Below are 144,179 nucleotides of genomic sequence, written 5' to 3'. Positions count from 1 at the left end.
TGGCAGGATCATTGCGGTCCCAGAGCGGTGTGGCCCAAGACAAGGCCTTTCCTGAAAGAAGGCTTACTACGAACGCCACCTTAGACCGTTCTGTAGGAAACAAGTCCGACAACATCTCCATATGCAGGGAACACTGAGACAAAAATCCACGGCCACTCGCTGCGGAGGAGGTGCAGGAGCTGGCGGAGGAGATGGTTGCTGCTGTAGCAGAGGCAGAAGTTGCTGTAACGTGGCGGTCAACTGCGACAGCTGCTGTCCTTGTTGGGCAATTTGCTGCGATTGCTGAGCGACCACCGTGGTGAGGTCGGCGACAACTGGCAGTGGAACTTCAGCGGGATCCATGGCCGGATCTACTGTCACGATTCGGCTGGCAAGAGGTGGATCCTCTGTGCCAGAGAGGGATTGGCGTGGACCGTGCTAGTGGACCGGTTCTAAGTTACTACTGGTTTTCACCAGAGCCCGCCGCAAAGCGGGATGGTCTTGCAGCGGCGGTAGTAACCAGGTCGTATCCACTAGCAACGGCTCAACCTCTCTGACTGCTGAAGATAGAGAGAGACGCCGTGAGCGCTCCGGGGAGGTGCGGGGACCCGGAGCGCTAGGCGTAACACGGATCTTGTTGTTGATGCACTTGAGAAAGCTTTCCTGTGTTTCCCAGTCCTGTGTACCTGACCTTGCTTTTACCATTGATAACAAACCTCTGCCGCCTTCCCTGACCTTCTGCTACATCCGACCTCGCCTCTGTCTCATCCCTTTGTACCGTGCCTGCCTCAGCTGTCAGGGAGGTTGAGTCGTTACAAGGGGAAACGACCTGGGGGTTACCTGCCACTGTAAATCCATCCTGCTTTGCGGCGGGCTCTGGTGAAGACCAGTAACCCCTTAGACTCCTTTCCCTTGGTACGGCCCACGTCATCACCTCCCTGACAAAGGGGATCCACTACCCCTGGATACCCTGCACTCCGGTCCAGATCCTGACAGTAGATCCGGCCATGGATCCCGCTGAGGTACCACCGTGGTCGCACATCAAGGACAACAGCTGACCCACTTGACGGCCATGCTTCAGCAACTCCTGTCTTCTCAGCAACAGCCGTCACGTCAACACCAGCTCCTCCTCCTCAGCAAGGCACCTTTTCCAGGCTCCGCTTGTCTCTGCTAGACAAGTTTGATGGGAACTCTAAACTATGCCGTGGGTTCCTGTCCCAGTGTTCTTTGCATCTTGAGATGATGTCAGATCAGTTCCCCAACGAAAGGTCTAAGGTGGCGTTCGTAGTCAGTCTGCTCTCAGGAAAGGCCCTGGCCTGGGCCACACCGCTTTGGGACCGCAATGATCCTGCCACAGCCTCCGTCCAGTCATTCTTCGCTGAAGTATGCAGCGTCTTTGAGGAGCCATCCCGGGTTTCCTCAGCCGAGACGGCTCTACTGAACCTAATCCAAGGAAGCTCCTCTGTCGGCGAATACGCCATTCAGTTCCGCACCCTTGCCTCGGAGCTTGCCTGGAACAATGAGGCCCTCTGCGTGACCTTCAAGAAAGGCTTATCCAGTCACATCAAAGATGTTCTGGCAGCACGAGAAATTCCTGCTTCCCTGTCTGAACTCATCCATTTGGCTACCCGTATTAACTTACATTTCTCAGAAAGACGCAAGGAGCTCCGCCAGGAAATGGACTCTGTTCGCTCCAGGCAGTCCCCTCGTTTGGCACCTCTCTTCCAGTGTCCTTTGAAATCTGTTCCTGTGCCTTCCGCCGAGGAGGCTATGCAAGTGGATCGGTCTCGCCTGACCCAAGAAGAGAGGACTCGCCGCCGAAACGAGAATTTGTGCCTGTACCGAACATTTCCTAAAGGACTGTCCTATCCGCCCTCCGCGTCAGGAGAAAGGCATGCACCTAGTTCACGTGGGAGAGACGACACTTGGTGTGAATTCTGCCTCTCCACGTCTGACTGTACCTGTGCGGATTTCTCCTTCCGCCAACTCCTCCTTCTCAGTAGTGGCCTTCTTGGACTCTGGTTCTGCAGGAAACTTTATCTTGGCCTCCCTCGTTAATAGGTTCAGTATTCCAGTAACCCGTCTCGTCAAGCCGCTCTTCATCTCTTCAGTAAACGGAGAGAAATTGGTCTGCTCTGTGCGCTACTGTACTGAACCCCTGCCCATGAGCATTGGACTTCATCATGAAAAAATTGAATTTTTCGTTCTGCCTAACTGCACCTCTGAAGTTCTTCTCGGCTTGCCGTGGCTCCAGCGTCATGCTCCTACCCTCGACTGGACCACCGGGAAGATCAAAAGTTGGGGTCCTTCTTGTCACAAGCGATGTCTCAAGTCTGCTTCCACTAGTAAAGCCCCCGTGGCTTCTTCTTTGCCGAGCCTTCCCAAGGCTTACCAGGACTATTCAGATGTATTCTGCAAAAAGCAAGCAGAGGTCTTACCTCCACATAGACCTTATGATTGCCCTATTTACCTTCTTCCAGGTACCACTCCGCCTCGCAGCCGGATTTACCCTCTTTCAGCCCCAGAGACTCAAGCCATGACGGAGTACATCCAGGAAAACTTAAAGAGGGGTTTTATTCAGAAATCCTCATCCCCTGCTGGAGCGGGGTTCTTCTTTGTTTCTAAAAAGGATGGATCCTTACGCCCATGTATAGACTACCGCGGTTTAAACAAGATTACCATCAAAAACCCCTATCCCCTGCCTTTGATCTCCGAACTCTAACTTAGAGGAACACCGTCGTCATGTCCGTCAAGTGCTCCAAAGACTCCGTGAAAACCATCTATACGCTAAATTTGAAAAATGTCTCTTTGAATGCAACAGTCTTCCTTTCCTAGGTTATCTAGTCTCTGGCCAAGGGCTTCAAATGGATCCAGATAAACTGTCGGCGGTTTTGGATTGGCCACGCCCTTCTGGACTCCGTGCCATCCAACGCTTCCTGGGATTCGCCAAGTATTATCGACAGTTTATTCCCCACTTCTCCACCATTGTGGCTCCTATTGTGGCTCTGACTAAGAAGAATGCTAATCCAAAGTCTTGGCCTCCACAGGCGGATGAGGCCTTCAAACATCTCAAAGCTGCCCTCTGCAACAGTTTTGTCCAGACCTGATCCGTTGAAACCATTCTTCCTGGAAGTAGATGCTTCCTCAGTCGGAGCTGGAGCCATTCTTCTACAAAAAAAATGCTACTGAACAGAACATTACTTGTGGTTTTTTCTCAAAGACTTTCTCTCCGGCAGAAAAGAACTACTCTATTGGAGATCGTGAACTCCTGGCCATCAAGTTAGCACTCGAGGAGTGGAGACATCTTTTGGAGGGTTCCAAACACCCCATTGTCATTTACACTGACCACAAGAATTTGTCTTACCTCCAGTCCGCTCAGCGTTTGAATCCTCGCCAGGCTAGATGGTCGTTGTTTTTTTTGGCCGCTTCAACATCGAGACACACTTCCGTCCCGCTGACAAGAATGTCAGTGCTGATGCCCTATCTCGTTCTTCTGATGCCTCCGAGTCTGAAGCCCCTCTACAGCATATTATACCACCTGAGTGCCTGGTCTCCTCTGCTCCAGCTTCACTGGGGCAAACCCCCCCCCCCCCCCCCCTGGAAAGACTTTTGTTCCTCCACGCCTTCGCCTCAGGATCCTCAAATGGGGGCATTCTTCTCACCTGGCTGGTCATGCTGGCATTAAAAAATCCATTCAGCTAATCTCCCGCCTTTATTGGTGGCCTACGCTTGAGAGTGACGTTACTGATTTTTTTCGGGCTTGTACGGTTTGTGCCCGGGATAAAACTCCTCGCCAGAAGCCTGCTGGACTCTGGAATTTTATTACAGATCTTCCTGATTCACATGGTAACACAGTCATTTGGGTGGTCGTTGATCGTTTCTCCAAGATGGCCCACTTAGTTCCTCTGTTAGGTCTTCCTTCCGCACCTCAGTTGGCTAAACATTTTTTTCCTCCAAATTTTTTGCCTCCACGGACTTCCCACGCATATTGTTTCTGACAGAGGCGTGCAATTTGTTTCTAAATTCTGGAGGGCTCTCTGCACCCAGTTGAAGATTAAACTAAAATTTTCATCTGCCTACCATTCACAATCTAATGGACAAGTGGAAAGAGTGAACCAGGTTTTGGGCGATTATCTTCGGCACTTTGTTTCTTCTCGCCAAGATGATTGGGTCGACCTCCTGCCCTGGGCCGAATTCTCTTATAATTTAAAAAATTCTGAGTCCTCCGCTAAATCTCCGTTTTATGTGTTGTACGGCCGTCACCCTTTTCCCCCCCTACCGTTGCCCACTTCTTCTGGTGTTCCTGCTGTGGATGAGCTGACTCAGGATTTCCCCTCCATCTGGCGTGACACCCGTGATTCTCTCCAATTGGCTTCCTCCCGGATGAAGAAACATGCTGACAAGAGCAGAAGGGCTCCTCACATTTTTTCTCCGGGTGACAGAGTATGGCTCTCCGCCAAATATATTCGTTTCCGGGTCCTGAGCTACGAGTTGGGTCCGTGGTTCTTAGGCCCGTTCAAAGTCCTAAGACAGATTAACCCTGTGTCCTATCAGCTCCACCTTCCTCCCTCTCTCCGCATTCCTAACTCTTTTCATGTCTCGTTACTTAAACCTGATGTCCTTAATCGTTTTTCTCCTAAGGTTCCTGTTCCTGTCCCTTTCTCCGGTTCCTCTGATGTCTTCTCTGTCAAACAGATCCTCGCCTCCAAGGTGGTCAGAGGTAAAAAAAAATTTTTGGGTGGATTGGGAGAATTGCGGTCCTGAGGAGAGATCTTGGGAGCCTGAAGCCAACATCTTAGACAAGGACCTCATTACCGGCTCCAAAAAGAGGGGGAGACCAAAGGGGGGTACTGTTACGCCGAGCGCTCTGGGTCCCCCTCCTCCTCCAGAGCGCTCGCGGCATCTTCTGTCCTGCAGCGCTCCGGTCAGCAGCGCTGACTGGAGACGCTGCTCTGTTGTACCCGGCGGGGATGCGATCCGCCTGGCGGGACGTGCCCGTCCGCGGATCGCATCCCGTCCCACTCACCTGTCCCGATCTCCTGCTGGGTCCCGTTGCGCGCTGCCCCGCTCTCTAGGGCGCGCTTGCGCCGGGACTCTCAGATTTAAAGGGCCAGCGCACCGCTAATTGGTGCCTGGTCCAATCAGTCTAATCAGCTCCATCTGTTCCATGTGCTTAAAAGTCTGCTTCCCCTTCCGTTCCCTGCCGGATCTTGTTGTTTATGCACTTGAGAAAGCTTTCCTGTGTTTCCCAGTCCTGTGTACCTGACCTTGCTTTTACCATTGACCACGAACCTCTGCCGTCTGCCCTGACCTTCTGCTACGTTGTCACGATTCGGCTGGCTGGAAGTGGATCCTCTGTGCCAGAGAGGGATTGGCGTGGACCGTGTCGGTGGACCGGTTCTAAGTTGCTACTGGTTTTCACCAGAGCCCGCCGCAAAGCGGGATGGTCTTGCAGCGGCGGTAGCAACCAGGTCGTATCCACTGGCAACGGCTCAACCTCTCTGACTGCTGAGATAAGCGCGGTATAAGAGAGTAGACAAAAGCAAGGTCATACGTAGCAGAAGGTCAGGGCAGGCAGCAAGGATCGTAGTCAGGGGCAATGGCAGGAGGTCTGGAACACAGGCTAGGAACACACAAGGAAACGCTTTCACTGGCACAATGGCAACAAGATCCGGCAAGGGAGTGCAGGGGAAGTGAGGTATAAATAGGGAAGTGCACAGGTGAAGGTACTGATTAAAACCCATGCGCCAATCAGTGGCGCAGCGGCCCTTTAAATCGCAAAGACCCGGCGCGCGCGCGCCCTAGGGAGAGGGGCCGCGCGCGCCGGGACAGCACAGACGGGGAACGAGTCTGGTAAGCGGGTCGGGATCCGCATCGCGAATCGCATCCCAGCTGAGAACATTACCGCAGCGCACCCGGTTAGCAGGTCTGACCGGGGCGCTGCAAATGGGAGAACGCTGTGAGCGCTCCGGGGAGGAGCGGGGACCCGGAGCGCTCGCCATAACAGTACCCGCCCCCCTTGGGTCTCCCCCTCTTTTTGGTACCTGAGAATTTGAGGATAAGGTTTTTGTCAAGGATGTTGTCCTCGGGTTCCCATGACCTCTCTTCTGGGCCGCAATTCTCCCAATCAACAAGAATTTTTTTTTTACCTCTGACCGTTTTGGATGCCAGAATTTCTTTCACCGAAAAGATGTCAGAGGACCCGGAAAAAGGAGTGGGAACAACAACCTTGGGAGAGAAGCAGTTAAGGATGAGCGGTTTAAGGAGAGAGACATGGAAAGCATTGGGAATACGGAGTGAAGGAGGAAGAATGAGTTTGTAAGAGACAGGGTTGATTTGGCACTTGATTTTCAAAGGACCAAGATAACGTGGTTCCAGTTTATAACTGGGGACACGAAAGCGGACATACTTGGCGGAGAGCCATACTTTGTCTCCGGGAGAAAAAATGGAGGGAATTCTTCTTTTTCTATCGGCATGTTTCTTCATCCGGGATGAGGCCTGTAGGAGAGAATTTTGAGTCTCTTTCCATATGGTGGAGAAGTCCCGAGTCACCTCATCAACAGCGGGCAAACCAGAAGGCATGAGAGTGGGAAGGGAGGGAAGAGGATGACGGCCGTACACCAACAAAAATGGGGATTTAGAGGAAGACTCAGAGACTCTGAAATTGTACGAGAATTCGGCCCATGGTAGAAGATCGGCCCAGTCATCCTGGCGGGAGGAAAAAAAATGTCGCAAATAGTCACCCAGAACCTGATTAATTCTTTCCACTTGCCCATTGGATTGGGGATGATAAGAAGACGAGAAGTTTAATTTGATTTTAAGTTGACTACTGAGGGCCCTCCAGAATTTTGACACAAATTGAACGCCTCTATCCGAGACTATATGCGTTGGAAGCCCGTGAAGGTGAAAAATGTGTATAAAAAATTGTTTCGCCAACTAAGGCGCAGAAGGAAGACCTGGAAGAGGGATAAAATGTGCCATCTTGGAGAATCGATCAACGACCACCCAAATAACTGTGTTGCCATGGGATAAAGGTAAATCAGTAATAAAGTCCATACCAATCTGAGACCATGGTCGCTCAGGTACAGGCAGAGGATGGAGGAGACCAGCAGGCCACTGGCGAGGGGTCTTGTCCCGGGCACAGACTGTACAAGCCCGCAGGAAATCAACAACATCAGCTTCCAGGGTAGACCACCAATAAAATCGAGAGATGAGCTGGATGGATTTTTTGATGCCAGCATGGCCTGCGAGGTGTGAGGAGTGTCCCCACTTGAGAATCCTGAGGCGCTGGCGTGGAGAGACAAAGGTCTTCCCTGGAGGAGTTTGTCTGATGGAGGCTGGAGAAGTGGAGATCAGACAGTCCGGAGGAATAATGTGTTGCGGGGAAGCTTCCACTTCAGAGGCATCCGATGAACGAGAGAGGGCGTCAGCCCTAAAGTTCTTGTCAGCAGGGCGAAAATGAATTTCAAAGTTAAAACGGGCAAAGAACAACGACCACCTAGCCTGGCGAGGGTTCAGCCGTTGGGCAGACTGAAGATAAGAGAGATTCTTGTGATCAGTGTATATAATAACTGGATATTTGGATCCCTCCAGCAGGTGCCTCCATTCTTCAAGCGCTAATTTTATGGCCAGTAGTTCTCGATCACCAATGGAGTAGTTTTTCTCCGCCGGAGAGAAGGTCCTAGAAAAGAAACCCCAAGTAACAGCATGTCCGGAAGAATTTTTCTGTTGGAGTACTGCTCCAGCTCCCACTGAGGAGGCGTCTACCTCCAGCGAGAAGGGCCTAGATGGATCAGGTCTGGAGAGTACGGGAGCAGAAGAAAAGGCAGTTTTGAGATGATTGAATACATCTTCCGCTTGAGGAGGCCAGGACTTAGGGTTGGCGTTTTTCTTGGTTAGGGCCACAATAGGGGCCACAATAGTGAAAAAATGCGGAATAAATTGTCTGTAATAATTGGCAAACCCCAAAAAACGTTGGATAGCACGGAGTCCGGAGGGGCGTGGCCAATCCAATACGGCTGATAGTTTGTCTGGGTCCATTTGGAGTCCCTGGCCAGAGACTAAGTATCCTAGGAAGGGAAGAGATTGACATTCAAAGAGACATTTTTCCATTTTGGCATATAATTGATTGTCCCGAAGTCTCTGAAGAACCATGCGGACATGCCGGCGGTGTTCTTCTAGGTTAGCAGAAAAAATCAAAATATTGTCCAGGTAGACCACAACACAGGTATATAGAAGATCACGAAAAATTTCATTTACAAAGTCTTGGAAGACGGCAGGGGCGTTGCAAAGCCCAAAGGGCATAACCAGATATTCAAAGTGTCCATCTCTGGTGTTAAACGCAGTCTTCCACTCGTCCCCTTCCCTGATGCGGATGAGATTATATGCACCTCTTAAATCCAATTTGGTAAAGATGTGGGCGCCTCGTAGGTGGTAAAAGAGTTCCGAGATAAGAGGTAGGGGATAGCGGTTTTTTACAGTGATTTTATTACGTCCGCGGTAATCAATGCAAGGACGTAAGGAGCCGTCTTTTTTGGAAACGAAGAAAAATCCAGCTCCGGCAGGGGAGGAAGACTTGCGGATAAAGCCCTTTTTTAAATTCTCTTGGATGTACTCCGACATGGCTTGTGTTTCCGGAGCAGACAGAGGATAGATTCTGCCCCGGGGTGGAGTAGTACCAGGGAGGAGGTCAATAGGACAGTCATAAGGCCTGTGAGGAGGCAAAGTCTCTGCTTGTTTTTTGCAAAAAACATCAGCATAGTCCAGATAGGCCTTGGGGAGACCAGGTATCGGAGGAGCCACAGGGTCTTGACTGACAGTACAGGGAGCAGGTTTAAGACAGTTCTTGTGGCAAGTAGTACCCAAGTTCTTGATCTCCCCGGTGGTCCAATCAAGGGTTGGGGAATGGCGTTGAAGCCACGGTAGTCCAAGAAGAATTTCCGAAGTGCAGTTGGAGAGGACCAGAAATTTAATCTTTTCGTGATGGGGTCCAATGCACATTAAGAGGGGTTCCGTGCGGTAACGCACAGTACAGTCCAATCTTTCATTATTAACAGAGGCGATGTAGAGGGGTCTGGCGAGACTGGTCACCGGGATGTTGAACCTGTTGATGAAAGAGGCCAAAATAAAATTTCCTGCAGATCCGGAATCCAAGAAGGCCACAGCTGAGAAGGAGAAGGTAGAAGAAGAAATCCGCACAGGCACAGTAAGACGTGGAGAAGCAGAGTTCACATCAAGAGCTGTCTCACCTTTGTGCGGAGTCGGAGTGCGTCTTTCCTGACGTGGAGGTCGGATAGGACAATCCTTCAAGAAATGTTTGGTACTGGCACAGTACAGGCAAAGGTTCTCCATGCGGCGTCGTGTCCTCTCTTGAGGTGTCAAGCGAGACCGGTCAACTTGCATAGCCTCCACGGCGGAAGGCACAGGAACGGATTGCAGTGGACCAGAGGAGAGAGGAGCCGGGGAGAGAAACCGCCTCGTGCGAACAAAGTCCATATCCTGGCAGAGCTCCTGACGCCTTTCGGAAAAACGCATGTCAATGCGGGTGGCAAGATGAATAAGTTCATGCAGGTTAGCAGGGATTTCTCGTGCGGCCAGCACATCCTTGATGTTACTGGATAGGCCTTTTTTAAAGGTCGCGCAGAGGGCCTCGTTATTCCAGGACAATTCGGAGGCGAGAGTACAGAATTGAATGGCGTACTCGCCAACAGAAGAATTACTCTGGACCAGGTTCAGCAGGGCAGTCTCGGCAGAAGAGGCTCGGGCAGGTTCCTCGAAGACACTCGAATCTCCGTGAAGAAAGAGTGTACAGAGGCAGTGACAGGATCATTGCGGTCCCAGAGCGGTGTGGCCCATGACAGGGCATTCCCAGACAGAAGGCTGACTACGAAAGCCACCTTTGACCTTTCAGTTGGAAATTGGTCCGACATCATCTCCAAATGCAGGGAACATTGTGAAAGAAAACCACGGCAAAATTTAGAGTCCCCATCAAATTTGTCCGGCAATGATAAACGGAGGCTGGATGCGGCCACTCACTGCGGAGGAGGTGCAGGAGCTGGCGGAGGAGATGGTTGCTGAAGCTGTGGTAGAAGCTGCTGTTACATCACGGTCAGTTGAGACAGCTGGTGGCCTTGTTGCGCTATCTGTTGCGACTGCTGGGCGACCACCGTGGTGAGGTCAGCGACAACTGGCAGCGGGACCTCAGCGGGATCCATGGCCGGATCTACTGTCACGATTCGGCTGGCTGGAAGTGGATCCTCTGTGCCAGAGAGGGATTGTCGTGGAACGTGTCGGTGGACCGGTTCTAAGTTGCTACTGGTTTTCACCAGAGCCCGCCGCAAAGCGGGATGGTCTTGCAGCGGCGGTAGCAACCAGGTCGTATCCACCGGCAACGGCTCAACCTCTCTGACTGCTGAGATAAGCGCGGTACAAGGGAGTAGACAAAAGCAAGGTTGGACGTAGCAGAAGGTCAGGGCAGGCAGCAAGGATCGTAGTCAGGGGCAACGGCAGGAGGTCTGGAATACACAAGGAAACGCTTTCACTGGCACAATGGCAACAAGATCCGGCAAGGGAGTGCAGGGGAAGTGAGGTATAAATAGGGAAGTGCACAGGTGAAGGTACTGATTAAAACCCATGCGCCAATCAGTGGCACAGCGGCCCTTTAAATCGCAAAGACCCGGCGCGCGCGCGCCCTAGGGAGCGGGGCCGCGCGCGCCGGGACAGCACAGACGGGGAACGAGTCTGGTAAGCGGGTCGGGATACGCATCGCGAGTGGGCGCATCCCGCATCGCGAATCGCATCCCGGCTGGGAACATTATCGCAGCGCACCCGGTCAGCAGGTCTGACCAGGGCGCTGCGAATGGGAGAACGCTGTGAGCGCTCCGGCGAGGACCGGGGACCCAGAGCGCTCGGCGTAACATACGTCCGACCTTGCCTCTGTCTCATCCCTTTGTATCGTGCCTGCCTCAGCTGTCAGGGAGGTTGAGTCGTTACCAGGGGAAACGACCTGGGGGGTTACCTGCCGCTGCAAATCCATCCTGCTTTGCGGCGGGCTCTGGTGGAGACCAGTAACCCCTTAGACTCCGTTCCCTTGGTACTGCCCACGTCATCACCTCCCTGACACAGGGGATCCACTACCCCTGCATACCCTGCACTCCGGTCCGGATCCTGACAGACCTGATCAGCTCAACATCTTCTAGCCATATGTTATACTTTGATGCTGTGCACAGTCCTTTTCCATAGTAGCAAACTGATCATTTTTATTGCACAATTCCATAGATTGCACACTGCATAGTACACTTTTCAATCTCCCCACTCCGGAATGCATTTTTGTCTCTTTGTAGTCACTCCGATAGATAAGGTGAACCAGTGGTTCAATATCTAAAGTGCAAACTGTATATGGCTAAAGACTATTACCCAGGGACATTTTATTTTATGATACAGCATATACTACTATGTTAGTTGGTTAAAAACCTGTATGTCAGGATTTGCTCCACGTCTTGCTGGAGACCTCCTTCTTCAATGTAGTCCACATTACGGATTAAACGCATTTCCTGCTGCAGGCATTTGCCAGAAATCCATGTTAAACAGTAGCGATGAGTGAATTTTAGAAAAATTCGATTTGGCCAATTCGCAGAATTGTGGCAGAATGACCAAGCCTGGAGGTGGCAGCACCAAGAGTAGACCATATGGTGACAGAATGACACAGCATGGAGGTGGTGGAGCCTGACCAGACCAAAGGGCCTCACAATTTAAAAGATTATAGATATTTTTTTAAATTGCAGGTGGCCATGTTAACATCCTCTGGATAATTGATGAAAAACTGCCTCACCACAGAGTAGCTGATTTTCCCCCCAACAGTCCGTACTTACTGTCTGCTACTGCAGCTGACTCCAGAGACCCCTGTTCCACAACCTTCCGAGCAGTTAGGCTGCCGCGAAGCAGGTGGTCCACCCCGGCACGTTTGGCTCCAGACTTCCCACTGCTGCCACCATGCTTACTGCCAACCATGCTACCACCTTGCTGGCTCAACTGCTGCCTCACAGGCAACCTGCAACCCTCTTTTCCTGATGATGAAGCCCCTTCTGCACCTGGCTCCCAAGTGCGATCGGCTTCATCATCGTATCAGCATGTCACTGATATACTCTTCACGTTCCTCAACAGTGTGTGCTTCAGCAGCCTGAATGCCCACAAACTGTTGATTTGGGGTCTCAGATATCACTTGTGATAAAGTGGATGACTAATTAAACCAGTCAATGACAGCAGATGGGTTGCTGGTCGAGACACGACCGCTAGCTGATACCGGGAGCTCAGGCCTCTCGCTGCGACTCCTGCTGCCACACGCCCCTAGTCTGCTGCGACCTCTTCCTGTGACTGATGAATTTAGGCCTCTGCCACTCCTCTGTACACGTCCTGACACTTCTCTGCCTGACATCCTTAGTGCGTATATGAGGGGAGTACAATACGCTTCACGCTTAAAACAGTATTTGTCTAGAACAGCAGCAGGTGTGTGCTGGCCTTTCACAGTAACTAGGCCCTTAGGACTTTTACGGGAACAAAATGGTACAAGACTTAGATGTACGTGTGTGGTATGCACTTATGAGGGAAGTACAATGCCTTCCACTATGCTTAAAACAGCATTTGTCTACACCAGCAGGTGTGTACTTTTTGCTGGCCTTTAACAGTTTCTCACTCCCTTCCCTTGAAGTGCAGCTAGGCTGGATTTGGGTTTGAGGTGAATCACTGCTGTAATACACCCAAAAATGCACTCTCTCTCTCTATCATTCTCTCTCTTTTTATATAAGTGCTTGTAGGCTCGACTTGGGCTTGAGGAGAATTGCTGCTGGCAGCCTGCTGTAATACACCCACAGGTGAATGTTTTCTCTTAATCTCTCTCCCTTCCCTATCAGTGCTTGTAGGCTGGAATTTGGCTTGAGGTGAATCGCTGGTGTAAAAATTATTTTCTGTGTCTCTCTCTCTCTCTGTCCCTCTCTCTCTCTGCAACAGAACGCTGGAGTCAGTGGCCGGAAGATGGCTGCAGATTATAAAGGGCTGTGACATCACAGGGGGTGGCTGGCTGGTGATAGGCTGCATGTGATTCAGGGTCATCCCGCCGACCCTTGTTCCCACCTTCACATAATTCCTTGCCCCATGCCCTGACATGTGGATCCACCATTTTGGATGCCCTGGAGCCTGGACCGCAGTAAATGGAGTTTAATGAAGCGATTTGCGCGACAGAATCGTTGCAAATCAAATTTTTCCTGAAATTCGTGACAAATTCAGATTAGTCAGATTCGATTTGCTCATCCCTATTAAACAACATAATTTTGTTGAAAAACATACACTTAGATAGCATTAATCGTGGGCACAATGGCGGCCATCCACCAGTTGAACTAAGAGAATCCTTTTTATAGTGTTTATCAGCGCCTCCTTAGTTACCATTCCTCCTAGTACTGGCCCATTTACTATGACACACCTCTTATTGTAGTCATATATTTACTCCGGAACTTGTAGCTATCCAATGGGATGTGTGGGCTGTTCAATCATTTCAAGCCTTGTTGTCGAAGCTAATCGTCACTTAGCAACTGACTAGCTTGCGTGTCATATGCGGCTGGAGTAAATTATCACCTTACAGCTTGTGAATAGTGCTCACATCAGATAAATGGCCATTAGAAAAGCCATATGGCCATATCAACAAAACAGACATCCCCCCCCCCCCCCCCCAGCAATCACACAGTTCCATAGGTAACCAGCCGTTCAACATGGTAACCTACAAATTTAAAAGACAAGAAAGAGGAGAGACTCCCGTTTATGTAAATTGAATGACAGATGGTGAAATGGCCGTATTAACCAAAAGATACATTTTCTATCTACTACGATCATGCTACAGATATTTAGAGAGGCATATAGTGGTACATATAGGTAATCTATTCAAGATAATTATAGCCTGGGCTTAGACTAGTTTGCATCCTATATGTCACAGGCGGGAGACAGATCCTCATATACTGTATATGATCTAGATGAAACACGTGTAAGATATATGATCACTTAGCCCTTTGTAATAGAAGTCTATCCCATTTCCCCCCTCTGGATGGAGGCTTAACAACCTCAATTATTTGCACTTTGAGACCTTGTGACATTTTGTAAAGTGTTCTGCTACGGGAGTATGGCGCTCATTGACAATGTCCCCAATATGCTCCTGAATACATTTTTATATGGGGCGGAACGTCTTGCCACCATAATTTTTGGGGCAGGGGCAGGTAAGTAAATACACCACTCCCATAGTGTTACAATTCCCAAAGTGCCACATCACATATTTTTTGCCTGTACTCACACATGTTATGGTTTTGCTGGGTATTATGCATTGGCAAATAGAACATTTGCCACAGTGATATATACCTACTACTTTTTTTGCCGTCAGCCATGTTTGTACAGAGGAGGTGGGAGCCAGATAACTATGTGTTAGGTGTTTTTTTTTTATATATTTGCCTCTCCTGTATGTAATAGCCGGTACCTCTGGAATCTGATGGGCAATAGTTGTATCCGATTTTAATATGTCCCAGTAAGATGCCAGTATCCTTTTTACATCTTTGGCCTTATCATCATGTGTCCCAATTATGCGGGGCTATTCCTCTTCTTGTTCTTTCTTTTTGTGGGTCAGCAAATAATCTCAGTTGCTCCTTAGTGCCCTAGTGTAGGCTTTTTTGAGGGTCTTATTAGGGTATCCTCTGTTTTTTTATCTCGTATGCAGTTCCACAGCTTTTCTTTTATATTCCTCTAAAGTGGATCAATTTTGTCTTACTCTCAAGTATTGACTGGTGGGGATGGCGTGTTTTAACGGCGGCGGATGGCAACTACCCCATTGCAGCAAGCTTGTCAGTTGCTAAGTGACGATTGGCCACGACAACGCGGCTTGAAATGATGGAACAGCCCACACATCCCTTTGGCTAGCTACAAGTTCCAGAGTGAATATATGACTACAAAAAGAGGTGTGTCATAGTAAATGGGCCAGTAAAAGGAGGGATGGAAACTAAGGGGGCGGTGATAAACACTATAAAAAGGAAGTGCTTAGTTCAACTGGTGCACGGCCGCCATCAGTGCTGTGCCTATGATACACGCTATCTAAGTGTATGTTTTTCAACAAAATTATGCTGTTTAACATGGATACCTGACGAATGTCTACAGCAGGAAATGCATTGAATCCGTAATGTGAACTAGGAGGAAGGAGGTGTCTAGCAAAACGTGGAGCAAATCCTGACATACAGGTTTTTAACCAACTAACATAGTAGCATATGCTGTATCATAAAGTAAAATGTCACTGGGTAATAGTCCTTAGCCATATACAGTTTGCCCTTTAAGATATTGAAACACTGGATCACCTTATCTATCGGAGTGACTTCAAAGAGACAAAAATTAATTCCGGAGTGGGGAGATTGAACAGTGTACTATGCAGTGTGCACTCTATGGACTTGTGCAATAAAAATGATCAGTTTGCTACAATGGAAAAAGACTGTGCACAGCATCAAAGTATAACATATGGCTAGAAGATGTTGAACTGATAAATTGATATTATGATATATACACATAGGACAATGATCATGTATAGGGCATAACCGGGACTACATGTGGATAACAGTAATATTGCCCTTGTAGAAACACGTAGAGTGGATACAGTAATTTTCATGGCTTGTCTCAGGTGCAAAAGGAGCTAGCTACAGCTCTGATTGGGGTAACCCCAAAGGGTTTACATACTTTTTCTTGAAAGTGTAAATATACACACAATTAAGTCATTTCTGCAATAGCCATAATACTCATTATTCCACTATTATTCCTATTCAGTTAGCCCATGTTTATCATGTAAGACTTTGTCCACATCCCATTTATTGTCTCTGTTTATCGAAAACTTTAAATGGATGCCATGTGTTGGCACTTGTCAGCCACAGGGTCCCACCTGAAAAAAATTGTAAATAATAAATAGAGTGGTGCCCCCAACCCCGACACCATACCCCCCCCCCCCTACACATACACACCCCACCCAGTACAACACTGTATGTAGTTTTTACCCATTACACACCAACATCGATAATCTCCTTTAGGTGTGCTAAGTGCAGGCACAACTTTACTGTGGGAATGTAAAATACATCCACCATTGCTCCACCTGGTGTACTCCTGCTGTCTTTTTCAGGAAAAGACCATGACCCAAGTGTAGTACCAATAACAACTAGGGACCACCGGGACCTTTAGGGAACCTGTGGGTTACAACCATGGCCTTCGCAGTTTGCAGTACATTTCAGTCCCCCACTGGGATCTTTATCAGTTAGAAAAATACAACACAAATGTATTTAAAAACTTATAATATTTTGTATATGTGAATGTTGTGTTTTTATGCCTGATGAAGGTCCCAGAGGAGGAACAAAATGCGTTGCAGGACTGTCAATAAAATACCTTCTTTGTAGGACAACACATCTTTTTTTTTTTTTATAAACTGGATACTCTTGTATGGAATAGCATAGTCTACAATTCTATTCAATACCTTTCTATTTGAAGTATAAATACTTATACAGGCCAAAAGGACACTCGTTTGGCCCCAACAGGGCTAATGTAATTCTATGGAGCTTTCCCAGCCTACATGCTAAATAACAAACTTGATGGCAATATAGCCTAACGCTATGCCAATATGACAAGGGTCATGTGATGTGTATGTATGCTTTGGGGAGGGGGGGGGGTCGAATGACTGATGCCATGTTAAGTTGTATTCAGTTAGAACATGGTTGAATTAAAGACTTCTATGGGTTAAAATGTACAGTGCAGAAACAAGGCACTGTTGCGCTAGTATATGACAAATATTAAGCAAAACAGGATTGTTTCAAATTTTGTAACTTAGGAAGTAAAATAAATAAACTAACAGAAAAAAAAACTAAAAACTAGACAACCCCTTGTCTCCGTACATCAGAGCAATATAAGAATGGATGGGAAGTAGAAACTGTTCTGTATATTTGCACAATATAAATAAAATATGTAATATAAACTGTCTATAATGAAGTACTAAATGGAAAGTGCAAGATCACTGCAGCGGAGAAATGGAATCATAAAGAAGAAACATAGAACAGGTCTATGATAAGACTGTTAGCATTCAAGGATATCCATTTTCACATCTTCAGTGTCGATCATATGACCACAGAAAATATGAAATCCCAGTGCAGACAGACTGACAAGCCAACCCACAATGGGTAAAAGCCTCTCAATCATCTCCTGTCCTGGAGCCAGTAAGCCGTGAAATTGCTAAAGGACATGTGTCTTCTACACCCCATCCATGGTAAATATTGTGGGAATCACCAAATGTTTCTGGGATTTAATCACTCATTTTAGCAGACAGAGTCTGGAGTGCAGCCTCAGGCACGCTTCCCATAGAACATGATATCTATATCGACACTCACTGTCTCTGGCTCAAAATAGACTTAATAAAAGCAGACTTCCTATGTCCAGTCCACAAGTCATTGTAAAATCATCTCTTTCTACTAAATTCAACCAGGCATCTAAGAAAGTGCTGGTGGGTGGATATATTTAACCTAGAACACAATGACTGGGTGAGCCAGCTGAAGAGTTGCCACTTTATGTGAATAAAGGACCATTTATTTGCACCTTATGGGAGTTCTGTTGCCTATTTGTTTGCTATTGGGAAGGATCTGCTGCCAGGATCTTATGCGACCGTGTGCACCCCATCACCTGTTTATGGATATACAAGAGTGCTGCTCTCTTGGGACTTTTAACCTAGAACACAGATATACACATTAGATGCACAAAACTGTTGGGACATCTTAGTGAATTGAGGGGCTCCATTCAGTCCCATTGCCACAGTTATATAAAATCCAGACCCTACCTATGCAGTCACTTTTGCAAACATTAGTGATAGAAGGGATCGTTCTATCTTGCTCTCAAATTTCAATTAAGGTCCCTTTGGACCTAATATGAAATTTGCCTAATATGCGTAACACTGTTTGGATGAACGATTATGCTCCACCAGTCAAGGTTATTATGCATGTTCATATGTAAACTCTGACACATCTGATGTCATATGTTATATGTTACATTTCTTATGTTTATAAAGTTCAATAAAAACATTGTGAAACTAAAGAGCTCACAAAAATCCAACATGGTATTGTAATAGATAGATAGATCCTGAAATTTCTTCTTTCCTGGATCTTCCCTAATCTTTAGTTTAGACCTTCCACTGAACCATGACACCAGGCAAGGTAACCTCAAGTAAAACGGCATCAAGTAAAATGGCATCAACTTCTAAATACAAATGCCAGGATTACACCAAGAAGAACCAAAAGCAACCTAAAGAACTAGAGACAAGATACTAGAGTAATGCAATGGATTAGAATTCAGAGCTTACACTATAATCCGCACAGATCTGCACAAACCAGGAATTTTCAGTTATCAATAGTGTTGAGCGGCATAGGCCATATTCGAATTCACGAATATTCGCGAATATATGGACGAATATTCGTCATATATTCGGGAATATTCGCATATTCGTAATATTCTCGTTTTATTTTCGCATAAGCGGAAAATTTGCGAATGCGAAAAATTAACATATGCGAAAATTAGCATATACAAAATTAGCATAAGCGAAAATTCACATATGCGAAAATTAGCATATGCACATTTTCGCATATGCGAAAATGCGCACACCAGTCTCACACAGTAGTATTAGAGTCTTCTTTACACCACACAAGCTGTAAGCAGAGAGGGATGATCACTGTGATGTGTACTGTGAAAAAAAAAAAAAAAAATACTGAATATTCGTAATTACGAATATATAGTGCTATATTCGCAAATATTCGCGAATATGCGATATTCGCAAATAAATTTCGCATTGCGAATATTCGCGAGCAACACTAGTTATTAAGTTCTCTTTAGTAAATGAATGATCAATATTTGATATCTCAGTAATGTTAAAGAGACAAGTTCTGGTATATCCAACCACTGTGCATAAATGTCTTTAACCCCTTTTGGCCTTAAGGACCGGAGCGTTTTTTGCACATCTGACCTCTGTCATTTTAAACATTAATAACTCTGGAATGCTTTTAGTTATCATTCTGATTCCGAGATTGTTCTTTCATGACATATTCTACTTTAACATAGTGGTAAATTTTTGTCGATACTTGCATCCTTTCTTGGTGAAAAATACGTAAATTTGATGAAAAATTTGAAAATTTAGCATTTTTCTAACTTTGAAGCTTTCTGCTTGTAAGGAAAATGGATATTACAAATACATTTTTTTTTGGTTCACATATACAATATGTCTACTTTATGTTTGCATCATAAAATTGATGAGTTTTTACTTTTGGAAAACACCAGAGGGCTTCAAAGTTCAGCAGCAATTTTCCGATTTTTCACAAAATTTTCAAACTCAATATTTTTCAGGGACCAGTTCAGGTTTGAAGTGGATTTGAAGGGTCTTCATATTAGAAATACCCCATAAATGACCCCATTATAAAAACTGCACCCCTCAAAGTATTCAAAATGACATTCAGTCAGCGTTTTAACCCTTTAGGTGTTTCACACGAATAGCAGCAAAGTGAAGGAGAAAATTCACAATCTTCATTTTTTACACTCACATGTTCTCGTAGACCAGATTTTTGAATTTTTAAAAGAGGTAAAAGGAGAAAATTTTTACTTGTATTTGTAGCCCAATATCTCTCGAGTAAGCACATACCTCATATGTCTATGTAAAGTGTTCAACGGGCGCAGTAGAGGGCTCAGAATGGAAGGAGCGACAAGGGGATTTTGGAGAGTACGTTTTTCTGAAATGGTTTTTGGGGGGCATGTTGCATTTAGGAAGCCCTTATGGTGCCAGAACAGCAACAAAAAAAACACATGGCATACCATTTTGGAAACTAGACCCCTCGGGGAATGTAACATGGGATAAAGTGAGCCTTTATACCCCACAGGTGTTTCACGACTTTTGCAAATGTAAAAAAATAATAATAATTTTTACCTAAAATGCTTGTTTTCCCAAAAATTTTACATTTTTAAAAAGGGTAATAGCAGAAAATACCCCTAAAAATTTGAAGCCCAATTTCTCCCGATTCAGAAAACATGCCATATGGGGGTGAAAAGTGCTCTGCTGGCGCACTACAGGTCTCGGAAGAGAAGTAGTCACATTTGGCTTTTTGAAAGCAAATTTTGCTCTGGGGGCATGCCGCATTTAGGAAGCCCCTATGGTGCCAGGACAGCAAAAAAAAAAAAACACATGGCATACCATTTTGGAAACTAGACCCCTCGGGGAACGTAACAAGGGGTTAAGTGAACCTTTATACCCCACAGGTGTTTCACGACTTTTGCATATGTAAAAAAAAAATTTTTTTTTTACCTAAAATGCTTGTTTTCCCAAAAATTTTACATTTTTAAAAAGGGTAAAAGCAGAAAATACCCCCCAAAATTTGTAACACAATTTCTCCCGAGTACAGCGATACCCCATATGTGACCCTTAACTGTTGCCTTGAAATACGACAGGGCTCCAAAGTGAGAGCGCCGTGCGCATTTGAGGCCTAAATTAGGGACTTGCATAGGGGTGGACATAGGGGAATTCTACGCCAGTGATTCCCAAACAGGGTGCCTCCAGCTGTTGCAAAACTCCCAGCATGCCTGGACAGTCAACGGCTGTCTGACAATACTGGGAGTTGTTGTTTTGCAACAGCTGGAGGCTCCGTTTTGAAAACAGTGGCGTACCAGACGCTTTCATTTTTATTGGGGAGGGGAGGGGGGCTGTGTAGGGGTATGTGTATATGTAGTGTTTTTTTACTTTTTATTTTATTTTGTGTTAGTGTAGTGTAGTGTTTTTAGGGTACAGTCGCACGGGCGGGGGTTCACAGTAGTTTCTCGCTGGCAGTTTGAGCTGCGGCAGAAAATTTGCCGCAGCTCAAACTTGCAGCCAGATACTTGCTGTAAACCTCCGCCCATGTGAGTGTACCATGTACATTCACATTGGGGGTGGGGGGGGGGGGTGGGAACATCCAGCTGTTGCAAAACTACAACTCCCAGCATGTGCTGACAGACTGTACATGCTGAGAGTTTTAGTTTTGCAACAGCTGTAGGCACACTGGTTATGTATCACTGAGTTTGTGACCTAACTCGGTGTTTCACAACCAGTGTGTCTCCAGCTGTTGCAAAACTACAACTCCCAGCATGTACGGTGCATGGTGTACATTGACTGCTGAGAGCTGGAATTTGCAACAGCTGGAGGCACACCGGTCGTGAAAAAAAGGTAAAAAAAAAAACTCTACATTTCACAACCAGTGTGCCTTCAGCTGTTGCAAAGCTACAACTCTCAGCAGTCACCGACAAAAAAAAAGTTATATGTTATTCAGTACCTAATCCTGATCATATACATATATTTTTAGGTGTCTAGCACCTATTTTTCTCACAAATACCTTCCATCTCTTGCTCACTTTCTTTGTCATTCTGTGCTCTGGAGGGCATGTATGACTCATCTTCCTCTCTGAGTGCTGGGTCTCGCCATCCAATCACTGCAGGCTGCTCTGAACCCCCCCCCCCCCCCCTCTGTTTTCATGCTGCACTCTGATAGGACAGGCGTGAGCACAGATGAGTGCTAGTCCCGCCCTCAATTACTGGACTTTGCCAATGCCTGTGCTTCAGCTTGGGCAAAGTTGAAGCTGCAGCCAGACAGGATTGTGTTCTGGATGGTATGGGGGTGTTTTTCATAAGCCACAATTTCTATAAAAAATGAAATAAAATTTCTTATAAAGTGTATTAGAAAGGTTAATGTTTTGCCAAGATGTTCAACATATAAAAAAGTGTTTTTGAATCTGACAGTGCCCATTTAAATCTAGTTATTCATGCTTCAGTTGGAAGAAGGGCCATGGTTTGGATAAGGATCCACTAACCATTGACAGCAATAACTGCCAAGCCCAAGCTAGAAGGCATCAATAGTTCTCCTGTTTACCTGATTTATTTTGCAGCTTTTACATCAATAAAGCATGAAAGAAAAGACTATAGCCTATACACTTATCTTTATAGATATCATCACAGCTAAAGATGTTTTCCATGACTTTCACCCTTGCTCAGCTAAGTGCCGGTCTGTTTTGCTTTCATTGACTGCTGGATCTTTGGATGTTAAAATCTGTATACTGCTTTTATGTGGACACTCTGCCCTGTCATAACCTTTATTTTCTTCAGAATATCAACCCTAGCTTTGTATACTGTAGTCTCTTAGGAAATAAAAAGCAATCCTATAGTGGTCCTTGAGCCTTACCACCTGTGGATATGGCTCAGGGGCCTCAAATACTCAGGGGCCTACACTACCCTTTCCTGCAGCCCTTTTCAGATGCTCTCTGGTGCAAGAAATGAAGGATGCTTGTGGTGCCTGCCAATTGTGTGCAGGGTGTATAGATCGGTTTGTGACGCCAGGACACAGTTAACCTACATGTTTCAAGGTTGCGATAGCTTCTCCTGCGCCAGGCACGGGGTAATGAATACACCTATGCAAGGTTACAGATAACTATCTTTACTGTTGCTGGAGGTAGCAGATCTTAAAGGGTTACTCCGCTCCCCAGCGTCCGAAACTCAATGTTCTGAACGCTGGGTGCGGGCTTCTGTTTTCATGCCTGCCCCCTCGTGACATCATGCCCCGCGATGTCACGCCCCACCTCCTCAATGAAAGTCTATGGGAAGGGGGCGTGACAGCATTCACCTGTGCGCCTGGGTTTTTCCTGAGATTGGTGTGGCTGTGGAATTTTGTTTTCTTCTCCGTGGGCTTCTCCTCACGGTATCAGCACTCCACTCCTTTTACACTCTTCTCTAACACTACATAAGGGCTAGGTTTGGGGGTCCCCATTGGGAGGCCAGGGTCACTACATGCTGTTGAAAAAGATCAGGTGTATCAAAATCCAAAATGCTGAATCTTGTTTCTGTGGTTACCAGTCACTGGGGGTAGGGGCAGGGGCCTAGCTATAGAGGTAGCAGTCACACCGCGGCCCTGGTGCCTAAGGGGGCCCCAAAGCACATCTGCCCCTTAAGAGAACAGTACAATAATTGGAATATGGGGCCCTGTTGCAGATTTTGCATCAGGGCCCCAAAGCTACAAGCTACGCCTCTGGGTAGGGGGGCTGCCCTTACTGATAGATCCTGTGGTGTATGTTAGTTCAGCAGTATCTATTAACAGTTATGTTTATGACTTTTATGTGACATAGATAACAGGGAGGGAAGCCCACTTATAATTTGGCCCTACATCAGCCTTGATACATCTCTGGTTGTGGATAATGTGCTGCTGAAAATTCTTTAAAGGGGTACTCTGCACCTAGATAGCTTATCCCCTATCTAAAGTAAAGGGGATAAGATGTCTGATCACGGAAGTGAATGGAGGTGAATGGAGAGGCGTGTGAATAGATGTCTATTGGTGGAGTACCCCTTTAAGTATCACACTGCCCAAAAATAATGTCAACAATAGTGGTACCAAATTTACACCAATTGGTACCCCCCAGTCTGTACAATCATTTTGAATCTGAGGTGCTTGGGATACATGCTTATGAAGAACTGTAGAGTGCCATATGAATGAGAAGCAATAATTTGGACAAAAAAACTTTCTAATAAACCACATATGCAATCTGAAATCACTTAATCCATACCTGTCATTTCAGCTAACTTTAAAAAAATAAGCAGTCCTGTTTGTGTACATGAGGAGTAACACTATTTCTGGCTATAATATAACATGCACTTTTTTTTTACCAGTTCACACTCTGTGGGCTCCATTTTTTATTTATAGTATTCCCCAGTGGGTGAGGACTATCTTCTATGATGTCTCCCATACATTGCATACATAGAAGAGAGAAACCTGCTTTCCTGTATCAGTAGCAGCAGCAGCCTGGAGGACATTATAGAGCAGTAATGAGCTTCCATACTGCTTTATGCTATGGGATCACTAATGCTCTGGTCCTGCCTGTCTAATTTTCCCCACGTTCTTCCAGCTCCACAGTCTACTCTAACTGACGCTCACAGAGCTGAGTTAGGCTGGGTTCACACTACGTTTTCTCCCATACGGGAGCGCATACGGCAGAGGGGGGCTAAAAGCTCGCGCTCCCGTATGTCACCGTATGCGCTCCCGTATGTCATTCATTTCAATGAGCCGACCGGAGTGAAACGTTCGGTCCGGTCGGCTCATTTTTGCGCCGTATGCGCTTTTACAACCGGACCTAAAACCGTGGTTGACCACAGTTTTAGGTCCGGTTGTAAAAGCGCATACGGCGCAAAAATGAGCCGACCGGACCGAACGTTTCACTCCGGTCGGCTCATTGAAATGAATGACATACGGGAGCGCATACGGTGACATACGGGAGCGCGAGCTTTTAGCTCCCCCCTGCCGTATGCGCTCCCGTATGGGAGAAAACGTAGTGTGAACCCAGCCTTAGCTGGCCAAGACTTCCTGTATTACATCTTATACTGCTGGTAAATACAGACAGAACAACAGGCAGTGAACTGCTAAAAAGAGGTAGTAATGTGATACCCGTGAAGAGGATAAGTGTAGAAGTCCAGGGCAGCTAAGGGTAGTAGTCCCTAAATCTATGATATTGTCATGGACAGCTTTGTAGCATTGCTAACCTGTTGGTCCCCATATGAGCCCATGCACTTGGTGCAGTGTTTTGGTGAGTTGTCTGGGGGTGCATCCCTGATAGTGTGTGCAGCAGTAATACTCCAAACACAAGTGTATCTTACAAGCAGGGTTTAACTTTACTGAAGTCCTCTGTAGCAAATCCAGACAGTATATTTTCTATACAGCACAGGGTAAAAAGTTAAATTACTTTAGGATGGATGTGTGAAAAAAAAAATATTTTACTCAGCACCTAATCTAACAAAAAATTTTAAACAACCATATTAGGGGCCATTTAAGTTGCTTTTTAAGCAGTTGCCTCAAGATATGCTTTTGGCACATTTGCGTTACTAGTGAAGATGTGTAGCAGGGCCTACACAAGTTGGCTAAATGAGGTGCCGATACTTGAAAATACTTTTACTGATGATTAATTGTGACAGGATTCCCTGTTGAAGGGCAAATGTTAAAGTTGACCATGACATTACAGCACTTACTCTGTCAGGAATCCCACAAAGAGTTAAGTGTTTGCGGAAGAGTCCTTGCTCAACTTTTTCTTATTTCTGATTTTCATATTCTTTCTCTCGACCAGCAACAGGATTTTGGAGATGATTGCCCTTTCAGTGGGGACTGGAGGCGGTCTTGGGTGAAACCTCCTGAATGCCATGTAGCATGATCACCACAATCCAACCTAGATCTCACTTAGGTTAGATTTTAGCAATTGGAACTAAATGTTCTGGTAAAACCAGGGCTTGGTTACCTGCCTGTGGCAGGCTTTAACTTAAAACTGGTTTCTGACTAGGCCTAAAACCTCTTTCTCCGAATATGACCTAGCAAGGAGCAGACAGACAGTGTCTGCACACTACGCTTACTAACTTCTCATGGGGAGAGATGGTTTGTAAAACTTCTCCCTCTGGCTTTCTAGTAGTTTCTGCATAGAAACTAGCTGAGTGGAGTCACACGACCAATGTTCCATGCATCCTTACACACAGCTCACCATCATTGGCAGTAAAGTGAAAATCTTAAAGGGAAACTGTCAGCCAGTTCACCCACATTAAAGGGGTATTCCAGGCCAAAACTTTTTTTTATACATCAACTGGCTCCGGAAAGTTAAACAGATTTGTAAATTACTTCTATTAAAAAATCTTAATCCTTCCAATAGTTATTAGCTTCTGAAGTTGAGTTGTTGTTTTCTGTCTAACTGCTCTCTGATGACTTATGTCCCGGGAGCTGTGCAGCTCCTATGGGGATATTCTCCCATCATGCACAGCTCCTGGGACGTGACATCATCATTGAGCAGTTAGACAGAAAACTTCAGAAGCTAATAACTATTGGAAGGATTAAGATTATTTAATAGAAGTAATTTACAAATCTGTTTAACTTTCCGGAGCCAGTTGATATATATAAAAAAAGGTTTTGCCTGGAATACTCCTTTAACGTCTTCCTCTGCACTATAGTTTCTAAGCCTGCTCCCATTGTTTGCATATTCAATATCTTCAATTCCACGTCCTAGTGACATTGAGTCACATGTCTTCTGAGCGCAGCGCTCTGTCTGCAGAGCACATGAAGATTTTACCCAGCTGCTGGATTTTACCTCTTGCTGAAGCATCGCTACTCCCGACTTTCAGGTGTAGCGAGGGACCTGCACATGCGCAGTAGAACTGCGCAAAGCGAGAATAGTATGCAGAGCTCTCGCATCATCAGGAAGTGAGAGCTGGGTAAAATCTTCATGCGCATGCGCTCTTCAGACAGAGCGCTGCGCTCAGGGGACATGTAACTCCACGTTTCTTGGCCGTGGATTTTTTTTTTTTATTATAAATTTAATACATACAAAGTCCATTAATGCTTACATCATTATCACAAAAGAAAAAAAACAAAACCCCTCCCCCTCCCTCCCCTTAACCCCTTAAGGACGCAGGACGTAAATGTACATCCTGGTGAGGTGGTACTTAACGCACCAGGACGTACATTTACGTCCTAAGCATAACCGCAGGCATCGGAGCGATGCCCGTGTCATGCGCGGCTGATCCCGGCTGCTGATCGCAGCCAGGGACCCGCCGGCAATGGCCGACGCCCGCGATCTCGCGGGCGTCCGCCATTAACCCCTCAGGTGCCGGGATCAATACAGATCCCGGCATCTGCGGCAGTTCGCGATTTAAATGAACGATCGGATCGCCCGCAGTGCTGCTGCGGGGATCCGATCATTCAGAACGCCGGACGGAGGTCCCCTCTCCTTCCTCCATCCGGCTCCCGGCGTCTCCTGCTCTGGTCTGTGATCGAGCAGACCAGAGCAGGAGATGACCGATAATACTGATCTGTTCTATGTCCTATACATAGAACAGATCAGTATTAGCAATCATGGTATTGCTATGAATAGTCCTCTATGGGGACTATTCAAGTGAAAAATCCCCTCCCCCAATAAAAAAGTAAAACGTCCGTTCTTTCCTATTTTACCCCCAAAAAGCGTAAAAAACATTTTTTATAGACATATTTGGTATCGCCGCGTGCGTTAATGTCCGAACTATTAAAATAAAATGTTAATGATCTCGTACGGTGAACGGCGTGAACGAAAAAAAAAAAAGTCCAAAATTCCAACTTTTTTAATACATTTTATTAAAAAAAATTATAAAAAATGTATTAAAAGTTTTTTTATATGCAAATGTGGTATCAAAAAAAGTATAGATCATGGCGCAAAAAATGAGCCCCCATACCGCCACTTATACGGAAAAATAAAAAAGTTAGAGGTCATCAAAATAAAGGGATTATAAACGTACTAATTTGGTTAAAAAGTTTGTGATTTTTTTTTAGCGCAACAATAATATAAAAGTATGTAATAATGGGTATCATTTTAATCGTATTGACCCTCAGAATAAAGAACACATGTCATTTTTACCATAAATTGTACGGCGTGAAAACAAAACCTTCCAAAATTAGCAAAATTGCGTTTTTCGTTTTAATTTCCCCACAAAAATAGTGTTTTTTGGTTGCGCCATACATTTTATGATATAATGAGTGATGTCATTACAAAGGACAACTGGTCACGCAAAAAACAAGCCCTCATACTAGTCTGTGGATGAAAATATAAAAGAGTTATGATTTTTAGAAGGCGAGGAGGAAAAAATGAAAACGTAAAAATTAAATTGTCTGAGTCCTTAAGGCCAAAATGGGCTGAGTCCTTAAGGGGTTAAGACAGCCTGCCCGAAATCCATTGACTTCCTTCCTTTCCCTACTCCTCTCTTACTCTTTTCTCCTTTTCACTATCTGCTCTCTCCTTTCTCCCAGGGTAGCCATTTATTCTCAATTTTTTTATTTCTTTCACTGTCCTTGAACCACAACAACTCATAAATTCTAACCTTATTTATACCTCCTTACCATTCTTCCCTTGATGGAACCGCTGGGGCCAACCATTTCCTAAGAATCAAATTCTTTGCCACTCCTAATACTCCAAGTATGAGATCAGTATGCTTAGTTCCCATTGTTCCTAGTCCGTAAATTGCAACCTTAGGTTCAAAGAGCAATACCATACCTATTCTAGCTTTAATAGTTTCAAACACTACACTCCAAAATTTTAGCAACTTCGTGCAATTCCATACCATATGTAACCAATTACTTTCCACAAACCCACACTTGGGGCATTGTGCATTTTTCCTAACATTAATTTTATACAAAAATTGCGGTGAATACTGTGCCCGATATACTAACATAAAAAAAGACACCCTATTATTTGCATTGATCGTTGTTCTTCTAATATTCTTTAACACCAGTTTCCACTCTTCTTCTGAAATTCCACCTATATCAAGTGCCTGTCCTAACCGTTTGACTACGTCCTCCCAACCCTTCTGACCTAACATTTTATATAAAGTACTCATTATTTTCTCCCCCCCCCCCCTGTGCACTTTTAATATATTCTGTAATGTGATAACACCCTACCTTTAATTTCCCTTTCGGTTCTTCCTGTCCCAAGGCGTCTTTTAACTGTACATAACCAAAGTAATTAGTATTTTTTAGATTAAAGCGTTCACTCAAACACTCCCAATCTATTATTTTCCCATTTGTGCAAACCTGCTCTAACAACCTAATTCCTTTATCTTCCCAATTCACATATTCTGCAATTTTCTTTATTTCTGGGAAGTTCTCATCTTCCCATAAGGGGGTACACCACACACTACTCATTATCCCTGTTGCTGACTTCATACTATCCCATACTTGTACCAATAAATCTTTAGTTATGTTCTCCTCTTCTACACCCTTCTTCAAACTCCCACTCTCCACCCACTCCCATATGGACCTATATTTCTTACACCCACTTTCCAAATAATCCAACAGTGTTTGTTGCTCTTGAATAACCAATGTTAATTGGGATGCTATGAAGTATTGCTGAACATTAGGGAGACCCAGCCCTCCTTCCTCTAAGGGATGGTACAAATATTGAATCTTGATCCTGACTCTTTTTCCACCCATATAAGATTGTTTAATATACTTTCCAATTTTTTAAACCAAGTCTTATTAATCCTATGGGAGAAGCTCTCAATAATGTGTTATCATGGGGAGTAATACCATTCTCAGCAGTCCTATTCTATCTGCCATTCCCAATCTCATTTTCCTCCATGTATTTACCTTTCCCCTTACCTTCCCCAACAGAGGTACCAAATTTAATCTCTCAAAATCCAAGACAGCGCTAGAGATCTTAACACCCAGATATTCCAAACTATCATTAAGTCTTAGTACTTTTACAGGGCCAATAGGGACCTCAATTTCTTCATCCAAAGGCATGAGACCGGACTTCTGCCAATTAATTTTCATTCCTGAGAAATATCCAAATTTTTCCACTAACCTAATCACTTCCTGTACTTTCTCTACCGTATTCCTAACAAACAAAAGCACATCATCGGCATATAATAACATTCTTTCTCTATCCCCTTGTACCCAAAACCCTTGAAAGACTTCTGTGTTCCTAACCATAGCTGCTAGTGGCTCTATAAAGAGTGCAAATAATAAAGGTGATAACGGACATCCATGTCTTGAACCTCTTTTTTAAAAAAACGTATTCGTAAATTTCCCATTAATACTAATTGGCCGTGGAGTTTAAGATACTGAATATGCAATAAACGGGGGCAGGCTTAGAAACTTCAGTGCAGAAGGCAGATGGCTAGTGGGGGTGCCCCATTAAAAGCGCAATTTATAGACCGAAGAAAGGAACTTTACAGGGGCATAACTCAGCGGCCAGTGGATCAACAAAAGTGACTCCTCTATGGACTCCTGTTCAGCCACACTATAACCCAGTGTATTGGGTTTAGTGTGCGTGAACTGGCTGATAGTTTTCCTTTAACCCTTACCCATCCATGACACCTCAGTGTATGCAGAGATAGACATATAATAATAATTAGAGATGGGCAAAGTTTTCAAAAATTCGATTTGGCCGATTCGAAGAATTTTCAGAAAAAATTTAGTTCGAAACAAATGTATTTGCAGCGAATCACTATTAAAACAGCTATTTCCGGGCTACAGAGAGCTTTTACACTTACTGCCCCCTATTAGCTTTAACCAGAAAAAACGTAGAACTGTGGAGTGCGTATATTCTTTTTTTTACAGTAATACACCCCAGTACTGTTGAAACAGAAAAAAGCGTACACACTCTCTATGATTGCTTTTAGAGATGAGCGAAGTTACAGTGATTCGATTCGTCACGAACTTCTCGGCAGTTGCTGACTTTATCCTGCATAAATTAGTTCATCTTTCAGGTGCTCCGGTGGGCTGGAGACTCTCTCCTAGGACTGTATCCACCTTTTCCAGCCCGCCAGAGGATATGGAAGCTGAACTAATTTATGCAGGCTAAAGTCAGTAACTGCCGAGCCGCGAGGTTCGTGATGAATGGAATCACTGTAACTTCGCTCATCTCTAATTGCTGCAGTCTTTGAATGGGGAGTGCTTCCTATGATGATCTCAATTGGCAGACTATTAAAATTTCTTCTAAACTCTCCCTTCCTGCAGTGATGTGGGCTTGAGGTGAATGGATTTTCCCTGTGTTGATCTGTATTGTCAGTAAAACTGATTAATGACCACACAGTGTCTGCTCTCTCTCTAGCCAGAACGAATGCGGGATTGAAGTGAATGGACCTGTATTGTCAGTAACGGTGATTAGTGCACGCACACAGTCTCTGCTCTCTCAGCAAAACGGGAAATGCCCATCTTCTGCAATGGCTGCCGAATATATAGGGCTGTTGCATCACAGGGCTAGCTGGCTGCTGATAGGCTGCATCCCGCCTTCCCACCTTTCCAGACTTCCTTGCCCCATGTCCTCACACATGTAGCCACCATTTTAGCCCCCTAGCCCACACAAAATGTAGTGAATGAAGCGATTCGTTACCACGAAGATCGAGAAAATTTGAAATTGTTCAAAATTAAATTTTTCATGAAATTCGGAACGAATTCGACTCTGTCAGTTCTGATTCGACCATCTCTAATAATAATAAAAATGGCAAGTTTTACCTATTATCTCACGATACTGAGCAAAATATTCAGACCCGGTACCATTTTTTTTAAAGAACAAGAACTGATACTTTTTATTAAGTACTCGCCGATACCAAGGGGTTAGGGAAGGGGTTAATTCACATTTATTATTATATTTTTTTTTTACATGCAATCTGTAGATTGCACAAACTGATCAATGCTATGCCATAGCATAGCATTGATCGGCGTTATAGGTGCTCCTTTACGATTGCCTGCCATGGCTGGCTCGGACAGCATGGAGCACAGTAAGGGACCTCTGGCCGTTCTCTCGGCTAATTTCACTATAGTGATCCTGATCAGTATCCATGAGCTACTGGCAGTTATTTCAAGTCTTTTAGATGTTGCAAACAACTTTGATTGCAACATCTAAGGGGCTAATGCCAGACATCACCGTGATCGGTGATGTTCAGTATTAGCGACAGGTTACAGCTATGACGCGCGCTGCATAGCACAGGGCACCCCCCTTATACCTGCTGGTGGTGGTCCACCCGGCAGGTATCGGATAAAGTATTGGGGACATTTGTACGGTAGTAACAATATCAGTATTGGGACATCCCTAATTCAGACACTAGAAGATAGACTACTTCCTACCACATGACAGCTGGCAGGTTGGATTACTACACTGAGACCTCTAGTCGCTATGAAGAAAACCTTTTATTGCAAAAGAAACTAATTTGTTAATGCAAATATATTGCAGAGTTTCCTTTTTTTCACAAGCACTACTGAAATATGCACAGTACATTGAAATGACAGTAACACTTTAACCGGTCTGGTTTTCTGGAATTAGAATTGCCATAAGAGCTTAAAGGGGTACTTTGGTGGAAAACTATTTTTTCCATATCAACAGGATCAAGAAAGTTAAACAGATTTCTAAATGACTTCTTTAAAAAAAAAAAAATCTTAATCCTTCCAGTACTTATCAGCTGCATGCTCCAGAGGAAGTTGTGTTGTTCTTTTCTGTCTGACCACAGTGCTCTCTGCTGACACCTCTGTCCATGTCAGGAACTGTCCAGAGCAGGAACAAATCCCCATAGCGAACCTCTCCTGCTCCGGACAGTTCCTGACATGGACAGAGGTGTCAGCAGAGAGCACTGTGGTCGGACTGGAAAGAACAACTCAACTTCCTCTGGAGCATACAGTAGCTGTTAAGTACTGGAAGGGTTAAGATTTTTTTCAATAGTAGTAAATTACAAATCTGTATAACTTTCTGGCACCAGTTGATTTGAATTTTTTTTTTCCCTCTGGAGTACCCCTTTAAGTAATATTTCTAAAAATAAATAAATAAGTAAAATATACATCTGTATATATATTTTTATTTTAATCTCGCTCTCTCTCTCTCTTTATATATATATATATATATATATATATATATATATATATATATAATTTTTTTTTATTATATACCCTAATTACTTCTTTCCTGTTGCATTCATAGCAGTGTTTCCCAACCAGTGTGCCTCCAGCTGTTGCAAAACTGCAATACCCGGCATACCGGGTACTGTAGTTTTGCAACAGCTGGAGGCACACTAATTGGGAAACACTATGCTACAGCAACAACCTATCCTGCAGTGCTGTAGTGTTCCTATCTCCACCACACTAGGGACCATTTCCTAGCAAGCCATTTAACCTATCGATAGATTCTTAGAGCGTGGGAGGAAACCATAGAATGCAGAGGAAACCCACGCAAACAGCAAGAGAACATACAAATTGTCCTTGGTTTTACTAAAACCCAGAACCCCACCCCCAGGGCTCCTATATATTTGCTTGGGAACATTATTTATCTTAAATTGAAATAAATGGCGTTATCGCAATCTTTAAACTTCTGAACCTTCCTCAAGATTTCAGATGAAGGTGAATCTATTACCGCGGCTGGAAGATTTCAGGGCTTATGTCTATAATAAACCATACGGTGATCCCCGGTCGCTCGCCTATTCTTTTCTTTCAATTTATTTTCCCCACTTGCCGTGTTGACGCACTGGGATTTATCCAGGGTTCAGCGCTTACTAATAGGTCAGATCATTCTTCGCAGTATTTCACCGTGTGACATTTCCCGCTGACATATTAAGAATCTATAGAAAGCAGCTTGTATGACTCAAGCCTTACCTCCGGAGCGCCGCTCTCTTCTCATTAGCTTTAACACCAACACAACCATTGATAAGGGAGAGTATTATATATATATATATATATATATATATATATATACACACACACACATATACATACATTTAGGTACACCACTGTGGTAGATGTGTAGATGTAAACAGTAACATATGACTAACCCGCAAACTGATAATAAAATTGAGACATTATCCAGTGTATCCTTATATGAAGGACATACCTGAGCCCGCACACCAACGCCAAGGTTTCTCAAGTGGCACGGGACCTAACACTAAACCTACCTGTGCCGTATGGGCAAAACCAGGGGCCAGTGGGCAATTACAGTGGCATCAGGTCCTGCCTCTCCCAGTTCACTCCAGTGTGGCTAAGGCCCCTTTCACACTACAAAATTATTCCGTTTTAAAGATCCATACTAAGGGGCAGATTTATCACAACCTGTCCAGAGGAAAAGTTTCTGAGTTGCCCATAGCAACCAATCAGATCGCTTCATTCATTTTTGAAAAGGCCTCTGAAAAATGAAAGAAGCGCTCTGATTGGTTGCAATAGGCAACTCAGAAACTTTTCCTCTGGACAGGTTTTGATAAATCTCCCTCTAAGTTCTGAAAATCAGCTACAAAATCCTATATGACCGTTAAAAAATAGCCGTTTTAACCCATTATAGCCCCTTATTAATAACGGCCGTTGTTTTGTGACGGAAGATAGTAACGGGAGAATTAGTGCATGCATTCCGAATGCATATTTCTCCCGTAACTATCTTCCGTCACAAAATAATGGAAGCCATTTTCAGATGGAACTTCGTACAGATTTTTAAAACGAAGCAATTTTGTAGTGTAAAACAAGCCTAAGCACACATACAGTGGGAGGAGGGAGGAAGGCTATGAGCGCCACCCAGGTAGGCTGATATGTTGCTGGCCTCACAGGTGCACCAAAATGCCGCCTAGAACAGTTATTAAGGTGCATTAAGGGTATGTTCACACTGGTGGCTTTATTTGCGGGTTTTCCGCTGCGTATTTGAAAGGGGGTGTGCTCTTCTCGGCTGTCCGCAGCAGATTTTCCACTGCGGAAAATCCGCAGCAGATCCTACTGACTTCAATGGGACTTGCGGCGGATTTTCCGCAGCGGAAAATCTGCTGTGGACAGCCGAGGAGAGCCTGCCTCCTTTCAAATACGTACCCTAAACCGTTTATACACCTCCAAGTGTAAGATTTGAACAACAAGAATAAACTTGGTTTCTAATGGCAGGAGGTGCTCAACCCCAAATGCAGTTGTGCATTTATGCTTGGGGGAGGGCTTGGTTTGCGGGCTCAGGTATGTCCTTCATATAAGGATATACTGGCTAATGTCTCAATTTTAATATCAGTTTGAGGGTTAGTCATATGTTACTCTCTACATCACAGTAGTGCACCTACATTAATGTATTATACCAGTGGCGTTGCTAGGGTTGGTGTCACCCGGTGCGGTAGAAAATGGTGTCACCCCCATACCTCCCCCCTCCCCCCAGTAAGTTTTTAGCCTGTTGTGACAGACACCACTGTTGTAGCGCATTGTGAGAAATTCCAGAATAATAATCAGATATACCAGTTGCCACAGAATAGGAAAGTGTTAAAGAAGTTTTCACCATTTAAATATACAGCTCCCAGAATTACTTAAAGGGGTACTCCACTGGAAAACATTTACTTTTATATCAACTGGTGCCAGAAAGTTAAACAGATTTTTAAATTACTTCTATTTAAAATCTTAATACTTACAGTACTTATAAGCTGGTGTATGCTCCACAGGAAGTTGCGTAGTTCTTTCCAATCTTACCACAGTGCTATTTGCTGACACCTCTGTCCATGTCAGGAACTGTCCAGAGCAGGATAGGTTTGCTATGGGGATTTGCTCCTACTATGGACAGTTCTTGACATGGACAGAGGTGTCAGCACAGAGCACTGTGGTCAGACAGAAAAGAAATTAAAAAAGAAAATAACTTCCTGTGAATCGCTTATACAGCAGCTAATAAGTACTGGAAGGATTAAGATTTTTAAATAGAAGTAATTTACAAATCTGTTTAACTTTGTAGCACCAGTTGATTAAAAAATTTTTTTTTCCAGTAGAGTACCCCTTTATGCAGTGGTGAGGTTATGCTGGGAGTTGTAGTTTCACTGACCATAACTGTAGAACTGACAAGCGACTACAGCTCTGATAGGACACAGAGAGGAGAATGTACAATGATATCAGTGACGTCTTCTCTATAGTCTTCCCTTATCTAATTCAGATGGTACATACCGCCTGGTCCAGCTAAAACTTCTGTCTGTAGAATGTGACGCCCAGATGTCTCCTCACTATGTCAGCGCATTCTCATCCTCTATATGAAAACAATTATTATTATAAACCTGCCAGACATTGTATCCTCTAAATATAATACTACTATACACTATACTCTTTGATTATAAACCTTCCATACACCATACCCACTGAATATAATAATACCACACACTGTACATTCTGAATATAATACCAACACATACTGTACACTCTGAATATAAATCTGCCACATACTGTACCCCTGAATATAATACTATCACATACTGTACCCTCTGAATATAATACTACCATATACTGTACCCTCTGAATATAATACTACCATATACTGTACCCTCTGAATATTAATCTGCCACATACTGTACCCCTGAATATAATACTATCACATACTGTACCCCTGAATATAATACTATCACATACTGTACCCTCTGAATATAATACCAACACATACTGTACACTCTGAATATATTACTACCACCCACTGCGCCCTCTGAATATAATACTTAGAGATGAGCAAACTACAGTAAATTCAACTCGTCACAAACTTCTCGGCTCGGCAGTTGATGGCTTTTCCTGCATAAATTAGTTCAGCTTTCAGGTGCTCCCGTGGGCTGGAAAAGGTGGATATTGTCCTAGGAGACTTTTTCCTAGGAATGTATCCAACTTTTCCAGCCCACCGGAGCACCTGAAGGCTGAACTAATTTACGCAGGATAAGTCATCAACTGCTGAGCCGACAAGTTCGTGACGAATCAAATTTACTGTAAGTTCGCTCATCTCTAATAATACTACCACAAACTGCGCCCTCTGAATATAATACTACCACCCACTGCACCCTCTGAATATAATACTACCACAAACTGCGCCCTCTGAATATAATACTACCACAAACTGCGCCCTCAGAATATAATACTACCACCCACTGTGCCCTATGAATATAACACTACCACAAACTGCGCCCTCTGAATATAACGTTGCCATACAGTGCACCCTCTGAATATAATACCACAACCGCAGTAACACCCCTCAACATCCGTTAGCTGATGCTATTACCACGGGAGGGGGGTATTGGTGGTGTTGCTAGTGGATGATCGGGGTGCTACTACTGGGGGGGGGGGTGTTGCTAAAGGATGATGAGGGTGCTACTGGCCATCCCCCCTGGCAGTATCACCCCCATCATCCATCGGCAGGATCATCCTCCTGGCAGGAGCACCGCCATCATCCACCATCAGGATCTGCTGATGGAGGTGCTGCTGGGGGGGGGTAGTTGCTGGCGGATGATGAGGGTGCTACTGCCAGGGGGGGGGGAGCATTAGGTAGGCAGCAGTTCCCCCACATTAGGTAGGTAGCAGTTTCCCCACATTAGGTAGCATCTTTTCCCCACATTAGGCAGCATAGATTCCCCACATTTGGTACCAGTTTCCCCACATTAGGTAGGTACCAGTTACCCCATATTAGGTATCAATTTCCCCATATTAGGTAGCACAGATTCCCCACATTAGGTAGCAGTTTCCCAACATTCGGTAGCACAGATTCCCCACATTAGCTAGCATAGACTCCCCACATTAGGTATCATAGACTCCGCACATTAGGTAGCATATACTCCGCACATTAGGTAGCATAGACTCCCCACATTAGGTAGCATAGACTCCCCACATTAGGCCGCAGGTTCCCCACAATGCTTCAAAGTCTCCCCACACACACACACACACACACATGCACACACACACAAAAAAACAACAACACATACAACACAGAGAGACACACACACAAACACACACACACAGTCAGAGAGTCACACACACACAGAGTCACACACAGAGTCACACACACACACAGTCACACAAACACACAGAGTCACACAAATACACAGTCACACACACACTCAGAGAGTCACACAAACACACACACAGTCACACACACACACACACACAGAGTCACACACACAAACATAGATAGCGACAGACAGAGAGACAGACACACACACTCACCCATCCAGCGCAGCGATCCTTCTCACCGGGCGCAATGCGAGTGACGTAACTGACGTCCCCCTGCGCGGCCATGCGGTGTGACGTCAGGCCGGCGCAGACGTGGGAGCGGAGGCCGGGCACAGTACTGGTGAAGGTGAGGGGGGGGGGGGCGTGATGACGGACGGGCGCACTGAAAGGGGGGGGGTTGCTAACGGACGGGTGCACCGCACACACAGCACAGGGGGGGGGTGCTGACGGATGGGAGGCCGGTTGGGCACAGTAGGGGGGTGTCAGTGTAGCTGGGGAGGGGGTGTGGGTGCTGCGGAGCGTCTTGGTGTCACCCCATTAGGTTGGTGTCACCCGGTGCGGGCCGCACCCCCCGCACCCGGGTCGCAACGCCACTGTATTATACTATATGTTACACATCCACACCGTTTATCTGGTGTAGGATGCCATTGTGGCACTTGTAGTCTGCTGCAGGCATCCCCCATTGTATGCATTTTATGCTGGGGATCGCCCTTAGCAATGGACCACAAGGGCAGGATCTGCTCCCTCAGCATAAATGCACAACTGCATTTGGGGTCGAGCACCTCCTGCTTTTTATTCTTTTTATTTTTATTATTTATTCTTGTTGTGTGTATATATATATATATATATATATATATATCTACACAGCACATCTCTACTGCCTCCGACACCTTGGTCAGTAACACCAATAGCAATGCAGCATTTATAATGACCATTTTATTTGACCCTTTACTCTATTTCTGCTTTTCTAATTGCTCGGCATAGACGAAATACCCTGCAAAGACATTCCGCCCCCATTTATAGATCCTTCTAATTCATGCGTGTGCTTTAATATCCCCTACACCATTTTATTTACTGCGCTTACCTATCCTATAAACTGGCAGTAATCCCACTTTAAAAAAAAAAAAAGAACATGATGCCATTCACAAGCTCTCTTCCTCCAGATATAAATCGGTTTATGGTGTCTTAACTCTTACATGGGCTACATTTACAGCACGGTGCACAAGAATAAATCCACGTACTGATCAGATATATTTTTGTGTGTGAATATAACAGAACCGTGCAACAAGAGAATAAATATGCACCGCAAGCGAAAGAGTCCATGCGAGCGTTTTACAATGACACCTTGAAATCGGAGCCAATAATGAAGCGAGACGGGTTTTTTTCTTTTCGGATATTTAATATAATGCTGCCCCCTAGTGAGGAAATCGGAAAATGACAGGCAATTTTGGCTTAGCTCTAAAACGTAACCCCTCTGTGAATTTCTTCATTTTTCTCTTTCCGTCTAATGCTAGGAAATCAATACTACTATGCTTACAACAACTTGAATCTACGTAGACAAGATTTATTTCAGATTAAGCCCAGAGTAATAAATGAGGCTCCCGGTCTTTAGACCGCGCAAATAAAGGAGTCTGCTCTAAAACAGCAAATCCGATAGAAATACACAATGCAAGATTACAATGAGAAGTGTAATAAATGCATGGGGGTTAGAAATGTCCCTACCCTTCCCCCTGCTAGGACTGTCTTGGCTAGTAGAAGGAGGAATGTGGCCTGCTTTACCTCACCTTCTTCCATCAGGACATTTTTACACACGTTTTAGCTTCTCAAAATTGTCGCTCCTTTAGGCTAGGTTCACAGACTGAACAATTCCATCTGTAGATCCCTAGTGCGCGCAGCTACTACCGCGCAAACATTGCCTTCTCAACAGATGGCAATGTCTTTGGCACCGTTTTACACTTTAAAGGGGTACTCTGCTTCTCAGCGTTTGGAACAAACTGTTCTGAACGCTGGAGCTAGTGACATCATAGCTCTGCCCCCTCATGACGTCTATGAGAGCCATCATGCCCCCTCCCAAAGACTTGAGGGGATATGATGTCACAAGCTCCCGGCGCCGGCTCCAGCATTCGGAACAGTTTGTTCCAAACGCTGAGCAGCTGGTGGAATATCTCACACTGAAATTCCATAGGGTGCACTGTGCAGTGGAATCCCATTGACAGCAATAGGATTCTGCTGCACAGGAATTTCCAATGCGAATATGCGGATTTCACCAACATAGGACGAATATTCGTCCATATATTCGCGAAATATCGCTCATCACTAGTTACAACCAAGGTATTCAAAATACTATCTCTGAATGCACAACATGTCCAATCTTGGAGAAGTTGGGCTACAGCAGCGGACAATCACACTGGATGCCACTCCTGTCAACTAAGAACAGAAAACGGAGGCTCACTAAAAATGGAAAATAGTTGACTGGTCTGATGGGTCTCGATTCCAACTGCAACATGAAAGCTTGGATCTATCCTGCCGTGTATCAATGGTTCAGGCCCCTAAGTACCAACCGGGCATGGTATAAACCTGACAGTCTACCAGAGTATTATTGATGACCATGTCTATCTGTTTATGACCACAGTGGACCCATCTTCTGATGGCTACTTCCAGCAGATAATGCACCATGTTACAAAGCTTGTGTGATTTCTTGAACATAAGGAGTTTACTTTACTCCAATGATGTCAACAGATCTCAAGCCAATAGATCACCTTTGGGATTTGATGGAACTTAGGGCTTCCACTGAGACTGCCAAGCACGCTCGGTTCAACTGCGCATTGCACATTAGTCTCTACTGTGTATGTAAGCAAAGGGGGATTGTGGGAAAGTATGAGCTCTGTTGCCGGGTAACTGCAGGGTCACAGTTCAGAGAGGAAACCAGGACGTGATCAGATCAATAGTGTAGAAGAACAGTATAGAGATGTGGGTCATTCTACCAAAAAAAACAGCTTGCCTGTGTTCTCCTTTACATGTGGTACATACATATATGTAAAATGCATGTGGTCTGGTATCACCATATTTACTTTGTGGAAAACCCCCTTTAAGACTAGCCTATAAACACTAGTCGTAGTACATTCCCATTCAGTAGCTGTAGCTGTGAAAGGGCTTATCCGGTTATTTATAACTTATCTCCTATAAATGTCTGACAGCTGGGACCCCCACAGTCTAATAAATTGTTTGCACCTTACTCCAGCACAGATCTGGAAGATCAATGTACCATTTAAAGGGATATTCCACTGTTCAGTGTTTGGAACAAACTGTTCCGAACTCTGGAGCTGGGAGCTTGTGACATCATAGCCCATGACGTCACACCCGCCCCCTCAATGCAAAAACTAATTTTTATGTTTTCAGTTTTGGTTCTTTCCCCCTCATCCTCTAAGGCTACGTTCCCATCCGCATTTTGAGCTCCGTTCGCCAATTCCGTAGAAATGACAGAACTATAGTGAAAAAATCCTAAATGTCATGTTTTTCTCTCTGCTAAGATCATGAAAAATAATGGTCATTTAATGAAACCCTGCACCCTATTTAAAGGGGTAGTCCGCCCCAAGATATCTTATCCTCTATCCAAAGGATAGGGGATAAGAAGTCTGAACGCAGTGGTTCTGCAACTGGGACCCCCACGATCTCTGTGCAGCGACCGCCACGCCCCCTTCCACAGACTTGCATTGAGGGAGCGTGGCATGGCATCACAAGGGGGCAGGGCCATGACGTCACGACCCCCCGCTCCAAGCGTTCAGAACAAAATGTTCAAAGGCTGGAACAACGGAGTACCCCTTTAACCCCTTAAGGACTCATAATTTTATTTTTACGTTTACGTTTTTTCCTCCTTGCCTTCTAAAAATCGTAACTCTTTTATATTTTCATCCACAGACTAGTATGAGGGTTTTGTTTTCACGCCGTACAATTTACGGTAAAAATGTGCTCTTTATTCTTTGGGTCAATACGATTAAAATATACCCATGATTACATACTTTTCTATTATTGTTGCGCTTAAAAAAAATTGCAAACTTTTTAACCAAATTAGTATGTTTAAAATCCTTTTATTTTGACGACCCTAAAACTTTTAAATTTTTCTGTATAAGCGGCGGTATGAGGGCTCATTTTTGATATGTCATTTTTATTTATAGCACATTTGCATATATATAAAACTTTTAATACATTTTTTATAAATTTTTTTGGGAATAAAATGTTATAAAAAAAAGCAGCAATTTTGGACTTTTTTTTTTTTTTTACGTCCACGCCGTTGACCGTATGGGATAATTAACATTATATTTTAATAGTTATGATATTTACGCACGCGGCGATACAAAATATGTTTATAAATTTTTTTTAGTTTTTACACTTTTTGGGGGTAAAATTTACATTTTTATTGGGGTAGGGGATTTTTCAATTTTTTTTTACTTTTATTTTTACACTTTAATAGTTCCCATAGGGGATTATTTATAGCAATCATTTGATTGCTAATACTGTTCAATACTATGCATAGGACACAGCACTGATCAGTGTTATCGGTTATCTTCTGCTCTGGTATGCTCGATCTCAGACCAGAGCAGAAGACACCGGGAGACGGACAGAGGCAAGTGAGGGGACCTCTGTCCGCCATTACAGATGAACGGATCCCCGCAGCAGCGCCGCGGGCGATCCGATCATCCACATTAATTGACGCACTTCTGCAGATGCCGTGATCTGTATTGATCACGGCATCTGAGGGTTAATGGTGGACATCAGCGTGATCACGGATGTCGGCCATTACCGGCGGGTCCCTGCTTGCTATCAGCAGTCGGGACCTGCCGCGCATGACCCGAGCATCGCTCCAATGCTCGTGGTTATGTATAGGACATAAATGTACGTCCTTGTGTGTTAAGTACCACCTCACCATGGCGTACATTTACGTCCTGCGTCGTTAAGGGGTTAAAGTGAATGGGCCTGTCGGGTACCTTTGATGTCAGTTATCACAACCTCCGCCCCGGCCCCGTTATCAGTTGTAACAGAGCTCCACAATGCTGATGTGAACAAGAGCCATAATTCATTTTTTAAATTTTTTTTATTGACAGTTGTATGAGGGCCCCCGTTTTCATTTACTATACAATGTACCGTGAACCCACCAAAAAATAAACTGTAAAACGGCAAAATTATTATTATGTTTTTTGTGTGGAAATTCTGTCAATGGACGTTTACCCCCTCCCCCATGGTGATGTGCTGCACACACTTTAGGCTTTGTGTACACCAGGTATTCATTTTCAAAATGTATGCATTAAGTGTGCAGGACAATACTGTACTTTTAACCCATTAAGGACACTGGGGGAGATTTATCAAAAACTGTGTAGAGGAAGAGTAGTGCAGTTGTCCATAGCAACCAGATCGCTTCTTTCATTTTAAAAGAAGCCTGTGAAAAAAAAGCAATCTGATATGTTGCTATGGGAAACTGGTCAACTTTTCCATTGCACAAGTTTTGATAAATCTCCCTAGTCTTTATTCTGTGGGTCAATATGATTAAAATTATACCTATATTAATGTAGCTTTTCTATTATTGTACTCAATGTCCCCTCTCATAGACTTGCATTGAGGGGGCAAGGCGTGACATCATGAGGGGGCGGGGCTATGACGTCATGAGCTTCCGATGCCGGTTCCAGCGTTCGGAACAGCAGCGGAGTACCCCTTTTCCACTTTAGTTTTTTCCTCCTCATCTTCTAAAAACCATAACGCTTTCAGTTTTCCACCTACAGACCCATACAATGGCTTGTTTTATGCACTACCAATTTTACTTTTTAACCCCTTAAGGACTTAGCCCATTTGGGCCTTAACCTCTTAAGGACCCAGCCATTTTACACCTTAGGACCCGGCCATTTTTTGAATATCTGACCACTGTCACTTTAAACATTAATAACTCTGGGATGCTTTTACTTATCATTCTGATTCCGAGATTGTTTTTTCGTGACATATTCTACTTTAACATAGTGGTAAAACTTTGTGGTAACTTGCATCCTTTCTTGATGAAAAATCCCCAAATTGGATGAAAAATTAGAAAATTTAGCATTTTTCTACCTTTGAAGCTCCCTGCTTGTAAGGAAAATGAATATTCCAAATTAAAAAAAAATGATTCACATATACAATATGTCTACTTTATGTTTGCATCATAAAATTGACGTGTTTTTACTTTTGGAAGACACCAGAGGACTTCAAAGTACAGCAGAAATTTTCAAATTTTTCACAAAGTTTTCAAACTCACTATTTTTCTGGGACCAGTTAAGGTTTGAAGTGGATTTGAAGGGTCTTCATCTTAGAAATACCCAGCAAATGACCCCATTATAAAAACAGCACCCCCCAAAGTATTCAAAATGACATTCAGTCAGCATTTTAACCCTTTAGGTGTTTCACAGGAATAGCAGCAAAGTGAAGGAGAAAATTTACACTCTTCATTTTTTACACTCGCATGTTCTTGTAAACCCAATTTTAGAATTTTTACAAGGGGTAAAAGGAGAAAATGTATACTTATATTTGTAGCCCAATTTCTTTCGAGTAAGCACATACCTCATATGTCTATGTAAATTGTTCGGCGGGCGCAGTAGAGGGCTCAGAAGGGAAGGAGCGACAAGGGGATTTTGGAGAGTACGTTTTTCTGAAATGGTTTTTGGGGGGCATGTCGCATTTAGGAAGCCCCTATGGTGCCAGAACGGCAAAAAAAACCTACATGGCATACCATTTTGGAAACTAGACCCCTTGAGGAACGTAACAAGGAATTAAGTGAGCCTTAATACCCCACAGGTGTTTCACGACTTTTGCATATGTAAAAAAATATATATTTTTTTCACTAAAATGTGTGTTCCCCCCCCAAATTTCATATATTTGCAAGGGTTAATAGCAGAAAATACCCCCCAAAATTTGTAACCCCATCTCTTTTGAGTATGGAGGTATCCCATAAGTTGACCTGAAGTGCACTACGGGCGAACTACAATGCTCAGAAGAGAAGGAGTCATATTTGGCTTTTTGAGAGCAAATTTTGCTCGGGGGGCATGTCGCATTTAGGAAGCCCCTATGGTGCCAAGTGAGCCTTAATACCCCACAGGGGTTTCACGACTTTTGCATATGTCAAAAAAAAATGTTTCACTAAAATGTTTTTCCCCCTAAATTTCAAATTTTTGCAAGGGTTAATAGCAGAAAATACCCCCCAAAATTTGTAACCCCATCTCTTCTGGGTATGGAAGTACCCCATAAGTGGACGTTAAATGCACAGCAGGAGCGCTACAATGCTCAGAAGAGAAGGAGTCACATTTCCCAACCTTGCAGAAATGGGGGGGACATGTCGCATTATGGAAGCCCCTATGGTGCCAGGACAGCAAAAAAAAAACACATGGCATACCATTTTGGAAACTAGACCCCTTGGGGAACGTAACAAGGAATAAAGTAAGCCTTAATACCCCACAGGGGTTTGACGACTTTTGCATATGTAAAAAATAAAAAAATGTCTTCACTAAAATGTTGGTTTTCCCCAAAATGTAACATTTTTACAAGGGTTAATAGCAGAAAAGACCCCCCACAAATTGTAAATACATTTCTTTGGAGTAAGGACATCCCTTTTTTGTTATGACAGCAGCTCGGCGGGTGCACACCAGGTCTTGTTATAGCGTGAGGTCAGTCAGGGGCCTTGAGCTTCATATGGAGCCAGGATGTGGGACCCCCCCCTCTCAGGGACTGTTAATGGGGGAGCACTGAGCCCTAAAATAGGGGAACACTTGGGGGACAACGGGCCGATACTGGGGTAGACAGGTGGGGTACAGAGGCCCGTAATGTGGGGTACAGTGGGCCAGAAAATTATAAATAATAATCAAACAGGATATTTTCCCAGAATGATGACCCAGAGCATAGCCAAAACAAAAAAAAAAATATGCCCGCCCCAAACCCTATGCTCTTAATCATCATTCTGGGAATGTGATGTGTTTGGCCGTCCCTAACCTGTAGCCTCAAATGCGCACCCGCTCAGACGGAGAGAGAGCGTTGCGCATTTGAGGCAACATAAAAAGTCCACGATCATAGTGACTCAGTGACCTATGACCCGTTTCTGAAAAAACACCCCCAGAGGTCTTATCAGGTTTTTTTTTTTTCCAGGTTTTTTGGGGCAATTTAGTGGTTAATGGGGGTTAAAATTTTGAATGTACTCTGGACTTGGTACATTGGTCAAATTATGGAAAATTCAAATGAAAAGGGAAAATTTTTGCGCTCCATGGAAGTGTGATACTCCCTGAAGCTGTTTTTTATGCAGAGGCCCGGATTATCAGGGCAATTGTCACACTGAGTGGCGGTGTCCTTCCGTATCCCCTTCCTGTGACACACTCTGCATCTTTTCTGGGATCGTCCCGTCCTTCCAGTGCGGGGAATTTTGCTAATTTTGGAAGGTTTCGTTTTCACGCCGTACAAGTTACGGTAAAAATGACATGTGTTCCGTATTCTCTGGGTCAATACGATTAAATTGATTTTTCTTTTCTATTTCTGTTGCGCTTAAAAAAAAAATCTCAAACTTTTTTTTACCAAATTAGTACGTTTAAAATTCCCCTATTTGAAAGACCTATAACGTTTTCATTTTTCCATATAAGTGGGTGTATGAGGGCTCATTTTCTTGCGCCGTGATCTGTACTTTTTATTGATACCATATTTGCTAATATAAAACTTTTAATCCCTTTTTTAATTTTTTGGGGGAATAAAATGTTATTAAAAAAAAGCAGCTATTTTGGACTTTTTTTTTTAAGTTCATGCCGTTCACCATAAGGTATCATTAACATTTTATTTTAATAGTTCAGATATTTACGCACGCGGCGTTACCAAATATGTATATAAAAATGTTAACACTTTTTGGGGGTGAAATAGGGAAAATGGGACAATTTACGTTTTTATTGGGAGAGGGGGTTTTTCACATTTTTTTTACTTTTATTTTTACACTTTAATATTCCCAATAGGGGACTATTTATAGCAATCATTCCATTGCTAATACTTCCAAAAAAGAAAAAACACAAGTGGCACCGATACCTTGTCAACGCAGCACCTCGAGATGGACAATGGTGAGACTCGGGCAGTAACCAGAAACTGAAAATGATCCGGGCATCGCTCGGATGCTCGCGGTTATGCTTAGGACGTAAATGTACGTCCTGGTGTGTTAAGTACCAGTTCACCAGAACGTACATTTACATCCTGCGTCATTATGGGGTTAACAACATCAATCATTTCACCACATAATCTATAGCGAAACAAAAATAAATTATTCGTGGGACAAAATTGAAAGAAAGAAAATGCCATTTTGTAATTTTTAGCGGCTTCTGTTTCTACGCAATGCACTTTTTGTAAAAATGACACCTTATTTTTATTCTGTAGGTAAAAAGATACCGTATATACTGTATAAGCCGACCCGAATATAAGCCGAGGCCCCTAATTTCACCCCAAAAACCCAAGAAAAGTTATTGACTCGAGTATAAGCCTAGGGTGGGAAATACATCATCCCCCCATGTAATCATCCAGACCCCCGTCATTAACACCCCCGTCATCATCACCTGTCATCATTCCCCCCTTCATCATTACCCTGTCATCATCCCCCCTTCATCATTACCCTGTCATCATCCCCCACTTCATCATTACCCTGTCATTATCCCCCCCTTCATCATTACCCCGTCATCATCCCCCCTTCATCATTACCCTGTCATCATCCCCCCTTCATGATTACCCTGTCATCACCCCCCCCTCATCATCCCCCCTTCACCATTACCCTGTCATCATCCCACACCACCCCCTTCATCATCAACACTTGTCAATGTCTGATTTAACAGTGGTCTTCAACCTGCGGACCTCAAGATGTTCCAAAAATACAACTCAAGATGTTCCAAAAATACAACTCCTCAATCACAGCCGGAGTCCCACCGCAGCTGCCGGGGCCGCGATCGCGCCGGTCCCGGCAGCATTAACCCCATAGATGCCGTGATCAGTTCTGATCACGGCATCTATGGTGTTTGCAGGGGGAGCGCTCTCCCCCTGCCCATCAACGGCGGCTCCGCGATAAAATAAGGGGGATCGAGGGTGTCCAAGACACCCTCGATCCCCCTTGAAGAGATAGGAGTGAGGTGGCAGGGTTGCCACCCCTCCTATCCCTGCTATTGATCGGCCGAGCGACTGACCAATAGCAGACTGGGGGCGGGGGGGTTAAAGTTCGGTTCCCCCCGCTATGCCCACCCATCGGTGTCCGGGCACAGCGGGGGGAACTGTGTAGTAGCGACGGCGGCGGCTGTGATCACAGCGGCGGTGGAGGTGAGTATGACGCCGCGTGTCCGGGAGTCTGTTGCCTAGCATCATCTGCAGGGCGACAGTTTAGAGAGTGGTCTCTAAACTGTCGCCCTCCAGATGTTGCAAAACTACAACTCCCACCATGCCTTGACAGCTGTTTGCTGTGTTGGCATGCTGGGAGTTGTAGTTTTTCAAGATTTAGAGGGGTTCAGGCTAGAGATCACTGACAGTGGTCTCTAAACTGTAGCCCTCCAGATGTTACAAAACTACAACTTCCAGCATGCCCAGACAGCAGTTTGCTGTCTTAGCATGCTGAGATTTGTAGTTTTGCAACATCTGGAGGGCCACAGTTTAGAGACCACTGTCAGTGATCTCCATACTGAACCCCTCTAAATCTTGCAAAACTACAACTCCCAGCATTCAGGTACAGCAAATGGCTGTCTCGGCATGCTGGGAGTTGTACTTGCGTGCCTCCAGCTGTTGCATAACTACATCTCCCAGCATTCCCTTTGGCAATCAGTACATGCTGAGAGTTGTAGTTCTGCAACAGCTGGAGGCACACTGGTTGGGAAATACCGAGTTAGGTAATAGGTTCTATTACCTAACTCAGTATTTTCCAACCAGTGTGCCTCCAGCTGTTGCAAAACTACAACTCCCAGCATGCACGTTCTGTCAGTGCATGTTTTGAGTTGTAGTTTTGCCCCCCCCCCCCTCCCATGTGAATGTACAGGTTACATTCACACTGGCGGCGGATCACAGTGAGTTCCCTGCTTCAAGTTTGAGCTGCAGCAGCCGCAGCTCAAACTCCTAGCGGGAGACTCAGTGTAATCCGCCGTCAGTGTGAATGTAACCAAAAACACTACACTACACTAACATAAAATAAAGAGTAAAACACTACATATACACACACGTACACTGCCCCCCCCCCCACCACCCCTTCCCCCCCAATAAAAATGAAAAACGTATCCTACAGCAGTGTTTCCAAAACGGAGCCTCCAGCTGTTGCAAAACAAAAACTCCCAGCATTTCCGGACAGCCATTGACTGTCCAAGCATGCTGGGAGTTTAGCAACAGCTGTAGGCACCCTGTTTGGGAATCACTGGCGTAGAATACCCCTATGTCCACCCCTATGCAAATCCCTAATTTAGGCCTCAAATGCACATGGCGCTCTCACTTTGGAGCCCTGTCGTATTTCAAGGCAACAGTTTAGGGCCACATATGGGGTATCGCCGTACTCGGGAGAAATTGCCTAACAAATTTTGGGGGGCTTTTTCTCCTTTTACCCCTTATGAAAAGGTAAAGTTGGGGTCTACACCAGCATGTTAGTGTAAAAAAACAACATTTTTGTACACTAACATACTGGTGTTGCCCCATACTTTAAAATTTCACAAGCGGTAAAAGAAAAAAAGCCTCCAAAATTTGTAACGCAATTTCTCCTGAGGACGGAGATACCCCATATATGGGCGCAAAGTGTTCTGGGGACGCGCAACAAGGCTCAGAAGGGAGAGTGCACCATGTAAATTTGAGGTCTAAATTGGTGATTTGCACAGGGGTGGCTGATTTTACAGCGGTTCTGACATAAGTGCAAAACAATAAATACCCACATGTGACCCCATTTTGGAAACTACACCCCTCACGGAATGTAACAAGGGGTACAGTGAGCATTTACACCCCACAGGTGTCTGACAGATCTTTGAAACAGGGGTCTGTGAAAATGAAAAATAAAATTTTTAATTTGCACAGCCCACTGTTCCAAAGATCCGTCAAATGCCAGTGGGGTGTAAATTCTCCCTGCACACCTTATTACCTTCCGTGAGGGGTGTAGTTTTAAAAATGGGGTCACATGTGGGGGGGTCCACTGTTCTGGCACCACGGGGGGGCTTTGGAAATGCACATGGCCAAATTCTCTCTCCAAAAGCTCAATGATGCTCCTTCTCTTCTTAGCATTGTAGTTCGCCCCCAGTGCACTTCACGTCCACTTATTGGGTATTTCCATACTCAGAAGAGATGGGGTTACAAATTTTGGGGGGTATTTTCTGCTATTATCCCTTGTAAAAATGTAAAATTTGGGGGAAAACAAGCATTTTAGTGTAAAAAAAAAAATTTTTGTTTTACATATGCAAAAGTCGTGAAACACCTGTGGGGTATTAAGGTTCACTTTACCCCTTGTTACGTTCCCCAAGGGGTCTAGTTTCCAAAATGATATGCCATGTGGGTTTTTTTTTCTGTCCTGGCACCATAGGTGCTTCCTAAATGCGGCATGCCCCCAGAGCAAAATTTGCTTCCAAAAAGCCAAATGTGACTCCTTCTCTTCTGAGACCTGTAGTGCGCAAGCAGAGCACTTTTCATCCCCATATTGGGTGTTTTCTGAATCGGGAGAAATTGGGCTTCAAATTGTGGGGGGGTATTTTCTGCTATTACCTTTTTTTAAAATGTAAAATTTTTGCTAAACCAAGCATTTTTGGTAAAAAAAAAAATTTTTTTTTTACATATGCAAAAGTCGTGAAACACCTGTGGGGTATTAAGGTTCACTTAACCCCTTGTTACATTCCCCGAGGGGTCTAGTTTCCAAAATGGTATGCCAAGTCGTTTTTTTTTTGCTGTCCTGGCACCATAGGGGCTTCCTAAATGCGACATGCCCCCCGAGCAATATTTTCTCTCAAAAAGCCAAATATGACTCCTTCTCTTCTGAGCATTGTAGTTCGCCCGTAATGCACTTCAGGTCAACTTATGGGGTACCTCCATACTCAGAAGAGATGGGGTTACAAATTTTGGGGGGTATTTTCTGCTATTAACCCTTGCAAAAATGTGAAATTTGGGGGGAAACACACATTTTAGTGAAAATTATTTTTTTTTTTTTTACATATGCAAAAGTCATGAAACACCTGTGGGGTTTTAAGGCTCACTTAATTCCTTGTTACGTTCCTCAAGGGGTCTAGTTTCCAAAATGGTATGCCATGTTTTTTTTTTTTGCTGTTTTGGCACCATAGGGGCTTCCTAAACCCCCCCCCCCCCAAAAAAAACATTTCAGAAAAACGTACTCTCCAAAATCCCCTTGTCGCTCCTTCGCTTCTGAGCCCTCTACTGCGCCCGCCGAACAATTTACATAGACATATGAGGTATGTGCTTACTCGAGAGAAATTGGGCTACAAATTCAAGTATAAATTTTATCCTTTTACCCCTTGTAAAAATTCAAAAATTGGGTCTACAAGAACATGCAAGTGTAAAAAATGAAGATTTAGAATTTTCTCCTTCACTTTGCTGCTTTTCCTGTGAAACACCTAAAGGGTTAAAACACTTACTGAATGTCATTTTGAATACTTTGGGGGGTGCAGTTTTTGTAATGGGGTCATTTATGGGGTATTTCTAATATGAAGACCCTTCAAATCCACTTCAAACCTGAACTGGTCCATGAAAAATAGCGAGTTTGAAAATTTTGAGAAAAATTGTAAAATTGCTGCTGAACTTTGAAGCCCTCTGGTGTCTTCCAAAAGTAAACACTTGTCAATTTTATGATGAAAATATAAAGTAGACATATTGTATATGTGAATCCCCCAAAAAAATATTTGGAATATCCATTTTCCTTACAAGCAGAGAGCTTCAAAGTTAGAAAAATGCTAAATTTTCAATTTTTTCATCAAATTTGGGGATTTTTCACCAAGAAAGGATGCAAGTTAACACAAAAATTTACCACTATGTTAAAGTAGAATATGTCACGAAAAAACAATCTCGGAATCAGATTGATAAGTAAAAGCATTCCAGAGTTATTAATGTTTAAAGTGACAGTGGTCAGATGTGCAAAAAAGGGCTGCGTCCTAGAGGTGAAAATGGGCTGTGTCCTTAACCCCTTAAGGACAATGGACGTACTCCTACGCCCCCGTTTCCGAGTCCTTAAGGACCGAGGACGTAGGAGTACGTCCTGTCCTTTCCCGGCCCCCTGCCGCTAGCCGGAGGGGAGCCGGTGCCCGATGCCTGCTGAAATCGTTCAGCAGGCATCGCGGCATATCGCCCAGGGGGGTCATTATGCCCCCCCATGTCGGCGATGGCCGCAGATCGCTGGACAATTCCGTCCAGCGATCTGCGGCGATTCCGGGTCAATCGGGTCTCCAGTGACCCGGTGACCCGGAATTACTGGCTGATCGGGGCCGTCAGAGACGGCCCCGAACAGCCAGAGCCTGCAGGGGTGAGGTGGCACTGATGCCACCTCACGATCGCCCTGATTCGTCGGCCGGATTACCGGCCGACGAATCAGGGCGCCTGCTGCGGGTGTCACTCCCGCACCCGCTCCGCCCCTCTTCCGGAGGACGTGAGCGGGTGCGGGACGTGCACCCCTGGTGCTGGGGACCCCGATCCCCGGCGTTAATGTTGGGATCGGGGCCCCAGGAGCGACGACGGCGGCGGCGGCAGCGGGACTGACCTGTGCGGCGATCAAGCAGCAGCAGGAGGTGAGTGACAGCCTCCTGCTGTTGCTTAGCAACAGCTCCCAGCATGCAAAAAGGGCATGCTGGGAGCTGTAGTTATGCAACAGGAGGAGGCAGACCACCACAACTCCCAGCATGCACTTATGGGCATGCTGGGACTTATGGTTTTGCAACAGCTGGAGGCACATTCTTTCTATGGAAAAATGTACCTTCAGCTGTTGTGTAACTACAACTCCCAGCTTGCACAAACAGCTTAAGTGCATGCTGGGAGTTGTAGTGGTGCATCTGGTGGTTGCATAACTACAACTCCCACCATGCCCGTTGGCTGTCGGTGACTGCTGAGAGTTGTAGTTTTGCAACAGCTGAAGGCACACTGAGTTAAGTAGCAAACCAGTGTGTCTCCAGCTGTTGCATAACTACAATCGCCAGCATCCCCAGCCAAAGTAGTATGCCTCCCGCTGTTGCATAACTACAACACCCAGCATGCCCTTCCGCTGTCCGTACATGCTGGGGGTTGTAGCTTTTGCAACAGCTGAAGGCACACTGGTTGCAAAAGACTGAGTTTGTTGCCAAACTCAGTGTTTCACAACCTGTGTGTCTCCAGCTGTTGCAAAACTACAACTCCCAGCATGCACTGATAGACCGTACATGCTGGGAGTTGTAGTTTTGCAACAGCTGGATGTTCCCCCCCCCCAATGTGAATGTACAGGGTACACTCACATGGGCGGAGGATTACAGTAAGTATCCGGCTGCAAGTTTGAGCTGCAGCAAATTTTCTGCTGCAGCTCAAGCTGCCAGCGAGAAACTACTGTGAACCCCCCGCCCGTGCGACTGTACCCTAAAAACACTACACTACCACACAATAAAATAAAAAGTAAAAAAACACTACATATACACATACCCCTACAATAAAAATGAAAAACGTCTGGTACGCCACCGTTTCCAAAACGGAGCCTCCAGCTGTTGCAAAACTACAACTCCCAACATGCACTGATAGACCGTACATGCTGGGAGTTGTAGTTTTGCAACAGCTGGATGTTCCCCCCCCCCCCCCCCCCAATGTGAATGTACAGGGTACACTCACATGGGCGGAGGATTACAGTAAGTATCCGGCTGCAAGTTTGAGCTGAGGCAAATTTTCTGCCGCTGCTCAAACTGCCAGCGAGAAACTACTGTGAACCCCCCGCCCGTGCGACTGTACCCTAAAAACACTACACTACCACAAAAAATAAAATAAAAAGTAAAAAACACTACATATACACATACCCCTACACAGCCCCCCTCCCCAATAAAAATGAAAAACGTCTGGTACGCCACTGTTTCCAAAACGGAGCCTCCAGCTGTTGCAAAACAACTACTCCCAGTATTACCAGATAGCCACTGACTGTCCAGGCATGCTGGGACTTTTACAACAGCTGGAGGCACCCTATTTGGGAATCACTGGCGTAGAATACCCCTATGTCCACCCCTATGCAATCCCTAATTTAGGCCTCAAATGCGCATGGCGCTCTCACTTTGGAGCCCTGTCGTATTTCAAGGCAACAGTTTAGGGTCACATATGGGGTATCGCCGTACTAGGGAGAAATTGTGTTACAAATTATGGGGGGTATTTTCTGCTATTACCCTTTTTAAAAATCTAAAATTTTTGGGAAACCAACATTTTAGGTAAAAATTTTTTTTTTTTTTTTTTACATATGCAAAAGTTGTGAATCACCTGTGGGGTATTAAGGTTCACATTACCCCTTGTTACGTTCCCCGAGGGGTCTAGTTTCCAAAATGGTATGCCATGTGTTTTTTTTTTGCTGTCCTGGCACCATAGGGGCTTCCTAAATGCGGCATGCCCCCAGAGCAAAATTTGCTTTCAAAAAGCCAAATGTGACTCCTTCTCTTCTGAGACCTGTAGTGCGCCAGCAGAGCACTTCTCACCCCCATATGGGGTGTTTTCTGAAGCGGGAGAAATTGGGCTTCAAATTTTGGGGGGTATTTTCTGCTATTACCCTTTTTAAAAATGTAAAAATTTTGGGAAACCAAGCATTTTAGGTAAGAATTTTTTTTTTTTAACAGATGCAAAAGTCGTGAAACACCTGTAGGGTATTAAGGTTCACTTTACCCCTTTTTACGTTCCCCGAGGGGTCTGGTTTCCAAAATGGTATGCCATGTGGGGTTTTTTTGCGGTTCTGGCACCATAGGGGCTTCCTAAATGCGGCATGCCCCCAGAGCAAAATTTGCTTTCAAAAAGCCAAATGTGACTCCTTCTCTTCTGAGACCTGTAGTGCGCCAGCAGAGCACTTTTCACCCCCATATGGGGTGTTTTCTGAATCGGGAGAAATTGGGCTTCAAATTTTGGGGGGTATTTTCTGCTATTATCCTTTTTAAAAATGTAACATTTTTGGGAAACCAAGCATTTTAGGTAAAACATTTTTTTTTATTTTTTACATATGCAAAAGTCGTGAATCACCTGTGGGGTATTAAGGTTCACTTTACCCCTTGTTATGTTCCCCGAGGGGTCTAGTTTCCAAAATGGTATGCCATGTGGTTTTTTTTTGCTGTCCTGGCACCATAGGGGCTTCCTAAAGGTGACATGCCCCCCAAAAACCATTTGTCGCTCCTTCCCTTCTGAGCTCTCTACTGCGCCCGCTGAACAATTAACATAGACATATGAGGTATGTGCTTACTCGAGAGAAATTGGGCTACAAATACAAGTAAAAATTTTCTCCTTTTTACCCCTTGCAAAAATTCAAAAATTGGGTTTACAAGAACATGCGAGTGTAAAAAATGAAGATTGTGAATTTTCTCCTTCACTTTTCTGCTATTCCTGTGAAACACCTAAAGGGTTAATACACTTATTGAATGTCATTTTGAATACTTTGGGGGGTGTAGTTTTTATAATGGGGTCATTTATGGGGTATTTCTAATATGAAGACCCTTCAAATCCACTTCAAACCTGAACTGGTCCATGAAAAATAGGGAGTTTGAAAATTTTGTGAAAAATTTCCAAATTGCTGCTGAACTTTGAAGCCCTCTGGTGTCTTCCAAAAGTAAAAACTCATAAATTTTATGATGCAAACATAAAGTAGACATATTGTATATGTGAACCCAAAAATGTTTTATTTTGAATATCCATTTTCCTTACAATCAGAGAGCTTCAAAGTTAGAAAAATGCAAAATTTTCATTTTTTTCATCAAATTTTGGGATTTTTCACCAAGAAAGGATGCAAGTTACCATAAAATTTTACCACTAAGTTAAAGTAGAATATGTCACGAAAAAACAATCTCGGAATCAGAATGATAACTAAAAGCATTCCAGAGTTATTAATGTTTAAAGTGACAGTGGTCAGAATTGCAAAAAACGCTCTGGTCCTTAAGGTGTAAAATGGCCTGGTCCTTAAGGGGTTAAGGGGTTAAACCTTGGGCTGGAGGACCACCGAATATCAGACAAAGGTATTGCTACATATCTGGAAATATCACACAAGAGAGTTAGTGCCATTACCCACAACGGCTTAAAAATAAGAAAACCCTGCGGCAAAGTGGAAGAGGCCAATGTCACAAGCTGCAGGGGAAACAATGGCAAAACTGGCCTCCTTAGGCTTCCACCCTTCTCACTCAACCTTGCTCCTTCCATTATCTGTTCCCCAATCTCAAAAACATCTAAATGGACAAGGATTTGGAAGTATTTTGTAGGCAACTAATGCTCCATATGAGAGGTTACACCAGCAGTCAGAACCAGAAAAATAAAGATAACTCAAATTCATAGTTGATAATTCACCATTGACTATAGACACATTGCCAGTACACCCTGCAATGTACAGCTGCCTAGCTTGTTAAGACTCAAACACTTATCAGCACCACCTGGTATAAGACACAGCACTGCTGCACACATTATACACACACACACAGCACTGCTGCACACACACACACAGCACTGCTGCGCGCACGCACACACACACACACACACACACACAGCACTGCTGCACACATTACACACACAGCACTGCTGCACACACACAGCACTGCTGCACACACACAGCACTGCTGCACACATTACACACACAGCACTGCTGCACACATTACACAGCACTGCTGCACACACACAGCACTGCTGCACACACACAGCACTGCTGCACACATTACACACACACACACAGCACTGCTGCACACATTACACACTTACACTATCAGAATCATTAATTAGGCCTAAATGTATAAAACTAGACTTTATTAAATCACAGATAAATTTAGACGTAAAGACATATGTAAATGTAGAAAATATAAATATTTTTCAAAAACAGTACAACATTGTGTCTTTCGACCAGATAGAGGACACATATCACAGATATGGTAGGGGAGGGGTAAAGGGTACAGGTGAACCCCTACTCAATAAAGAGCCCTACCTAGTCTATACCCTTGCCCTCACTAGTCAATAAGTGTGGACAGGGACCTGGTGGTATAAATATTCCTTTATAGAAAGGTCATCAACAAAACAAGTTTGTATGGCATCTCGTGCTCCCTTTCCAACGCGCTTCTCCCTTAGCTAATGACTAGGGTTCATCAGGGAATGGAGGAGAAAAAAATGTAATCATATAAATATCAAGAATTGCATATGATGTACTGTATTAGAGTAAAATCATATGATGCTAAGGCACAGTTGAGTGAGTCACGACTGTCAAAAGATAATAACAGTCAAACATACGAGCTGAGTTCATTCAACAAATGTACATAGGTCAGTCCATTATTTTATAAGAGCGGCCCATTCCAGGACGGTACCAACTTATGACCGGAGAAAACTGTAACAAAAACAGAAAAATATATATACCAATCAGGTTACTGTTAGAGATTACTCACATATAATCATATACAAAAAGAAGAAGACCTAATACCTCTATGTCAAGCTCACAATGAAACAGCAAAATAGCAAAATGATCCCACTATAGTTCAAACAGGGCTATATTGATAGGGTATAGGTGACCCCAAAGGCTGTAGAGATAAGATCCACCATTTACCAAAATATATACACAGCAGTGGGACCTAGTCCCTACACATGTACAGAGAGGATAAAAAATGGTAAAGATGGCATACCAGGTTCAATTCAGGACCTAGACACACAATTGGAAGATGATACAATCCTATAGGTTAGGCAATGTTGGCCCATCCTGGTGAAAGCAGAGGCATGTCCCTTCTCATACAGTAGTTACTGTGATGGACAATAAAATCAAAATGTCAGAATAACACCGTAGTCACAATGGAAACCCAATCCACTACCTAGTACAACAATATATACACCATCCCAGATTAAGCATGCATGACTGGTCTAAGGGTCTTACCCTGATGATAAAGTCCCATAGATGAAACCGTTGCAAGAAAGTAAGACTATGCGTCCCCATTTTTCGACCCAATGGTCTTCCTAACAATCAAAGGTACCAAAGTAATGCTAAGTAAAGGTGCCAGAAAAACAGTCAAATCGTATAAAACACCAATATGAAAGGCTACTGCAAGTAGAGGCCAGGTGGATTTACCGTCTTCGTACGGTGACTCCATATGGCCTAAATGAGCAGATATCGTTTTGCCCGTTCATATAACCTATTGGATTTTCTAATTTATTTTTGGAGAAGGCCAATGGTTGGATATTTCCTAATCAGGTTCATTTCCAAATCAGGTTCATCTTAAATTAACTGCATTTATAGTAATTTCTATCTTTGATAGTGGTACTATCGTTTATATATGACCATTTAATCGACGGCTGAGTGAGCATTTAACCATTTAATCGACAGCTGAGTGAGCATGATATATTATGTAGTTTTGGAGTTGAGTTCATATATTCATTTTACTTTTTGGCCCCTATTCTTCCCCAGATCATCTTCTATTATATTAAAGCACCTTATTATATGCAATTGCACTAAGGGTACATTGATATGCGCCCCCATTAAGCCATTATCAGTGGTTATCAGTTCTTATAGCACTGCTGATATATGGATATTTATAGCATCGCTAATATGCGAGTCTCCTATCATCGGGCGCATGCGCAAGAGTGTGGCTATCGTTTTGTCTATCTTATTGATAATATTGATAATTTGACTGGCCACTTAGACATATTTGCTATGCCCCCTGTACATATGCGGTCACTGGGCGTAAAACCAGTAGGGCCTCAAGATCAGCGATCAGTATTTTGTGTTTGAATGCCGGTGACACGCACATGCGTTCCACCGGTGACGCGCATCTGCTTTTCACGCTACCTCCTCTGGATGTGCAGATGCGTTCCATTGGGCGGAAGTCCAGGAAACTACATCACTGGGCGGAAGTCCATGAAACTATATCACCAGCATTGATTGGACATCGGCCGGGAATCACTGATACATGAATGCGTTCCACAGGCCGGAAGCGCATTGGTTAGTTTGGTACACTCCGCCCTTGTATTTCCGGTCTGGACTGATATAAAATGAACGCGGGACTCAGATTAGACACGTACATCTTGTGGGTCCATGCGTCTGAGCAATCTGCGTGGGGTAAATTGTCCATATTGGTGTTTTATACGATTTGACTGTTTTTCTGGCACCTTTACTTAGCATTACTTTGGTACCTTTGATTGTTAGGAAGACCATTGGGTCAAAAAACGGGGATGCATAGTCTTACTTTCTTGCAACGGTTTCATCTATGGGACTTTATCATCAGGGTAAGACCCTTAGACCAGTCATGCATGCTTAATCTGGGATGGTGTATACATTGTTGTACTAGGTAGTGGATTGGGTTTCCATTGTGACTTTGGTGTTATTCTGACATTTTGATTTTATTGTCCATCACAGTAACTACTGTATGAGAAGGGACGTGCCTCTGCTTTCACCAGGATGGGCCAATATTGCCTAACCTATAGGATTGTATCATCTTCCAATTGTGTGTCTAGGTCCTGAATTGAACCTGGTATGCCATCTTTATCATTTTTTATGTGTAGGGACTAGGTCCCACTGCTGTGTATATATTTTGGTAAATGGTGGATCTTATCTCTACAGCCTTTGGGGTCACCTATACGCTATCAATATAGCCCTATTTGAACTATACTGGGATCATCTCGCTATTTTGCTGTTTCATTGTGAGCTTGACATAGAGGTATTAGGTCTTCTTCTTTTTGTATATGATTATATGTGAGTAATCTTTAACAGTAACCTGATTGGTATATATATATTTCTGTTTTTGTTACAGTTTTCTCCGGCCATAAGTTGGTACCGTCCTGGAATGGGCCGCTCTTATAAAATAATGGACTGACCTATGTACATTTGTTGAATGAACTCAGCTCGTATGTTTGACTGTTATCTTTTTACAGTCGTGACTCACTCAACTGAGCCTTAGCATCATATGATTTTACTCTACTACAGTACATCATCTGCAATTCTTGATATTTATATGATTTAATTTTTTCTCCTTCATTCCCTGATGAACCCTAGTCATTAGCTAAGGGAGAAACGCGTTGGAAAGGGAGCACGAGATGCCATACAAACTTGTTTTGTTGATGACCTTTCTATAAAGGAATATTTATACCACCCAGTCCCTGTCCACACTTATTGACTAGTGAGGGCAAGGGTATAGACTAGGTAGGGCTCTTTATTGAGTAGGGGTTCACCTGTACCCTTTACCCCTCCCATATCTGTGATTTGTGCCTCTATCTGGTCGAAAGACACAATGTTGTACTGTTTTTGAAAAATATTTATATTTTCTACATTTACATATGTTATGTCTAAATTTATCTGTGATTTAATAAAGTCTAGTTTTATACATTTAGGCCTAATTAATGATTCTGCTAGTGTAAGTAGATTATTAATTATCATTTAAGGGCATTTATTATAATTTATATACAAGGGTACATATATTACCCCCTCGTTAGGTGGAATTTACACATTACACACACAGCACTGCTGCACACATTACACACATACAGTACTGCTGCACACATTACACAAACAGCTGCACACATTACACACACACAGCACTGCTGCATCAATTAGTACACACAGCACTGCTGCACACATTACACACACACACAGCACTGCTGCATCCATTAGTACACACAGCACTGCTGCACACATTACACACACACACAGCACTGCTGCACCCATTAGTACACACAGCACTGCTGCACACATTACACACACAGCACTGCTGCACACATTACACACACAGCACTGCTGCACACATTACACGCACACACAGCACTGCGCACACATTACACACACACAGCACTGCTGCACACATTACACACACACAGCACTGCTGCACACATTACACACACAGCACTGCTGCACACATTACACACACAGCACTGCTGCACACATTACACACACACAGCACTTCTGCATCAATTAGTACACACAGCACTGCTGCACACATTACACGCACACACAGCACTGCCGCACACATTACACGCACACACAGCACTGCCGCACACATTACACACACACAGCACTTCTGCATCCATTAGTACACACAGCACTGCTGCACACATTACACACACAGCACTGCTGCACACATTACACACACACAGCACTTCTGCATCAATTAGTACACACAGCACTGCTGCACACATTACACACACAGCACTGCTGCACACATTACACACACACAGCACTGCTGCACACATTACACACACAGCACTGCTGCACACATTACACACACAGCACTGCTGCACACATTACACACACAGCACTACTGCACACATTACACACACACAGCACTGCTGCATCCATTAGTACACACAGCACTGCTGCACACATTACACACACAGCACTGCTGCACACATTACACACACACAGCACTGCTGCATCCATTAGTACACACAGCACTGCTGCACACATTACACACACACACAGCACTGCTGCATCCATTAGTACACACAGCACTGCTACACACATTACACACACAGCACTGCTGCATCCATTACACACACAGCACTGCTACACACATTACACACACAGCACTGCTGCATCCATTAGTACACACAGCACTGCTGCACACATTACACACACAGCACTGCTGCATCCATTAGTACACACAGCACTGCTGCATCCATTAGTACACACAGCACTGATACACACATTACACACACAGCACTGCTGCATCCATTAGTACACACAGCACTGCTGCACACATTACACACACACACACACACACAGCACTGCTGCACACATTACACACACACACAGCACTGCTGCACACATTACACACACACACACAGCACTGCTGCATCCATTAGTACACACAGCACTGCTGCACACATTACACACACACACAGCACTGCTGCACACATTACACACACACACAGCACTGCTGCATCCATTAGTACACACAGCACTGCTGCACACATTACACACACACACAGCACTGCTGCATCAATTACACACACAGCACTGCTGCACACATTACACACACACACACAGCACTGCTGCACACATTACACACACACACACACACACACACAGCACTGCTGCACACATTACACACACACACACAGCACTGCTGCATCCATTAGTACACACAGCACTGCTGCACACATTACACACACACACAGCACTGCTGCACACATTACACATTACACACACACACACAGCACTGCTGCACACATTACACACAGCACTGCTGCATCCATTAGTACACACAGCACTGCTGCACACATTACACACACACACACAGCACTGCTGCACACATTACACACACACACACACACACACACACACAGCACTGCTGCATCCATTAGTACACACAGCACTGCTGCACACATTACACACACACAGCACTGCTGCATCAATTACACACACAGCACTGCTGCACACATTAGTACACACAGCACTGCTGCATCCATTACACACACAGCACTGCTGCATCAATTACACACACAGCACTGCTGCACACATTACACACACAACACTGCTGCACACATTAGTACACACATGATGCACATCCCGCAGTCCTTTCACAGCACACGCTGATATACAATCACCAGACATCACACATCATGAAGGACACAACAACCACCGATCTGTTACCATCTCACACAAACACTACAGCTACAGCATCAACACAACCAGAGCATAGCTCCGCCCACACAACAGTCTGAAGATCACGTGGTCATGGTCACCAAAGGTCCTTCCCTCACCACCATCTCTCACTTTCGAGCCTGACTCCTCCCCTACATGTGACTGATCACATGACCGTGACATCATCAAAGGTCCTTAAACCCTTGTTTTTTTTGTTGTTGCTATGGTAGCCGCAGCGTCTCTGCTCTCAGTATTTCGGAGGCGATAAGTGTGACAGCGGGTGTCTGTAACGTACATCACCGCGAAGGCAGACGGTACCGCGGGGAGATAGGGGCAGGAGAGGCCGGGAGCATGGTGAAGCTGTCCGCTAAGTGCCTGGTGGCTGGTGAGTCCTGATCACTCATTCATCTGTATTGTGCAGGCCAGTATATGTCACATGGTAATGGTGGCAGCTTGGACCCCCCACCAGAGAGAGAATACATGTCTATGTAGCAGGGAATGTAATATATACGGTATCACAGTGATCCCCAACCTGTGGCTCTCCAGCAGTTGCAAAACTTCAACTCCCAGCATGCCCTGACAGAATTGACTTTCTAGCTGTTGCAAAACTACAACTCCCAGCATGCCCTGACAGAAGTGACTTTCTAGCTGTTGCAAAACTACAACTCCCAGCATGCCTAGACCACAGTGACATTCTAGCTGTTGCAAAACTACAACTCCCAGCATGCCCTGACAGTAGTGGCTTTCTAGCTGTTGCAAAACTACAATTCCCAGCATGCCTAGACCACAGTGACATTCTAGCTGTTGCAAAACTACAACTCCCAGCATGCCAGGACAGCAGTTATTCTCTAGTTGTTGCAAAACTACAACTCCCAGCATGCCCTGACAGTAGGGACTTTCTAGCTGTTGCAAAACTTCAACTCCCAGCATGCCCTGACAGAAGTGACTTTCTAGCTGTTGCAAAACTACAACTCCCAGCATGCCTAGACCACAGTGACATTCTAGCTGTTGCAAAACTACAACTCCCAGAATGCCCTGACAATAGTGGCTTTCTAGCTGTTGCAAAACTACAATTCCCAGCATGCCTAGACCACAGTGACATTCTAGCTGTTGCAAAACTACAACTCCCAGCATGCCAGGACAGCAGTTATTCTCTAGTTGTTGCAAAACTACAACTCCCAGCATGCCCTGACAGTAGGGACTTTCTAGCTGTTTCAAAACTACAACTCCCAGCATGCCCGGACAGCAGTGATTCTTTAGTTGTTACAAAACTACAACTCCCAGCATGCCCTGACAGGAGTGACTTTCTAGCTGTTGCAAAACTACAAAGCCCAGCATGCCCTGACAGTAGTGACTTTCTGGCTGTTGCAAAACTACAACACCCAGCATGCCTGTCAGGCGGTCAGGGCATGCTGGGCATTGTAGTTTTGCAACAGCTAGAAGGTCACTACTATCAGGGCATGCTGGGCGTTGTAGTTTTGCAACAGCTAGAAGGTCACTACTGTCAGGGCATGCTGGGCGTTGTAGTTTTGCAACAGTCCCAGGTTGGGGATCACTGCTGTATGGTAATGGGGGCCTACAGGATGACATGAGGGTAGGTCGCAGAGATCATGAAAGGAGGTGGGTGACAGGCGAAGCGTTCGCTTACATCCCCCCCCACATCGCATTCTTCTCTGTCCTGAACCCTAGGACAACAATTCCTGAACGAGCGCTTTACCAGTACCCCACATTCTTTTTAGCCAGGCAGAGTTGTCATAAGGTGGCCTGTAGCTTTCTTGTCTGGCAATTATCGATGGGATCCCAGCTAGCAATGGCCGTACACATGAGATATTTTGCTTAGGACAGTAGTTGCGCGTTCTGACGTTCCGATGTATCGCAACATGCCCATAGAGAGGAAAAGACGGAACATAGTCCATTTGTGAGTAAACGGAGAGAGTTCAGAGAAGATACTAAACTAGTACATAGACGGCAGGATAAAACTTACCAGAAAAGGTTAAATGGTCCTAACATGTATTGGTGAAAGACAAAACAGAGGGGATATGATAGAAACCTTTATATACATAAAGGGAATCAACACGACAAAGGAGGAGAGATTTAAAAGAAGAAAAACTACCACAAGATTTTTTAAAAACCTGTGTAGAGGAAGAGTGGTGCAGTTGCCCATAGCAACCAATCAGATTCCTCCTTTCATGCTTCAGAGGCCTTCTTTAAAAATGAAAGAAGAGCTCTGATTGGTTGCTATGGGCAACTGCACCACTCTTTGATAATCACAGGTTTTGATAAAACTCCCTCTTAAATTAAGGGGGCATAGGTTAATGGTAGGGTCATACATAAGGTTTGGAGGCGGAGCCAGCGTGTTCCCAGTCATGCCTGCGCATTGGCCCCGCCTCCAAACCTAACTGCACACACAGGACTGCTGCAGGTAGCCCTGTTTGTCTGCCCATAGGAGAATATGCAGCGGATTTCGCACAGCGTGAAATACGCTGCGTATACACTATGTTTGATCTGTCAACACAGTTGTTTTTCAGTCTGTTTCATCCCAGTATTTTTGTGGGACACACAAAACATTTATTGTGGCAACCGATAGAATGCATTCAGGATGTTCATATCTATGGAAATACCACACGCTACGTCAGGACACCTCTTTTTTGGCATATAGCATTTTTGTTTTTTTGCAGGACCAATTGTACTTCATTTTAGCATAAAATAAACTGCATGACCGAAAAAAATGACTCGGGGGCTAAAATTGAAAAAGACTCCCCTTTCTATAAATTTTGAGGGGTCTTGTTTTTGGGGCATACACTGTGCAGTAGAATCGACAAGTTAGGCTACATTGACACTACCGTTGCGCCCCGTCAAGAGCGGCTATTAAACTTTAAAACAAAATGTATTTATTTATTTTTTTGACAGCTGTCATTTCAACAAGGCACAATGGGAAACAGCGGGTCCCGATAGACCCTATTATAATCAATGAGGTCCGTCGGGCGCCGCTGTTTTTCAGCGGACGTACCGTGATAACGGTAGTGTGAAAGGGGCCTTAGCTGTATTCTGCAGGGCAGTGCGATTATAGCGATACCAAATTTATATAGTTTTAAATTAATTATTATTATTATTTCAACCATCCTGTGACACCAATAATGTAAATCCTTTTGGGGAGCATGTTTGTTTATAGATCTGTCTTGTGGAAAGACAAGCCAGGTGGGGAGAGAAGTGCTCAGCTGCAGGCTTCTCCCGCCTCGTTCTAGCTATCACTTCGAGCTATTTTTACCAATCAAAACTTCTGAGATGTCTCTACAACATAATAAAAGCTTTTTTCATGACACAGCCCATTTATGATTGTGATTTGTAACCCACCGGTGGATGACTGTGCTGAGCCACCACTGGGAGAAGTGATGTCATCAGGAGACCTGCTGCTGAAATGGGACTGCTACTCAAGCTCCATTCACATTACATTTTAGTGCCTAAATTGGAAAAGCCTCCTGTATACATGCCAAACATGTCCATAAGGGTCCAATGCCAGATTGAAGCCAAAAGCTTATCCTTTGTCCTCATCTGACCAGTTATAATTCATCATTCCATATAAAAATAGAGTATGGAATAATACAGTGGTATTATTTCCTTTGTTCCTTTCATTATAAAAAAATAAAAAAATTTTGCAATGTTGCAAGGGTATGTCAGAGATTTTGATCGGTCAGGGTCTGAGTATATATTTTCTAACCAGGATGCCTCCAGCTCTTGCAAAACTACAAGTCCCAGCATTCCCAGGCAGCCTTTCAAGAATGAACATCGTTGAAAAGCTAGTAATCGATTCCTAAGGCTCTATAATTTAATCCCAAAATAAGAAAAAAATAAATGAATATTAAAGAAAAATGACAATACGTAAAGCAGACAAAGCCAGTCCCTGCATAAAGGGTAGGGTCACACACAGCGCTTATGCAGCGTATTTGAAGCTGCTAAGCAACGGGGAATATGCTGTGAATGGGTTAGGAGCAGACTCACGGGGCTTTCCCCTATGTGTCCGCTATAAGGTTTGACGTAGGGCCGCGCGTCACAGTTACGTTGGTGTGCTCGGCCCACCTCTGAACCTTACTACACACACAGGGATGTGGCGGGAAAAATCTGTCTCATAGCGAATATGCAGATTTCTCACAGTGTTGAATACGGTTTATGATCCAACCTTAAAGGGGTACTCCGCCCCTAGACATCTTATCCCCTATCCAAAGGATAGGGGATAAGATGTCAGATCGCCGCGGTGCCGCTGCTGGGGACCCCGGGGATCGCTGCTGCAGCACCCCGCTATCATTACTGCGCAGAGCGAGATCGCTCTGCAGGTAATGACGGGCAATACAGGGGCCGGAGCATTGTTACGTCACGGCTCCGCCCCTCGTGACATCACGGCCCGCCCCCGTAAATACAAGTCTATGGGAGGGGGTGTGGCGGTCGTCACGCCCCCTGCCATAGACTTGCATTAAGTGGATGGGCCGTGATGTCATGAGGGGCAGAGCCATGATGTCATGCTGCTCGGGCCCCTGTATCGCCCATCATTACGCACAGAGCGAACTCGCTCTGTGCAGTAATGATGGCGGGGAGCCGCAGCGGCGATCCCTGGGGTCCCCAGCAGCGGGACCGCGGCGATCTAACATCTTATCCCCTATCCTTTGGATAGGGGATAAGATGCCAGGGGCGGAGTACCCCTTTTACAGTGAGAAATAGGTGCTGGAAGCTGTTAATAACTTTATACATAGAAGACTAGGGCTTCTTCATGGTCCTGTACAGAACACACAGGCCCTGATTTACTATTGTGAACCTACCTGTCTTCTTTTCGGGTTGTTTGTCAAAATGTGATGAGTGCGCCACAAATTCTTTCTGCACCAAAACCACCCAAAAGGGGAGTGACCAGTCAGAAAGGGAGTGTAGCCAGACGGACAAAGGGCATGCTCTCACAACCGACCTGTTTACTATTGAATTCCCACAAAATCCTGTGAATAAAAAAGGACGACCCCTGTACCTCCGGTACCTTACCCTACTCTCACTAGGGCTATAGTGATACAGGGGTAAGGTGATAGGGGTAATGGGGGTCGCCCTTTTTAGGGCAATTGCACCAATTACGTACCAACCACTTAGGGAAGCAGTGGAAGGGTAGCTGATTTAGGGGATCCACTTTTCTAAGATTCATTTGTTCCCTAAGGGATAGTGAGGGAATACTAGGTCAAGGAGCTGATAACTTCCCCCTACAGATAACCATTGTTATCAATCCCTCCATACATTACCTTGATTTACACAAATGCCATAACATTTGAGAGAAATAATTTAGTAGTGGCATCTCTACTATGTTTGCTGAACAGTGGACTTCTGCTATTTGGGGTCACATTTTAATGGTAATAAAGAATAGTTCTATTTTTGTATGTCTTACCCCAGGTTTTAAAATGTGATAGTCCGTAGTGAATAGAGAAAAGAAAAGAGGGCACCGCAACTATAATCAACGTGGGTGAAAAAGGGTTGCCAAAAAACTAGAGATCAAGCAACAAGAAAAAAGCTGGCAACCATGAGTAATGCACACCAACATATGTAAATAAAGTAATAAATACACATTGGGAGGGATTTATCAAAGGATTTATGTTTTTTTTTTCACGTAACTTTGGCGCAATATGTATTTTTTTTTGGCGCATCTTCTCCACTGTCATTTTTACAACTTTCTCAAAATCACACGGCCCTGTGTGTGATTTTAACTTTAGTCAGTAATCCATCCTTTGCGCCAATCGATCTTTGGCACAATTTTGGCGCAAATCCCCGCCAAGAAATTTTGCACATGGAAAACACACTTAGCAATGTCAGAAAATGTAAAGGCGTCAAAATACATAAAACATTTTTTTTGGTGAAAGTAGCGACGCCTCCAGGGCTGCTCAATACTATCCTGCGACATAGTTGTCTCTGAGGAACCTTCACCCCCCGTTGAGCCAACATTGGACATGGCCACACAGGTTCAGGAAAGGTAAGCACTAAAGCAGTGGTCTCCAACCTGCGGACCTCCAGATGTTGCAAAACTACAACTCCCAGCATGCCCGGACAGCCAACGGCTGTCCGGGCATGCTGGGAATTGTAGTTTTGCAACATCTGGAGGTCTGCAGGTTTAAGACCACTGCACTAAAGTAACAAAAAAAAAAAACTACCCAAGTTGAAAATAAAATCCATTTCACATGGTGGCTATAAACCCCACAAAAGAAAATAACTCATGTCGCTTGTTGATATACTGCAGGAGGGACTCCGAAATGGCTGCTCTACAGGGTAAAATCCGCGTCCTCTATGGGGGTAAGTTCTGTGTAAAAGGCGCTGTGAACAGCTGATTTCAACATTTGAGCCAAAATTACTAACCACTTGCACCAAATGATAAATTTGGTGCATGTCCACGAAAACCAAAGTGAAAAAAAAGGGTAAAAAGAAACTGTCAACAGGCAAAATTGATAAATAATACCCACAATTAAAAACACTTAAAAACACATATAAGTATACAGAGCATAGGAATATAATCCTACCTCAACCCCCTAGCTCATGCTCAATAGCATACAGAGGTGAAGACAGTCCCATATGCCTATAAATGAAAGACGCCAGAACCTACAGTACCTACACAGATGTTAGTAGGCAGTGATAGCCCCAAAACATACCGGGGGAGATTTATCAAAACCTGTGCAGAGGAAAACTTGCCCAGTTGCCCATAGCAACCAATCAGATTGCTTCTTTCATTTTTAACAAGGCCTCTGCAAAATGAAAGAAGCGATCTGATTGGTTGCTATGGGCAACTGGGCAACTTTTCCTTTGCACAGGTTTTGATAAATCTCCCCCACCATGTGTATATATAAAGTGTCCAGTGCAAAAATAGTAATGGATAATAATAAAGATATAAATATACCCAAAAAAATAATAAATATATATACGTGTCCAATGTGTCCACAAATAATAGTATAAATAATAACACTAAGGGGGAGATTTATCAAAACCTGTGCAGAGGAAAGTTGCCCATAGCAACCAATCAGATCGCTTCTTTCATTTTATATAGGCCTTGTTAAAATTGAAAGAAGCGATCTGATTGGTTGCTATGGGCAATGTTTCCTCTGGACAGGTTTTGATAAATCTCCCCCTATGTTCCTATTCTGATTACAATAACCACTGTGCAAACAATCTAGCAAATACCCATGGTAAGTATAGTGTCTAGATACAAGATGAAACCCAAGCTCTGGCAATAGAAATGAACCAAGTATAATTACGGCTTCACCAAGAGTTAGGGGGATGGGGGGGGCCGCTTGCTTTGGTTTATGTCAATAAAAGTGTATTTATTACTTTATTTACATATGCTGGTGTGCATTACTCATGGTTGCCAGCTTTTTTCTCATAGTGAATAGAGAGAAATCATGCAAATCTGAAACAACATTCCACATTTATAAAAACCCAACCCAACGCTAGTCCTGGCACAGGTAAAGAGCAGTACGCTACCGCACTATACCCCTACTAGACAGAAAATCAGTGCAGGCACTTCAACACTATCTTGTTGTTGTATGTTGATTCTGGTTTCACGATACAATGGTCCAAAAAGACCATTGTGTGTTGAAAATATTGTAATTTGAGGGATCACTTCACTTACCGTCCCTGAGATCCCCAAGGGAAATACCGCCCCACACTTCTGGGATTGGGGTCAGAACGAGGCATTGCCCAATTAGCCAATCAGTGGTGAGGCAGGACATTACAGCAGCAATGTCTTGTGCCACCTCCACACACTGGAAGTACGGAAGGTAAGTAAAGCTTTTTATATCTTTACCTCCTGCCAGAGCATGTTTCCAGAATAAAATTTCCCTGGACAACCCCCTTAAAGGGGTTTTAAATCTACTGGTGCCAGAAAGTTAAACAGATTTGTAAATCGCTTCTATTAAAAAATCTTAATCCTTCCAGTACTTTTTAGGGGCTGTATACTAAAGAGAAATATAAAAAAGAGATGCATCTCCTCTGATGTCATGACCACAGTGCTCTCTGCTGACCTCTGCTGTCCATTTTAGGAACTGTCCAGAGCAGCATATGTTTGCTATGGGGATTTTCTCCTGCTCTGGACAGTTCCTAAAATGGACAGCAGAGGTCAGCAGAGAGCACTGTGGTCATGACATCAGAGGAAATGCATTTATTTTTTGGATTTTTCTTTGGTATACAGCCCCTAAAAAGTACTGGGAGGATTAAGATTTTTTTTATAGAAGTGATTTACAAATCTTTCTGGCACCAGTTGATTTAAAAAAAATAGAAATAAAATTTTCCACAAGAGTACCCCTTTAATATCCTGCACAATTTATGTATTTCATTGTTCTATATAATGTTTTCTATAACTCCTCCAAGTGCTGCACAGAACTGCTCCCTGGAGTGTTTACAATTGCCTGAAATGTGTCCTGTAAATTGTATTACTTCCATATAATTCACATAGCATATCATATTGTACTATATACAGTATAAAGATGGAAGATGGCACTCCAGGTATGGTGTCCAAATAAAGTGTAGTTTATTGGTCCAAACACATACAGGTGATGCAACATTTCGACTTTGTCGAAACGTTGCATCACCTGTATCTTTATACTGTACTGGATTATAGTCCTGATTAAGCTTTGAGGACTGGCACCCACCTACTTATAAGGTTATTTCCCTTGTGCACTCTCCACATCTATATGTTTGGACTAATATTGTACTATGTGATTTTTTTCCAATATTATATCCATACTGGTTTTTGCAAGACTGTTTCCAGTGCCCTGTAGTCTGACTTTGATCCATGATCCAGTATAAACAATAGATATATTAGTTGTCGCCTTTTCATATACTCAGGATCTCCTTTGTATGAAGTGGTTCATGCTATGGTGGTCCTGATCTGTTCATGTATCATCTAGAATACTGATCACTTAATGGTGCTTCCCCAGTATTGTCCACAGTGGTTTAAGAGGCCAGATCTGTGGTGAACAACTGATCGCCAGGTCAGCTTTGTAACGGTCTTACCGTGACGGCAGAGAAGTGGATCCACTGTCCTTTGTGGACAGTGACTGAACCTTATCAGGGAGCGGAGTCTAAGGTGCTGCTGGTTTTCACCAGAGCCTGCCGCAAAGCGGCATGTACTTGCTGCGGCAGGTGGCACTCAGGTCGCTAACCCTGGCACGATCTGTCCACACAGGTTATATCGGCAATGGAGATAAAACGAAGTGAGGACGTAGCAGTGGTCAGCAGGCAGGCGGCAAAGGAGTAAGGTCAGGTCACTAGCAAGGAGGTCAGGATCACAGTAGGGAAACACATGGATGGATCTTACTGTAACAATCACGTTTCAGTCGACTGGAACACAGATGATAGTGGAATCTGCTGGACCTGTGTGGTAGATGACTCGGACCGTACCAGGAAGCAGAGTTTTCACCAAAGCCATCAATATCTGATCGGTGGGGTGCTGACACTGGACACCCCCACCAGTCAGTGGTTCAGCAGAACCATGGCACCCGCACTACACGGTGAATGTAGCCAGAAGCAGACAACTCAGTACATGCACTCGCTTACTGCAGCTGACCTACCATTTATTTCAATAGAAGCTAAGCTGCAGTAACCCTACTCTTATACTGTATATAGGAGGCCAGTAGGATATACAGTATCCTATGGACAGATCTCTACACACATTAATACCTTTCAAAACACAAAATTCCAACCGGCTACACCGACTCTGTCCACAACCCTTATAGTACATTGTATTAAGACAGTGTGTCTGGACATTTCCGAGAAATCATCTTTAGGCAACTTGATTTAGCAATATTGGCCCTGATTTACTATTGTAAACCCGACATGTTTTGTCGGATTGTGCGCCAGATTCTGTCTCATTGCGCCAGAAATTAAAAAACCCGACCCACTCAATTTTACAGAGAAAACCCAAAAAAGGGGCATGGCCCCGACATTTTCACAAAAAAACAACATTTTTACTAAGGTTTCCACAGAAAATGTGGTGGATTTCAGCTGAGGGAAAACCCTACAGATCAGAGCATGTGTAATAAAAAATAAAAACGTAGGGAAAAAAATTGTAGGGAATTAAAACCCACAAACAAAACGACACAACACACTTAGTAAATCAGGGCCAATGTATACAAAGAAAAATAATCAGTTGCACCTCATACCGTATAAAATATAACAACTTTTATTGTACCTTATAGAGATGAGCGAACTTACAGTAAATTTGATTCGTCACGAACTTCTCGGCTCGGCAGTTGATGACTTATCCTGTATAAATTAGTTCAGCTTTCAGGTGCTCCGGTGGGCTGGAAAAGCTGGATACAGTCCTAGGAAAGAGTCTCCTAGGACTGTATCCACCTTTTCCAGCCCACGGGAGCACCTGAAAGCTGAACTAATTTATGCAGGATAAGTCATCAACTGCCGAGCCGAGAAGTTCGTGACGAATCGAATTTACTGTAAGTTCGCTCATCTCTAGTACCTTATTCAAAAACAAACAATAATCACCTGAGATGTTTACAAAGATAAAGAAAAAACATCCTTCCATGTTTTACTTTAGGGATTTGTAGCTACCCGTATTGTGAAATATTTACTGATATAATTTACTACACTGGCTGTTTTTTCTTTATCTTTGTAAAAATTTCAGGTGATTGTTTGTTTGTTTTTTAATATGGAACAATAAAGGTTGTTATATTTTATATAGTATGAGGCGCAACTGATTATTTTTTCTTTGTATACAACACATTAATACCTGTGCACAGTATGCCACCCTTATCAGGATTGATGTCAGGGTACAAAGGGTTAAACGGTGAAAAGCGGAGACTTTGTTTTTTCCTAGGTGTAATGTAGCTGTCATTTACAGACACATGGAGACAAGTGCTGGATAGTTAGCAAGACGGACATACATTTCCATGCACAATGTGGTTCATTGAATAATCTGAAGAGATTAGAGCTGGGCGGTATACAGGTTCATACCGAATACCGGTGTGTTTTTGTCTTAAGATATGAATTTTTCACATACCGCGATGCCGTTTCCATAGCAACCAACTCCAATGCGTGATGGCGTAGAGAAATGTCCGGCCGCACACAGTCTCTGGGACGTGTAGTCCGAGCCGCACTGAGGACCCACGACCACCTGCCACTATACTGAGAGTTTTTTTGAACTTTACATGCTGGGAGTTGTAGTTTTGCAACAGCTGGAGGCACACTGGTTGCGAAACACTGAGTTAAGTAACTAACTCCCCATGTTTTGCAACCAGTGTGCCTCCAGCTGTTGCATAACTACAACCCCCAGCATGCACAGGCAACCAAAGGGCATGCTGGGAGTTTTAGTAGAATGCCTCCAGCTGTTGCATAACTACAAGTCCCAGCATGCCCTTTGGCTGTTCGGGCATGCTGAGAGTTGTAGGTTTTTGCAACAGCTGAAGTCGCACTGGTTGTAAAACACTGAGTTTGTTACCTAAATCAGTGTTTCATAACCAGTGCCACACCAGCTATTGCAAACTACAACTCCCAGCATTAACTGACTGTACATGCTGGGAGTGGTAGTTTTGCAACAACTGGAGGCACACTGGTGGCGAAACACTGAGTTAAGTAACAAACTCTGTTTTGCAACCAGTGTGCCTCCAGCTGTTGCATAACTACAACCCCCAGCATGCACGGACAGCCAAAGGGCATGCTGGGAGTTGTAGTTTTGCAACAGCTGGAGGTTTGTTCTCCTTTTGAAGGTACAGGATACATTCACACAGGCGGGGGTTTACAGTGAGTTTCTCGCTGCAAGTTTGAGATGCAGCAAATTTTCAGCAGAAAACTCTGTGAACCCCCGCCCGTATGAATGTACCCTAAAAACACTACACTACACTAACACAAAATAAAAATTAAAACACTACATATACATAAACCCCTACACAGTCCCCCCCCCCCCCCCCCCAATAAAAATGAGAGACATCTGGTACGGCACTGTTTCCAAAACGGAGCCTCCAGCTGTTGCAAAACAACAACTCCCAGGATTGCCGGACAGCCATTGACTGTCCAGGCATGCTGGGAGTTTTGCAACAGCTAGAGGCACCCTGTTTGGGAAACACTGCCGTCAGGTATTTTTGATATCGGAGGCAAGTGTAATTCTTGCATCTGGGTCCGTCCCATGCAAATCCCTAATTTAGGCCTCAAATGTTCATGGAGCTCTCTCACTTCGGAGCCCTGTCGTATTTCAAGGCCACATATGGGGTATTTCCGTACTCTGGAGAAATTGCGTTACAAATTTTTGGCGGCATTTTCTCCTTTTACCCCTTATGAAAAGGTACAGTTGAGGTCTAAACTTGCATGTTATTGTAAATTAAAAAAAAAATTTTACACTAACATACTGGAGTTGCCCCATACTTTTAATTTTCACAAGAGGTAAAAGGAAAAAAAGACCTCCAAAATTTATAACCCAGTTTCTCCTGAGTATGAAAATACCCCATATGTTGGCGTAAAATGCTCTGCGGACGTACAACAAGGCTCAGGAGTGAGAGCGCACTATGTACATTTAAGGCCTAAATTGGTGATTTGCACAGGGATGGCTGATTTTACAGCGGTTCTGACATAAACGCAAAAAAATAATTACCCACATGTGACCCCATTTTGGAAACTACACTCCTCATGGAATGTAACAAGGGGTATAGTGAGCCTTAACACTCCACAGGTGTTTGTTGAAATTTCGTTAAAGTTGGATGGGAATATGAAAGAATATATATATTTCACTAAAATGCTGGTGTTACCCTAAATTTTGCATTTTCACAAGGCAAAATAGGAAAAATGCCCCCCAAAATGTGTAACCCTGTTTCTTCTGAGTAAGCACATACCTCATATGTGGATGTAAAGTGCTCTGCGGGTGCACTACAATGTTCAGAAGAGAAGGAGCGCCATTGGGCTTTTGGAGAGAAAATTTGTCCGGAATTGAAGGCCACGTGTGTTTACAAAGCCCCCATAGTGCCAGAACAATTGACCCCCCCACACACAAATGTGACCCCATTTTGGAAACTACACCCCTCATGGAATGTAATAAGGGGTACAGTGAGCATTTACACCCCACTGGTGTCTGACAGATTTTTGGAGCAGTGGTCCGTGAAAATGAAAAATGTAATTTTTCATTTGCACAGCCCACTGTTCAAAAGATCTGTCAAACGCCAGTGGGGTGTAAATACTCCCTGCACCCCTTATTACATTGCATGAGGGGTGTAGTTTCCAAAATGGGGTCACATGTGGGGGTCCACTGTTCTGGTACCATGGGGGCTTTGTAAACGCACATGGCCTCCGACTAGTTCGCCCACAGAGGGGGTATTTCCATACTCAGAAGAAATGGGGTTGCACATTTTGGGGGGGCATTTTCTCCTATTACCCCTTGTAAAAATTTAAAATTTGGGGAAAAAAAACAACAGCATTTTAGTGGAAAAAATAAATTTCATTTACACATCTGACTTTACCGAAAAGTCATCAAAAAGGGATTCTCTCCTTTTTCCCCCTTGTAAAAATTCAAAAAAAATGGCTCTAAAAGAACAGGCGAGTGTAAAAAATGAAGATTTTGAATTTTCTCCTTCACTTTGCTGCTATTCCTGTGAAACACCTAAAGGATTAACAAACTTACTGAATGTCATTTTAAATACTTTGATGGGTGAAATTTCACAGAAATGAAATTTCACAGAAAAGACCCTCAAATCCACTTCAAACTTTAGATTTTGAATTTGGATTTTGAATTTTTTGTGAAAATTTTGAAGATTGCTGCTATACTTCAAAGGCCCTCTAATGTTTTCGAAAAGTAAAAACATGTCAACTTTATGATGCCAACATAAAGTAGAAATATTGGATTTGTGAATCAATATATAATTTATTTGGAATGTCCATTTTACTTACAAGCAGAAAGTTTCAAAGTACTGAAAAAACGATCTCGGAATCAGAATTAAAGGTAAAAGCAGCTCCGAGTTATTAATGCATTAAGTCAGAGTGGTCAGAATTGCCAAAAGGGCTGAGTCCTTTAGGTGAATATGGGCTGAGTCCCTAAGGGGTTAAAGAATTTTATTTGCAAATTATGGTGGAAAATAAGTATTTGGTCTATAACTAAAGTTCATCTCAATACTTTGTTATATATACGCTTTGTTGGCAATGACAGAGGTCAAACTTTTCTGTAAGTCTTCACAAGGTTTTTACACATTGGTATTTTGACCCATTCCTCCATGCAGATCTCCTCTAGAGCAGTGATGTTTTGGGGCTGTCGATGGGCAACTCGCTTTCAACTCCCTCCAAAGGTTTTCTATGGGGTTGAGATCTGGAGACTGGCTAGACCACTCCGGGACCTTGAAATGCTTCTTACGAAGCCACTCCTTCATAGCCCTGGCTGTGTGTTTGGGATCATTGTCATGCTGAAAGACCCAGCTACGTTTCATCTTGCACTTGCTCATAGAAGGAGGTTTTCACTCAAAATCTCACGATCCATGGCCCCATTTATTCTTTCCTTTACACGGATCAGTCATCCTGGTCCCTTAGCAGAAAAACAGCTCCAAAGCATGATGTTTCCACCCCCATGCTTCAAATTTGGTATGGTGTTCTTTGGATGCAACTCAGCATTCTTTCTCCTCCAAACACGACGAGTTGAGTTTTTACCAAAAAGTTCTACTTTTGTTTAATCTGACCGTATGACATTCTCCCAATCCTCTTCTGGATCATCCAAATGCTCTCTAGCAAACTTCAGACGGGCCCCGGACATGTACTGGCTTAAGCAGGAGGACACGTCTGGCACTGCATGATTTGAGTCCCTGACGGCATAGTGTGTTACTGATGGTAGCTTTTGTTACTTTGGTCCCAGCTCTCTGCAGGTCATTCACTAGGTCTCCCTGTGTGGTTCTGGGATTTTTGCTCACCGTTCTTGTGATCATTTTGACACCACGGGGTGAGATTTTGTGTAGAGCCCCAGATCGAGGGAGACTATCAGTGGTCTTGTATGTCTTCCATTTTCTAATAATTGCTGGCACAGTTGATTTCTTCACACTAAGCTGCTTGCCTATTGCAGATTCAGTCCTCTCAGCCTGGTGCAGGTCTACAATTTTGCTTCCGGTGTCCTTCGACAGCTCTTTGGTCTTGGCCATAGTGGAGTTTGGAGTGTGACTGAGGTTGTGGACAGGTGTCTTTTATACTGATAACAAGTTCAAACAGGTGCCATTAATACAGGTAACGAGTGGAGGACAGAGGAGACTCTTAAAGGGGTACTCCGGTGTAAAACAGATTTGTAAATTACTTCTATTAAAAAATCTTAATCCTTCCAGTGCTTATTAGCAGCTAAATACTACAGAGGAAATTATTTTCTTTTTGGAACACAGTGCTCTCTGCTGACATCACGAGCACAGTGCTCTCTGCTGACATCTCTGTCCATTTTAGGAACTGTCCAGAGCAGCATATGTTTTCTATGGGGATTTTCTCCTACTCTGGACAGTTGACAGAGATGGTGGTCATGATGTCAGCAGAGAGCTCTGCGTTCCAAAAAGAAAATAATTTCCTCTGTAGTATTCAGTAGCGAATAGTACTGGAAGGATTAAGATTTTTTAATAGAAGTAATTTACAAATCTGTTTAACCTTCTGGTACCAGTTGATAAAGAAAAAAAAGTTTTCCACCGGAGTACCCCTTTAAAGAAGAAGTTACAGGTCTGTACCAAATACTTATTTTCCACCATAATTTGCAAATAAATTCTTCAACCCCTTAAGGACATAGGGCGTACGCCCTGACGCCCTGGTACTTAAGGACCAAGGACGTACCTGTACGCCTGTGGGAATTCCGGTGCTCGCTGCAAATTGCCGATCAATGCCACCTCCTCCTATCCCCTGCGATTGGGGGGGTCAAATCGCAAGGCGGCGGGGCGGCAGTTGAGATCCCCGCCATTCCCGCCCCTGGAAGTCCGGGCAGAGTGGGGGAAGATGGCTGCGGGGGCTGTCGAAGTGTGGGGGGGGGACCGGCAGCAGATACCTGGAAGACCCCAGGGAACGGCGAGTGGAGCAGGCCACTTGGAGGACCGGCAGGCAGAGGCAGCAGTGAAGATCGCTGTAAAGTGATCTTCACTGCTGCTTCTAGGCGTTTCAGAACTACAACTCCCAGCATGCCCAGACAGCCTTTGGCTGTCTGGGCATGCTGGTAGTCGTAGTTTTGCAACATCTGGAGGGCCACAGTTTGGAGACCACTGTGCAGTGGTCTGCAAATGGTGTCCTTTCAACTGTTACAAAACTATAACTTTCAGAATGCCCAGACAGTCCAGGCATGCTGGGAGTTGTAGTTCTGTAACATCTGGCCCTTCAGATTTTGCCGTGCTCCGACTCCCAGCATGTTTGGGCAGTCTGGGCATGCTTGGAGTTGAAGTTTTGCAAAATCTGGAGGGCTACAGTTTGGACACTAATACACAGTGGTATTCAAACTGTTCTCCTCCAGTTGTTGCATAACTACAACTCCCAATATGCCCTTCGGCTGTTTGGGCATGTTGGGAGTTGTAGTTTTGCAACAACTGGAGGCAGACTGGTTGGGGAAACACTGAGCTAAGTAACAAACTGTGTTTTGCAACCATTGTGCCTCCAGCTGTTGCATAATTACAACCCGCAGCATGCACAGACAGCCAAAAGGCATTCTGGGAGTTGTAGTTTTGCAACAGCTGGAGGTTTGCACCCCCCCCCCCCCCCATGTGAATGTTCAGGGTACAGGATACATTCACACGGTCGGGTTTACAGTGAATTTCCAGCTGCAAGCTCAAACTCCCAGCGGGAAACTCGCTGTAAATCCCCATCCGTGTGAATGTACCCTAAAAACACTACACTACACTAACACAAAATAAAAAGTAAAACACTACATATACACACCCCCCTACACAATTACCTCACCCCCACCCCAGTAAAAATTAAAAACGTCACTGTTTCCAAAACGGAGCCTCTACTATTGCAAAACAACAACTCCCAGTATTGTCGGACAGCCATTGACTGTCCAGGAATGCTGGGAGTTTTGCAACAGCTGGAGGCACCCTATTGGAAACAATGCCATAGGGTATTTTTGGTATCGGAGGCAGGTGTAATTCTTGCATCCGGAAAAACCATTTTAGTGGAAACGTTTTTTTTCATTTACATATACGACTTTACCAAAAAGTCGTCAAACACCTGTGGGGTGTTAAGGCTCACTGTACCCCTTGTTATTTTCCTTGAGGGGTGTAGTTTCCAAAATAGTATGCCATGTGGGTTGTTGTTTTTTTTTTTTTTGTGCTGTTATGGCATCATAGGGGCTTCCTAAATGCGACATGCCCCCCAAAAACCATTTCACCAAATTCACTCTCCAAAATCCTATTGTCGCTTCTGATCCTTACCCTTTGTAAAAATTCTAAAACTGGGTCTAGAAGAACATGTTAGTGTAAAAAATGAAGATTTTGAATTTTCTCTTTCACTTTGCTGCTATTCCTGTGAAACACCTAAAAGGTTAACAAACTTTCTGAATGTCATTTTGTATACTTTGAGGGGTGCAATTTTTTTATAATGGGGTCATTTATGGGCCCCTCAAATCCACTTCAAAACTGAGATGGTCCCTAAAATATTCTGATTTTGAAAATTTTGGGAAAAATTGGAAAATTGCTGCTGGACTTTGAAGCCCTCTGATGTCTTCCAAAAGTAAAAACATGTCAACTTTATGATGCAAACATAAAGTAGACCTATTGTATATGTGAATCAATATATCATTTATTTGGAATGTCTATTTTCTAGGGATGCACCAATATATCGGCGGCCGAAACATATCGGCCGAAAATAGCTATTTTGGGGAAATGCCGAAACAACAAAAAATTTGCCGATAAAGACCCACCTCCCCCCAAGACCATCCCAACTCACCATCTCCCGCTGGCCGATCCGCTCCGGGCCTCTGCAAGCTCCGCTTCCCGTATACCATCTACCAAATAGAAAAACCTGCTATTGGCTATTTCAAAATGCAATAGCCAATCGCAGGTTGGATTTTGGACCCGCCCTCTGCCTGCTGAAAGAGTAAGTTCTCCTTCAGGTCCGCTCCTCTGCAGATAGTGGGCGGGTCCAATAGCCAACCTGCGATTGGCTATTGCATTTTGAAATAGCCAATAGCAGGTTTGCTATTGTTTTCAATCAGGGCCGGCGCAACCCATAGACAGAATAGGCCGCTGCCTCCACACCCTGGTTGCCTGGTGACCAGCCAGGTCCATACCGCCCGCCAGCCTCTGGTTCCTTAGTAAAAGCCCCAAGGCCTACAGGGCTGAAGTTGGTGTGTCCTGGGACCGACCGCCTGGGGCCGAGAAACCCCGGGCACCATGCAGCCATGTATCCCTGGAAGTTGGAGCATAGCAGGTACCGGCATGGTGAAGGAGGGGTAGGGTTAGTGGCCTCACATGGGGCTGCAGCATGTGCACTGCGCTTGGCACTATCTCTGCTGCAGATTTTCAGGGCATGCTGGGTATAGTAGTCCATCAGCCATTGATTGTCAGCCTGTGTCTGACTCTATTGTTGTAATTTAATTTATTAAAGTGACAGGTACACTTGGGCTTTTATAAGGGGCTGTTGTGGTGTTTCCCAAACAGAGTACCTCCAGCTGTTGCAAAACTACAACTCCCAGCATGCTCTGACATGCTGGGAGTTGTAGTTTTGCAACAACTAGAGGCACTCTGAAGGTTTATTACAGTGTGTCACCCCAGTAGTACGGAGATTACATGAGGAGGAGGTTTGTTACAGTGTGTCACCCCAGTATTAAGGAGATTACATGAGGAGGAGGTTTGTTACAGTGTGTCACCCCAGTATTAAGGAGATTATATGAGGAGGAGGTTTGTTACAGTGTGTCACCCCAGTAGTAAGTATATTATATGAGAAGGAGGTTTGTTACAGTGTGTCACCCCAGTAGTAGGGTAAGGCGTGTCAAGGGGCGGAGTCAATGGGCGGCAAAATGAGCTTTTGCCTAGGGCGGCAAAAATCCTTGCACCAGCCCTGGCTGCATTTTACCAGAAGACGGGGAGAAGTCATTTTCTGTATCGGTTTCGGCCGGACATTTATTTTTTTATTTCGGTTTCGTTTCGGTTCTGAAATTTTCATTTCGGTGCACCTCTACTATTTTCCTTACAAGCAGAGAGCTTCAAAGTTAGAAAAATGCTAAATTTTCTAATTTTTAATCAAATTTTTTAATTTTTCTCCAAGAAATGATGCAAGTATCGACGAAAATGTACCACTACCATAAAGTAGAATATGGCACGAAAAAACAGTCTCGGAATAAAATTTATAAGTAAAAGCATCCCAGAGTTATTAATGCTTTAAGTGAAAGTGGTCAGATTTGCAAAGAATGCTTCTGTCCTTAGGGTCTTAATGGGCTCTGTCCCCAAGGGGTTAAAAAAATTATGTTTTCTAGGGGTTTTTTTGTTTCAAAAAAAGCTGCCACTAGGTGTCTCCCTACTTGTCCAGAGCACATTACCCCCCCCCCCCTCCCCCCATCTATTGCACAGACTTTGGACTCCCGCTGGCCTGGCAGAAGTCCAAAATCAGAGGGTGCAGTCTGATGTGCTGAGGGGGGGGGTGCAGCCTTAGCCAATCATAGCTCATTTCACACTGAACTGCTCTGGGCTGTGTGTAGCTCAGTGAGGGAGGAAGTTCTCCCCTTTTATGGCTTCAGATGATGTCACTCCTGCTGGGTAATGCCCCTTCCCAGTCTGTGAATCAGACTGAGACTGAGCAGAAAATACAGAGCAATGTCAAGGTAGAAAACAAAAAAAAATAATAAAAATAAAGGCAGGAGGTGGTTTATCATGATGGGGCAGTGAACTGGGAGGATGATAAAATTTAACAAGATCATGAGATGTACTCTTTAAGCATTGGCTGAATCCAAATGTTTCAGTGGCAGATGTTGTAGACAGAGGGATCAGACATGACTGATTCTTTTTATTTTCTTTGGGTGATAAGCCACTGCCAGTTAAGTCCGACAGTGACATGCAGAGTGCAGGCGCTGAACATTATACGCAGCTGTCACGTCCTGATGATGTGAGAGCTGTGCGTCCCTGGGGAGAGCTCTGCGCAGTGTAACTGGACATGCACCGGGCGCATGCACAGTTATACTGCGCAGAGCGCTCCCCGTGGACGCACAGCTCTCACATCATCAGGACTTAACAGCTGCGTATAATGTTCAGCGCCTGCACTCTGCATACAGGCGCAGCACTCATGGGGCGTGTGACTCGACGTGGAGTCACACGCCCCATGCACCTTTTCTCCCAGACCCAAAGTATGACTGTCGGTGGGGACACGCCTGCAGAGCGCATCTAAATGGGGTGAAATACAGGACTTTACAGGACGAAAACTCGGCGTCAAACCCAACAAAAAAATGTAAGTGACCCCTGTATGGACTTCTGTTCACCCACACTATAACCCAGTGGATTAGGTTTAGTGTGGGTGAACTTGCTGACAGTTTTCCTTTTAAACTCAGTTTTTCACAATTCCTGACATTTAGTCTTAGTACACATGCCCTCTCTGAGGTCAGTCAGGATCACTACTATATTCCAGCAATGTGAAATGTCAGAATAATACTAAAGACAATGATTTATTTCCGGTTCTGCTTTTCTTCCTTCACATTCCCAGTGGCTCCGAAGTTTACATACATGTGATTGATATTTGGTAGCATTTTGCCTTTATATTGTCTTATTTGGGTCACACGTTTTGGAGCATCACACAAGCTTCTCCACTACCTTTTACTTTGTTGTTCCTAAGTCATCTTGGCATTACTTTAGAAATATGCTTGGGGTCATTGTCCATTTGGAAGATCTGCATCCAAGTTTCTTGACTGATGTCTTGAGATGCATTATAAGGAAGGAAAATGATGTGCACCAGTCCCTAAAAAACATGATACTGCCCCTCCCCCTTTGCTTCACAGTTAATATCGTGATCTTTATTGTCCCCTTTTCGTCCATACTGAACGATAGTCATTATGGCCAAATAGTTCCATTTTTGTTTCATCAGACCAGATTAAATTTCTCCATAAACTAAGATATTTGTCCCCATGCACAGTTGTGAACCTTTTCTTTTTTGTGGCATTTTTGGGGCTTTGACTTTTTCCTTTCTAAGCGGCCTTTCAGTTTATGTCAATACAGGACGTGTCTTCATATAAATATAAAATGGGGCAAAAAAGTATTTAATTAGCCACCAATTGGGCAAGTTCTCGCACTTAAAAAGATGAGAGGCCTGTAATTTTTATCATAGGTATAACTCAACCATAAGAGACATAATGAGAAGAAAAAATCCATAAAATCACATTGTCTGATTTTTTTAAAATTTATGTGCAAGTTAGGGTGGAAAATAAGCATTTGGTCACTTACAAACAAGCAAGCTTTCTAGCTCTCACAGACCTGTAAGTTCTTTTTTAAGAGTCTCCTCTGTCCTCCACTTGTTATCTGTATTAATGGAACCTGTTTGAACTTATCAGTATAAAAGACACCTGTCCACAACCTCAAACATTCACACTCCAAACTCCACTATGGCCAAGACCAAAGAGATGTCGAAGGACACCAGAAACAAAATTGTAGACCTGCACCATGCTGGGAAGACTCAATCTGCAATAAGCAAGCAGCTTGTGTGAAGAAATTAACTGTGGCAGCAATTATTAGAAAATGGAAGACATACAAGACCACTGATAATCCCCCTCGGATCTGGAGCTCCACACAAGATCTTACCCCGTGGTGTCAAAATGATCACAAGAACGGTGAGCAAAAAATCCCAGAACCACACGGGGGACCTAGTGAATGACCTGCAGAGAGCTGGGATCAAAGTAACAAAGGTTACCATCAGTAACACACTATGCCGCCAGGGACTCAAATCATGCAGCGCCAGACGTATCCCCCTGCTTAACCCACTACATGTCCGGGCCTGTCTGAAGTTTGCTAGATAGCATTTAAATTATCCAGAAGAGGACTGGGAGAATGTCATATGGTCAAATGGAACCAAAGTAGAACTTTTTGGTAAAAACTCAGCTCGTCGTGTTTGGAGGAGAAAGAATGCTGATTTGCATCCAAAGAACACCATACCTACTGTGAAGCATGGGGGTGGAAACATCATGCTTTGGGGCTGTTTTTCTGCTAAGGGACCAGGACGACTGATCCATGTAAAGGAAAGAATGAATGGGGCCATGTATCGTGAGATTTTGAGCGAAACCCCCCTTCCATCAGCAAGGGAATTGAAGCTGAAACATGGCTGGGTCTTTCAGCATAACAATGATCCCAAACACACCGCCCGGGCGACGAAGTAGTGGCTTTGTAAGAAGAATTTCAAGGTCCTGGAGGGGCCTAGCTAGTGCTGGGCGGTATACCGGTTCATACCGAATACCAACATTTTTTACCTGCACGATATGAATTTTACCCATACCGCAATATCGGTTGGACCCTCTCTCCCCCCCCCCGCCCCGCCCCTCGAATGAGTGCATTATCCGCCACAGCGCACTGTCCCCACAATTGGGAACTAATCATATGTGACCCGCAAGCGCTGTTCTGCTTTTCTTCCACCCCCCAATGAATTATGAGCTGTGCTGTCCCCACATCATGTCACCCGCAAGAGCTCCTCTGCTCATCCTCCTATGAGTTGCAGGCCGCCGGCGCTGAAAATCTGTACTGTACTACAAATAACGTTGCCCAATAAAATGAACTTGAACTCCCCTTCCGACGTTCCCCGTTACCGGCCACATGGTCCCTCCGCTGCGGTCATGGGGATGGGAACATCACAGAGCCATCAGCCTATCACCGGCCGCAGCGATGTCCCGCCTCGGCCGCTGATAGGCTGAGCCCACTGTCATTTAAGGAGCAGGCCAGCTCCATACATGACAGTGTGCTCAGCCTATCACCGGCCGCAGCGATGACTTTCCCGGCCCAAGGAAACAGCAAGAAGACAGCAGCGCAGGACAGTGAAGATGGTACCAGAGCAATGGGGGAACGTAGGCAGTTTAGTTAAAGTTTATTTTGCTTATTTTTGCAGCCCGGGAAACGTTATTTGTAGTACAGTACAGATTTCTAGTGCCGGCGGCCCACAACTCATAGGAGGATGAGCAGAGGGACCGCTTGCGGGTGACATGATGTGGGGACAGCACAGCTGATAATTCATTGGGGGGTGTTGGAAGAGAAGCGGTGCCCAGGACACATGGAGGGGAGAATACTGTTAAATACCGTGGAACCGCCATCACTTACAAAAATACCTTGAGACACGTTTTTGCTCATACCGCCCAACTCTAGGCCTAGCCAGTCTCCAGATCTCAAGCCCATAGAAAACCTTTGGAGGGTGTTGAAATTCTGTGTTGCCCAGTGACAGCCCCAAAGCATCACTGCTCTAGAGGAGATCTGCATAGAGAAATGGGCCAAAATACCAGCAACAGTGTGTGAAAACCTTGTGAAGATTTACAGAAAACATTTGACCTCTGTCATTGCCAACAAAGGGTATATAACAAAGTATTGAGATGAACTTTTGTTATTGACCAAATACTTTTTTTCCTCCATAATTTGCAAATAAATTCTTAAAAAATCAGACAATGTGATATTATGGATTTTTTTTCTCATTATGCCTCTCATAGTTGAGGTATACCTATGATGAAAATTACAGACCTCTCTTCTTTTTAAGTGGGAGAACTTACACAATTGGTGGCTGACTAAATACTTTTTTTTTTCTCCCACTGTAGATGAGTTTGTACCTGTGGCCTCCAGCATCTTCACAGAATAATGTGCTGTTTGATTGATTTTGCCTTTTTTTTTGCTCCTCAGTTTAGTAATCTCTAGGAGACCATATATGTCTCCTTCCAGAGCAGTATGATGGCTACTTGGTGCCATGGTGGTTTAAAGGGGTATTTTGGCCAAATACATCTTATCCCCTATCCAAAAGATAGGGGATAGGATGTCTGATCACAGGTTGGCCGCCACTGGGACCCCTCGTGATCTCTGTGAAGCATCTGCATTTTATGCGGGGCTGCGTCTCCAGTCTCGGAAACTTGTTTCCGGTACTGGAGACGTGATGTCACCCCCCCCCAAACACCACGCCACACCCCCTCCATTCATGTCTCTACGGAAACAAGGAGGTTTCCGAGACTGGAGATGCAGCCTTGCATAAAATGCAGGTGCTTCACGGAGATAGCAGGGTCCCAGCGGCGGGCCCCCTGCGATCAGATCAGACATCTTATTCCCTATCCTTTTGGATAGGGGATAAGATGTACTTGGCTGGAATACCCCTTTAACTTACACAATGTCATTTTAACAGATGAACGTGGGCCCTTCATGCATCTGGAAATTGCTCCCAAGGATGGACCATACTTATGGAGGCCCATAGGTTTTTTTCTCATGTCTTGGCTGATTTCTTTAGGATTTTCCCATGATGTAAGGCAAAGAGGCTTGTAGGCCTTAAAATCCTGTCACAGGTCACCTCCGGTTACCTCGCAGGATGCCCACCAGCCTGTCAGAAGCTTCTAGATCCATGGCCTTGTTTTCTGGAAATGATCTGTTCAATAGTTTGTATGGCGTGCAAAGTACACCTACTAAACAACCTGCTGAAAGTACAGTTTTTTAGACCTAGTTCCATTCAAATCTGGACACAATATTTTTTAACCCCTTTTTTGTTTACCTCCCAATTCCATATGTCTTCCTTCATAGTTTACAATATAGAAAATAATTTAAAAAAAATGTAATAAAAAGATGTGTCCAAACTTTTGACTGCTCCTGTGTATTTATCTCATGTGGTTAATGGAATAATAAATATGCCAAATTGCTGTTCTCTGGTCCTGTTGTCACCCCCATCCCATTTAAAAAATTAAACAATAAGCGGTAAAGAAACTGTAAATACCCCATAATGGTATCAATAAGAACTTCCACTCACCCTGCAAAGAACAAACCCTTGCTCATATAATTGATCTTTAATAATAAAGTGTTGGTATTGGAATATGTAATGCTGTATCAGAAGGAGTAAACATCTATATACAGTGTGTGTGTGTGTGTGTGTGTGTATATATATATATATATATATATATATCTTAATGTATGTATGTTCCAGCATAACTTCCTAACAGCTGGAGATATTTGGATGAAACTTGGTACACATTAGTTAAATTAACCCTAACCCACCCCAATTTGCAAGTGTGGTATTTTTGTCTAAAGTCCCATGCATGTCTGTGGGACTTCCTATACTTTACTCCACAAGCTCCGCTCGGCATCTCTTGGTGAGTGTGACGGTCCAGCTTACAAGCCACACCCCAGCCCACAAGCCATGACCCTTCTTTTTTTTTTTTTTCCAGCTCAAGGCTGATAACACCATTTTTACCCGAAACACCCACAACACAGGTCTTTCAACCACAATCTCTTCAGTTCAGCCCCACCTTACTCCACAAGCTCCGCATCTCTGTGTGAATGAGGTCAGGATATGAAGACAAGAGCATTATTGTTGCTTTTCCTCTCCCACAAGGTTTAGGTAAGAAGGCCAGGCAACACTGGGTACTCAGTTAGTTATAAATCATAAATTTATACCGAACAGCAGAATAAAGTTAACTTGTCATTTTTTTGCCAATTTGCTAGCCACAAATATTTTTTTTTTCATCCCGCAAAAAACAAGCTCTCCTACATCAATGTCAAAGGGAAAAAAATAAAAAATAAAAAACTTGTGGCTCATGAAGGACAAAGGTGCAAAGAAAATATATACTCAAAATGAAGGTTTATATCTTATGGTGTTATTTTTTTTTCTGTATGCACGGTGTTGCCCTCTTCTGCTAGGTGTTATATGGTATAACCAGTCCTTGACATGTTACGTGATCTTTCACTGTGTCTGTTTATGTAGTCTGATTCTGATCTTACCCCGTAGCCTCTTTCCGTATAATCTCTTGTAACCTGCTTTGCAATTACACAGTTGGTGCTGACATCTGGGATTTCTAGTACCCGCATGATACCTGTACCTGAGGAGAAAGCAAGAGCCGCCATAGCCAGGCCATTCTGTTTATATGACACCAAATCACAACTACTTATTGGTCTAAAGTGGCCGAGAAAGTGACAGCGTTGTGTAGCAGCTCTTTGATTATACACATTATCATATTGTATATACGGCGCACAATACCACACGGCAGGGTACGTGATTACACGGGTAAAGAAATTGCACGTCTTGAGAAATTGAGCTCTGAGTACCTTTAAAGAGACAAGAGAGCAGCAGAATTACTCTCCGTAATTACAGACCCCCGAAGAGTTTATTGCTCTTGTATTAAGGAACCAGAGAGACCTTTATTGGGGAAGAAAGAAAATCGAGCGGCAGACCTAAGATTTTCTGCGCTTTTTCCTACAAGGAGTTTTAGAAGCAGTATGTTTGGCCTTACAGTAAATTTTCACAGTTTAAATATAATATACAATTCTTATTTAGTTGAAATGCTTCTCAAATTATCAGTTAATCTAAACTACAATGGGCAAAAAGCAGCTGGTATCAGCCAAGGGTGAGGTTTTGTGAATTGGAGATATGGGAGATGAAGGGGAGGGATTTTTTGGACAAAATCGTTAGTCAGGGGTGCAACTGCTGTGATCACCTGATCATTCCAAGGGCTGCATTCTAAGTGGGTTTGTATTTAGGACCCAATCCCTTTAACTAATCTTACATTTTGTATCATTAATATGTAAGTTTTCAATTCAGCTCTACTTATCTATTTATTCAATGTCTGTCCGAGCATGCTGGGTGTTTTAGTTTTACAACATCTGGAGGTCCACAGTTTGAAGACCACTGGTGTAGGGTATCAGATAAGTGACGCAAATGTGCCTATACAGTACAGGTAGCTTGACCACTCCAGGATTTTACTATGTACCCGCCATTTCAAAAAGTGTAGAACCTGCTTGGTTTTGTTACAATAACCTTTCAGAGTGGTGACAAGGTGATTCTATTGCTTTAACTGCTGTTACTGAGCCTACTGCACAGCTAACCAGTAGTACACACACCATTAATTTTTTTCCCTTAGTTGTCTGGCCAATTAAAGCAAAGCACCTAGACCTTACTGCTATGCCATGACATAGTGCTGTTCAAACTTCTAAAAACTTTCTTGTTAAGACGTTTCCAGGAAGTGGCGAGCAGTGAGGACTAGGTGCTGTTGAAACTGCTTTTTTTTTTCAGCCCAGCCTGACCACTATTTAAAAATTTAATTGCCAGAACAATCCTTTTAGCTGCACACCCAACCCATAATTGTCTATATTCATATGGCAGTGTCTGCTGGTGACACAACCACATGGACCAGAGTGGTGCTGTATTTGGGCTTTGTGTATAGAGACTCTTTCTTAGGCTCCAGCAAGTAGAAAGTAGATCATCTTCTTGGTACTGTGGGTCCAACCACCAGCTCCCATGTTGCCTTCTTTTCCATCTGGTTTTAAATGGGCGCTGTCAGAATCAACAACTTTTTTTTTACTTTTTATAATATGTTGTACATCTTGGCAAAACATTCACCTTTCTAATATACTTCATTAAAAAAAAAAAAAAGATCCTTTTTAAGGAAATGATGGCTTCTTAAAAATACCACTAGAGGTCCCCATACCATCCAGAATATAATCCTGGCTGGCTGCAGCATAATTTATGTCCCAGTTAAAGCACAGACTGGGACAGAGTACAGTTAGTGAGGGCAGGACTAGCACTCAACTGTGCTCACTCCTGTCCTGTCTATCAGACTCCTGCCTGAACACAAAGAGAAGGGTATAACAGAGCAGCACGCAGTCATTGGATGAAAAGAGCCAGCACAGCAGACTCAGGGAGGAAGTGAATGCATGGTCAGTGAGGGCAGACTTATTGCTTGCCTCGGACATGCCCCTTTCTGAGCAGTGGATGTCAGAATGAGTGAGAAGCAGAACAGAGAGATATGTGAGCCTTATACAAAAGCTAGACACATAAAAAGACATGTAAAGCATCTGCATGACCTAGTAAGTAACGTATATCAGCATTATTTTTTTTTTTCTGTGACATGGCAGGTTTGCGTTCAATAATAGTCACTTATGGCTAGCACTAGTATACCTGACCTATACACCGTTCTTATCATTAACTTATTTCGTTTGAAAACATGTTGCTTCACAGAGTCTTTCCCAAATATGCTTTATAGATGTTTTTTGGTGTTCTAAGTGCTGCATACAGAGTAGTGGGATAGGAATTGCAGAATCTGTACAATTAGCAGAAGTGACAAGCTTACCGGGCCCATTCCCACGCTCGACTGTCTCTCACTCGCTGTTCCCACATACCACCTAATCACTCCTAGGAATTAGATTTCTACATTAACTGTCTTAAATCACTCTGAAGTACTTTTAGGCCTTATGAAGATTAACATTTACATGAAAGTGGGTGTTCTGGATGGAATACAAGAAATGCTTTTAGAGTACTGCAGGCACGAAGATCATCTATTCCAATTCCTACTTCATGCTGCTGTGGATAGGAACTTTATCGGTAGATGCAGCAACCAAAACACATATGAAGACTCTGCATTCAGCAGACATATTCCGAATCTTCCACATCAGTAAAAAAAGATTAGACAAACACATCTAAATAATAAAAACCATGTCATAATGAGGCTTCATGGTTGTCAATAAAAAAAAAAAAAAAAAGAAAAACTATCCAAAAGTTGCCAAAAACTTACCTGGGCGTATTGATAAAAGAAGCACCTCGGTTTAAAAAAAAAAAAATTTTTAGGTCCAATCACTTTTGCCTCATTACAATAACTCTCTAACAAACACACTTTGAATAAGAAGGCATCAAAACTGCCTATGAAGACAAGACAAGTAGATCGCAGAAAACACTGATCAGTGCTATGCATAATCATAGCACTGATCAGTATCTGCAATCTAAAGATTGCAAAAAGTGTAAAAAAATAAATAAATAAATAAAGTTTTAATGAATAAGCCCCTTAAAGGGGTACTCTGCTGTTAGACATCTTATTCCCTATCCATGTCTAACAGCGGAGTACCCCTTTAAGTGAATAAGCCCCTCCCCCAATAAAAATAAAATTTCCCTCTTTCAATTTTAAAAATAAATATATAAATCCACTTATTTGTTATCACTGCGAGCAAAAATGTCCAGTGCATTTCTTTCAAAAACCACTCCCTTGACAGGGAGCGTTTTTTGAAAGAAATTATCTCTGTTTTTCAATTCCTGGGTAACCCCTAAAAGTCCAAAATTACTGAAGTAAATTTACCAAAACCCAGGGCCTAAGCCGGGGCCACAAGATCCCTTTAGTGAAAACCCCCCCTTAACAGGTGGTTGCCTGTTTTTAAACCACCTGTCACTTTTATGTTAACATGAGTATAATTAAAGTAAATTTTTAATAAGAGGGGGGGTATCACTAAAGGGATCTTGTGCCACGGGTTTTGGTAAATACAGCCTAAATAGGCTTCACACTTGTGTTCAGGGCTTCACACTCGTGCTCGTGATTACGGTAATACATACGTACCTGTATGGAAGACCTTAGACTACACAAGCGGTTAGATTTGTGCCCACTAACTGCGACGGAGGGCACACCTTAATTGGGCAAAAGTGAACCTGGTAGGAGAACAGGATTTAGAATGATGAAACCGATACCACAACCCTAACACGAACCCCAACTATAGCTTCTAAATTGAGAACGAAAATAGAGAATCTGTGAACTAGCTAGCCTGGTAACCGATGCCTGGTCGTGAAGAGCTGTGGTAGTCTTCAACTCTGTAATAAACGAGTCGGCACTGAAACAAGATCAAAACTGGCATACCAGGACAAATGTCTCTTTACCATACTTGCCTGTGACATCGTGGTGAGAGGGAAACCAATAGGTACCTGTCAGGCATAATATGAAGCTGTCCAGTCCCTGCTATAAGGCGGCAAAAATAACTGATTAGCAAAATGACACACAAGTTACCTGAAAGACATTGGTGATGACATCTTGTGGCACCATAACTCCTGTAAATCAAACTACCCTCGAAAAGCACCTTGCCTGACTAACCATACCTTCAACTGTGATTGACCGATCCCTTGCTCACCATCATGCCTGTAGACATGACAGATCCTACCTAACATAACGTAGCCGTGCATGTGCCAGGCCGTTATTGCTCTGGAGACGTATCAATAACTTGCGTGGTGCCACCCCCTGCAGATGTGGCAGGCATACGGGTGAACAACCATCTGTGTATCGTGATGATGTTGCTCTGAAGGTGTGTCACTAACACCAACTATGCAGTGCAACCCTCTGCCGACAACGCAGTTAACTGGTATAGCACTACCTATGTGTCGGGATGTTCTTGCTCGGAAGAATGAGTCAGTAACAACAAGTACACAGTGAACCCCCTGCAAACGTGGCAGATTTGAAAAGGTGTACGACTGCCTAAGTGTCTTGGTGTTGTGCTCTGAAGACATATCTGGAACAAACAACTATGCAGTGCGTTCCCCTGCAGATGTGGCAGGTATGAAGGGTACGCCATTGCCTGTGTGTGCTGATAGTGTTGCACCGAGAATGTGTCCGAAACAACAGCTGTGCCCTTCAAGCCCCCCTTTACAGACGTGGCAGGTATGTTGGGAAAGCCGCTTCTGTTTCATGGTGGTGTTTGCTGGAGAGGTATCTGTGACAATAACCTGGTGCGTGTCCCTGGACACAAGGACTGAAAGGTAGAGGCTGCCTATCAGATATACAGGTGCCGTGCTGAAAGTGACCGTGATGCTGACTGTTACCTACCATGTGGTGCGACTGCTAGGGTGACTTGTATGACCTATCAGTTGCAGTAACGAATGACCGTATAGCAGTGTGGCGGCATGAGCACTTGATATGAACTGTACCATGAGAGGTAACGTTTGCTCTGATCCTGGCACTAAGTGAGATTGACAGAGGCGTACATGATATGATTAAAATTACTGGTGCATGTAAACTCCGGTGTAAAGTAATAATGTCCAGACTTCTGCTGAACTAACAGACATGTGGAAGTTGGGAAATACAAGCGTTATTGCGAGAACGACTAACACATGCGGGGGGTGACGGCTATGGTAGTGCGAGTGTACTATTGAATTCTAGCAGTATCGTCTGTATGTGACCTATCTATGCACCATGCGTGGTCATGGCCGTATGACTGCTATGAAAGCTAAACCTGTGTGCAGTAAATGCTGCGTATGACTGCACAGTGTAACCCGCCATCAAAGCTATTGAAGTTTTTCGGTGTGGTGTTGTGACCTTGGGAATGTATGCCTAAAGAAAATGCCTAAAACAACGTATGAAATGCTATAAGCTTATGTACCATATGACGCTATGTTCATGTGTGCCGGAATGCGAGAAGTACCGTGTAAGCTATGATTGTATACACAGTATAAATACTATGCGTGCGCATAGTATAACTGCGAGCGCATATGCCTTATAAAGCAATGCGCATGAACCTTGTAATTGTGTGACCGTATACTGAGTCAGGATGCCTATCACTGTGCCTAGTAATACCATGACTGATTTTGTGCACCTGAATCACACACACGCCATAAGCGCACGAACATATGGCGCCATGAGCGCACATGCAGTACCAATTCCATTAGCCTGTGAAAAACACGAACCCAGAGCGCAATCTCAGCACAAAAACCACAGAGGATGCATGTGCAGCTTTGGTACTATTGATGTGGACAAAAGAGCGTATGAGCCGTATGAATGCCAAGAATGTGTGAACAGTATGAATGCTATGAGCGTGAGAACAGAATGAATAAACAGTGGCATGCCACCAGCGTATCGCATTGTGGCAGCCATTAACATGTGATAGTATAATTACCATAAGCAAGTGAACAGTATAAATGCTGTTAACGACACTATGGACACTATTGCTGTGTGTAACTAACTAAGATAACTTTCCACACTGTAAATGCTACCATGAAATATACACCTAGTGACAGCTATGATAGTTATGCCATAAACAACCATCTATAGATAACCGAATATACTGCAACTAACAAATGCAATACTGCATTTACCACTTATACTACTGTGACCGTAGGAGCGCATGTATTACAATGAAACGTGTGTACTGGATACAACAATATCACTGTGTGCGCTGCATGACACTTTGTGAATGTACTGTATGCAACAACATGACTGTACTCGCTCCACATTGGACTATAAGCATATGTACTGTATACAACCAGACAACTGGATGCACTGCATGTAATACTATGAGCATGTGTCCTATAACCACCTCTATGACTGAACGTACTGCATATAACACTATGAGCGTATGTGTTGTCTACAACCCTATAACTGAACGAAATGCATAACACTATGAGCGTATGTACTGTATGCAACACTGACTGGACACACTGCATAGACACTACGAGCATATATATTGTGTACAACATTGTAACTGAACGTACTGCATATAACACTACAAGCATATGTGCTGTATGCAACACTATAACTGAAACGTACTGCATGTAACAATTATGAGTGTATGTACTGTAGCCAACACTATAACTGAGTGCACTGCACCACATCAAAAGCGTATGTACTGTATCCAATACTATGGCAGCACCCACTGCTTGGGTCAAACAGAGAAAATAAGCCAGGCACAGCATGTCCTTCGGAAGCTACCTATGGGTCAGGTGCGCTCACAGTCCCTTGGCTTGGTGGGGTGCAAAGCGTTATGCAACAGATAACTTGTATATGGCATCAAGACAAGAAGGAAAAACGCTGCAACTCACCACTTTCAAGCTTTTCTTTTATTGCTGTCACAGTTTCAGTGCAAATACTGCTTGCGGTGGATAGACATCGGGGCTGTGAATAGGGGAGAGAGGGCGATGTGGACGCTGCCGGGAGGTCCCCAGATGACCAGCTAGTTTCGCATCAAATTATGCTTCTTTCGGTCTAGGGATCTGGCAGGTGTGTGGTAATTAAATAGGTGAGTCCCGCTGGTGGGCGGGGTGGGATCACTCATGCAAAAGTTGTGAAACCCCTGTGGGGTATTAAGGCTTACTTTACCCCTTGTTACATTCCTCAAGGGGTCTAGTTTCCAAAATGGTATGCCATGTGGGGGGTATTTTGCTGTCCTGGCACCATAGGGGCTTCCTAAATACGACATGTACCTCCCATTTCAGCAAAGTTTGCAAATGTGACTTCTTCTCTTCTGAGCATTGTGGCGCTCCTGCAGTGCACTTGACGTCCACTTATGGGGTACCTACATACTCAGAAGAGATGGGGTTACAAATTTTGGGGGGTCTTTTCTACTATTAACCCTTGCAAAAATGTGAAATTTGTGGGGAAACCCACATTTTAATGAAAAAATATATATATTTTTTTTACATATGCAAAAGTCGTGAAACCCCTGTGGGGTATTAAGGTTCACTTTACCCCTTGTTACGTTCCCCAAGGGGTCTAGTTTCCAAAATATAATGCCATGTGTTTTTTTTTTTTTTTTTGCTGTCCTGGCACTATACATTTTACATTTGCAAAAGTCATGAAACACCTGTGGGGTATTAAGGCTCACTTAATTCCTTGTTACGTTCCCCGAGGGGTCTAGTTTTCAAAATGGTATGCCATGTGGGTTTTGGCACCCTAGGGGCTTCCTAAAGGTGACATGCCCCCCAAAAACCATTTCAGAAAAATGTTCTCTCCAAAATCCCCTTGTCGCTCCTTCCCTTCTGAGCCCTCTTTTTTATTTTGAATATCCATTTTCCTTACAAGCAGAGAGCTTCAAAGTTAGAAAAATGCTAAATTTTCATTTTTTTTCAGCAAATTTTGGGATTTTTCACCATGAAAGGATGCAAGTTGCCACGAAATGTTACCACTGTGTTAAAGCAGAATATGTCACGAAAAAACAAACTCTGAATCAGAATGATAACTAAAAGCATTCCAGAGTTATTAATGTTTAAAGTGACAGTGGTCAGATGTGCAAAAAACACTCTGGTCCTAAGGTGTAAAATGGCCTGGTCCTTAAGGGGTTAATGAAGCACAGAGGACCTGCAGCAGCAGATGTGTGAAGCCTATTTAGGCTGTATTTGTGTGAGGGGCGTATTATTCCAACCACCCCACACGTACAGGCGGGGCGTCAAGCAGTTGTGGTTGGGGCCGGGTGTATATAAACGCCCCTGCTCCTATGGGCGGAGCGTACGGGACGTTTGCGGATGCTGGGCAGGTCATGCACGCTGTACTGCTGTGCCCAGCGATTTTGTATCTCCCGCTTTCCGGAGATCCTACGGGGTAACGGCGGGACGAGGTTCGGCGGGACTGGAGGAACAGCAGTGGTCAGGTGAGGTCGGGCCTTGATGTCCTCCGGCTCTGCCTGTAGTACGCAGGAGTCGGGCATACATGTGGGGGATAAGCAGTGGTTCAGGAGCATGGTGGGATTTTCACTGTTGCACGCCAGCTCGGCGCGCAGGTGACGGCGCTTCGGCGTGGTGTGGCAAATACTTCCGGCAGCGCTTTTGACTTTCCAGTAGGGCCGGGCATAAGCTGGGGCCGGACCAACACATCAGTGGCACTCGTTATGACGGGGCGAAACGCTGGTTGGACCGGATACGCTGTCCCTCAGCAGAGATACGTGCCCAGGTTAGTGAAGGAACAAAAAAAAAAAAAAAAAAAGAGATGTCATTAATGTATACTGTTCAGTAGCCGTTGTGCATTTTGTTTAGGCCATGCATTGCAGGTACACAGTTTTACGGTCATAGTGCACACAGTATATTGAGTCAATGTGTGTCAGGGCACACGGTTACGATACATACGGATTGTAATTTCAGGTACAATACATGTGGTCAGAGTAAGCTTCATGGTGCATATGGCCATTGTGTGCACACTATAATGGCAATGGTTTTCTATTGTTCATTGTGCTTATACACGGTCATGTTGGCATAGGGCATACAGTCACGGCATTTCAATCACAGTTAGGTGGGTCTAGTGTGTGTGTGTATGTATGTATATGTATATATATATATATATATATATATATATATATATATATATATATATATATATATATGGCATCAAGACAAGAAGGAAAAACGCTGCAACTCACCACGTTCAAGCTTTTCTTTTATTGCTGTCACAGCTTCAGTGCAAATACTGCTTGCGGTGGATAGACATCGGGGCTGTGAATAGGGGAGAGAGGGCGATGTGGACGCTGCGTGGAGGTCCCCAGACGACCAGCTAGTTTCGCATCAAATTATGCTTCTTTCGGTCTAGGGATCTGGACAATGGTTTCTGATAACCCTGTTTATGATGTTATCTACACTTTTGCCCTCTATACCGGCGTTTCTTAAAAACACCGATGAGTTGCTCAGGGCAATACGTGATTTCCCTTGGGAGAACACCTATAGCCTCGCGTCCATAGACGTCGAGAGCCTATATACCCCCATCCCACACGATGCGGGTATATGGGCTCTCAGGGCCTTTCTCCAGAACTCAGATAAATCCCAGGACTTTCAAAACTTTGTAGCGGAAGGTTTAGAGTTAATACTTAACAGAATACCTTTCAGCAGGCAGGAGATTGGTATGTGCAAGACTGGGGTACCCCGATGGGTACCCCGGTCTCATGCACATATGCCAATATTTATTTGGCTATGTTGGAGAGCAAATTCATTTACTCTACCAACAACCCGTTCGTCCAGCATATTAAAATGTACCTCAGATACGTCCAGTACCCAAAAACAACAAATGATTTCAACATGTACTTTACCCATCAGTTTGGGGGTCAGGAACTAGATTTTCTTGACGTCCACCTATGGGTCAAGGACAATAAAATTAAATCGACAGGATACAGGAAAGAAATTACTAAAAATTCACTCCTCCATTACAGAAGTTCGCACCCTAAACATGTCCAACACAGCATTCCATACAGTCAGTTCCTCCGCTTGAGCAGGATCAACACAGATGATGAGATATATCTGACCCAGGCGGAAGAACTGAAAAATCGACTGATAGAAAGAGAGTACCCAGTAGAAGTCATCGATAAGGCTTTCAGAAAAGTACAGGATAAAACCTCTCTGGAAATCAAGATAGAGCAGTTACATTCAGCCAGACCAAATGTTAAACGTTTTGTGTTCAGTTTCCATAATTCCCCAGCCAATAACATCATAAACAGGGTTATCAGAAACCATTGGTACATTTTGGAATCAGATCCCGATTTATCCCCAGTAGCCAATAACGACCCAATAATAACTTTTTTTTAAAAACACCACCATAGGAGGGTACATTAACTAACAAAAGAAAAAATTGCAACGATAAGAAAAAAGAAACATGGCTAAACAGCGCGGCTCCTAAGGGAAATTTTCCCTGTCGGAGTTGCACTGTTTTCCAGTATAATCTACATAAAGGTGAATTCACACTGGGAGGGATCAATATTGAAGTAAAACAACTAATCACATGCCGCAGCAAACACGTAGTTTATGTACTCATCTGTACTTGCGGCATGTATTATGTGGGGAAGACCAAGAGATGCCTTAACAAAAGAATTAAGGAACACCTACATAGCCTAAAAACAGGCAAGGGTTCTCAAAAATTCATAAAACACACGAGGGATGTCCATAATAATGATGCATCTCACTTGAAATTTGCAGGCATCGAAAGGGTTATTGCTGCAGGACAGGGGATCGATCGCAACCAAATCCTTTTAAAAAAAAGAGATCAGATGGATTAGTCATCTGAATGCCCTAAGCGCTATAGGACTCAATGAACGGAGCGATCTATCCCCTCACCTGCAATAACTAATATGTTATTTGGTTTTAAAAGATGTATAATTGTAATGTTATGGTTTACGGTATATGTAATGTTTGTAGCATTCACACTGTCCGTTTTTTGCCCTATGAGTGATCCCACCCCGCCCACCAGCGGGACTCACCTATTTAATTACCGCACACCTGCCAGATCCCTAGACTGAAAGAAGCATCATTTGATGCGAAACTAGCTGGTCGTCTGGGGACCTCCCCGCAGCGTCCACATCGCCCTCTCTCCCCTATTCACAGCCCCGATGTCTATCCACAGCAAGCAGTATTTGCACTGAAGCTGTGACAGCAATAAAAGAAAAGCTTGAACGTGGTGAGTTGCAGCGTTTTTCCTTCTTGTCTTGATGCCATATATATATATATATATATATATATATATATACACACACACACGACCCACCTAACTGTGATTGAAATGCCGTGACTGTATGCCCTATGCCAACATGACCGTGTATAAGCACAATGAACAATAGAAAACCATTGCCATTATAGTGTGCACACAATGGCCATATGCACCATGAAGCTTACTCTGACCACATGTATTGTACCTGAAATTACAATCCGTATGTATCGTAACCGTGTGCCCTGACACACATTGACTCAATATACTGTGTGCACTGTGACCTTAAAACTGTGTACCTGCAATGCATGGCCTAAACAAAATGCACAACAGCTACTGAACAGTATACATTAATGACATCTCTTTTTTTTTTTTTTTTCCCTTCACTAACCTGGGCACGTATCTCTGCTGAGGGACCGCGTATCCGGTCCAACCAGCGCTTCGCCCCGTCATAACGAGTGCCGCTGATGTGTTGGTCTGGCACCAGCTTATGCCAGCCCCTACTGGAAAGTCAGAAGCGCTGCCGGAAGTATTTGCCACACCACGCCGAAGCACCGTCACCTGCGCGCCGAGCTGGCGTACAACAGTGAAAATCCCACCATGCTCCTGAACCACTGCTTATCCCCCACATGTATGCCCGACTCCTGCGTACTACAGGCAGAGCCGGAGGACATCAAGGCCCGACCTCACCTGACCACTGCTGTTCCTCCAGTCCCGCCATTACCCCGTAGGATCTCCGGAAAGCGGGAGATACAAAATCGCTGGGCACAGCAGTACAGCGTGCATGACCTGCCCAGCATCCGCAAACGTCCCGTATGCTCCGCCCCTAGAAGCAGGGGCATTTATATACACCCGGCCCCAACCACAACTGCTTGACGCCCCGCCTGTACGTGTGGGGTTGTTGGAATAATACGCCCCTCACACAAATACAGCCTAAATAGGCTTCACACATCTGCTGCTGTCGGTCCACTGTGCTTCATTAACCCCTTAAGGACCAGGCCATTTTACACCTTAGGACCAGAGCGTTTTTTGCACGTCTGACCACTGTCACTTTAAACATTAATAACTCTGGAATACTTTTAGTTATCATTCTGATTCCGAGTTTGTTTTTTCGTGACATATTCTACTTTAACATAGTGGTAACATTTTGTGGCAACTTGCATCCTTTCATGGTGAAAAATCCCAAAATTTGATGAAAAAAATTAAAATTTTGCATTTTTCTAACTTTGAAGCTCTCTGCTTGTAAGGAAAATGGATATTCAAAATAAAAATTTTTTTTTTATCACATATACAATATGTCTACTTTATGTTTGCATCATAACATTGATGAGTTTTTACTTTTGGAAGACACCAGAGAGCTTCAAAGTTCAGCAGCAATTTTCAAATTTTTCACAAAATTTTCAAACTCACTATTTTTCAGTGAGCAGTTCAGTTTTGAAGTGGATTTGAAGGGTCTTCATGTTAGAAATACCCCATAAATGACCCCATTATAAAAACTACACCTCCCAAAGTATTCAAAATGACATTCAGTAAGTGTTTTAACCCTTTTAGGTGTTTCACAGGAATAGCAGCAAAGTGAAGGAGAAAATTCACAATCTTCATTTTTTACACTCGCATTTTCTTGTAGACCCAATTTTTGAATTTTTGCAAGGGGTAAAAGGAGAACATTTTTACTGGTATTTGTAGCCCAATTTCTCTCTAGTAAGCACATACCTCATATGTCTATGTAAATTGTTCGGCGGGCGCAATAGAGGGCTCAGAAGGGAAGGAGCGACAAGGGGATTTTGGAGAGAACATTTTTCTGAAATGGTTTTTGGGGGGCATGTCACCTTCAGGAAGCCCCTAGGGTGCCAAAACAGCAAAAAAAAAAAACACATGGCATACCATTTTGGAAACTAGACCCCTCGGGCAACGTAACAAGGAATTAAGTGAGCCTTAATACCCCACAGGTGTTTCATTACTTTTGCAAATGTAAAAAAAAATTTACATAAAATGCTTGTTTTCCCAAAAATGTTACATTTTTACAAAGGGTTAAAGCAGAAAATACCCCCCAAAATGTAAAGCCCAATTTCTCCCGATTCAGAAAACACCCCAAGTGGGGGTGAAAAGTGCTCTGCAGGCGCACTACAGGTCTCCGAAGAGGAGTATTCACATTTGGCTTTTTGAGAGCAAATTTTGCTCTGGGGGCATGCCGCATTTAGGAAGCCCCTATGGTGCCAGGACAGCAAAAAAAAAAACCACATGGCATTATATTTTGGAAACTAGACCCCTTGGGGAACGTAACAAGGGGTAAAGTGAACCTTAATACCCCTCAGGGGTTTCACGACTTTTGCATATGTAAAAAAAAAATAATAATAATTTACCGAAAATGCTTGTTTTCCCAAAAAATTTACATTTTTACAAAGGGTTAAAGCAGAAAATACCCCCCAAAATTTGAAGCCCAATTTCTCCCGATTCAGAAAACACCCCAAGTGGGGGTGAAAAGTGCTCTGCAGGCGCACTACAGGTCTCAGAAGAGGAGTAGTCACATTTGGCTTTTTGAGAGCAAATTTTGCTCTGGGGGCATGCCGCATTTAGGAAGCCCCTATGGTGCCAGGACAGCAAAAAAAAAAACCACATGGCATTATATTTTGGAAACTAGACCCCTTGGGGAACGTAAGAAGGGATAAAGTGAACCTTAATACCCCACAGGGGTTTCACGACTTTTGCATATGTAAAAAAATATATACATTTTTTCACTAAAATGTGGGTTTCCCCACAAATTTCACATTTTTGCAAGGGTTAATAGTAGAAAAGACCCCCCAAAATTTGTAACCCCATCTTTTCTGAGTATGTGGGTACCCCATAAGTGGACGTCAAGTGCACTGCAGGAGTGCCACAATGCTCAGAAGAGAAGGAGTCACATTTGCAAACTTTGCTGAAATGGGGGGTACATGTCGCATTTAGGAAGCCCCTATGGTGCCAGGACAGCAAAATACCCCCCACATTGCATACCATTTTGGAAACTAGACCCCTTGAGGAATGCAACAAGGGGTAAAGTAAACCTTAATACCCCACAGGGGTTTCACAACTTTTGCATATGTAAAAAAAAAAAAAAAAAATCACAAAAATGTGTTTCCCCCCAAATTTTACATTTTTACAAGGGTTAATAGCAGAAAAGACACCCCACAATTTGTAAATACATTTCTTTGGAGTAAGGACATACCTTGTTTTTTGATGACTTAGGCTTGGCGGGTGCACAGCAGGTCTTGCTTGAGTGGGAGCGCAGTCAGGGACCTTGAGCTTGATGTGGAGCCAGGATGTGGGACCCCCCCTCAAGGAGCGTTAATGGGGGGGAGCACTGAGCCCTAAAATAGGGGAACACTATGGGGGACAACGGGCCGTAACTAGGGTAGACAGGTGGGGTACAGAGGCCCGTAATATGGGGTACAGTGGCCAGAAAATTATAAGACATAATAAAACAGGATATGTTCCCAGAATGATGACCCAGAGCATAGCCAAAACTAAAAAAAATATGCCCGCCCCAAACCCTATGCTCTGAATCATCATTCTGGGAATATGATGTGTGTGGCCGTCCCTAACCTGTTGCCTCAAATGCGCACCCGCTCAAATTAAAAAGGGAAAATTTAGGGCTCCATGGAAGTGTGATACTCCCTGAAGCAGTCTATGCAGAGGCCCGGATTATCTGGGCAAGTGTCACATTGGTACCTGGTGTCCCTCCGCATCCCCTTCCTGTAACACACTCTGCATTTTTCTGGGATCGTCCCTTCTTTCCACTGTGGGGGATCACACCTGGAAAGTGCTGGCCTGGGACGATCCTGGCACCTACAACTCCAGACTCTTGAGAAGTCCGGCCTGATCTTTCCCGGTCAGCAAAGATCAGGAACCTTAGGACTTCTTCTTGGTACTGGAGGAATGTCCCTGTGTTGCCAGCGTACTGGGATAGTACAAAAGCGTTGTACATGGCAACCTGTACCAAGTAGAACGCAACTTTTTTGTACCATGCCTGTGTTTTCCGCATGGCGTTGTATGGCTTGAGGACTTGATCTGAGAGATCAGCTCCCCCCCATATACCGATTGTAGTCCAGAATACAATCGGGCTTGAGGACTGGTCCCATGGTACCTCGCACAGGGACAGGGGTGCTGCCATTCCCATCAATAGTGGTGAGTATAAGGACATCCCTCTTATCCTTATACTTCACCAACAACAGGTTATCATGGGTCATGGCACGGGACTCACCCTTGGGGATAGGCGTCTGGACCAAATTTAGAGGGAGGCCTCTCTGGTTCTTCCGCACAGTCCCACAAGCGGACATGGATCTGGCAGAAAGGGATTTTAACAGAGGGATGCTGGTATAAAAGTTATCCACGTATACGTGGAAACCCTTATCCAGCAATGGGTGCACAAGGTCCCAAACGAGTTTCCCGGAGTGGGGGGACATTCTGGGGGTTCAATACGGGAATCTCGTCCCTCAAACTTGTAAGTGTACCCGGAGGTACTCTCACAAAGTTTGTAGAGTTTCACGCCATACCGCGCCCACTTTGAGGGAATATACTGTCGGAAGATGAGTCTCCCCTTAAAACTGATGAGAGACTCATCTACCGAGAGATCCCTGAGGGGTACGTAGGCCTCCAAAAATTTGGCCCCAAAGTGATCGATGCCCGGCCTCACTTTGTAAAGCTGGTCATAGGCAGGATCACCTCGGGGCGGACATGCCGCATTATCTGCATAATGCTGGCATTTCCGAATCGCCTCGTACCGCCTCCGTGTCCTCACCATACTGTAAAGCGGGGTCTGATAGAGGAAGTCCCCGCTCCAGGAATGACGAGCACTTGGTTTTTTAACCAGGCCCATATGCTGTGAGAGGCCCCAAAATGTCCTCCTTTCCGCTGCATCAATTCATTGGACCTGGCCAAAAGTGAATCAGGGTGGTGGGCAATGAACTGCTGGGCATACAAGTTAGTTTGCTCCACCATGTGATTGACCAGCCTGTCACTGAAAAAAAACTTTAAAAAGTCCAGATCAGTGAAGCCAGCATGGTCAATCCGGATTCCTGAGTCACCAACAAACTCAGGAATCCGTGGCTGATAACCCTCTGGGGGGCTCCGGTGCACTTGTCTGGGGGGCCGGACTCCTATTACGAGCGGCATTGCCACTCGTACTAGTGTCGGCCACTGGGTCACTCTCATGGGGGTGCATGGCCTCGCCTGGCGGCGTCTCCGCCGCCGTACGACAGACTCATCTTCACTACTAGATGATGAGGAGGGCGATGAAGAACACAAAAATGTTGGATCTTCATCGTCCTCACTGACAGATTCGGAGTCTGAGGCTAAAAAAGCGTAAGCCTCCACCGCCTTTTTTCTGCGGGGGGGGGGGCAGTGGCGGGGGGGAGGAGGTGTGTGCGGGGGGGGGGGGGGGGACAGGGAAGTATGTACTGTGTGGTGCTTGGTGTAAAAAGTGTATTACAGTAATAGGAAAAAAAAAATGCGGCCAAAAAAAAAAGGGGTGGCAAACGCAGCTCCCTGAACCCCTAATAGGACCCGGGGAAGGGATCAGACCCTAATAGAACCCTGGGGACCAATTAGGGGGTCAGAGGGGGGGTACTTTTTTTTAAACCATTTTTTTTACTTTTATGTCACATTTTAACTTATTGAACTCCTACCTGTCCCTGCAATAAGCTTACCCTATTCTAAGGCTCCTGGGGGGGCTCCGGAGCTCCGAGGGGGGATCCACAGCTTCTTCTCCCTGCTGCACCCACTGACTGAACAAAAACAGCAGGTCCAGCAGTGGGAAGGAGCCGTTAACCCCTCCTCTGCCACTCTGCTATTGGCTGGACGATCGCCGGCCAATAGCAACGTTGCTTGGGCGGTGACAGTATTGTCACCGCTCCCCAGCAACGGCAGGTGATTGGCGGTGAATTGTACACCGCCGATCACCATTTATTCCCGGGTCATCGTGTGACCCGAATGACCCAAATCGCCAAAGATCGCTTGCGTGATTTCGCAAGCGATCTCTGGCGATCGCCGACATGCGGGGGTCCCGGGACCCCCCTCGGCATTTGCACGACATGCCTACTGAATGATTTCAGCAGGCATGCCGTTCTGATCTCTGCCCGGCGCGCGGCAGGGATCAGAAAACGCCAGGACGTACGGGGACGTCCTTGGTCCTTAAAGCCCAGGGTGCAAGGACTTCCCTGTACGTCCTTGGTCCTTAAGGGGTTGAAGGGGTACTCCCGTGGAAAACTTTTTTTGCTTTTTTTTTTTTTAAATCGACTGGTGCCAGAAAGTTAAACAGATTTGTAAATCACTTCTATTAAAAATATTAATCCTTCCAGTACTTTTTAGGGGCTGTATACTAAAGAGAAATCCAAAAAATAAATACATTTCCTCTGATGTCATGACCACAGTGCTCTCTGCTGACCTCTGCTGTCCATTTGCGGAACTGTCCAGAGCAGCATATGTTTGCTATGGGAATTTTCTACCTCTATGGCCAGCAGAGGCCAGCAGAGAGCACTGTGGTCATGACATCACAGGAAATGCATTTCTTTTTCTGATTTCTCTTTAGTATACAGCCCCTAAAATGTACTGGAAGGATTAAGATTTTTTAATAGAAGTGATTTACAAATCTGTTTAACTTTCTGGCACCAGTTGATTAAAAAAAAAAAAAAAAAAACATTTTTCACGGGAGTACCCCTTTAAGTCCAGGGTCAACGCACACGTCTAACAGGAGATTTTGGAGCACTTCATGCTTCCTTTCCTTTTAATTTGCATTAATGAAATGGAATACATTTTTGCAGGATATTCTAATATTTCGAGTTTCAGCTGTACTTATTTTGCTAAAAAAGTAAATTTTTTTGTTAATCTGTTGTGGACCAAAGGGTGTATAGGTACGCTCTTGCGCCTGAGTCCTTAACGACACAGGGCGTACATGTATTACCTGGTCGTATTACCAGTATTTAAAACACGCTCACAGGCTGAGCATTCATTAAACCCGGTGAGTCCCGACTGCTATCAGCAGGCTAATGCCGAGCATCACCGATCAGGCCTATGCCCAGCATTAACCCTTTAGACGCCGCAATCAAAGTTGATTGCTGCGTCTAAAACAAAAGTAAAAGCATTTCCGCAGAGCTGATCGGGACCATCTCTATTAAATTGCGATGTCCCGATCAGTTGAGAGGATGGCCCTTACCTGCCTCCTCACCATCCGATTGGGTATACAGGGTCAGTCCAACAAGAAAGTTAAAGAGGTATTCCACGATTTTTATTTTATTTGACTATGCTACAGGGGCTGTAAAGTTAGTGTAGTTCATAACAGTGTTTGTACCTCTGTGTGACGGTTTTCTCACAATTCTGTGATTTTCACTTCAATATTTATTTTTATCAGCATACAAAATGACTGTTGTCTCAGATTTTTCTCAGCTAGTCAGCTGATGACAGGGAGCCTGTCTGCTTCAATGGGTGGAGCGATCGCTTGGTGGGAGAGATCAATCTGCAACAACTGTAGGACCTTGATTGAAAACCACACTGATTTGAATGGATGCAGCTCATTTATGTTTCAATGGGTGGGGGGGGGGGGGCTGATGTGTGGGAGGGAGGAAAATGGAATTATGGGATTTGTAGTAAAAAGAAAAAAAAAAAGAAAAGTCAAATAGGAAATAGCAGTTCAAAAAAGCTAGCCACAGTGTTATGTTAATCTCACAACATAGCCATTTAGCTCCAAGACAAGCACAGATCCTTCCTAAGCATGTCCATTACTGTCTGCCAGGTACGTACTAAAACCACCTTATGGTGGATAACCCCTTTAAAACAAAGGATAGCAGAACATGTATCTGTGGCTAGAACCACTGACCTAGTTCAGACTAGGGCATTATCTGGTGCTTCAAAACATTTCCATGAAGCACACAATGGCAGAGTCTCTGCTAAGTGTGTAGTTCCTATAGAACAGGTGTTTAAGCCGGTTCGCCATGGGGATAGGAGGAGAAAACTCACACGCTAGGCTTTTTGGATTGTTAAAATGGGATCTTGGTCTCCACAGGGCCTTAACCCCTTAACAACCAAGGACGTATATTTACATCCTTGGCCGGCTCCCGCGATATAACGCGGGGTCACGCATGTATCTGAAGCTGGGGCTTATAGCGTGCGGCAGCGATTGCGGTGCCGCGTGCTATTAACCCTTTAGACACGGCGTTCAAAGTTGAACGCTGGGTCTAAATCGAAAGTGAAACCTTCACGGCTGCTCAGTGGGGCTAATCGGCACCACCGCAGTGAAAATGCGGTGTCCTAATTAGCTGGGACACGAGCGGAGGTCCTCTTACCTTTCTCCGGTGTGTCCCTTCGGCGATTGATTGCTACAAGCCTGAGATACAGGCTTGAGCAATCGACTGCCGATAACACTGATCAATGCAAAGCTATGGCTTTGCAGTGAACAGTGCTGGCAATAAGTATGCAATGTTATTAGCCCCCTATGGGAGCTATAACACTGCAAAAAAAAAGTGTAAAAAAAAAAAAAGTTAAATAAATGTGATTTAACCCTTTCCTTAATAAAAGTTCAAATCACCCCCTTTTCCCCCCCAAAAAACACACCATGTAAATAAAAATAAATATAAACATATGTGGTATCGCCACGTGGGTAAATCTCCGAACTATAAAAATATATAATTAATTAAACCGCATAGTCAATGGTGTACGCGCAAAAAAATTCCAAAGTCCCAAATAACGTATTTTTGGTCGCTTTCTATATCTTGGAAAAAATGAATAAAAAGCGATCAAAAAGTCAGATCAATACAAATATGGTACCGCTAAAAACTTCAGATCACGGCGCAAAAAATGAGCCCTCATACCGCCCCATACGCAGAAAAATATAAAAGTTATAGGGGTCAGAATATGACAATTTTAAACGTATAAATTTCCATGCATGTAGTTATGATTTTTTCCACAAGTACGAAAAAATCAAACCTATATAAGTAGGGTATCATTTTAATCGTATGGACATACAGAATAAAGAGTGTGTCATTTTTACAGAAAAATGTACTGCGTAGAAACAGAAGCCCCCAAAAGTTACAAAATGATGTTTTTTCTTCAACTTCGTCGCACAATGATTTTTTATTTCCATTTCGCTGTATATTTTTGGGTAAAATGACTGAAGTCACTGCAAAGTAGAATCTGGTAGAATTACCAGAGAACGGCTGGACCGTTTTGGACAAATGAGGTATCTTTGGAAAGGTCTTTTAATGAGCTATCAGATGAGGTAACTTTTTTTTTTAAGTACCAGCGCTGCAGATGTCCTTTAAGTAAAGCTACAGTGGGGCAAAAAAGTATTTAGTCAGCCACCAAATGTGCAAGTTCTCCCACTTAAAAAGATGAGGGAGGCCTGTAATTTTCATCATAGGTATACCTCAACTATGAGATATAATGAGAAAAAAAATTCATAAAATCACATTGTCTGATTTTTAAAGAATTTTTTTGCAAATTATAGTGGAAAATAAGTATTTGGTCAATAACAAAAGTTCATCTCAATACTTTGTTATATACCCTTTGTTTTTCAATGACAGGTCAAACGTTTTCTGTAGATCTTCACAAGGTTTTCACACACTGTTGCTGGTATTTTGGCCCATTCCTCCATGCAGATCTCCTCTCCAGGACCTTCAAATGCTTCTCCTTCGTTGCCCGGGCGGTGTGTTTGAGATCATTGTCATGCTGAAAGACCCATCCACGTTTCATCTTCAATGCCCTTGCTGATTGAAGGAGGTTTTTACTCAAAATCTCACGATACATGGCTCCATTCATTCTTTCCTTTACACGGATCAGTCGTCCTGGTCCCTTAGCAGAAAAACGGCCCCAAAGCATGATGTTTCCACCCCCATGCTTCATAGTAGATATGGTGTTCTTTGGATGCAACTCAGCATTCTTTCTTCTCCAAACAAGACGAGTTAAGTTTTTACCAAAAAGTTCTACTTTGGTTTCATCTGACCATATCACATTCTCTCAATCCTCTTCTGGATCATCCAAATGCTCTCTAGCAAACTTTAGATGGGCCCGGACATGTACTGGCTCAAGCAGGGAGACATGTCTAGCACTGCATAATATGAGTCCCTAGCGGCGTAGTGTGTTACTGATGGTAGCCTTTGTTACCAGCACTGTGCAGGTCATTCATACGCGATGACGCGGTCGTGATTTCCAGTCTCTGCACGGCGCATGCGCCAAATACGCGAGCTCACACCGGAAACTGTAGTAGCGTTCCAGAAGTACTGTGCATGGGGCATAAGGAGGAAACTAATTAGATAGTATTATCCCCTGAGGAAGACTCAAACGGTTATTCCGGGCACACGGCAATCCTCTCTGCTACTTGGCAACATGGGTGAGTGTGATGTGGGACTATTATAGATGCCAGCCGTTGATTTGAATAGGATACCTTTGAGCACATAGGTGGTGAGGAGGTTTTTTCCTCTATAGGAATAACTTATAATAGTGTGTATTCACTTTCCCTCCATAGTGCCAACATTACAGTATTGGCTGTAGTCTTATATTGCAGTTTATTACCACCTCCGCTCCCCATCTTTGTTTGCCATATGATACTTACAACTTTTATATATCATTATTGTGGGGATTTGCCTGCTTTGTCAGTATCTCTTGTTGTGTTTTGCTTCATTTTTTTTATTAATTTTGTGTATAGTATATGTGTTGGATTTTAGCTTTTGATAATAAATCATGATTTTAATCATTAATTGGTCTCAGTACAGTTTTTCGGTTTTTGCCCCACTGTATATGTTTTAATAATTTTCCTGTTCTGGAATGCTAAGAATTTTTACCTTACTGAGGACTGTCCAGAGTATTAAAATATAAGGGTAGCTAAACTGCACAGTCGATGGTGTACACTTAAATGGGCACTGTCACCAACTTTATTTTTTGATATGTTGTAGTACTTATGTACTACAACATATCTCTAATATACTTTAATTTTTATTTTTTTAATTAAAATGGTTTAATTTACATTTGAAAACCGGCCACTAGGGGTCTCCCTCCTAGTGGCCGGCTGCAGCCTGGCGTGACGTCACGCCTGAAAAAGGACTGATGCGGCCGGGCATCGGTCCTTTTTCATTCAGCCTGCGCTCACTCCCTGCCGGTCAATCAGACAGGCAGGGAGTGAGCGCATTGGCTCCCCGGCCACTGGCTGGGAGACCACTCCTCCCGCACATCGCCGCCGCCTCGTCGCCGCCGCTGTCCCTGCACGCCCGCTGCCAGACTCTGCAGTAAGTGTAATGAGGGAACGGGGTATGCGGGAGGGGGGTTTGTGATGGAGGGAAGGGGGTATGCGGGGGGGGGGGGGGTTGTGATGGAGGGAACGGGGTATGTGCGGGGGGAGGGAGACGGAGGGGTTGGGCTAGCGCCGCAGCGCCGCATGTAACTAACTAATAGTTTATCTACGCAGGGTGCCTCCAGCTGTTTCAATACAGCAACTCCCAGCATGCCCTGAAATAGATGTCAGGGCAAGCTGGGAGTTGTAGTGGTGAAACAGCTGGAGGCACCCTGTGTAGAACTAAGGGCGGAAGTCCCCCCCCAGCAGGCATCAGTGACGTGGTGCCTGCTGGGGAAGTCTGCCTGGTATTGAGCACACTGCCAGGCAGACAAAAGGCATTTTTAATATAGTAAAAATAAAAATTAAAAGCAGGGAGGGGGTTAGGGATAGATTGGCAATAGGCAGGGACAGAAAAAAATAGGATGGTGGGAGCTACTCTTTAAAAAATACCAAATTCCAAAATGTTGCATTTATGGTCACTTCATATATAATAAAAAAAAAAAAGTGATCAAAAAGTCCCTGTCACGATGCCGGCTGGCAGGTAGTGGATCCTCTGTGCCAGAGAGGGATTGGCGTGGACCGTGCTAGTGGATCGGTTCTAAGTCACTACTGGTTTTCACCAGAGCCCGCCGCAAAGCGGGATGGTCTTGCTGCGGCGGTAGTGACCAGGTCGTATCCACTAGCAACGGCTCAACCTCTCTGACTGCTGAAGATAGGCGCGGTACAAGGGAGTAGACAGAAGCAAGGTCGGACGTAGCAGAAGGTCGGGGCAGGCAGCAAGGATCGTAGTCAGGGGCAACGGCAGGAGGTCTGGAACACAGGCTAGGAACACACAAGGAAACGCTTTCACTGGCACAATGGCAACAAGATCCGGCGAGGGAGTGCAGGGGGAGTGAGGTATAAATAAGGAGTGCACAGGTGAACATACTAATTGGAACCACTGCGCCAATCAGCGGCGCAGTGGCCCTTTAAATCGCAAAGACCCGGCGCGCGCGCGCCCTAGGGAGCGGGGCCGCGCGCGCCGGGACAGGACCGACGGAGAGCGAGTCAGGTACGGGAGCCGGGGTGCGCATCGCGAGCGGGCGCCACCCGCATCGCGAATCGCATCCCGGCTGGAGGCGGTATCCCAGCGCCCCGGGTCAGTGGATCTGACCGGAGCGCTGCAGTGAGGAGAGTGTAGCGAGCGCTCCGGGGAGGAGCGGGGACCCGGAGCGCTCGGCGTAACAGTACCCCCCCCCCCTTGGGTCTCCCCCTCTTCTTAGAGCCTGAGAACCTGAGGACCAGACTTTTGTCTAGAATATTGTCCTCAGGTTCCCAGGATCTCTCTTCTGGACCACAACCCTCCCAATCAACTAAAAAAAAGGTTTTCCCTCTGACCTTCTTGGATGCCAGAATCTCTTTGACGGAGAAGATGTCCGAGGAGCCGGAAACAGGAGTGGGGGAAACAAGTTTGGGAGAGAAACGGTTGATGATAAGTGGTTTAAGAAGAGAAACGTGAAAGGCATTAGGAATACGAAGAGAAGGAGGAAGAAGAAGTTTGTAAGAGACAGGATTAATCTGGCACAAAATTTTGAAAGGACCAAGATAGCGTGGTCCCAACTTGTAGCTAGGGACACGGAAGCGGACATATTTAGCGGAGAGCCATACCTTGTCTCCAGGAGAAAAAATGGGAGGAGCTCTTCTTTTCTTATCCGCAAACTTCTTCATGCGTGATGAAGCCTGTAAGAGAGAATTTTTGGTCTCTCTCCATAAAGTGGAAAGATCACGAGAAATTTCATCCACAGCGGGCAGACCAGAGGGCAAGGGGGTAGGGAGGGGGGGAAGAGGGTGACGGCCGTACACCACGAAAAATGGGGATTTGGAGGAAGATTCAGAGACTCTGAAGTTATACGAGAATTCGGCCCATGGTAGAAGATCTGCCCAATCATCCTGGCGGGAGGAAACAAAATGTCGTAAATAATCACCCAAGACCTGGTTAATTCTTTCTACTTGTCCATTGGATTGAGGATGATATGCAGAAGAAAAGTTTAATTTAATCTTGAGTTGTTTACAGAGAGCCCTCCAGAATTTTGACACGAATTGGACGCCTCTATCCGAGACGATCTGTGTGGGCAACCCGTGAAGACGAAAAATGTGTACAAAAAATTGTTTAGCCAACTGAGGCGCTGAAGGAAGACCAGGAAGAGGGATGAAATGTGCCATTTTGGAGAATCGATCAACGACCACCCAAATAACAGTGTTGCCACGGGATGGGGGTAAGTCAGTAATAAAATCCATACCAATCAGAGACCAAGGCTGTTCGGGGACAGGCAGAGGATGAAGAAAACCAGCGGGCTTCTGGCGAGGAGTCTTATCCCGGGCACAGACAGTGCAGGCTCGCACAAAGTCCACGACATCCGTCTCCAGAGTCGGCCACCAATAGAAGCGAGAGATGAGTTGCACAGATTTCTTGATGCCTGCATGACCTGCGAGATGGGAGGAGTGACCCCATTTGAGGATTCCGAGGCGTTGGCGTGGAGAGACGAAGGTCTTTCCTGGAGGAGTTTGCCTGATGGAGGCTGGAGAAGTGGAAATCAGGCAGTCAGGAGGAATGATGTGTTGCGGAGAGAGTTCAACTTCCGAAGCATCCGAGGAACGAGAGAGAGCATCGGCCCTAATGTTCTTATCGGCAGGCCGAAAGTGAATTTCAAAATTAAATCGGGCAAAGAACAGAGACCACCTGGCCTGGCGAGGATTCAGCCGTTGGGCAGACTGGAGGTAGGAGAGGTTCTTGTGATCGGTGTAAATAATAACTGGAAATCTTGATCCCTCCAGCAGATGCCTCCATTCCTCAAGTGCTAATTTAATGGCTAGAAGCTCTCGATCCCCGATGGAGTAGTTCCTCTCCGCCGGAGAGAAGGTCCTAGAAAAAAAACCACAAGTAACAGCATGCCCGGAAGAATTTTTTTGTAGAAGGACCGCTCCAGCTCCTACAGAGGAGGCATCAACCTCCAATAGGAAGGGTTTAGATGGGTCAGGTCTGGAGAGCACGGGAGCCGAAGAAAAGGCAGACTTGAGCCGTTTAAAGGCGTCTTCCGCTTGAGGAGGCCAAGACTTGGGATCGGCATTTTTTTTGGTTAAAGCCACGATAGGAGCCACAACGGTAGAAAAATGTGGAATAAATTGCCTGTAATAATTGGCGAACCCCAAAAAACGTTGGATAGCACGGAGTCCGGAGGGGCGTGGCCAATCTAAGACGGCAGAGAGTTTGTCTGGATCCATTTGTAGTCCCTGGCCAGAGACCAAGTATCCTAGGAAAGGAAGAGATTGGCATTCAAACAGACATTTCTCTATCTTGGCATAAAGTTGATTGTCACGAAGTCTCTGAAGAACCATACGGACATGCTGGCGGTGTTCTTCTAGATTGGCAGAAAAAATCAGGATATCGTCCAGATATACAACAACACAGGAGTATAAGAGATCACGAAAAATTTCATTAACAAAGTCTTGGAAGACGGCAGGGGCGTTGCACAGGCCAAAGGGCATGACCAGATACTCAAAGTGTCCATCTCTAGTGTTAAATGCCGTTTTCCATTCATCCCCCTCTCTGATGCGGATGAGATTATAAGCACCTCTTAAGTCCAGTTTGGTAAAGATGTGGGCACCTTGGAGGCGATCAAAGAGTTCAGAGATGAGGGGTAGGGGGTAGCGGTTCTTTACCGTGATTTTATTAAGACCGCGGTAGTCAATGCAAGGACGTAGAGAGCCATCTTTTTTGGACACAAAGAAAAATCCGGCTCCGGCAGGAGAGGAGGATTTACGGATAAAGCCCTTTTTTAAATTTTCCTGGATGTATTCAGACATGGCAAGAGTCTCTGGGGCGGACAGAGGATAAATTCTGCCCCGGGGTGGAGTAGTGCCCGGGAGGAGGTCAATAGGACAATCATAAGGCCTGTGAGGAGGTAGTCTCAGCTTGTTTTTTGCAAAAAACATCTGCAAAGTCCATATAGGCCTTAGGGAGACCGGTTACAGGAGGAACCACAGAGTCACGGCAAGGGGTACTGGGAACCGGTTTTAGGCAGTCCTTGAAACAAGAGGGCCCCCAACTCTTGATCTCCCCAGTGGACCAATCCAGGGTTGGGGAATGAAGTTGAAGCCAGGGTAGTCCAAGGAGAATTTCGGAAGTGCAATTGGGGAGGACCAAAAATTCAATCTTCTCGTGATGAGGTCCGATGCACATTAGAAGGGGCTCCGTGCGGAAACGTATGGTACAGTCCAATCTTTCATTGTTTACACAATTGATGTAGAGGGGTCTGGCGAGACTGGTCACCGGGATGTTGAACCTGTTGACGAGAGAGGCCAAAATAAAATTTCCTGCAGATCCGGAATCCAAGAAGGCCATAGTAGAGAAGGAGAAGGCAGAGGCAGATATCCGCACAGGCACAGTAAGACGTGGAGAAGCAGAGTAGACATCAAGGACTGTCTCACCTTTGTGCGGAGTCAGCGTACGTCTTTCCAGGCGGGGAGGACGGATAGGACAATCCTTCAGGAAGTGTTCGGTACTGGCACAGTACAGGCAGAGATTCTCCATGCGGCGTCGTGTCCTCTCTTGAGGTGTCAGGCGAGACCGGTCGACCTGCATAGCCTCCACGGCGGGAGGCACAGGAACGGATTGCAGGGGACCAGAGGAGAGAGGAGCCGGGGAGAAAAAACGCCTCGTGCGAACAAAGTCCATATCCTGGCGGAGCTCCTGACGCCTTTCGGAAAAACGCATGTCAATGCGAGTGGCTAGATGAATGAGTTCATGTAGGTTAGCAGGAATTTCTCGTGCGGCCAGAACATCTTTAATGTTGCTGGATAGGCCTTTTTTAAAGGTCGCGCAGAGGGCCTCATTATTCCAGGATAATTCTGAAGCAAGAGTACGGAATTGTACGGCGTACTCGCCAACGGAAGAATTACCCTGGACCAGGTTCAACAGGGCAGTCTCAGCAGAAGAGGCTCGGGCAGGTTCCTCAAAGACACTTCGAATTTCCGAGAAGGAGTGTATAGAGGCAGTGACGGGGTCATTGCGGTCCCAGAGCGGTGTGGCCCATGACAGAGCTTTTCCAGACAGAAGGCTGACTACGAAAGCCACCTTAGACCTTTCAGTAGGAAACTGGTCCGACATCATCTCCAAGTGCAGGGAACATTGGGAAAGAAAGCCACGGCAAAACTTAGAGTCCCCATCAAATTTATCCGGCAAGGATAGTCGTAGACCAGAAGCGGCCACTCGCTGCGGAGGAGGTGCAGGAGCTGGCGGAGGAGATGATTGCTGAAGCTGTGGTAGTAGCTGCTGTAGCATCACGGTCAGTTGAGACAGCTGTTGGCCTTGTTGCGCTATCTGTTGTGACTGCTGGGCGACCACCGTGGTGAGGTCAGCGACAACTGGCAGAGGAACTTCAGCGGGATCCATGGCCGGATCTACTGTCACGATGCCGGCTGGCAGGTAGTGGATCCTCTGTGCCAGAGAGGGATTGGCGTGGACCGTGCTAGTGGATCGGTTCTAAGTCACTACTGGTTTTCACCAGAGCCCGCCGCAAAGCGGGATGGTCTTGCTGCGGCGGTAGTGACCAGGTCGTATCCACTAGCAACGGCTCAACCTCTCTGACTGCTGAAGATAGGCGCGGTACAAGGGAGTAGACAGAAGCAAGGTCGGACGTAGCAGAAGGTCGGGGCAGGCAGCAAGGATCGTAGTCAGGGGCAACGGCAGGAGGTCTGGAACACAGGCTAGGAACACACAAGGAAACGCTTTCACTGGCACAATGGCAACAAGATCCGGCGAGGGAGTGCAGGGGGAGTGAGGTATAAATAAGGAGTGCACAGGTGAACATACTAATTGGAACCACTGCGCCAATCAGCGGCGCAGTGGCCCTTTAAATCGCAAAGACCCGGCGCGCGCGCGCCCTAGGGAGCGGGGCCGCGCGCGCCGGGACAGGACCGACGGAGAGCGAGTCAGGTACGGGAGCCGGGGTGCGCATCGCGAGCGGGCGCCACCCGCATCGCGAATCGCATCCCGGCTGGAGGCGGTATCGCAGCGCCCCGGGTCAGTGGATCTGACCGGAGCGCTGCAGTGAGGAGAGTGTAGCGAGCGCTTCGGGGAGGAGCGGGGACCCGGAGCGCTCGGCGTAACAGTCCCATTACAACAACAATGGTACCTATAAAAGCTACAGACCACAGTGCAAAAAAATGAGCCCTCACACATCCCCGTATGCGGAAAAATAAAGTAAAAAAAAGTTATAGGGGTCAGAAGATGACAATTTTAAATGGGTGCATGTAGTTATCAGTTTTTTTAAGTAGTAAAATAAAACCTACATAAATTAGGTATCCTTGTACCTGTATAGACCTACAGAATAAAGATAAGGTGTCATTGTTACCAGAAAGTGCACTGTGTAGAAACAGAAGCTCTAAAAATTTGCAAAATGGTGTTTTGTTTTATTTCACCCCACAAATAAGTTTTTTTTGTTTCGCTGCAGATTATGTTATGAAATAAGGGATGTCATTACAAAATACAATTGATGACACAAAAAACAAGCCCTTATATGGGTCTGTAAGTGCAAAATTGAAAGCGTTAGCGGAGGAGGAAAAAAAAGTGCAAAAAAGGAAGGTCCTTAAGGTGAAAATGGGTCCTTAAGGGGTTAAGTAGTACAATAATAGTAATAAAAGTGTGAAAAGATTTATATCATTTTAATTCTATTGATCCACAGAATAAAGATAACATGTCAGTTTTACCATAAAGTGCACTGCATAAAAACAAAAAACTAAAAGTAGCAAAATTGCAGGTTTCTTATCAATTTCCCACCATAAATAATTTGGTTGTGCGGTAGATGTTATGGTAAAAAAAGGTGTCATTACATAGTACAATTGGTTGCTCCAAAAACAAACTCTCATATGGGTCTGTAGCTGAAAAAATAAAAACAGTTATGACTCTTAGAAGGCGAGGAGGAAAAAACAAAAATACAAAAAATGAAAAGTTCCCTGTGTCCTTAAGGCCAAAATGGGCTGTGTCTTTAAAGGGGTACTCCGGTGCTTAGACATCTTATCCCCTATCCAAAGGATAGGGGATAAGATGCCTGATCGTGGGAGTCCCGCCGCTGGGGACCCCCGTGATCTTGCACACGGCACCCTGTTTGTAATCAGTCCCCGGGTCTGATTACCGGCGACCACAGGGCCAGCGGCGTGTCACGTCACGCTCCGCCCCTCTATGCAAGCCTACGGGAGGGGGCATGACAGCCATCACGCCCCCTCCCGTAGGCTTGCATTGAGGGGCGGAGCGTGACGTCACACGGGGGCGGAGGCGTGACATCACACGCCGTCGGCCCTGTGGTCGCCGGTAATCAGACCCGGAGCGAACACGCTCCGGGGACTGATTACAAACAGGGTGCCGTGTGCAAGATCACGGGGGTCCCCAGTGGTGGGACTCCCGCGATCAGGCATCTTATCCCCTATCCTTTGGATAGGGGATAAGATGTCTAAGCACCAGAGTACCCCTTTAAGGGGTTAAAGTAAAGTATATAATAAGTAAAAAAAAAATTATAATAATATATATGTGCCACACCTTTATAAAAATCTAAATTGCCCCCTTTTCCCATATTTTACAGATAAAAAAACTCTCTGAACTATTAAAATATAACATTATTGATCCTGTACAGTGAATGGGACAAAAGAAAAAGTTTGGTTTTTAGTCGCGATATATCAGTAAAAGAAAATAAAAATAAATAAGTAAAACAATAATACAAAAACTATGAACAAATGTAGACAAAATTGTTGGTACCCTTCCGTAAAAAAAACAGAAAAAAACACAATGCTTCCTGAAATAACATGAAACCAAGAAAATGACCCTGTCCTGGACAAAAATTATGGTCCCTGAACCTAATATTTTGTTGCACAAACCTTTTGAGGCAATCACTGCAGTCAAGGAATTTCTGTAACTCCCTTTGAGACTTCTGCACTAGTCTCCAGGTATCTTCATAAGATACTGCTCCAGATGTCCTAGGTGTGAAGGTGTCTTCACCAGACATCAGTTATCTAGGCCCACTCCTCACAAGATCCTGCTCCAGCTGTCTCAGGTGTAGAGGTGTCTTCTATAGGCTGCCGGTATCTTGGCCCACTCCTCATAAGATCCTGCTCCAGCTATCTCAGGTGTGAAGGTGTCTTCTCCAGACTGCAGGTATCTTGTACTCCCCATAAGATACTGCTTCAGCTGTCTCAGGTGTGACGTTGTCTTCTCCAGAATGCCGGTATCTTGGCCCACTCCTCATAAGATCCTGTTCCAGCTGTCTCAGGTGTGAAGGTGTCTTCTCCATACATCAGGTATCATGGCCCACTCCTCATAAGATCCTGCTCCAGCTGTCTCAGGTGTGAAGGTGTCTTCTCCAGACTTCCGGTATCTTGGCCCACTCCTAATAAGATGCTGCTCCAGCTGTCTCAGGTGTGAAGGTGTCTTTCCAGACTGTAGGTATCTTGGCCCACTCCTCATAAGATCCTGCTCCAGCTGTCTCAGGTTTGAAGGTGTCTTCGCCAGACTGCAGGTATCTTGGCCCACTCATAAGATCCTGCTCCAGCTGTCTCAGGTGTGAAGGTGTCTTCTCCATACAGCAGGTATCTTGGCCCACTCCTCATAAGATCCTGCTCCAGCTGTCTCAGGTGTGAAGGTGTCTTCTCCAGACTGCAGGTATCTTTGCCCACTCCTCATAAGATCCTGCTCCAGCTGTCTCAGGTATGAAGGTGTCTTCGCCAGACTGCAGGTATCTTGGCCCACTGTTTAATAGCTACTGATGCTTCTGTCTCAGGTGTGAAGGTGTCTTCTTCAGACTGCAGGTTTTAACTCCTTCCACAGATGTTCAATAGAATTCAAATCAGGCCTCATAGAAGCCACTTCAGAATAGTTCAGTTTTGCTGTGTGTTTTGAGCCATTACCCTGTTGGAGGACCGATGACCTGGAGGAGGCTGGGTTATATTTTGGGGCCACTTTGCTGCATCTGGAACAGAGTGTCTTGAATTTGTACAGGTACAATAAGATCTTAAGACTATCAAGGCATTCTGGAGCGAAATGTGCTGCCCAGTGTCAGAAAGTCTGGACTATTTTAAGCATACTCATTTTCTTAAAAAAAAAAAATTTGATTGGTAAAATAAAATAAAATAGATATTGTTGTAATTGTATTGACCACAGAATAAAGGGAAAAACCATGCAAAAGTTGCAAAATTTTGTTAAAAAAAATTATATTGTGCCGTAAACTTTACGGTTAAACAAAAGGTTTCATTGCAAAGTGCAATTAGTCCTGCAAAAAAAAAGCCCTCTTATGGCTCTGTGGATGGAAAAATAAAAGCGTTATGTCACTTAAAAGGCGAGGAGGGAAAAAACAAAACGTAAAAATGAAAACTGGCCCAGTCATAAGGCCAAAACAGGCTGCGTCATTAAAAGGCGGGAAGGAAAAAACGAAAAACACAAAACTGAAACTTGGCTGTGTCCACAAGGGGTTAATGTCTCCTCACTGAATCTCTTGATAATTTTGTCTTTACTAAAATACAGTATGACTGTATTATGTTTTCTCTTCTACAGGTGACGCCACTGTTGGGAAGAGTACATTAATCCAACTGTTCCGCAGTGATGGAAGCCACTTCCCAAAGAACTATACTATGGTATGATAATAATGACCCCTTACCAAAGTCTTTGTATACCTTCATAGGCTATGTTCATACGGCGGAATTTCCACACGGAATTCCGCTGAATAATTCCACCAGAAATTCTGCCGAAATTTACTGCACATTATGTTCAATGGGGTTCTGATGTCCCATTCACACAGTGGAATTTCTACAGCAGTAATTCCGTTGCGCAAATTCCACATTCCATAAAAATAGAAGACATGTCTTTAATTTTGCGAAATTCTGTGACAGAATCCCCTTGAAGTCAATGGGCTTTAAATGTCAGCAGAATTCTGTGTTTTGAGTGCAGAGAAATTCCTCCTAAAATCTGTCCAAATTCCACAAAACTAAAAAAAATCAGCAGTTTGCTTTGCTGTGGAAAACTTGAGTGAAATAGCAGAAATTCCACTGTGAGAACATAGCCTTAGGTTCCTGAATTGAAATATGATATTATTGTCAATATGATCCACACCTAATTTTGCCTTCCGTACTTCGATACAAAACCTAAGGCTATGTTCATATGTCCGGCATGTCCGCACGGAAAATCTCTGCAGACATTCCGCAGACTGTGGGCGCCGGTGCATTGCCATAGAATGAGATTTGCCATAGAATGAGATGGTCCGCCTCCATCACATCCTATTGGCTCACTCTTGTCACGTGACATATTTAAACGTCACGCATCGATGCGCACAGTAGTGTCAGTTTGGTTATCACAGGGAGAGGATCTCCTCTCCCTGTGATAGCTGAAGCTGCACGGAGCTCTCATGGCCTCTGTGGCCCGACAGAAGTTCACACATTTACGCAGCTCATACGGCTGCCTCATATACACTTACTCTATTATTACATGTACTGTTGATCCACAGCGCTATCAGGATCCCTATGCCCGATGGCGCTGTCATCAGTGTGCGTCCCCGCGAGCGCCCCACGCCCGCAGCTCTACTCCCCGTCCCCCGCAGCTGTACTCCCCGTCCCCCGCATCTCTACTCCCCGTCCCCCGCCCCCCGCAGCTCTACTCCCCGTCCCCTGTGAACGCTCAGGGAGCGATCCACAGCGTTATGGGGATTCCTACGCCCGATGGCGCTGTCATCAGTGTGCGTCCCCGCGAGCGCCCCACGCCCGCAGCTGTACTCCCCGTCCCCCGCAGCTCTACTCCCCGTCCCGTTAACGCTCAGGGAGCGGGGAACAGAAAGTAGAGCATCGGGCGCAGGTAAAGTAGTACTGCGCATGCGCAGCACTACGCGAATAACTTTACCTGCGCCCGATGCTCTACTTTCTGTTCCCCGCTCCCTCAGCGTTAACGGGACGGGGAGTAGAGCTGCGGGGGGCGGAGGACGGGGAGTAGAGCTGCGGGGGACGGGGAGTAGAGCTGCGGGCGTGGGGCGCTCGCGGGGACGCACACTGATGACAGCGCCATCGGGCATCGGGATCCCGATAGCGCTGTGGATCAACAGTAAATAAGCCAGCCGTATGAGCTGCGTACATGTGTGAACTTCTGTCGGGCCACAGAGGCCATGAGAGCTCTGTGCAGCTTCAGCTATCACAGGGAGAGGAGATCCTCTCCCTGTGATAGCCAAACTGAGACTACTGTGCGCATCGATGCGTGACGTTTAAATATGTCACGTGACAACAGAGAGCCAATAGGATGTGATGGAGGCGGACCATCTCATTCTATGGCAAATCTCATTCCACGGCAATGCAGGTGCATGTCTCATAGAAGGCAATGCATTCGACAAATGCCCATATTATTATTATTAATATATTTTATTTTTACATAAATATTATATATTTTATTTAATTATTATATTTTATATAAATAATTATATATATACAGTATTGTTATATTGAATACCTTAATAGTGAAACAGCCTATGGTGCACACACACAAATAATTATTACAGTTATAAAATGTATTGACATTCTCTTTTTTTTGTGCCAATTACTGATAAAAAAATTATGTATTTTTTTATTTATTTGGTATTTAAATTTATTAACCTGTTAAGGACGAAGGGCGTTCAGGTAGGCTCTTGCATCCTGATACTTAAGGACCAAGTAATAAGAAAGAGGCCCAGCACTCACCAATGCTGCAACTACGCCACTCCCCAGTTCATTGATTTAAAGCGCCCGCATTATTTGCATTATCGGCAAGGTAATTGCCGATACCGATGACAAAATCGTGAATATCGTCTGAATATCTGCCAAACCAATAATTGGTCGATCCCTATTTTTAACCACATCATGTATTGGGTAAAAAATAATAAAAAGCAATAATAAATTCAAATTTAAAAAAATGGTGCCTATAAAAACTACAGATCACGACGCAACAAATAAGCCCTCATATAGCCCCGTATAGAAAATAATAAAGTATAGGAGCAGAAATATTTTTTTTATGCATAGCAATTAAAAAAAATAAAAAGTTAGCATTTTTTTAAATAGTACAGTAATAGAAAAACTATATAAATTGGGTATCATTTTAATCGCATTGACCTACAGAATAAAGATAATGTATAATTTAGTACCATAAAGTGCACTGCATAAAAACCAAACCCCCCAAATTTGCATAATTGCAGTTTTCTTATAAATTTCTGCTTGCAAATAATAATTTTTCGATTGCGCTGTACATATGATGGTAAAATGAAAGATATCTTTACAAAGCACAATTGTTTGCACAAAAAACAAGCCCTTATATGGGTCTATAGGTGAAATAATAAAAGAGTTATGGATTTTACAAGGAGAGGAGGAAAAACAAAAATGCAAAAATGAAAATTGTCCCGGTCCTTATGGCCAAAGTAGGATTGGTCCTTAACTCCTTAAGGACGTAGGGCGTACCTGTATGCCCTACGCCTGGTCCCAGTGTTTAAAACGGGGTCACGCCGTGACCCTGTATCACACCGGGTCGGTCCCGGCTGCTAATCATAGCCGGGACCCTGGGCTAACAGCGCGCGGCATCGATCGTTGTGCCACACGCTGTTAACCCTTCAGACGCGGCGATCAAAGTTGACCAAAGTTAAACGCTTCCCGGCAGCTCAGTCGGGCTGATCGGGACATCGCGATAAAATCGCTATGTTCCGATCAGCTGGGACTAAGGCGGAGGTCTCCTTACCTGTCTCCGCGGCGTCCGATCGTTGATTGATTGCTCCAAGCCTGAGCTACAGGCTTGAGCAATCAAGCCCCTATCTGACTGATCCATGCAAAGCTATGGCTTTGCAGGGATCAGCATAGGAGATCAGTGTGTGCAGTGCTATAGCTCCCTATGGGAGCTATAGCACTGCTAAAAAAAAAAAAAGTGAAAAAAAAAAGTGAACAAAGGTCATTTAGCCCCTTCCCTAATAAAAGTTTGAATCACCCCCCTTGTCCCATAAAAAAAAAACTGTAAATAAAAATAATCCTCGGGAGGCTTCCTGTCTGCTCCGATAGGTTCCCCCCCTACCCGTTGCAAGAGTCCTCCAATCCTCTTCCTTACGGACCCTGCCAGATATATTGGGGGATAATATACAAACCCCTTCACATATGTTCCAGTACCTGCAACTGAAACACTTCTATGACACATGGCGGATCGCGGGCGGCCTGCGTAGAGACGTGACCCCCTTTGAAAACTTATGTCTGTCCTCCGCTAGGCCAACGCATGTGATATCATTGTTATACAGCATGATAGGTAGCCGTAACGCCCAAGCCTTACTGCCCTTTCAGCGTGGTTGGGTTGGGGAACTCGCCCACACCCCCAGCACCAAGGAGTGGGAGATCTCCTTCTTACTCATAAAGCCTCCAGAGCAGTAGCCCTCCAGGAGACAAATTATAAATTGATCTCTCGATGGTATAGGGTTCCGACCCTGCTCCACCGATTCTACCCCACAACCCCTGGAGATGTGGCCGGGAAAGAGGGACCCTTATTCATATATGGCTATCCTGCCCCCTGCTGGCGCCCTATTGGTCATCGGTCAGAACTCTGATAGCGGACATCACAGGCACACACCTGCCTGATTCTGCGCAGGCCCTCCTACTCTCCATGTTGCCAGGCTCACCTGAGACTTTGAAAAAAGGACTCATTGGTGTTCTCTTAGCGGCTGCTAGGCGAGTAATCCCTAGGCACTGGAAATCTTCTTCTCCTCCCTCGGTCACTGACTGGCTACGTGAAATCTTATACATACAGGGTCTTGAAGAATGCCCTGCTGATTTGAACGCTTCCTCGGAGCAATACACTTTACGCTGGCGTCACTGGATGGATTTTGTAGCCTCCCCCCAATTTCTGCAGTATGGCCTTCCCTCTACTGCCTTTTCCTCGAGCTAGCATGCCTCCCTGCCAAGCATTATGCGCCCGCTCTTGCTGGTGATTCCTTACCCCCCCCCCCTTGCTTTCTACTCCCCCTTTATTACCCTCCCTCTCTTAAAGTTCCTCCTTTACTGACTCCCATTGTTGTTGGTTGGATTGGCTCCCTTAGGGACCATGCTTGCCATTCTGTGGTTTTACCATGTTTTTTTCTTTTTGCATACACGTGTATTGTTCATTGCACTGATATGTGTTTTGTAAAGCTTGTTGTTTGATAAACTTTTGGTTTTTAATAAAAAAAAAAAAAAAAAAAACATGTGGTATCGCCGCATGCGAAAATGGAAAAATTCCAAAGTCCAAAATTGTGTATTTTTGGTCACTTTTTATATCATGAAAAAATTCATAAAAAGCGATCAAATAGTCCGATCAATACAAAAATGGTACCGATAAAAACTTCAGAACACGGCGCAAAAAATTTGTCCTCATACCGGCCCGTACGTGGAAAAATAAAAAAGTTATAGGGGTTAGAAGATGCAAATTTTTAACATATAAATTTTCCTGCATGTAGTTATGATTTTTTTCCGAAGTACGACAATATCCAACCTATGTAAGTAGGGTATCATTTTAACGGTATGGACCTACAGAATAATGATAAGGTGTTATTTTTACCGAAAAATGCACTGCGTAGAAACATAAGTCCCCTAAATTTTCAAAATGAAATTTTTTCTTCAATTTTGTCACACAATGATTTTTTGTTCCGTTTCGCTGTGGATTTTTGGGTAAAATGACTAATGCCACTGCAAAGTAGAATTGGTGGCGCAAAAAATAAGCCATCATATGGAATTTTATGTGCAAAATTTAAAGCGTTAGTTTTAGAAGGTGATGAGGAAAAAATGAAAATGCAAAAACGGAAAAACCCTGCGTCCTTAAGGGGTTAAGGGGTTAAAAAAGGCTGAAAAAAATGGGCATTTTGTTATTTTAATGAAATTAATTTTTGTTTTAAATTAGTGATACAAAATACCAGCTGTAAACTTTATGTGAACATGGCCTTATAGAAAGTAGACCAGTGGGAATCACAGCAATGCATTTATCCTGCCTGATTTCTTTTAACATCGTCTTATACTATTCCTTAAAAAAAACTAAAACTAAAAAGTACATGAAGGCCAAACAATAGAATTTCATATTTTCCGATTATAATTTTGCCAAATGTATCTGTCACCTCCAGACACTGGTTGGAGGTACAGACACCAACAGTCAGGGCAGTGTTTTCCAACCAGAGTGCCTCCAGCCGTTACAAAACTACAACTCCCAGACAGCCAACAGCTGGAGGCACCCCTGGTTTGCAAACACGAGTTTGGGCATAAAAAGATGAAAGACTGTGGGGGAGATTTATCAAAACCTGTGCAGAGGAAAAGTGCGGCAGTTGCCCATAGCAACATTGCATTTTCAAAGAGGTCTGTGGAAAATGAAAGAAGCGATCTGATTGGTTGCTATTAGCAACTGCATCATTCTTCCTCAACACAAGTTTTGATAAATCTCCCCCTGTACCTTTTGTTAATTTTACCCACAGCTTGTAAACTTATATTGCTGTTATTTTACAACTCTGCAGAACAGTTGAAGAGGCCGGCCTAGTCACAGCGGCATGCCTCCTCCCTGACCGGACCTTCACGATCGCACAGGGCCTTATGCTAGAAGCGTTAAGAAGGCGGCATTACAAAATAATAGCGATATAGGTTTACAAGCTGCAGACAAAGTTAATAAAGGTTCAGTTTTATTTTCTTATGTCTTAACTGTTGGGATCTGCACCTCTGACTCTCATATGGAGGTGACAGATGCACTTTAAAGGTAGGGTCACACATCGTAGTCACTAGATGGAGCTCCCTACTATGGCAGGGTAGCATTGTGTTTGCTCATAGTAGATCTGCAGCAGGAAGTCCACTTCTACGAGCAGACACACAGGGCTACCCGGCTGCAGCAGGGAGCTCGCTCTAGTGACTGGCATCAGCACATACACAGTGTAAAATACTCTGTGGATACACTACGTGTGACCCTACCCTAAGAGCGCTGTGTTGACAGACTGCCCAGGCTGACGAGTATTTCCTTCTTCAACAGACAACCGTCATGGATGTTATAACGAAAACTGTGCAGATTCCAGATACAGGTGACAGTGTGGTGAGCACATATATACTTACTTACATCTGTGTCAGCTCCTCCTTAGTATGGGTATTTTCAGTAGTTGAAGGGCCATTTACATTTACTGTTACATGAATGACGAGTGGTTGTTATCAGGTTAAATGGATCATACGGATAGGAAGAACATAGCTTCTTTGTTTCATCAGGTCAGATCTGGTATAACTTCCAGAGGATGGCTGGTCTCCACAGCGCTGACCAAGGACGGACACATCAGGTGAGTAAAAAGGCATTTTATTGGGAAAATGCAACGTGTTTCACCGCGGAGCACGGTGAAACGTGTTGCATTATCCCAATAAAATCCCTTTATACTCACCTGACGTGTCCGTCCTTGGTCAGCGCCGTGGAGACCAGCCATCCTCTGGAAGTCGATCCCCGTTTGCTGTCTACTTGGTTGGGAGGCTGCAGACCGGACCATATTACTCACTCACGCTGACCATTGTTGTGTGTGAGCTCACACAACCACCTGGGGTAAGAGACTTATTAAAAGCAACCTTTTTGCCACGTTCATCCGGGCTGTTTTACGCTATGGAGCGCTCTCTCTTGTTTTTATATCATTCACAACAATGGAACTGAGCTGCTACTACACGACAGAAACCACTGACAAATATTGCACTGTTTCTGAAAGAAAGGAGCCATGATTCTGTATGGTTTTTCTACCCTATGAAAGAGTTAAAAACTTATACAAAGTAACCTCTGTTTCTGATGGGTTTGTACGGCAACCGCTCAGACTTTGTTAGGCCAGGCATGTAAGTAACAGAGCTGAGACATGGCTCCTGAGAGCTATTTCTTTCATAACTTTGCATCCAGCTATTTCTGTTATTCCTAAATATATTCTATGAGGTGACATTAAAGTTACAGCGTGGGTTGAATCAGTCTGATACATTGTACACTGTACAGATACTTATATGTAGCATTAAGCATTGCATCATACACAGGGATGATGTACGCAGGGAGAATCGCAGAAAACAGTAAATTGTACAGGGTCGCAAAACATAGTTACATTTGCTTACATCTACATAAATCATAGGTATATGAAAACCTAGCTTTCTTACAGGAGTGTAAGATAAATCATCCCTAAATGTGGTGAGTGCTCAGTTCTTGTGCAGGACAGCTAATCCTTAACACTCGGGAAACAAGTCAATTAATCAGGGGATCGGAGACAAGTTCAATTCATCAGCACAATCCAGACCGCGGCAGATCCTCCTAACCGGGATAGCCAGACAAATATACATCTGCACTTTTATATCCGAGCAACATCTGAACAGGATTATGTACATACACATGTATTCATGCTGGTTTTGCCACAGCAGTGTTTTACTTCAGCAGGCAGATGTGCAGTGTTAGTAAATGGGAATTCAGGAATTCCCATTCACATATTGCATTACTGACCCCAGCAGCTTCAAAGAATGGTTAAGAACTGCCATACCATCCCCTGGGTGTGAACAAGTCTATATATAACAATGCAGGGTCTAATGTCAGTCATCCAACACACATTGCTGTGCATTACTGCAAATTAAAATAATTAAACACCAAAGGAATCTTTACTGTAGATAGTTATATAGACAGATAGATAAATAGATAGATAAGAGTAGATAGTGTGGGAGATTAGCTCCATAGAACCAGGCAAATTGCATAAAATAGCAGTCAGAGACAGGGACACCGAAGTAATGAAGCCCTGTTTATACACACACAACCTTCACACTCAGACACAAAATACATTCCTGCTTGTCCAAGCACTACCTATACTTATACTATTCCCTATTTATACAGATAACAATCTAGTACAGTGATCAAATGTGGTACTTGTCCCTTTTTTGAGGCTACAGACATCAGGACTCCAACTCCCATCAGAGATTACAGGTTCCTCACAGCCTCAGCCTGCATACTGAGTTATACTATGTTTGAAAACCCATTACCAACTGTCTTCAGCACCTGTGGTGATTTTTGGCCACTGGCAACCTGGACTGGCCAGAAAGGGAATGGGAGACCCCACTATCAATCTGCCTTTTATCCCGTATAAATCCAGGTCTGAAAACAGACTTTACCAAAGTCCTCAGCAGCTATCGTCTGCCAGGGGTTCCACTATTCCTGAATGCCTTACATCTCGTCCCTGTTTTTCCTGGATGAGATGTGCAAATCCTGAAACCTGATTGCTACATATGACAGGTACTCTGGGGGAAATATAGTGATCCCCCAACCACATTTCCTATCACTGAGAGAGAAGCTTTTTTGCTCTGTGTCTTTATCTCAGTATTAGATTGTACGTCTCATTCAGCCACTGGTGTGAATATACTCTTTGCACAGTGCTTTGGAATATTTTGACACTATAGCAGGATATGTATATATTACTGCATTACAACACATTTTATGCGGTAACTTCCTATGATGGTCTTTTCTGCTCTTGTATCCAGAGTAAGCTACCTGGTCTCCTTACGAGATGTGTGAGTGTACCGGTGTCCTGACAGTGTCTATTTGCCATACTCACTGTGTATGTAATGTAATAACATGGGGGTAGTCCTCATCAGTCAGGAAGCCTGGATTTCATTTAAAGCTTATCCTGCACTGTTTGTAGTAGCGATCTCCTCGGCGCCCCACCGCTATCATGTCGCTCTCATGTCTGCTTTCAGTAGATTTTATCTAATTAGCGAAGAGCTTCAAAAACCATATTTTAATCCACTCAGGTATACTAGGCTTTACTTTGTATTCCTTGCTTGTAGGAGCTCTTCCTGTGCGATTCTCCGGGGAAGGCAATGTTTCATGAGATGACAGACATATTGGTAAGTCATTCTCCCTTTAATTGTAATACTTGTTATTTGCAGATTTTCAAAGTAACTTAAAAAAAAAACATTTGAAACAGTAAATGTCAAGAATTTACTAAATGTCGACTTACTATCGGGAATTGTAATATTTAATATTAAAAAGAACACACACCAGACAGTCTCATTAACATCTGTATTCAACATGTGTTATCACATTATGTATTTATCACAGCGGCACCTTGGTCAGCCCCGTTCCCTGTATTAGTAAAAACCTTTGCAGCTAGCCATTACTACAGGCTTTATTTATACAGAGAATGATAGGCTGATGGCCCCACTCGGTGCAGCTCACTAAAGATGTCACCATCCAGCAGAAGCACAGTTGGAAAAGAGAATACCCAAAATTCATGAGCCCCCCAGATAGGTAAGGATTAGAAGGTAAAAAGTTAAAGGGGTTCTCTCATCAAGACAACACCTTTTCAAAAAAGAAGCTGGTTTCTGGTTACTCTCAGCTCTGGCCATTAGGAGAAGCCATATCTCACAGAAGAAATATAGCATTACAAACTTCTGTATAATGCATGGACACGCTGGTCAATTGGTTCTTCATTAATAAACATAGGGAAGGTACCAAGAGATGGCTCCTCTATGTCCTCTAATTGCATTCTGTCATGGCTTTAAGGCTATCTATTTATCTGTTTTCCAAACTATCCACAATTTGCCTTAAGTTTAAATCCCTTTTAAAGGGGTACTCCTCCCCTAGACATTTTATCCCTATCCAAAGGATAGGAGATAAGATGTCTGATTGCAGGGTCATGCCGCTGGGGAACCTCATGATCTCGGCTGCGGTACCCCAGACATCCGGTGCATGGAGCGAACTTCGCTCCGTGCTGGATGACTCACGGTCACGCACCCTCAATGCAAGTCTGTGGGAGGGAGCGTGACGCCCCTCCCATAGACTTGCATTGAGAGGGCGTGGCCATGATGTCGTGAGTGGGGTACGGCCGTTACATCAAGAGCCTCCGACGCTGTACCCAACGCTCTTAACGAACAACGGGTGCAGCAGGGGGTTTGCGGGGATCCCCAGCGGCGGGACCCCTGCGATCAGACATCTTATCCCCTAACCTTCCTAGGTTCCGCTGTTCCTAAGATATCATTATAAATCCAAATGTGTAAATAAGGCTCTTGGTGCACTTGGGGTATTCCCCAGTCCTAAGATCCACTGGTTCTTCTTTCTGGCCAATCTCTTATTCACACCCCCTAATGAATATTTATACGTTCCCTTTTCTGCTCATAGGCGTTATGTGCTGAGATCCTGCATGATCTAAGATCTCCAGCCCTGACTATTACCAGCTGGCTCCGACTATCACCGTGTATGCACAGGATCTCAACAGGTACTGGCTACACACAGAAAAGGGAACGTATGAATATTTACTAGGAGCGGTGGGAAAGGAACCGGCTGGAAAGAAGAACTGGTTCACCTCGGGGCTAGGGTTAAGACCACTTTGATCAGCATCATCCATACTAACAGGCACTATCAGCAGGTTAGTTTGGGTGATGCTGCTATGGCTACTAAAATATACGGGGAAATCTGGAAAAGAAAACCAATCCCTCTTTTTCAAAACTTTTCCAGTTTGGCTGAAAACCAGCGAAGAGGTTGGGTTTATTTAAAGGGGTAAAGTTTGCTCATTATTTTCATACTTTGTAGTTCCTGCATTTTTATAATTATTTACTTTAAGATACTGACAGCTTAAGGGGTTCACCCGCTGGAGATACCATTAACATTCTAATCTGTACAAGATGGAATAAACTCAATGATGCTTTTTTCTCTTAGTGGGATCAGCCTGGCGCCCTGTGCTTGGTATTTGATGTCACAAGCGAAAATTCATTTACTAACTGCGCAAGATGGTTACAACGCATAAAATCGAAGACCACTAGTCCTTTATTACCTGGTAGGTAAAAGAGATGCTCAATGGGTCATTTGTAAGATATGTTAGAAAATGGGGATAACAAAATACATCAGCCCGTTCTTTATGGGGTTTTTGAACATTGTGAAGCTAAGCGTTCGGCAGTGTTCATAAGCTCCATAGGGAAAGAATAGAATGCTGTACTCTTTTCTTCTGAGGACTCTTGCCCTCTATTCTCAGGATATGGGGGTTACAGTCGTCTGACCCCCTCCAATCTGCTAAATATTCTCTATCCTGTGGATATGGGATAACATTTGATTATGAGAATACCCCTTTAAACTTTTATTAGAGAGAAAATCTGGTTGTTCTCGGCACCTTCTTAGTTTTAATAACTTTCTTATTGTAACCTTTTTGTCATTATCTGCTTTGAATTCATTATTTGTTGTCCTGTCAGGAGTTTTGGTGGGAAATAAGACAGACCTAACTGGCCGTAGAGTAGTGGAGAAGATCCAGGCTGAGGAGTGGGCAGCGAGCCACGGGCTGGAGTACTTCGAGACATCAGCGGTAATTACATCTTGTGTACAAAACAGAAAACGTATTCCTGGCTGTGTGTACAAGGCATTCTTCTCTTTCCAGCACTCTTCTACCGTGTCTTGCTGTTGATCAAGGAGGCTTAGTTAAAGGAATACTGTAGCAGAAAATAACTTATCCCCTATAGATCGCGGGTTGTCCGACCGCTTTGACCCCCCACGATCTCCTATACGGGGCCCCGGTAGTCTGCAGGAAGGGAGCGTTCAGTCCCCGCATGACGCAGCGGCTGACACGCCCCCTCCATGTATCTCTGCTGGGGATGGACACTCCTCCTTCCTGCGGACTGCCGGATTTTTCCGGCCCTTAGCCCGGCTTCGGGCAAGCATGGCCGTCCATGACTAGCACGGTGGCGTTCAGCAGTCTGTATGGAGTGGGCTCCCGACCCCTGCCCACTCCGTACTCTGCAACCCCCGGCTGATTTCAGTAGCCAGGGGCCGCCTCTGATAGCCAGCATGCGGCGATCGCCGCGGCTGGCTATTAACTCTTTAGATCGCCGCTGTCAAAACTGACAACGGCGTCTAAAGGGACATGTGTGTTACCTGGTGGGCTAGTGGGTTGATCGCCCCCCGCATCGTGATCGCAGGGGAGAGTTCCACTATAGGGTTAGATTACCTCTATTCACTGCTGTCCTGTGGCTCTGTCATTGATAGAGCCTGGCTGGACCAGGCTCTATCAATGGATCACAGAGCACACAGATCAATGGAGTTCAATAGAACTCTATTGATCTGTATGAGGAATCTAATGATTCCTCCTAAAAGTCTAATAAAGTGTAAAAAAATAAATAAATATATAAAAATAAAAAATTTTAATAAAGTTTTAAAGACACACATTAACCCCTTCCATGTTAAAAGTTCAAATCACCCCCTTTTCCTATATAAAAACATCTAAACAGAATAAAAATAAACATATTTAGCATCATTGCGTGCGTAATTGTACCAACTATTAAAATGTAACAACATGTATCCCATACGTAGGGCTGGGCAGTATGACCAAATGTGTGTATCACGGTATTTTTGTAACGTTTGGCATTTCCACGGTATATAACGGTATTTGAACACCAGGGAAGGACAGCTCCATGTTACAATTTTAGGAAATTGTGTGTTCTGTACAGGACCCTGAGGAAGCTCCTGTCCTCCACACAGACAGTGATTTACAGCTCCAGCAGATCTTTCTTACTTTTATTTGTAAGGACTTGCTTTATCTGTCTTATTTTTCTTTAATCCTCACTTTTTCCTATTTTTGGATGACATTTTCAGAACCAGTTACCAGGTTTCCATAGAGTTATGGTCTCAACATACAATGGTTTCAACATACAATGGTCGTCCTGGAACCAATTAATATTGTAACTTGAGGGACCACTGTATTCCTTTAAAGAAGATCTCCCGATTTTTTTTTTTCATGTCTCTATAGTGCAGCAAATGCTTTTGTTAAAAAATGTATAGACTTGTATGTATGCCATTATTTAGATAATGTATGACATATCAATTGTCTGCCATCTTGGTTTCAGCTTCCAATATGATATACCGTATTTATCAGCATATAACACGCACTGGCGTATAACACGCACCCCCATTTTAACAGGGAAATTTAAGTTAAAAAAAAATAAAATGTAAAATAAATGACTTGTACTAAATGCCACATGATCCCCCCAACTTCGTTTTCTTCTGCACCTCAGTTTGGTCCCGTCCCCTCCAGTGCCACATCATTCCTTCCCTTTTATCAGTCCCTGTGCCACATTTATCCCTCTCATCGCTACCCCCCATGTCTCATCATCCCCCCCCATGTCTCATCATTTCCCCCTGTCATAGACCACCACTAGCCATATAGACATTAAGCCTTTAGTGCCTCCCCCACCATCATTTCTCCCCGTCTCATCATCCCCCACCCTGCCTCATCATGCCCCCCATGATGTTCCTCCTATGCTATTCTTTCCCTTCCTCATTATTCCCCCTTTTCCCTGCTTTTCATAGTTTTTTTTTATTTTCCTTACCTGGCTGCGCTTCGGCAGGTCAGGTCAGGCAGCAGGTCTTGTGGGCTGCGGTCAGTGAAGCAGATGAATGACGTCCTTTCCCGGCTCCTCTGCGCGGCATCAGGGACGTCACTTTTCATTTCCTGCAGCCGTTGCTAGTCAGAGTTCGGAGTGCGGCGACTGCAGGAAATGAAAAGTGACATCTCTGATGCCGTGCAGAGAAGCCGGCAGAGGACGTCACTCATCTGCTTCACTGACCACACAGCCCGCAAGACCCACTGCCTGACCTGGCCTGCCGAAGCGCAGCCAAGTAAGGAAAAAAAATAAATAAATATGAAAAAGCAGGGAAAAGGGGGAATGATGAGGGAGGGGGAGGTACGAAAATGTAAAAGCAGAGTGGGGAGGAGACACCGCTGGTCACTGATTTAAAGTGGCCATGGCCATGCTGCTAATACTTAACAAGCAGGCGTTGCTGCGTCCGCTTTAAATCAGTGACCAGAAGATTTATCGTCGTATAACAGGCAGGCTTTTTGCCTTAAATTTAAGTTTTAAAAGTGCGTGTTATATGCTGATAAATACGGTAGTTATATTAATGCAGTCTAATGTGCAGCCTACATATCCCAGCTCTCTCTAGCTTTTCAGAGACAGAGGAAGTGGTGTCTTATCACACTGCACTTACTTTGCTCTGGGTCCTATCTAAGTTATAGATCAATTACATAAAACTTGTATCCTTACTTAAAAGTCTCCCCTATCTCATGCTGTCTGTAACTTTTATCTGCATTCAGTATATTCATGTAAAAATCCTAGATTCTGCCTACGCTAAGAAAAGCCTGTGAGTCCTGCTTCTGCTCTCCACAGCTTTTTCTTTTATGAGTTTGTGTTACAGAGCTGTCAAGCACCCTGTTTAGGCGGAGGTACATCTACCCTAAATGTTACATATACAGCATTACCCCTCTCATTTCTGTAAATATTTTCTTTTCATTTGCCAACACTGAAGAAATGCCCCTCTGCTACAATATAAACTAGTAAGTGCACAGCCTGTATAACAGTGTTTAATGATGTGTCCCCTCAAAATAACAGACACAGCCATTAACCCCTCAAGGATGCAGGGTTTTTCCATTTTTGCATTTTCATTTTTTCCTCATCACCTTCTAAAAATCATAATGCACCTAAAATTCCATATTATGGCTTATTTTTCCTCCACCAATTCTACTTTGCAGTAATATTAGTCATTTTACCAAAATATCCACGGCTTCCATTTCTGCGCAGTGCATTTTTCGGTAAAAATTACATCTTATCTTTATTCTGTAGGTCCATACCGTTAAAATGATATCCTACTTATATAGGTCTGATTTTGTATTACTTCTGAAAAAAATCATAACTACATGCAGGAAAATTTATACTTTTAAAATTGTCATCTTCTGACTAATTTTTTTTATTTTCCCGCGTATGGGCCGGTATGAGGGCTCATTTTTTGCGCTGTGATCTGAAGTTTTTATCGGTACCATTTTTATATTGATTGTACTTTTTGATCGCATTTTATAAATTTTTTCATGATATAAAAAGTGACCAAAAATACGCTATATTGGACTTTGGAATTGTTTTGCACAATATATTTTTATAGTTTGGACATTTCTGCATTTTTTTTTTTTAAATGGGATAAGGGGGGTGATTCTTACTTTTATTAGGGAAGGTTTTAAATGATCTTTATTAACTTTTTTTTTTTTTAACTTTTTTTTTTGCAGTGTTATAGGTGGCTCTTTCACTGCACAAATCGATCTCGTACACAGATCATTGCCATGCATTGACATGGCAAAGATCAGTGTAATCGGCGGTCGATTGCTTAAGCCTGGATTTCAGGCTTGGAGCAATCAATCACCGATCCGGCGCAACGGAGGCAGGTGAGAGAACCTCCGCTTGCGTTCTAGCTGATCGAGACATCGCAATTTCACCGCGATGGTCCCGATGAGCCCGACTGAGCTGCCAAGAAGCTTTCACTTTCATTTTAGATGCGGCGATCAACTTTGAATGCTGCGTCTAAAGGGTTAATAGCACACGGGACAACGATCGGTGCCGTACGCTATTAGCCCAGGGTCCCGGCTGTCCTTAACCACCGGGCGCAGGGCGTACAGGTATGCCCTGCATCCTTAAGAGGTTAATGTCTAAACCTTGGCAAAAAAAGTAATTGCCCTAAGTCGAAATGTCTGAATTGGGCCCAAAGTGTCAATATTTTTGTGTGACCACCATTATTTTCCTGCACTAAAGAAAGCGATGGGCACCACTGAAATAATAAACGTGGGTGCAAAGAGGTTGCCCAAACATAACACAATTGAAAAAAGAAGAAAAAGACTGGCAACCACAAAAGATGCACACTACCATATGTACAAATGAATATAAATATTACTTTATTAGAAAAACCACAAAGGGAGAGACCTTCTTAAAAACACTTAAAAACACAAAATTTCGATGTACAGAGAGAAGGGATGTAACCCTACCTCCACCCCCTAACCGACGCTGAATAGCGTATCGGTGGAAAACTGTCCACAAAATCAATGCAAATGAACCCTACTAAGTCCACAAAGAATAAATACAGCAATATGCATAGAAAATAGATATAATATAATGTGGATTCAAGTAGAATATAGACATAGCGCACATCTACAATCTTGTATAATGATCTGATTGCTTCTCAGCATAATATCAAAAACTAACAGGTTGTTAGTATACATTTTTGATCAAAAAGTACAAGCCCACTCGCCACGTCAAGGCCACCTATTCAGAGTGGGTCCCTAACGTCCCTAGCATAAAATGGCGCAGCACCAGGCGGCGACCACCACCGCCGCGACACAAGTGCCCACGGGGGGGAGCGACCCACTGGCAGAGCGGCCCCAATGCCTCTCAAACCAGTCTATAGGCCGCACCCGCCCGCAGACACAGCACCACGGCCGCTCTGCCAGTGGGTCGCTCCCCCCTGTGGGCACCTGTGTCGCGGCGGTGGTGGTCGCCGCCTGGTGCTGCGCCATTTTATGCTAGGGACATTAGGGACCCACTCTAAATAGGTGGCCTTGACGTGGCGAGTGGGCTTGTACTTTTTGATCAAAAATGTATACTAACAACCTGTTAGTTTTTGATATTATGCTGAGAAGCAATCAGATCATTATACAAGATTGTAGATGTGCGCTATGTCTATATTCTACTCGAATTCATATTGTGATTTCTTTCTTCCCCCTTTTTTTTTGTTTTTTTGAACATGTGCTGCACTCTTCCCCACCCCCCACAGCCTAAACCTATATAGGTGGTAATTAACCACAACAGGGCCATTTCACTCCTAGCAGCCTCCCAGTCTGACTGGGCGAGCAAGGTATGTGAGCCATTACACCTTGTTCACACTGGTGTGGTGCGGGGCGGCGTCTGCTGCTGCCGTGGTGCTGTGTCTGCGGGCGGGTGCGGCCTATAGACTGGTTTGAGAGGCATTGGGGCCGCTCTGCCAGTGGGTCGCTCCCCCCCGTGGGCACCTGTGTCGCGGCGGTGGTGGTCGCCGCCTGGTGCTGCGCCATTTTATGCTAGGGACGTTAGGGACCCACTCTGAATAGGTGGCCTTGACGTGGCGAGTGGGCTTGTACTTTTTGATCAAAAATGTATACTAACAACCTGTTAGTTTTTGATATTATGCTGAGAAGCAATCAGATCATTATACAAGATTGTAGATGTGCGCTATGTCTATATTCTACTCGAATTCATATTGTGATTTCTTTCTTCCCCCTTTTTTTTTGTTTTTTTGAACATGTGCTGCACTCTTCCCCACCCCCCACAGCCTAAACCTATATAGGTGGTAATTAACCACAACAGGGCCATTTCACTCCTAGCAGCCTCCCAGTCTGACTGGGCGAGCAAGGTATGTGAGCCATTACACCTTGTTCACACTGGTGTGGTGCGGGGCGGCGTCTGCTGCTGCCGTGGTGCTGTGTCTGCGGGCGGGTGCGGCCTATAGACTGGTTTGAGAGGCATTGGGGCCGCTCTGCCAGTGGGTCGCTCCCCCCCGTGGGCACCTGTGTCGCGGCGGTGGTGGTCGCCGCCTGGTGCTGCGCCATTTTATGCTAGGGACGTTAGGGACCCACTCTGAATAGGTGGCCTTGACGTGGCGAGTGGGCTTGTACTTTTTGATCAAAAATGTATACTAACAACCTGTTAGTTTTTGATATTATGCTGAGAAGCAATCAGATCATTATACAAGATTGTAGATGTGCGCTATGTCTATATTCTACTCGAATTCAGATATAATATAAGCAATGCCCTCACACAGAAAAATACCAAAAATGTGACACAAGGGAAATGTATGTATGTATGTATATATAATATATAAATAATAATCCTGGACAATAATTAATACAGTGCCACTATATACTTAACAATATAACACTGAAGTGCGTGTGTATAACAAGCCTATACTCCTAACCAAAAAAAAAGGAATGTGTAGTATTAAATAAAGAAAATAACTGAGGAAATATATACTCAAAGACTTGGACCCATAGAAAAAATATAAGGGTGCACAGACATAGGACAGTTTCCACCGCGAGATAGGGGGACAGCTTGCTCCACGCGTTCCGCCACCCACTACGGTGGCTTCCTCAGGAGTCATTATTTTCCAGCACTGCCTTAAAGGAAATCTGTCATCAGTATCACCTGCACTAACCTGTCATACAGGCTTGTAGTGTGGGTGATACTGATCAAAATGATACTTACTGCATTTTGATCAGTCGCTCCGTTCCACCGTAATTCTTCTTTTTCTGTATATGCAAATTAGTTGCTTGTCACCTTCACCGGTTGGGCGCTCCGCCTGGCTCCTCGATCTTCATAATCCCCCTGCCTGCTTGCTCGGTGTATGCTACTGTTCGGCGCATGCGCCGCTCCCTGGGTACATCCGAAAGCGGCGTACAGCTGAGCTTCATTCCAGCGTCCTTACATGCCTGAATGCTGCTTTCGGATGTACCTAGGGAGCAGCGCATGCGCCGAACAGTAATGTACACCGAGCGAGCACAGATGGGCATTATGAAGATGGAGGAGCCAGGCGGAGCGCCCACCTGGCAAAGAATACATCACAGTACCTGGAGCGGGGTTCGTAGCTCCGCCCGTGCCCCAAGCAACTAATGTGCATATTCAGAAAAAGAAGAATTACGGCGGAACAGAGCGACGGATCAAGATGCGGTATCATTTTGATCAGTATCACCCGCACTACAAGCCTGTATGACAGGTTAATGCGGGTGATACTGATGACAGATTTCCTTTTTAAAGGGGTACTCGGGTGGGAAACTTTTTTTTATTTTTAACTCAACTGGTGCCAGAAAGTTAAACAGATTTGTAAATTACTTCTATTAAAAAAATCTTAATCCTTCCAGTACTTATTAGCGGCTGCATACTACAGAGGAAATTCTTTTGTCAACCGTGGCAAGGCCTTTTCTGAGTGAAACCTTTCCTGGAAAACTGCTGTATGGTCTTGCCCACCATGCTGCAGCTCAATTTCAGGGTCTTGGCAATCTTTATGTAGAGCAATAATTATTTTTTCCAGATCCTCAGATCTTTACTATAAGGGGCCTTGTTGAACTTCCAATGACCAATATTAGAGTGTGATAGCGATAACACCAAATTTTAGACACCTGCTCCCCATTCACATCTGAAATCTTGTAACACTAACGAGTCACGTGACATCGAACATGGCTGATTGGGCGCAATTTGGGCATTTCCACTTAGGGGTGTACTCACTTTTGTTGCCAAGGTTTAGACATTAATGGCTGTGTGTTGAGGTATTTTGAGGGGACACAACATTAAACACTGTTATACAGGCTGTGCACTCACTACTTTACATTGTAGCAGAGGGGCATTTCTTTAGTGTTTTCAAATGAAAAGATATAAATATCTACAATAATGTGAGGGGTGTACACACTTATGTGAGCTATATGGGCACTGTTCTGTGGAATAACTCAAGATGCACTTCATTTCATGGGAATAATATTGGTGAACTATGTATCTCCCTAGATTTGCACATTGCAAGTTAAAGCGTACATGTCACCATACAATATTTTTTAATGATCCTCTCTAATGACTCCCCCTCCCTAATGATACTCCCACCTGCCTTACATTTTTTTATATAAAATTTTTTATCCTTTATTGGCCCCTGTGACTTCGGCTCACTCTGTGTGCACTTCTGCTGTCGGGAGGGGGCGTTCCCGTCGCAACGTCATCTGAAGCCCTGCCGGGTGAACATCCGCCCTCACTCTTCTATGCTGTACTGAGTTAGTGTACAGACACAGAATGCGGCCAGCATACAAAGGGAGACCCCTAGTGGCCATATTTCCAAGTCCTTTAAAAACATATAAATAGTGAAAATTTTAAAAAGAAGTATATCAGAAATATTTTTATTTTCAATAGAGGAAAACAATATAAAAAGTTGATTTTAATGACAGTGCCCATTTAAAAGGGATTTTCCAGGACTTCAATAAGGCTCCAGCTCTCTGCACCCCCCCCCCCCCCCCCCGATGCTAGAAAGTTATACATATTTGTAAATTACTTCAAATAAAAAATCTTAACCCGTCCAATACTTATCAGCTTCTGTATACTACAGAGGAAGTTGTGTACCGGCGTATAAGACGCACCCAATTTATAGGTGCAAAATCTAAAAAAATAAAGATTTTGAACCCAATAGTGGTCTTCAACCTGCGGACCTCCAGATGTTGCAAAACTACAACTCCCAGCATGCCCAACGGCTGTCCGGGCATGCTGGGAGTTGTAGTTTTGCAACATCTGGAGGTCCGCAGATTGAAGACCACTGCATAGGAGGTAATACTCAAGTGTCCCCGCCGCTCCGGACCCGTCACCGCTGCCCTGGATGTCGCTCCATCGCTGTTGCCGTGTCCCCGTCGCTCCGGAACGTCTCTGCTGCCGGCCGGGTATCCTCGCTCTCCGTCACCGCCATCATGTCGTTACGCACGCCGACGCACGTAGGCGACAACGTGATGACGAGGAAGGAGAGCGCCGGCCATACAGGGGATCCCTGAACGGAGAAGACACTGAGGAGGCAGGTAAGGTCCCTCCCGGTGTCCTGTAAGCACTAACCCGGCTATTCAGTCGGGCTGTTCGGGACCGCCACGGTGAAATCGCGGCGGTCCCGAACAGCCCGACTGAACAGCCGGGTTAGTGTCACTTTCCCTTCAGACGCGGCGGTCAGCATTGAAGGGTTAATACAGGGCATCACCGCGATCGGTGATGTCCTGTGATGGCCGCAGGGACCGCCGCGATAGGGGTGTATTCACCGTATAAGACGCACCCACTTTTTCCCCCCCAGTTTTGGGGAAGAAAAAGTGCGTCTTATACGGCGAAAAATACGGTAGTTCTTTTCTGTGTGACCACACTGCTCTCTGCTGATACCTCTGTCCATGTCAGTAACTGTCAGAGAAAATTCCCATAGCAAACCTCTCCTGCTCTGGACAGTTCCTGATACAGACAGAGGTGTCAGCAGAGAGCAGTGTAGTCAGACTGTAGAGAACTATACAACTTCCTCTGGAGCATACAGCAGCTGATAAGTACTGGAAGTATTAAGATTTTTAAATAGAAGCAATTTACAAATCTATTTAATTTTCTAGCACCAGTTGAAAAAAAATATATATATATATAGTTTTCCACCAGAGTACCCCTTTAAAGAAGCTCCCTTGAATGCTTTTTTCCCTTTATTGTTAGCCAGGCAAAGCTATGTACATTATGTGATCGCTGTGTCTGGCATTACAGCTCAGCCCCCTTCACTTGCACTACAGTACCAAGTGCAGCCACTACATGATGGGGAGGATGTGGCACTTGATGGAGCACTGGAGCCCCTGCAGTCATTGCCACCTATAAACAGGGTATGTGTGACTGATAATGATGGATTTAAAGAGCCACACGAGGAATCGAGCCTTGTCAAGGATCAGCAAACGAGTGCCGCTTATCTTCAGCCTATTGGTCTGGCTAAAAAGGCCCAAAGTCCCAGAAAACACCTTTTAGTAATTCACTGTCCCTCTGGAAGTCCTGATTGTATTTCTGATTTGACAATTTATGTATTGCAGAAGGAGCTGGAAAACTTTGATCTACCATTTCGAGCCCTGGCCAAGTCATTCCATTCTATGTACCAAGAGAGAGTGGAGGGTTTCAAAAGTCTTCTGTAACATCCTCGATGGGAAAGACATTTAATGTCATCGAACTGTCATCTATGGAGAGTCACTGTATGGATGAATTACAAGGACATTGCCTTGTACAATGTTTCCCAAAAAGGGTGCCTCCAGCTGTTGCAAAACTACAACTCCCAGCATGCCCGGACAGCCGAAGGCTGTCCGGGCATGCTGGGAGTTGTAGCTGGAGGAACCCTGGTTGGGAAACACTGACCTAGTAGAACATTACTTCATATTGTGATGAACGAAGATACTAGTTACTTATTACATATATTTGTATGCGTTTTACATATTTTTATATAACAAATGATACATAAATCCATTTCTACACAAAAAAATTGCACACGTTATGTTTATATAAAAAAAAAAGCTTTACAGATACTGATGTCACTATTTTTTAAGATTTGTCCATTCTTGAGGAATAATGGATGAAGAAGTCATCAAGTCATTCAAGAACATTATCTCTACAATGGTTGTTTACAGCAAAAAATATACATCAGTCAACTAAACATTACATGGCCATTATAATGAAAAAATTTAATAAATAATAATAATATAAAAACACTGTTTTTTTTATCTACATAGGGCCAAAATTTTTTTTTCCCTTGACCCCCTAATAGGTGCCCGGGGGTCTGCTGCACAGTTATCAGCATGACCCGGACCCTATTAGGGCATCCGGGCGCTGCGTTCTGCCCCCTGTCTTTTGTTTTTGGGCCGCAGCAGGGTTTATTTTTTTTCATAAAATAACTGTGTGTGATTCCTAAATCACACCCCATTATTTAGTTTACACCAAACACACACACACACACACTTCCCCTACCCACACACACACAAAAAAAAAAAGAAGGGTGATGGCCGCCGGGCATATTTGGTGGAGAAGGCATATGCCTTACTTGCCTCTGACACGGAATCTGCCAGTGAGAGCGAGGAAGATCCTACTTTCTTGTGGTCTTCTTCGTCCTTATCATCTAATTCTGATGATGAGCCCCCTACAAGGCGGCGGAGACGCCACCAGGCGAAGCCACAAACACCCCATGATAGTGACCCAGTGCCCAACCCTGCCTCTCGTACTAGGAGTCCGACCCCCCCAGACAAGTGTACTGGAGCCCCCTACCGGTGAGCCTGTCTGGAGACCCCCAGAGGACTGTCAGCCACAGATTCCGGAGTTTGTTGGCGACTCAGGTATCCAGAATGACACAGCCGGATACACTGAAATAGATTTTTAGTTATTATTTCAGTGACGACTTTGTCAATCTGATGGTGGAGCAGACGAATCTGTACGCCCAACAGTTCATTGCCCACCACACAGATTTGTTTTTGCCTCGGTCCTATGGATGGCACGCCGTCAATGCAGCTGAAATGAGGACCTCGTATTGTATATGGGCCGAGTCAAAAAAAACTGTGTCAAGCAATACTGGAGTGGGGACATCCTGTATTAGACCCCACTCTACAGTATGGCCATGACACAGGGACGGATTGAGGCTATACGGAAATGCCTGCATTACAGTGATAATGCAGCATGTCCCCCCAAGGTGATCCTGCCTATGACCGCCTGTACAAAATCAGAGCGGTCATAAATCACTTTGGGGCCAAATTTTGGGAGACCTACGTACCCCAAAGGGAGGTCTATATTGATGAGTCTCATCAGTTTTAAGGGGAGACTCGTCTTCCGCCAATACGTTCCCTCTATGCAGGCGTGGTATGGCATGAAGATGTATAAACTTTGTGAGGGTACCTCCGGGTACACTTACAAGTTTAGAGTGTATGAGGGACAAAATTCCCATATTGAACCCTCAGAATGTCCCTCCACTCTGGGTGTTAGCGGGAAACTTGTTTGGTAAGGGTTACCATGTGTACGTGGATAACTTTTATACCAGCATCCCACTGTTCATATCCCTTGCCATCAGATCCACATCAGCTTGTGGGACCTTGCGGAAGAACCAGAGAGGCCTCCTTGCAAATTTCCTTCAGACACCTATGCCTAAGGGTGAGTCTTGTGCCCTTACCAGTGAAAACCTGTTGCTGGTCAGGTATAAGGATAAAAAAATAAAAAATAAATAAAAAATCTGATAAGACCTCTTGGAGTATTTTTTCCAAAAATGGGTCATGGCTCTCTGAGTCAACAGCAATGGGGGTTTGCATGTTGCCTCAAATGGGCAGAGTTCTCTCCCCACCTTAGCGGGGTGCATTTTGGAGGTAACAGGTTAGGGACGGCCACACACATCACATTCCCAGAATGATGATTCAGAGCATAGGGTTTGGGGCGGGCATCA

General features: G+C 44.4%; 1 protein-coding gene across 2 annotated transcripts; it reads left to right on the top strand.

Moving 5' to 3' along the window:
• The first annotated feature begins 62,202 nt into the window (after nucleotides 1-62,202).
• On the top strand, nucleotides 62,203-143,978 carry IFT27 (intraflagellar transport 27). Of its 2 annotated transcripts, XM_056524085.1 has the most exons (7): nucleotides 62,220-62,430; nucleotides 119,952-120,031; nucleotides 126,411-126,470; nucleotides 129,209-129,268; nucleotides 131,079-131,196; nucleotides 131,606-131,715; nucleotides 141,805-143,969. In XM_056524085.1, exons 1-7 carry the CDS (start codon nucleotides 62,397-62,399, stop codon nucleotides 141,901-141,903), a joined length of 561 nt encoding a protein of 186 aa, XP_056380060.1. In that variant the 5' UTR covers nucleotides 62,220-62,396; the 3' UTR covers nucleotides 141,904-143,969. The 2 variants fall into 2 exon arrangements, with proteins under 2 accessions (XP_056380061.1, XP_056380060.1); XM_056524086.1 differs by lacking the exon at nucleotides 126,411-126,470 and having other exon boundaries at nucleotides 62,203-62,430; nucleotides 141,805-143,978.
• The last annotated feature ends 201 nt before the right edge of the window (nucleotides 143,979-144,179 follow it).

Source organism: Hyla sarda, chromosome 6 (assembly GCF_029499605.1).
Source record: "Hyla sarda isolate aHylSar1 chromosome 6, aHylSar1.hap1, whole genome shotgun sequence".
NCBI lineage: Eukaryota > Metazoa > Chordata > Amphibia > Anura > Hylidae > Hyla > Hyla sarda.
This window is presented reverse-complemented; position numbering and strand designations above follow the sequence as displayed.

What these genes read in the sequence shown, in the direction of transcription:
- IFT27 (XM_056524085.1), top strand. Translation starts at nt 62,397, where the DNA reads ATGGTGAAGCTGTCCGCTAAGTGCCTGGTGGCTG. An exon ending in CAGATACAGGTGACAGTGTG is followed by an intron (nt 126,471 to 129,208) that starts GTGAGCACATAT and finishes CCTTGCTTGTAG; the next exon opens with GAGCTCTTCCTGTGCGATTC. An exon ending in ATGAGATGACAGACATATTG is followed by an intron (nt 129,269 to 131,078) that starts GTAAGTCATTCT and finishes TTTTTCTCTTAG; the next exon opens with TGGGATCAGCCTGGCGCCCT.